Raw genomic sequence first — 144179 nt, 5'->3', positions numbered from 1 at the left:
AGATGTGAATGCAAAATTAATTCTTGGACTATAATTAGATAAATTTTCTCTTCTTTTTTTTTTTTGCTTTTTTTTTTTTACTTCTTTTTTGTGTCATAAGTACCACACTTTAATAGAACGAATTGTTGATGCTTCAAAAAGAGCAAAGAATGGGTCAACTTCAATAGTAAAAACATAAGGACAAGAGGGATAGATGTGAATGCAAAATTAATTCTTGGACTATAATTAGATAAATTTTCTCTTCTTTTTTTTTTGTGCTTTTATTTTACTTCTTTTTGTGTCCTAACTACCACACTTTAATAGAACGAATTGTTGATGCTTCAAAAAGAGCAAAGAATGGGTCAACTTCAATATACATTTTTTTTGTGCACTTAAATAGGGAAGTTTCCTAATTTTTCATTTAATTTTGGAACATTAAGGACGCTATTCGATTTAAGTGTGAGGGAGTCGAGTCAGTTTCGTTTGCATGAATTTTTTATTTTTTTCATGTTTTGTTTTATTTATTTGTTTGTTTATTTTACAATATTTGTACGATGCATGTAGTTTGTATGAAATCTTAACTCAATGAGATGTTGAAATATTTTTATATGTCTTTGAGAATTGTTAGTATGTTGTGATGAATGTTTTTGAAACTTGTATGTTGACTTTATATAGAATTTTTAACATTAATTTATGTTGTTAGGAGGTTTGCTAGAACTATAGATGCTCCATGTGATCTTAATTCACCACTCTTCTATATTGATATGCTCTTTATAATCAGTTTAAGAACTTTTAAGAGAATAATTTTGCTTGAAGCATGCCTATAAAGAATGATTAAGGTGAAATTTTGAATTCTTTCGAGCTTGATTATTTAACTATATATTTATGGATGTGCTTAATTGAATAGTTTTGATAATAAACATGAGAATCGATTTGTAACGCCCCCACGCCCGAAACTATCACCGGAGTCAAGCTTGAGGTGTTACTAAACTTATCTTACCTTTTAAACAACTCTAAATCACTTATTTTAATTTTCGGAATAAACTGTTTTTCTGCGTCATGGTTACTTAAAAATTCATTTCTCGAGTTTCAAAACACGAAATTAAGATCCGTAAATTTTTCATGAAACTAGACTCATATATATATCTACTAATTTTTTTCTAGAATTTTTGACTTAGCCAATTAGTACAGTTTATTAGTTAAAGTTTCCCCTATTTCAAAACTCGACTGCACTGACCTCTTCTTACTACGAACCATTTTTCTTCCTGTACAAAATTCATATGACTAAGTCGTTTGTTTCTCTCAAAACTAGATTCAACAAGCATTCTAACCATATAAATTATACCTTATAATTAGTTTTTTACAATTTATGGTGAATTTCCAAAGTTGAAACAGGGGATCCAGAAATTGCTCTGACCCTGTTTCACTAAAACTCAGATATATCATAAAATATAATACTTTTACCTATTTTGCTTATTCCATAAGAAAATATACATAATAAGATTTAATTTCATATATTATTCATCTTTAAACTATGTTTCTACAATTTTAGTGATTTTTCAAAGTTACATCATTTCTGTTACTTGAATCTGTTTTTAGGTTACTTTCACATTTTCATAATTTTCATGTGATAATCATCATTCAATCATACATATTAATAAACATGTATATCATCAGCTATTTTCTTAGCTAATCACTAGCAAGTATTTACACATCATTCATTATTCATATTATACCAAAAGTAGCTAAGTTTCTATACATGCCATACCTAAAACAAAACGCCTAGTTATACCGAGTTATTTCTTTGATAGTGTGATCGGCCTCCGACATTTCCTTCGATCCCGAGTGACTAGATAAGTACTATAAGAAGAAGAAAATAAAGAGATTAAGCACTAGGCTTAGTAAGCTTACAAGCAAATAAATTACAACATTCAACATAATGGATAATTATGCATAATATCATCTAACATCATAAATTTCTTTACTTCTCAATTTCTATCTTCTTCTTTATTCCCTTACCTTCTTTCTTACCGACCTTTCCTTTTCATAAGTATAATCTACTTTTCCTTTGCTGTTAATTCACTGTAATTTAACTCAGTATCCTGACCCGTTGAACCACTCGGAATACTAAGGATACTAGGTCGTTCTGTCTATCAATATCCCGCCAATGCCATCTCTTTGACATGGACTTACATGAATTATTCCTCCTCTCCAATGCCATATATAATATGGACTTACATGGCTCAATCCTGTCTCCAAAGCCATATTTCTAATATGGACTTACATGGCTCATTTCATTCGTCTGTCAACCCTAATATCCTAACATTCCTAGGGTTCAACCGGCTTTCTAACACTTTTCCTCTGTCACTTCACCTTAAATTCGACTTTAAATATTTTCATAACATAATATATAAATGCTGAAATTGACAATAATAATGTAAAATAAAATAATATTGCATTTATTTACTGTAAACTTACCTTGATACAAAATGTGACTAAACCTTATAATTTAGTCCTTTACTTTTTCTTTTCCTCGTTCTTCTTTGGATTCTTGATCTATAATATAAAATATTTCTACTCATTAGCATTTATTTGATTTCTATTTCACTTCACAATTTATGCTGTTCAAAATTCGAAATTGCACTTTTACCCCAAATTTTACAGTTTTTACAATTTAGTCCCTGCTCAATTCACCCATCAATTGAACTAATTTTTTCTAAATTAACACTTTTATTTTATCATTATAAACTATTTCACAGCCTTTGATATTCTGAATTTCAACACCAACATCTAATTCACAATTTTGCTCACAATTAGGTCCTAAATACCATTTTCTATCAAAATGACTTAATAAAACAACCTTAATATGAAATTAGAACTTCAATTTCATAATAATTCATCATAAACTACCCTTACTCAGCCAGGGTAACTTCCAATTTCACCCACCAAATCAAAAACTAATGAATTAGATGAGATTGTAAAAGTCACAAAAACATAAAAATTACTAAGAAATAGTAAAAATTGAACTTACATGGTGCAAAAATATGAAAAACCAGCATAGGAGACCTGCTACGGCGTTTCTGGCTGAGAAAGATGAAGAAATGTCTAGATTTTCAATTACATCATTTTTTAACTATTAACTTTTATGCTAATTTCAATTTTATCCCTTGTTCACATTGTTTTCTTGCTTATTTCATACCCAAACCGTCCAGCCATTAACCTTTGGGTCTAATTGCTCTTTAAATACATCTTTTAAATACTTAAGCTATTTACTCACAATTTAACAAATTTTGAGCTATTTTCGATTTAGTCCTTTTAATTAATTAGCTATCCAAACATCAAAATTTTCTAACTGAAACTTTAATACTAACTCAATGACACTTCATAAATATTTATAAAAATATTTATAGCTCGATTTTCAAATTCGAGGTCTCGATACCTCGCTTTTTGACCCGTCGACCTAATAAATTATTTTAATTCACTAATTTCACCATTTCACAAATTCTTCTAAATTCTTACTTGACTCATAAATATTAAGTTACTATCTTGTTCAATCTTATTTTTCCGATTTAGTGATCTCAAATCACCATTTTTGACACCACTGAAAATTAGGCCGTTACATTCTACCTCGGATTTGTGGTTTCGCAACCACTGTTCCGTTTAGGCCCTATTTCGGGATGTTACACGATTACCTCGCTATCTACTTCCAGAGCTTTGAAAAGAACTAGTAACCCAACTAAGTAACAGAGGAAAGGTGCTTAGTTGTCATTACCTTCGTGTTAAAAGGTTTGGTGTTCCTAGTATAGTCCATTGATGTACATGTAAGTAAAGTCAAAGACTGTTTAGGTTTGATTAACTGAGTAATTCGGGGTAGGTGCTTGGGTTGTCATCTACACTCGCGTTGAAAGGTAATCGTCCTAAATTTGAAAAGTGAATAACTATATATATATATATATATATATATATATATATATATATATACTTTGAATTAATTGTATTATTACTTGAATTGTATTTCGATCTCATGCTTATTAATATAAGAGAAAAGCAAGCTTAATTGTATTATTTCTCGAATCATCTTTCAATCTCATGTTTTTTAATAAAATTTTATGGTGAAATTGAAAGAAAAGAAGTTCAATACTTCATGCTCAATTGAAATTTTGGATTTTGGAGACCTAGTGACTTTCGGAAGCATGATGAAGTTTGAAAACATCCTCTTGATTTTTTTAACATCTTTTATACATTGCATATTATTAGGGAAGTTAACCACACATGAGCACAAAGATCTATTATTTCTAATTCTTCCTAATTGTATAAATTGTTGTTATTACTATGTTTTGTTTAGCATATAGAATTTTGATTGTATCTATGAAAACATGTTTACTTGTTCCATTGGTATATACGATATTTCAATTGTTGGTTTAAGTTAAGCATTTATTTAGGTTACATTTAGTTTGCATTTGCATTTACGTTAGTTTCATGCATGAGGACAAGCATGGTTCAAGTGTGGGAGAATTTGATAAGTGCATAATTTTTCAATTTATTTATGATAATTCTCCACTTAAATTAGATTGTTGATCGATTGACAAATCAGCTCATTTTCTACTAGTCTAGACAGTTTATTCGATGGATAAATATGTCAAATTGTATATTAATGAAATAGTGAGACTTCATAGAGTGCCGTCATCTATCATCTCTGATAAGGATCCACAATTTACTTTAAGATTTTGGGAGAAATTACATGAAGCGTTGGGTACCCAATCGAATTTAGTACTGCTTTCCATCCTCAGACTGATGGACAATCCAAGTAGGTAATTCAGATTTTGGAGGATATTGTAACACCCCTATACTTGACCCGATCGTCAGGTCAAGATATTGGGATTACACATTTGTTGCCAAAGCAACGACAGTCAAATTCATTTGGTTATGAATACTTATTTAAACAATTTGACCAATTTAAGCTTTTGATATGCCTTAGTATCATTTCTGAGTCTTATACGAGTTTATTATAGCCTTTAAATAGTATAAAGAGGAACAGAGACTAAAGTGAAAAGTTTTCAAATTTTAGAAGTGAAGTCGCGACATCAGGGTTCATCGTCACAACGTCACAAACTAACTTATGTTGTTGCGACGTGGTTCCTCTGTCATCGCAACGAGAATCCTATTTCCCATGTTTTACCATATTTCAAAATTTTAACATCCAAGTCCTTTTTCAAAGATCAAATTTCAGTCAATTCAACTTATTTCACATATCATTCACATTTACCCATTTATAATATCAAGTCCTGTAATAGCCCGATTTTAACCCTAATCGGAACAGTGGTTTCGGAACCACTAATTCGAGTCGAAAAAATATTTAAAAATTATTTTCTATGTTTATTTCGTGTGAATTTATATTCGTGAAATTTTCATGATTTAATTTTGTTTTTTGAGTGTCCGATTAAATAAACGGACTTAATCGCGTAAATTAAAAACTTGATAGTTAAAAGCATAAGGGCCAAATTGTTATGGCTTTGTAAGTTGAAGCATTTATGTTGCAATTTGACTAAATGGTTATAGCATGGACGGTAATGACCATGAATTATAAAGGTTTTATATATTATTATAAAGGTTAATTTAGTAAAACATGTAATAATATATGCAATTATATAACATAAAAATAAAAATAAGCTTTCATAATTCTTGGTTAGTGCCGAAACTAAAAGAAAAAGAAAGCTTAGGTTGTGGTTTTAAGTTCGGCAACTTGAATTTCAAACTAAGGTATGAATTTAACTCGGTTTTTGATAATTTTTACGTTTTTGAGATCGTTGCTTGGAATACTATCCGACCCATGCTAGAATTTCTGATTTTGATGAATGTTTTGAGTTGTGCAATTGATGAATATTTGTGTTTTGTGATGTTTGATGATGAAGTATTAAAGATATGTTTTAGATTAACATGTTTTGTATTGGAGTTTTTGATGATTTTGAGTAATTAGGACTAAATTGTAAAAATAATAAATTGAGGGACTAAAATGTGAAATAAATGAAATATATGGACTAGTATGAGTATAAGGAATATTCGGCCTAACTATGTTGTTGTGAGATTGTGCATATTTTGTGTTTTATGCAATATGAACTAAATTGTGAAAAATGTGAAATATCAAGGGTAAAAGTGTAATTTTCCCATTATGTGTTTTTGGATGAATTTGGTTGAATATTTGATTTAAAAAGTTTAATTTATATTAATTTAGATCAAGAAAAGAGAAAATCGGATTTAGATCGGGGGAAAAATAAAGTTATCCGTACCGGTTTTTCATCGTCCGAGGTAAGTCTATAAGCAAATAGCTATTGTTAATTCTAATTATGTATGAGTTAATATGCTGATTTGGAATTTATAGATTTATAGTAACGTTAGCTGAATATGATTAAGCATGGAAATAATGTATTTGAGCTAATTCGACTGAGTTATAACATCTGAAAGTCTGTATGAACTATATGACATATTTGGAATTTTCGATATATAAATTGTTTATAAGATAACTTTATAATAGTGATATTCGGGCTTTGAACCTAGCAAGCCTTGTGCTGGTGAATTAAATCGGGTTTTATGCCTAGCAGGCTTATTGCCTGTGTATAAAATCAAACCTTGAGTTTAAAGGGGCCTTGTCTTGGGTGTAAAATCTGAGCTTATGCCTAGCAGGCTTTATGCCGGTGATTACTTATAAGTTTATGCCTAAAAGACTTCATGCTGATGTGGTATTTGAATACGTTAAATGAGCTAAATGGCCAGGTATGAATTAACTTGTTACCTACTTAAAATAAGGTAAGTAAGTAACTTGATTATTTGTTACAAATCATGTGTGATGCAAATGAAGTATATATAAATGATTATGGTATGTGTATTCGGTCTTATGATTGAATGATATGAATATTATGGATTTGGTCTTTGAATATATGTATACAGGACCATGTATATTCAGCCATATGGATTGTTCGTGTACGTGATGTTATATTACGATTTTTGAGCTTGTGTATATGAGTGTATGTACATTGGTTATATATTGACATCTTGATTTTGAAGGTTGGATGATAATTAATTATTTTGATTATATGAGCATTCGGTCAAGGTGGAATTGTTTTATGAAATTATATGTTATATATGTATGGAATTAAAAGCTTGAAATTAAATGTGATTACAACTGTATAAGTTGAATTATTTGATTTAAATAATTTAGTATTGTGATGAGATTATGCATTAATTGTTTAATTTGCTTAAGGCTTACTAAGTTAAGTTAGCTTACTCTGTGTATTTTCATTTACTCTGTTTTATAGATTTTGGATTCAAGTTATAAGCTCGAGAATCGTCAGCAAAGTTCATCACACTATCCACTGTTTCGGTATTTATATAGTTGGACTTGAACTATGGTATGCATAGGCTAGAACATACTTTTTAAATGTTGGATTTTTGGTTTGTATGTATATAAGCCATGCGAAAATGGCTTGTTTATTCATGATAAGTTTGGTTTTAATTTTTGAATATGCTATGGACATGTTTGATTGTGGTTTTGATGTTGCGGCTATTATATGTATTTATATGTGAACCATGGTTAATATATTGTCAATGTTGGTAAAGTTATGCCAAAGTATATGTGATTGATATAATTGGTTTGATGTGAAATTGTGGTTGAATATTTTGTTGAATGATATGTTTGATATATAATTGGGAAATATTAGGTAAATGGCTATGATTTGAAATATTGATATTTGGTTATTCATCAATATTTGGTTATGTGATGAAGTAGGTAAGGATAATATATATATATATATATATATATATATATATATATATATATATATATGTCTTTGTTCATTGATTTTAAATATGACTTTAGGTGTGTGAATAACATGTGAAACAACCATGTTTTGATTCGGCAATAAGGTGAATTAGTTTTCGGTGGATGTTAGATAAATTGGGATAACATGTATTTGTTAAATAAATTGGGATAACATGTATTTGATATTAAAAGTAGATTGTTTTGGATATATGGATACATATATATATACATATTTAGCCGAATATGTGAGTGTTGAATTAGTTTTGGAACATGACTAATGTTACTTTGCTTGATAAGTGATAATAATATGTGTGATTATTTGGTTTAGTTCTTGGAAATGTTTTATACGTGTAAAGCGATAGAGTATAATGGAAGTTGACATCAAATAAGGCATATGTATTTTTGCATGTTATATATATATTCGGCTATAGTTTTAATAAATGACCATATGAATAGTAACTTAGGTTTTTAATGAGTAAGTTGGTTGAGATAAAACTTATAATAAGGTTGCATGTATGTATGGTATTAAATAATGTGTAATGAGATGTTTTAATCCTTATGCTTATATTCAGCCTTTTAATAATGATTATAGTGGTATGTTATTTAAGTTATGCGTAACCTGTAAAATTTAGTTTGATTTAGTATTTATTCAAATGTGATGTATTAAGATAATTAATTTCTATGTATATCCATGAATGTCCGAAAGTTGTGTTTGCCTTCTCCACTCCAACACCCTACGGCCACCACTATTGTTGTTCACGAGTCAGGCAGTCACCATCGGTCCACCATCATCGTTCACCAGTCAGGTAGTTACCATCGGTCCACCCGTCAATCTCTTTCAAGTATGAGCAAAATTAAAATTGTAGTCCTTTTTTTTTTCAAGAGCAAACCCGTTACCACTCAACTATAACTCAGTAGCATTTTTGGCATGCAAGTGGCTCATAAAACCAAACCCACTCCTTTTATTCTTCTTATGCTTTTTGCTTTTACAAGTTTTTTCCTTTTCCCTTATGGTTTTATTTAGCGAAAGGTTAACTTAGCTAGATATTGGAAAGGTCTAGTTAATCCATTAAATCTTAAGTTAGTAATTACTTAGACTGCACAATTAAATGTGTGGTAATTGATTAATTGAATTAGTTAAAGTTAGAGTTCCAAATTTTTGAAATTGATTGAGAAACAGATATTTTCATTGTTTTAGTTAAATAAAATCTTCATAATTTGCTTAGGTTAATTTTAGTAGTAATTAGAATTTATTTTCTTGATCTAAATTAGATAAAATTGAATAGTTGGTATTTAGCGGCTTAGAATTTGGTTTTCATGAGAAAAATATCTCCTTATCACTTTACTACTTGATCGATACGTGCATTTGTGTTACGAATTTTCAATCATTGCATATATTAAATATTTTTAAAAAATATCGATAAATCTAAACAATATATCAGAACAAATTAATAGTAGTATGAGCTAATTTTAGGAGAAAAACAGTACATTCACCGCGGTCGGACTACTTTAGTCCTAACTACAATAAAATGACGGTGAAAATTCATTTATACAGATAAACAGAGAAAAGAAAGAATAAGAAGGGAATACTTAGAGATGAGATAATCAATCTTTGTGTTAGGCATCACCTAGTTCTAATTTCAACCCTACATGATTTCAGATAGATGCAGAGGCATCCAGAGGAGTTCTGCACTTATTTTGTAACGCCTTTAATTTGCCAACATCAAAATTATGGTTCAAGAACAATTTTCTCTGCCTGGAAAGAAAAAGCCTCTTCATCAAATCTTGGTACGTGGGATCTCTTGAAGTGAACAGGAAGTAAGCATAGCATATAACTATAATAATGCTGGTGGTAAAATATGTAATCGGTTCCATAACATCCCACGAGAATTCCCAAAATGTTAGCCGGAAGAATAGTCCAACTTGTCCTACAGTTAATCCCAGACCGGTCCAGAGTATACGATGAACTTCCTTATGAGCCTGCACATCAATTTCTTCTTTTTGTTCCAGCAGCCTCTTTAGCTCATCCTTGATAGGATCATCTTCGGAAGCCAATGCAAGAGGCATTGCTTTTCTAACCAGATCCACCACCTAATTAAAATGAGATTGATCTCAGCAAAATTAATCTTGTATATCAACATGGTTCATGATAAGGAAAAAAATTCTAAACGAAGTCAACTATGATGAGTTTTGAGGCAGAAAACAACAAGCACTGCAAATTCATATTTGGCATAAGTGCAAAAGCACTGGGTTGAAAATGCAGCAACATGAGTAAAATTTAGAATTGGTATTCCTACCCAAAGCAAATATTCATGTTAGCGAGCAATCGTTGGGATTTGGAGTTATTAAAAGCATGGAACACAACAGGCAAGTTGTGAAGAATTTTATTGGAGGGGCTCAGGAAAGGAAAAAGAAGTGAAGATAGATTCTGGTGATTAATGGAATTGTTAAAAGATATGTGACTGAAATTCTTGTGGCAAGATAGGGAATCTATGAGGGCGAAGGTCGAGGGTTTGATGTTAATTGGAATATTGTGTTTTAACCTTACTGCATTATTTCTATTTAACTCTGATTAGAATATGGTTTTACAAACCTATAAATAGATGTAATTGTTTTTCCTCTTGTATCATTCGCATTCGGCAAAGTAAATTTTCTTGTTCTCTAAACGTGATTTTTTCTGAAAAGGTTTCCACTTAAAATTTGTGTTCTATTTTTTCTTTACGATACATTATCATTATTAGCATTCTATAATCACAGGAATAAATAACGCATGTATAATGCATCATTTGGTTTAAATAAGGGGTGAAATGGACTTTCGAGGATGAAGGCTTAGAGCAATTTGCCTGAACAAAGTGTTTCAATTTTATCTTAGTCTAAGCACATCATGATAGTAAATATTTAAGAAAAGGAAGTCTTTTGGATGTCATGTATAGATAAAACTTGGCGCTAAAGAACTATTATAGAAGAATAGAAGATATTAAGTGGTAAGTAATGCTAGAAAAACAAAAGACAAGTTTGTAATCAAATATTTATTCGGTAAACCTGAGACTAATATTCTTAGAGATGGAATATTAATAGTTAGATGCTGTGTGTTTCATCATATTTATTTATATTTCCAAGTAGAGAAGCAAGAATAGGAGTCCCGTCCCATTAAAGGTGAAACTGACTACAGTTGAAAAAAGAAGGCCAAGGCAAAGCCACAAAGCATTAGGCTACGAGAAATGAAGCATCTGAATTCTGAATTGGGAAAAAAGGTGGACTGAAGAGACTAATACAAGATAAAAAGGCTACCTTCCCAGGATGAAGATAAACCTTGTCGCGGAATACAAGTACAACACCTGCCTCATCTAAAACCCGTGCCAAAGCAATGGCCTCATTCAGAGATCTAGCAACGTCCATGCTCTTGCAGGCTTCAAGTAGCTCCGAGTAGCCTATCACCTCTTTGCCTTCCATTTCTAGTTTTGTCTTGAGTGATTCCACGTTAACCAGCCTCATCAGCTTCTTAGCCTCCGCGAATGTTAGGTTCTCTAGTCCTCCTGCACTTTTGGAATCAGAGACTGCATTGACATCAGAAGATGAAGAATTTATCCAAAAAATTTTACCGCGGAATGCTGGACTGGTTCTCACTATCATTCCCTCCATCTGCGGACTCTGAGGGGAAGGCAGAGGTCTCCTTCCAACTGCTACAGATATGCTCTGCTTCAAAGCATCGCACCGCCCCAACCTCCTCCACATGCTAATGTATGTAAGAATCTATGTTTTTCTATTAATTTTGAGTGATTAAAAACCAAATCATAGATGTAGTGGGGTTCTTAATTAGTTTCTCTGCTCCTGTTTGTCAACTCTTAGGATTTCTCCATAACGAATCTACAAAATCTAGCTTCTAAAAAGAGAAAATAAAATCCTATACCTAATGAAGAAGAAAAAAACCTTATAAAGAAAATTCCATTCAAGCAAAGTTTTTTTATAGGGTGGTGAGAAAAGGTAGGCAGAACCTACGGTGAAAAGAAAGACCAAGGAAAGCTTCTTCCTCTCATAGACGATAGTCTCATTTACTTTTTTCACGTATCAAATAATTAGGATAAATAGATAAAAGTATATATGAAATTTTAGTTTAATTCAATTTTCATAAATCATATTTGGGTAATTAAATTTAAGGCTTTCAAAATTTTTTTATTGTTGCTTATTCTAGTGGAACGTAAGATGATTTTTACCATATAAAATGCAATCATTTTATGTTTTTCAAGTCAATTTGTGTTGTGTCTTAAAAGAATCAAGCTCTAAAAATAGTCTACTTAAAATAAAAAAACTTTAAAATTCTGGACAAGTTGTAACGATTTTGAATGTTTTAAGCTCCGAACTTTTTTGGTTACTCTTTTTGATAATAAAAAATTTCTTGTTTTAGAATTACATTCCAACTCTAAATTAATATTACTAAAACTACCAAAATTTTTAAAGAGCATAGAGTTTTTTTTTTTTGGTGAATTATAATATCAAGGCAAATCCCAAACAACAAAAGCTACCAGCGCGACTCGAACCCAAGCCAAACCGAAAGTGATGATAACCTAAAATGAGTTAAAAAGTCATCAAGGTTCTAAAATATAGAATATAGAAATTTTAGATTTTATTCCATTTTATTAATATTGTTTGTCAAATTATTTTTATTAAGGTAAACAATATATTAACTTAATTTTGAAATTTTTTTGTTAAATTTATATATTTATATATATATATATATATTACAAATTAAATTATAGAATTACCATACTTGTTCAATTACTTGAGAGGCTATCGAACAATCAAAATGCTTTCTAATTGAAACCCTAAACCAAAAAATGAAATCGAATCACCCAATCAAAATCAACTCTAAAACCCCAAACAAACCCTAAATTAAAACTCAAGTCAAAATCCTAAATTGAAGGCTTTCAACAGATTTGGGTAACTAAATTTAAGGCTTTCTAAAACTTTCTATATTTTTATTAGTATGTTTTCCAAGCTAAATTTTGTTATGTGTTAAAAGAACAAGCTCCCAAAGCAGCCTACTTGAAATATAAACTTTTGAAATTTTGGATAAGTTGTGACAATTTTCAATATTTTAAGCTTCGAATGTTAGACATTTGATTACTCTTTTTGAAAAGGCAAAATTTCTTATTTTAGAATTACATTTCAACTCTAAATTAATATTATTAAAGCCATCAAAATTTTGGACGAGTATATAGTTTTGATAACTTAAAATGAGCCAATAATTAATGGAGATTCAAAAATATAGAATATAAAAAAATTCGATTTTATTTCATTTTAATATTATTTTTTGCCAAATTGTGTTTTATTAAGATAAACATCATATTAAATTAATGTAACGGCCTAATTTTCAGTGGTGTCGGAAATAGTGATTTGAGATCACTAAATTCGAAAAATAAGATTGAACAAGATAGTAATTTAATATTTATGAGTCAAGTAAGAATTTAGAAGAATTTGTGAAATGGTGAAATTAGTGAATTAAAAGAATTTATCAGGTCAAACGGGTCAAAAACGAGGTATCAAGACCTCAAAATTGAAAATCGAGCTATAAATATTTTTATAAATATTTATGGAGTGTCATTGAGTTAGTATTAAAGTTTTGTTAGAAAACTTTAACGTTTGGATAGCTAATTAATTAAAAAGGACTAAATTGAAAATAGCCCAAAATTTGTTAAATTGTGAGTAAATAGCTTAAGTATTTAAAAAGATGGATTTAAAGAGCAATTAGACCCAAAGGTTAATGGCTGGACGGTTTGGGTATGAAATAAGCAAGAAAACAACGTGAACAAGGGGCAAGATTGGAAATAACATAAAAGTTAATAGTTAAATAATGATGTAATTGAAAAATCTAGACATTTCTTCATATTTTCTCAGCCAAAATGCCATAGAAGGTCTGGAGAAAGCTGGTTTTTCATATTTTTACATCATGTGAGTTTAATTCTTACTTTTTCTTGATAATTTTTATATTTTTATGACTTTTACAATTACGTCCACTTATAGAATTCATTAGTTTTTGATTTTATGGGTGAAATTGGAAGTTACCCTGGATGGATAAGGGAATTTTATGATGAATTATTATGAAATTTAAGTTCTAATTTCATATTAAGGTGGTTTTATTAAGTGATTTTGATAGGAAATGATAGTTAGGACCTAATTGTAAAAAAGTTGTGAATTGAAGGTTTCTATTGAAATTAAGAATATAAAAGGTTTTGAAATAGTTTATAATGATAAAATAAAGTGTTAATTGAGAAAAATTAGTTCAATTGATGGGTGAATTGAGCAGGGACTAAATTGTGAAAACTGTAAATTTTGGGGTAAAAGTGTAATTTCAAAATTTGAACAGCATAAATTGTGAAGTGAAATAGAAATCAAATAAATGCTAATGAGTAGAAATATTTTATATTATAGATCAAGAATCCAAAGAAAAACGAGGAAAAGAAAAAGTTGCGGAATAGTCTCTAAATTTCAATATCTTCTACAAATTAGCCGGGTAAGTTCATATGGTTGAATTTAGATGTTTATTTGTGAATGATTGAAGTATATAATGTGTTATTATATATGAAATTTTTTGTGGGATTGTGTAAATTTTGTTAATGAAAGAATAAATGTGGAAATGCAAATTAGGAAAAACGCAGGATTGAGTACGTTCGTATCGTGACGTGTGATGAATTGACGGATAAGACCATGGTTGTTCCATGGCAAAGTGTGAAATGTAGGTATGGTATCATCTATACTGAGTTGTGAAATGTAGGTATGGTATTATCCATACTGAGTTGTGAAATCTAGGTATGGTATTATCAAATCCATACTGAGTTAAGAAATGTAGGTATGGCATTTCCCATACCGAGTTGAAAAATGTAGGTATGGTATTTCAATGAGGAAAACCATACTGAGTTGTGAATCGTGGCATTGAGCAATGACGTACTCAATTTCGTAAGCCGTTTCCTAATTTGATTATAAGAAATAAAAGAGAAGTGATCCAAATGAAAGAGATTGAGTAGTTGTTATTGTTGAGCTCAACTATGTGAATTATTATAACAATGGTTGTGAATCACAGGAAACTTTAGTAAATGTTTTGGTATTGTTTGGAAATATTATGTTTGGTAAGCATTACTTTTAAACCTATGAACTTACTAAGCTTCAATAAGCTTACTTGTGTGTGTTTGATATTTTTATGTAGATTGAATTGAAGTGAAGTTAGTAGATCAGATCAACACAACAAAGCACGCTATCCAGATCAATTCCGGTAGCTTTTGTTTTATGTTTGAAGATTTATATGGCATGTATAGAGTTTAAATGAAATGAAGTAAAGATGTCAACATTTTGTACTAAAACAGCTTTTTGGTCGAGAGCAGATAGTTTGAATTTGAAAATTCACCATAAATTATGAAAATCTAATTAGAGGTTGAATAAAATATGAAATTAAATCTTATTGAATCTAGTTTCACATAGAAGAAACGGTGTAAGCAAAAGACTTTCATATCGGAGATATTTGAATTTTTGGGAGACAAGGTCGAGTGATTTTGAACTCCCTGCTCGATTTGTAAAAATCATTACAAATTGTAAAAAATATTTAGGAGTCATACTATATATGTATGGATTCATTATTGAGTATATTTTAAGAGAAACAATCATCTTGGTTATTTGAATTCTGTACATGGAGAAATTTGGTTCGTAGTACACAGGGGTTAGAGTAGCCAAACCCTGAAACATGGGAGACTTCAACTAATAAACTGTACTAATTGGCCCAACCAAAAATTCTAGAAAACAATCAGTAAGTAGATATATGAGCCTAGATTTGGGGAAAATTTACGGATTTGGATTTCGAGTTTTTAACTCGAGATATGATTTTTTTATGTCTCATGCTTGCAGTTGGACAGCTTGTTTGAACAGTGTGATATAAATTGTTTGAATTTGTTTAAGTGCTCAAATAAGTTTAGTAATGCCTTGTGCTCGACTCCGGCGATGGTCTCGGGTAAAGGGGGCGTTACATTTATTGGTATCAGAGCTTTGGTTTAGTCGATTCTCGGAACGAATTTGATGTGTAAAGTGTTTAAAAATACATGCCATATAAATCTGTGATAGTGTGATGTGAATGATCCGATCTAATTACTAATTTTTGTTATAGATTATAAAGATGTCTGATAGACCCGATGGTGCTAGTCAGGAAGAGGAAGTTAATAGTAGAATACAGACTTCTGAGCAGGGAACAAGTGGTAATGTCCCGATTTCTTTGATGAGAGAGGAAGAACTTAAAAATATGATTTACGGATTAATGAATCAGTGGTATCATGAAACAATACAAGGAAGAAGTCAGGCATAACAACCTCCTCCTCCCCGTACTGTATACCAGTTACAACTCCGGTTGCTCCTCCTTTAACAGATGAATCTAGCAAAAGAACACCGATTGAAAAACTTAGAAAGTTTGGAGCTGAAGAATTTCGAGGGAGATCGGACGATAATCCGGTTAAAGCAGAGTATTGGTTAAAGAGTTTAGAGAGAGTTTTTCAACAGATGATGTGTTCTCCGGAGGACTATTTGAGGTGTGCAGTTTCACTATTGAAAGAAGAAGCGTATAATTGGTGGGAAACCATTGAGGCAGTGGTACTTGCAGATAAACTTACCTGGGAATTCTTCCAAAACGAATTTAAGAAGAAGTATGTGGGAAAGAGATATTTAGATAAGAAGAAGAGAGAATTTCTTAATCTTCGACAAGGGAATAAAATAGTGGCCGAATATGATAGAGAATTTGTATATCTCAGTAGATATGCTAGGGATGTTGTACCGACAGAGGAAGAAATGTGCATTAGATTTGAAGAAGGGCTTAATGATGAAATCAGAATGATGATTGGAGGTATAGAGATTCGAGAATTTGTGATTCTGTCTGATCGAGCTCAAAAGATGGAAGAAGTGTATAACAAAAAGATGCAAAGAGAAAGAAGAGGTAAAGAGGTAAACAAAAGAAGTTTCTTTAGACCAACTTCGACTCTTCCGGCCAAAAAGTTCAGAGATGATTCTAGTCGACCTGTTACAATCCCGGAACGATCGAATAAAAGTAAAACTACTCAACAAGATGTCGAAGTAACTAAGAAACCAGCAGCTAGTGTTAGTAGTGTGCAAAATATTCCGAGACTTAGATGTAAAAATTATGGTAGATTTCATATTGGTGAGTGTTGGGGAAGAGCCGGAGCTTGCTATAAATGTGGTGGAACTGATCATTTTATTCGGGACTGTCCTCAATTATTAAAAGAAGATAGAAAACAAGGGGAGAAGCAAGCAAATACTCCTCAAAAAGGTAAACGTTTGGGTCAAAGTAGTGTTGCTGGGACTGTTCATTTAGGAACGAGAGATACTGGAGCTCAATCAGAGACAAGAGTACCTGTACGTACATATGCTATCCGGGCAAGGGAAGAAGCTTCTGCTCCAGATGTGATAGCTAGTAATTTCTATCTTTTTGATGATTCTGTGTATGCTTTAATTGATCCTGGATCTACACATTCATATATTTGCACTGCATTAATGTCAGAAAAGAAAATGACTATTGAGTCCACTGACCTTGAATTGCAAGTCACTAATCCACTAGGGCAAAGTGTGTTGGTTAATTTAATATGTCGGAATTGTCCACTGAAAATACAAGGCTGTAAATTCTCTGCTGATTTAATGTTGTTACCTTTTCGAGAATTTGATGTTATTCTTGGAATGGATTGGTTGATTAAACACGATGTCATAGTGAATTGTAGAGAAAAACAGTTATATGCGAAATTTAGTAAATGTGAGTTTTGGCTTCATGAGGTTGGATTTCTGGGTCATATTATATCAGCTGAAGGAATTCGTGTGGATCCAAGTAAAGTTTCGGCAGTGGTGAATTGGAAAACATCAAAGAATATAACTGAAGTGCGAAGTTTTCTAGGATTAGAAGGATACTATCGCCATTTTGTAAAGAATTTTTCCATGATTGCTTCACCTATGACTCATTTATTACAGAAAAATGTTGAGTTTGTGTGGTCTGATGAAAGTCAGCAGAGCTTTGATCAGTTAAAGAAAATGTTAACAGAAGCTCCAGTCTTGACTCAACCAGAATCAAGTATACCGTATGTTGTGTACAGTGATGCATCTTTAAGTGGTTTGGGTTGTGTGTTAATGCAGTCGAGAAAGGTGGTGGCTTATGCTTCACGGTAATTAAAACCACATGAAAAGAATTACCCTACACATGATCTTGAGTTAGTTGCAATTGTTTTTGCTTTAAAAATTTGGAGACACTATTTATATGGTGAGAAGTGTTATATGTATACAGATCAAAAAAGTTTGAAATACTTAATGACTCAGAAGGAACTGAACTTAAGATAGAGACGGTGGTTAGAGTTGCTGAAAGACTATGATTTGGTTATTGACTATCATCCAGGGAAAGCTAATGTAGTTGCTGATGCACTAAGTCGAAAGTCATCTTTGTTTGCACTTTGGGCAATGAATGCTCATTTGGCTCTTAATGAAGAAGGTGCTGTATTAGTAGAATTGAAGGTAAAACCAATGTTTCTTCAACAAATTCAGAAGCTGCAGAATGAAGATCCAAAATTGGTGCTGAAACGGCAAATGGTTTGGGATAATTTAGATTCAGAGTTCAATATTGATGATGAAGGTATATTACGCTATCATAATAGGATTTGTGTTCCAAATAATTCTGATTTAAAGAATGATATTCTTTTTGAAGCACATAATAGTATGCATTCTATTCATCCAGGTAGTACAAAAATGTATGGTGATCTGAAAAAGACATATTGGTGGCCTGGTATGAAAAGAGAAATTTCAGAATTTATTGCAAAATGTTTGATTTGCCAGCAAGTTAAAGCAGAGCATCAAGTGCCAACGGGTTTATTACAACCCATTATGATTCCTGAATGGAAATGGGTGCATATTTCAATAGATTTTGTGTCAGGATTGCCTGTGACTCCAAGAAAGAAAGATTCGATATGGGTGATTGTTGATAGATTGAAAAAGTCAACATACTTTATTCCAGTCAGAACAGATTTTTCACTTAATAAGTTAGCAGAATTGTATGTGTCAGAGATTGTGAGACTACATGGAGTTCCAATATCTATCATTTCAGACCGGGATCCGAGGTTTACTTCAAGATTTTGGAATAAATTGCAAGAAGCTTTAGGCACCAGATTGAATTTTAGTACTGCATTTCATCCTCAAACAGATGGACAGTCAGAGCGAGTGATTCAAATTTTAGAAGATATGTTAAGATGTTGTATACTCGAGTTTGGTGATAGTTGGGAAAGGTATTTACCGTTGGCTGAGTTTGCTTACAACAATAGCTATCAGTCTAGTATAACAATGGCACCATTTGAGGCTCTTTATGGTAGAAAATGCAAGACTCCATTGTGTTGGTCTGAATTGAATGAATCAAAAATAGTTGGGGTTGATTTGATTCGAGAAACCGAAGAGAAAGTCCGGATTATTCGAGATAGTCTAAAAGTTGCTTAAGATCGTCAGAAGTCATATGCGGATTTAAAACGAAGAGACATAGAATATGCAGTGGGTGATCGAGTATTTTTAAAAGTTTCACCATGGAAAAGGGTGTTACGATTTGGTAAAAAGGGAAAATTAAGTCTGAGATTCATAGGGCCATATGAAATTGTGGAAAAGGTTGGTCCTGTGGCTTATCGTTTGGCTTTACCTTCGGAACTTGAGAAGATTCACAATGTGTTTCATGTGTCTATGCTAAGGCGGTATAGGTCAGATCCTTCACACGTAATTCCCCATACTGAAATTGAGCTTCAACTAGATATGACTCATTCAGAAGAACCAGTGAAGATTTTGGCTCGTGAAGTTAAAGAATTGCGGAACAAAAGAGTACCATTGGTTAAAGAATTATGGCATCGACATGGTATGGAGGAGGCAACCTAGGAAACAGAGGAGTCAATGAGATCACAGTATCCAAATCTATTTTCAGGTAACAAATTTCGAGGACGAAATTTTTAAAAGGGGGGGAGAGTTGTAACGGCCTAATTTTCAGTGGTGTCGGAAATGGTGATTTGAGATCACTAAATTCGAAAAATAAGATTGAACAAGATAGTAATTTAATATTTATGAGTCAAGTAAGAATTTAGAAGAATTTGTGAAATGGTAAAATTGAATTAAAAGAATTTATTAGGTCAAAAACGAGGTATCGAGACCTCAAAATTGAAAATCAAGCTATAAATATTTTTATAAATATTTATGGAGTGTCATTGAGTTAGTATTAAAGTTTTGTTAGAAAATTTTAACGTTTGGATAGCTAATTAATTAAAAAGGACTAAATTGAAAATAGCGCAAAATGTGTTAAATTGTGAGTAAATAACTTAAGTATTTAAAAAGATGGATTTAAAGAGCAATTAGACCCAAAGGTTAATGGCTGGACGGTTTGGGTATGAAATAAGCAAGAAAACAATGTGAACAAGGGGCAAAATTGGAAATATCATAAAAGTTAATAGTTAAATAATGATGTAATTGAAAAATCTAGACATTTCTTCATATTTTCTCAGCCAAACCACCATAGAAGGTCTGGAGAAAGCTGGTTTTTCATATTTTTACATCATGTGAGTTTAATTCTTACTTTTTCTTGATAATTTTTATATTTTTATGACTTTTACAATTAGGTCCACTTATAGAATTCATTAATTTTTGATTTTATGGGTGAAATTGGAAGTTACCCTGGATGGATAAGGGAATTTTATGATGAATTATTATGAAATTTAAGTTCTAATTTCATATTAAGGTGGTTTTATTAAGTGATTTTGATAGGAAATGATATTTAGGACCTAATTGTGAAAAAAGTTGTGAATTGAAGGTTGCTGTTGAAATTCAGAATATAAAAGGTTTTGAAATAGTTTATAATGATAAAATAAAGTGTTAATTGAGAAAATTAGTTCAATTGATGGGTGAATTGAGCAGGACTAAATTGTGAAATCAGTAAATTTTGGGGTAAAAGTGTAATTTCAAAATTTGAACAGCATAAATTGTGAAGTGAAATAGAAATCAAATAAATGCTAATGAGTAGAAATATTTTATATTATAGATCAAGAATCCAAAGAAGAACGAGGAAAAGAAAAAGTTGCGGAATAGTCTCTAAATTTCAATATCTTCTACAAATTAGCCGGGTAAGTTCATATGGTTGAATTTAGATGTTTATTTGTGAATGATTGAAGTATATAATGTGTTATTATATATGAAATTTTTTGTGGGATTGTGTAAATTTTGTTAATGAAAGAATAAATGTGGAAATGCAAATTAGGAAAAACGCAGGATTGAGTACGTTCATATCGTGATGTGTGATGAATTGACGGATAAGACCATGGTTGTTCCATGGCAAAGTGTGAAATGTAGGTATGGTATCATCCATACTGAGTTATGAAATGTAGGCATGGTATTATCCATACTGAGCTGTGAAATAATGTAGGTATGGTATTATCAAATCCATACTGAGTTAAGAAATGTAGGTATGGCATTTCCCATACTGAGTTGAAAAATGTAGGTATGGTATTTCAATGAGGAAAACCATACTGAGTTGTGAATCGTGGCATTGAGCAACGACGTACTCAATTTCGTAAGCCGTTCCCTAATTTGATTATAAGAAATAAAAGAAAAGTGATCCAAATGAAAGAGATTGAGTAATTGTTATTGTTGAGCTCAACTATGTGAATTATTATAACAATGGTTGTGAATCGCAGGAAACTTTAGTAAATGTTTTGGTATTGTTTGGAAATATTATGTTTGGTAAGCATTACTTTTAAACCTATGAACTTACTAAGCTTCAATAAGCTTACTTGTGTGTGTTTGATATTTTTATGTAGATTGAATTAAAGTGAAGTTAGTAGATCGGATCAACACAACAAAGCACGCTATCCAGATCAATTCCGGTAGCTTTTGTTTTATGTTTGAAGATTTATATGGCATGTATAGAGTTTAAATGAAATGAAGTAAAGATGTCAACATTTTGTACTAAAACAGTTTTTGGTCAGTAGCAGTAGTTTGAATTTGAAAATTCACCATAAATTATGAAAATATAATTAGAGGTTGAATAAAATATGAAATTAAATCTTATTGAATCTAGTTTCACATAGAAGAAACAGTGTAAGCAAAAGACTTTCATATCAGGAGATATTTGAATTTTTGTGAGACAAGGTCAGAGTGATTTTGAACTCCCCTGTTCTGATTTGTAAAAAATCATTACAAATTGTACAAAAATATTTAGGAGTCATACTATATATGTATGGATTCATTATTGAGTCTATTTTTAAGAGAAACAATCGTCTTGGTTATTTGAATTCTGTACATGGAGAAATTTGGTTCGTAGTACACAAGGGTTAGAGTAGCCAAACCCTGAAACAGGGGAGACTTCAACTAATAAACTGTACTAATTGGCCCAACCAAAAATTCTAGAAAAAAATTAGTAAGTATATATATGAGCCTAGATCTGGGGAAAATTTACGGATTTGGATTTCGAGTTTTGTAACTCGAGATATGATTTTTTTTGCGTCTGTAACGCAGTTGGACAGCTTGTCTGGAAAGTGTGATATAAATTGTTTGAATTTGTTTAAGTGCTCAAATAAGTTTAGTAATGCCTCGTGCTCGACTCCGGCGATGGTCTCGGATAAAGGGGGCGTTACAATTAATTTTTAAATTTATTTGTTGAATTTATATATTTATATATATTACAAAGTTATAGAATTCTCATACTTGTTTAGTTACTTGAGAAGTTATCAAATAAAAATGAATTTGAATTCCTAAATTGAAATTGAATCTAAAACCCTAAACCCTAAATTAAAACCTAAGTCGAAATCCCAAATTGAAAGCTTTCAACGGATTTAGGTAACTAAATTTAAGGCTTTCAAAAACCTTCTATTGTTGCTCATTCTAGTCGAAGTGAGATGATTTCTATTGTATGAAATGTGATCTTTCCATTGGTATGTATTTCAAGCCAAGTTGACTTTTACTTTAAAAGAATCAAACTCCCAAAGTAGTTTAATTGAAACAGAAAACTTTGAAATTCTAAGCAAGTTGTGACTATTTTCAATGTTTTGAGCCCAAAATCTTACGACTTTTGGTAACTATTTTTTATAAAAAAAAAAATATTGCTTTAGAATCACATTGAAAATCTAAATTAATATTCTAAAACCCACCAAAATTTTGAAAGAGTAGAGTTTTGATTGCTTAAAATGAGCCCAAAATCCACATTTGTTTAGTTACTCAAGAGATTATCACACATTCGAAATGCTATGGAATCGAAGCCCTAGACCAAAGCCAAAACCAAAACCGTAAACTGAAACTAAAATCATAAATCTAAACCTTAATCGAAGCTAGAACCTGAAAACAAAACCTCAAACTAAAACCCAAGTTGAAACCGCAAATTAAGACTTTCAACATATTGCATTCTAAAACCTTCTATTGTTGCTTATTCTTCTCAAACATTAGGTGATTTCTATTGCATGAAATATTATCTTTCCATTGGTAGGTTTTTCTAGCCAAATAGAATTATGTCTTGAAAGGACCAAGCTCTCAAAGTAGCCAACTTGAAACAGAAAACTTTGAAATTTTGGACAAGTTGTGAGGATTTTCAATGATTTGAACCCCCAAATCTTAGGCTTTTGGTTAATCTTTTTGATTAAACAAAATTTCATATTTCAGAATTAAATTTGAACCTTAAATTAATATTCTTAAAACAGTCAAAATTTTGAAAGAGTATACAGTTTTGATTTCTTAAAATGAGCCAAAAAGTTATGGAAAATCTCAAATATAAAGTAAAAAATCAATTTTATTTCATTTTAATAGTATTGTTTGCCAAATTATGTTTTATTAAGGTAAAAAACATATTAAATTAATTATGAAATTTTTTTGTTGAATTTTTATATTTATATATATATACTATAAAATTGTAGAATTTTCACATTTGTTTAATTATTGGGAGATTACCGTTCAACCAAAATGCCATGGGATCAAAACCCTAGGATGAAGCCAAAATGAACCCCAAACTTAAACTAAAACAATAACCTTAAAACAAAAGCAAATCTAAACCCAAACCTAAAACCTAAGTCGAAACCTAAAACTTATAGCTTTTAAAACCACCAAAATTTTGAAAGAGCATTTAGTTTTGATTGCTTAAAATGAGCCAAAAAGTAATGGAAATTTTAAAATATAGAGTACAATTTTTTTGAATTTATTTCATTTTAATATTATTGTTGGCCAAATTATGTTTTATTAAGGCAAACAACATATTAAATTAATTGTGAAATTTTATTTTGAATTTTTATTTTTATACATATTACAAAATTGTAGAAGTTTTATAGTTGTTTAGTTACTCAAGAGATTACCACCCAATAGAAAGGAATCGAAACCCTAAAACGAAGCCAAAACATAAATCTCACACTGCAACTAAAATCATAACCCTAAATAAAAAGTAAATCTAAAAATCTAAACCAAAACCCTATATTGAAACCTAAGTCGAAATCCCAAATTTACGACTTTCAACAAATTTAGGTAACTAAATTTAAGGCTTTCTAAAGCCTTATATTGTTTCTCATTTTGACTCGTGAGATGATTTCTATTGTATGAAATGCAATTTTTTCATTTGTATGTTTTCCAAGCCAAATTGTATTATGTGTTAAAAGAACTAAACTCCTAAAGTCGCCTACTTGAAACAAAACATTTTGAAATTCTTGGTAAGTTGTGACAATTTTCAATGTTTTGGGCCTCAAAATATTAGGCTTTAAATTTCTCATTTTGATAAAAAATTAACTTGTTTTAGAATTACATTTAAACATTAAATTAATATTCTTTAAACAGCTAAAATTTTGAAAGAGCATTGAGCTAAAAATTCATGGAAGTTCTAAAATATAGAGTAAATTTTTTTAATTTTACTTTATTTTAATATTATTGTTGGATAAATTATGTTTTATTAAGGTAAATAACATATCAAATTAATCTTGAATTTTTATTTTATTTTATATTTATATATTACAAAATTATAAAATTTTGACAATTATTTAATTACTCAAAAGATTACCGCACAACCGAAATATCATAAAATTGAGTATTAAAATATGCTGAGAGAATTTGACATTAAATAAAACAATTAATATTATATTAAGAATATGATAACTTTTTAAAATGGATTACTACAGATGATTTATTAAAAACTGAGCAACACCCATCTCGATTAGGAGAGACACCCAACATCAATAATAAAGTCTTCTCTCTTATCTGACCTCCCCGCCAACATCCCCCCATTCCCCACCTTTCCTTTCTCTGTAAGTAACCAAATATCTTCTCAATTTACCTTTGGATTTGTTTGTAAAGGTAAGGCCGTCTCTGTCTGCTAGCAATTTACATTCTGTGTTGCCTGCCTTTCTTTTTCTTTCCAAAGTCTCTGTTACCATTTTCATCTCTTTTATGGAAAAATTTTAAGGACATTGTTGGATATTTCCTTTTAATTTCCATTTTCTCATCCATTTCTTATGCTCTTGCTAAACCGTTGTTCAATTTACTTGGTTGAGTTACTAGTATGATGTTCTTATATATACCTTATGGTAATTATTTGTTTTGAACAGGACTTTGCAACTGTTGTTTTCTAACAGATAGGTTTGCACATGTCTTTGATTCAATTTCGTCTTTCTCTGTCTTTCTCTACCAGCAGTATGGCGGATTTGCGCTCCTTTTCAACTAAAGAATTTTATTGGCTCGCATCATGCTTTTGGGGCATCATCACCTGCAAACTAGTAAGTAGTCCAATATGCTTTTGCTTTTATCAACGACATTTTTGGTGGATTGGAATTTTTTTCAGCTCTTTCTTCTTCGTAGATTTCGATCAAATTCAATGGCTTTTATTAATCTTCTTTTTCATTTCCATCTTTTATAAATTCAATACACTCTAATCTTGGCACTCGGTAAACCATCCTCAGCCTTATCTAGTTCGTGTTACTTAAAATTTGTTCCTAAATCTTGTTGATAGATTTGCTCCATTGGTAGCTTTTTTTTTTTTTTTTTTTCTGGGAATGGTAATAATTATGGTTGTATAAAATTGCTTAGAATCATATTCGGCCAGTTTCTGCCATTTATTTTTATCAAGAATTTAGGAATAGGCTTTGAAATTGGCAATTAAGAAAAAGAGAATGGCTGTGAATAGTACCTTAAAGCAGAGAGGAAGAATAGGTTGGTTGAGAAAAAAATGGTTTGGCACCAACAATGATGCAACTAAATTGTACTGACGCTCATAAAAGACCTGCCTTCCCGAGATTCTATCCTCAAATGAAGCATAAAAGGGTTTGGGAAACTTAGGATAAGACAGCTCCACACTGACGACTAAAAGACCCTGGTAGTGGTTCCACTTTTGGACCTGTATCTTTGAATTTTGGGTCAAAGTTATCCATATCTACATTTGCTGTCCATGCCCAAGTTGGAGTAGTTTATTAGGTTTGTTCTAAGTTGCCAAAGTTTGTGGACCATTTAGGGAAATTAGCGAAACCAACTGAAGATTAGATTTAAACCACTTTATCTTAGGTTGATCTATTTAGAACTGCCTATAACTGCAGTATTAGGTTTGTCATCAGTACAACAGAATTCACATTTCACTTTTAGAATACAGAATGTACATATTTATCTAATTTCTGATACTCATATTCAGATATTCTTACAGTGGGAGTATTTAAAATTTCCAAACAAAAGAATCATGCATTGGAAACATAATGCAATTCTATCATTAAATATCATAAGTTGGCTTTAGCTTTAGAAGTAAATTGAGTAGCTGCATAAGAATTTCCTTTTTATATAGTAATGGTAATTTCACTTCTCTTTTTGGGTCTGTGTTGAAATGTTTACGAGATTAACGCAACCTATTGAGTTATATGTCTTTTTAAACTATGTTACCTAGACTCTTCATATTTTTTTTCTAAAATATGATGATCTAAATATATGGAAAAACTTTAAAAGGATTAGTATACCCATGTTGGACGCATCCTTATATTGTATCTGACACTGACCCTCGATTCTAAGTAACAGCCTTTTAATGTTTTGAGATAGTCTCTCTCCCTCTATTTAAGTTCTAAATATGATTGATATTATTCTTGCAGGTCTATGATATAAAAGGTTTTATCAGCCCTTTTTGTTTCAAAGGATATGAAAACTAAGTGATAAAGAAAAAGTGGAATGGAACAATCGGTGCACTTTTGTCCTATGCTCTTTTCTTCTTTTCCTTTTTCTTATATAAAAAATTGTTCAAAGTATAACTTTCTTTCCTAAATTTATCTTGTACAGGGGATTTTCAACTTTCCATGCTTTAATTGCAGCATGGGCTTCTCTTTACCTCCTGCTATTCTCATATCTTTTTGACGAGGATTCCAGTAATTACTTGATTGTTAATTGAAGCTCTATTATATCGAACATGATCTTAGGGGTAAGCTACGATTTTATCAATATGTGAACTGATTGTCTGGGTTTATTCTTTTCCTTTGATTAACATAGCCATGGGAGTTCAAATTAGTTTATAAGATGCACTAATATTTGGACTACCAATTTCTATAATTTAATGGTATGTGGTTTGCAAAATATGTTCAATGCTGCTTTACAATTTGCTAAACTTTGATCATGATGACTTTCTTTTCCTTGCCTGTAACATGCTTGGTTTTATTTGTTGATGGTTAACTTGAAACATATTTTTTATTATTTTTTTCCTAATCATTCTCTTGTACGGTTCTCTATTGGTTATTTTCTATTAGACTTGGCAATGGTGTATTGGCATTTCCCAGCTTTAGGAGGTCTGGAGTATGTAAGTAGAGAATCATGCCTGATGTTATTTATATTACTGCTATGAATTGGTCCCGTTCCCAAAGCAATTTGATTCAAAGCATTTGCTTAACCAATAATTGTGTTTCTTCAAATAAGCTTTTGGCATTTTGCTGCTCTATCCTTGAAATATTGGACCAACTAACATGTCCATTTTGAAATTGAATGCTTAGGATTTGTTTGGCGTAGATCTTTTATAAGAAACCGTTGTTCAAGTAGATCTCTTCTAGTGCTGTAAAAGATAAAATACTTAATGTAAACTATATAATAATATACATTTTTCTAATAAATAAAAAATATTTAAAAAAACCCTAAACTTTATTAAACTGAGGGTTTTGTTGATACTATATAAGAATGTGGCAAGAAGGTCGGAGGCAGTTCAGTTAATGGGCCGAGAGTTGTAAGTGGTAGTAGATAGATTGGTCCCCTTTTGTTATAAGGTTTGAGGGGAGTATTTAAAGGGAACACTTATAAGCCATGTGTCCTTGTTTTAGTGGTGGGCTTGTTATTCAAAGTGGGTGCCGTATTAGGGTGGCTATGTGATTTGATGTGACAAGGATAAAGAGTAGTGACAACAGAGTGGTTTAGCTTGGCATGACGTGGCCTTGGGCAGAGGGTGGTGATTGGCGGGGTTATTCTGTTTGGTGGGTTTGTCCCAATTGGTAAGGCCTGGTGAAGGTATGTTAAGTGAGCATATGTGTAACAATTGCCCTCAGTTGAAGGGAAGGTTGTAAAGTAACCTTACCTGAGACAAAAAGTATTAGTGAAGTCTCTTTGTTCTGGGCAAGTTCTGTCTAGAAATTTTTTTGCCTATTTTGTTTCGTAAAATTGGAGGAATTTTTTGCGAAGTTTGTGATTTTATTGTTCTTGTGAAATTCACACAAGGCCTTGAAGGCAAGGTGTAAACATTCAAAGTATGTATGCTTGAAGCCTTGGAGGCAAAGTATAAAAGTGCAAGGTGTTCTTAGAAACGCTATTTACCTTAAAAGGTTAAATGTGCCTGAAGAGGCTTTGTTTTTGAAAAATTTAGTTGTTTGAGAAGTTGAAGTATGCCTCCTTGAAGGCTATGTTTAAGAAGATGCAGTATGCCTTGAAGGCTAAGTGTTATAGAAGACGAAGCATGCCTTGAAGGCTAAGTATTTGAGAAGATGAAGTTTGCCTTAAAGGCTAAGTGTTGAAGAAGACAAAGTATGCCTTGAAGGCTGTGTCTAAGAATAGCAAGTATGTCTCGTAGGTTAAGTGTTTGAGAAGTAGAAGCATGCATTAAAAGCTAAGTTCCTGGAAATATTTGCTTGAACGTTGCACAATAATTTTCCCTGAAAAACTTGTAATTACTTATATAATTGTACCTTCATTGAGGTATGCCTGAAAAGGTTGAAAGGTACTCGCCAATGGAGTATGCTCATGATATTTATCCATGCAAAGCTTGAGGAATGTAAGTAATTATTTATAATATGCATAAGTTATACAATGCTTATCCTTTAGCTAGGTATGCATGGAAGTGAGCTTGACATACGTGGCGAGTACCTTTCAACCTAACTGTGCTGTTAGAGATTATATTTATATTAAATATACACAAATTTATATTTATCACTGCCCTGCTTCAGACCTAACTGTGCGGTTTACACAAATTATATTAAGTATAATTTTTATATAAAATTTTCACCCTATGCAGAAAGGCAAGAAACTAGGGTTAGTGATTATATTTATTGATGAATGATGAAATAAAGAAGAGCTGATTGTTTGTTTTGAGTTCTCACTTAACCCGTTTGCCTCCGGCATCTTCCCTTATGGCTTTGGAGAAAGAAGCTGTCCTTGCTGCTGCTCCCTCTGATTCTCCTACCATGTCAGCGACTTGGAACTTGGTCTGGCTTTTAACAATTCAAAAGGCACTACTTTTGACCTTTTCCGTTTTTATCTTAAAATGGATAGAAATGCAAACACCCCCTGCCCTTGTAAGTTGGAGAATATAAGTCGTCCTTGTGCATTTTGACAAGTAGCCCGTTATTGGCCTAAAGTAATGCATGGAGACTTGTGGGGTAGCACATTCTAAGTTAGAATGAGAGAGTAAGGGTTGATCAAAACGTTGGATTGGATTTGGTTGATCTCCAAATATGGATCAAAACATTCTATGTGCTGTTTTCTTTCTTATGAAGAACACAGTATATTTGCCCTTTTTGATCTTACAGTGAGAGTTTTCTTTCGAAGTTTCATATTTGAATTGTATTACTGGTTTATTTTTCAAAAAATCTAAAGTATGCATCTTTTGCTTTGGTATTGTTAATTATGTAGCAAAAGAAGGTTTATCTTTTGATGACGTCGGCCATTCATATCGACCCAAGGTATCCCTCTACAATCTCATGGTTTTGTTTGGAATAACATTGAAGTGTATTGTTTTATTTGATTGTTGTTTCCTGTCTACATGGCTGTTAATGTTTTATTTGGCAAATTCCGTATAAATTTTGCTTCATGCATCTGTAAGTGAAATGTGTATATATATTCTTTTGATATATTTGCATGCATCCGTAAGTGAAATTTGCATGTATATATATCTTTCTATCTGTTATAAATTTTGCATCATGCATCTGTAAGTGAAATGTGTGTATATATATATATATATTCTTTTGATATATTTGCATGCATCCGTAAGTGAAATTTGCATCTATATATATTCTTTTGATATACTCTTTCTATCTATTTGTGTATATATATTTTTCTATCTGTATGTGTGTGCATATACTTTTTTATATAATTCTTTCTATCTTCCATATAAATTTAGCTGCATGCATCTGTGAAATGTGTGCACATATATTCTTTTGATTCAGGGGTTCAAATTTTAATTTTAGTTGAAAAGTTAATTGTGTATTTATATATAGTATAGATTTAATAATATAGTATATGAACACACATTTAATTAATAATTAAAATATTATCTTTTACAAAGAAAATTATATTAGTTATGAAAAATATTTGATTAACTAAATTTAAGAGCGCTTTTATAAGCTTTTTACCCTTAAGTCCTAAAATGGAGGTTAATATTTTAGATCCTTTTGATATATATTTCCCCACTTTCCCCAATTTGAATTATGAGACTAAGAAAAGTTCTAACTTAATTTGGCCTTGTTTGACTAAAAATGAGAAGAAGTTGTTTTAAAAAAGAAAAGGGATAATAAATGAAACCTAACGGTAAAAAGCATTTTTTTTTTGTAACTTCTGCATGGAAGAAGACTTTTTGAGGTTTTAATTTTCGGCTTGGGGTTTGTGAGTTTTTGGGCTTCTCGGCTTCGGGTTTAGGGTTTTGGCCATGGGATTTGTAGTCAGGCTGCCCGTTTTTCTTTGCTGTTTTTTCACATCGCGTTCTTTCCCATCAATCTATCTTCTCGAAAGGTAACTCTATTTTGCTCTTTTCAAAATTTCTACTTTATTGTTTTTATTTTCCAAAAAGAATTATTCTGCTGACTATTTTTCCAAAAAATTTTCTATATTTCTTTATGCATTTCTCTCAGGTTTTTCTTCCCCGTAATTCTCTCCTTTTTTTTTTCTAATATTTTGTTATGGAATGGTTTTCCTATTTTCGTTATTTCTGTTAATTCTCTTGTGTTGTACGCTGTCTTTTATCTCGTTTCTATTCTAGTGATATGGTGCGTTTTTTTTTAACAAAGCCGTGAGAGGCTTAGCAAGTAAACCATAGCCTTGAATAAATCGTCGGTAATATCCAGACAACCCAAGAAACCCTCGTAACTCCTTGACTGACGTGGGAGGAGACTAGTCTAAGACACTCGCCACCTTAGTTCGATCCATACTAACAACCTCTTGAGATATAATATGTCCTAAATATTCAACTTGAGTAGCCCCAAAATTACATTTGGACCTCTTAGCATAAAGTTGATTGGACCTCAAGACTTGGAACACTTCTCATAGATGCAGCAAATGATCAGTCCACTGTTGAGGATACACAAGTATGTCATCAAAGAAAACCGATCTCCTCAGAAAGGGTCGAAATACTGAATTCATTAGGGATTGAAAGCTGGATGGCGCATTGGTCAAGCCAAATGGCATGACCAAGAATTCATAATGGCCAGCATGAGTTTTTGGAAAAGAAATTTGCTTGCCTCTATTCATCTAATAATTCTTCAATAATTGGGATCGGAAACCGATCTTTAATGGTCAGCTGGTTAAGTTGCTTATAGTCAACACAGAGCCTCCAACTACCATCCTTCTTTTTGACCATCACCATAGAAGAGGCAAATGGACTATTACTGTCCCTAATAATTCCTGCTTGCAGCATTTCTTATATCAGCTTCTCTATTTCTATTTTCTGAACTGCTGGATATTGATAAGGTCGTACTTTAACAACTTTAGACTCATCTATCAGGGGAATCTTATGATCTTGCAATCTAGGAGGAGGTAGACTCGTTGGAACCTGGAATATATCGATGAATTCATCTAACAGACCTTGTAATTCAGGTGGTAGTTGAGATGGCTGTATTGTAAGGGCAGTCTGATCAGAAGAAGCTAATAGCATAGGACTTGGTCCATTACCCACCAAACTCAAACATTTGGAAAGTTAATTGCTGGAAACAAGTTGAAGTGAACCTAGTAATGTACCCTGTAGATTGTAGTCCTGTCCCATGTGAGTGAACTTCATGGTCAAATTTGAAAAATTCCATATAATCGGCCTAAGAGATAGCAGCCAATGAATTTCAAGAACCAAATCGAATCCCTTTACTGATAAGATCAAGAAATCAGTGGTGAATTTGTTCCCTTGAGCTTCCCATGAAACTGCTCGGCATATACCCTGAGTAGATAACCGTACACCATTTGCTACCATCACTCGCAATGTGCTTCCTAATTCTACGACCAAGTTCAACCTTTTAGCCACATTGAGATCGATAAAATTATGTGTACTACCTGAGTCTACCAATGCAACCACTTTAGTGTTACCAATAACTGTTGGAAACCTCATAGTGTTATGGTCTTGCAACCCCTGAAGAGCATGTAAAGACAACACAGGACTCTCTGGAATAGGGTCAACTAAGTCCAATTGATCGGAAAGATCTGGAAATTCTTCAAAGGAGGAACGTTTCATATCAAAACTGTAGGAATATTTTGTAGATATATTTTTTTAAAATCCCTTATTTTAAGGGATCATATCTCCTATTTAGTATCTTTCCTAACTTAGAGTTTCCTAAAGTAGTGTCATAGGTTGTGTATAAAAACTCTGATTTATGTTCTATTTAGTATCAAATACTCTGATTTTTACATGGTATCAGCTTAGGTTACGATTTCTTTTTTCAACCTAGACCATGTCCGAAACTCCTTCTCCTACGTCGGAGATTACTTCAAATCCGAAAATTTTTCTGGTTCGATGCTCCATCGATTAAATGCGTTCGACTATCACCGCCATCGATTGAATGGCAACAATTTTCTTGAATGGTCCCAATCGGTTAAGATTTTCTCTTGGGCGAGAAAGATTGGACTACGTTCTTGGTGAAATCAAGAAGCTGCTTTGTGATGATGCTGGTTTTGCTAAATGGATGCGTGACAATGGTCGTTATGACTTGGCTCCTTAATTCCATGACCCCAGTATAAGCGAAACTTTCTTCTTTACACCACACCGCTGAAATTTGGAGTGCGATCATGAAACCTACTCTAGCACGGATAACATTGCTGAATTATATCATGTTGAAGATCAAGCGACCACCCTTAAACAAGGAACCATGCATTACTCTCTACTACAATACCCTTACGCTCTTTGGCAACAATTAGATTTGTATGCACATTATGATTGGGTAGATCTAAGCGATGTTGCTCTTTATCAGCAAATTGTTAGTCAACGAAGACTTTTTCAATTTCTCCAAGGCTTAAATAAGGACCTGGACGAGGTTCGCGGCAGGGTCCTGGCTATTTCTCCTCTTCCCTCCTTTCGAGAGGCTTTCTCTATGGTTAAGAAAGAAGAAAGCCGAAGGTGTGTGATGCTGTCTGATGAACTATATTCCACTTCGAAGATCGCCTTCTTCGACCCATCAATCATCTCCCTCTTCCAAACGGGGGAGACCTTGGTGTGATCATTGCAAAAAGCCCGGCCACTCTAAGGAGAAGTGTTGGAAGCTTCATGGTAAGCCTCAGGATTGGAAGTCCAAGCACTCTCGAGATAATAAATCAAGCTTTGTCGTTGCCACTTCATCACTAGTTTCACTAAAGAACAGTTCTTGAACTTCAAAAACTATTTGGAAAGTTTCAAGGGTCTTGTGAGGTAATCTGGTCATAAAAGATCCGAAGGTAACCTTTCTTCTCTGCATTTTCTCCTCCCGTTGACTCCTAATTGGATCCTCGATTCGGTGCTACGGATCATATGATCGGTAACAAAGCATTGTTTCACAATTTTTCCATACCTTTGGTAAAGTCATCAAAGCGGTGATGGTACCTTGTGCAAAATAGAGGACATGGCAATCGTTATTCTCAATGAACAGATTGCACTTAAAATGTTCTCTTTGTACCAAATCTGGCGTGCAATCTCATCTCTGTTAGTAAATTGTCCACAGACTTGCCTTTGCTCTGTAATTTTTAATGATCGTGATTGTACTTTGCGAGCCTTGAACTCAAGAAGATGATTGGTAAGGCCGACTTGCATAATGGTCTCTACATCCTCCCTACCTCTCCTAAAATCGAGATCTCCAAGTCATTTACCGCTTTAGGAAAAGTTGATACTGTTATGTTATGGCACTTTCGTTTAGGCCATCCTAGTTTCCAATACCTTGCAAAATTGTTTCTTGCTCTATTTATTAATAAAAGGCCTAATTCTTTTTCTTGCAAAGTTTGCTCTCTTGCCAAACATACTAAATCATCTTATTTTCCTTCTACATACAAGCCTTCTCGGGTGAAGAATGCTGATAATTGTAAGTGGTTTATCACTTTTATTGATGATCACAGTAGGATAACTTGGACTTATTTGCTGAAAGATAAATCTGAAACTGCTAGTGTTTTTGTGCAATTTTATAACATGGTTCTCACTCAATTTGGATCTAAAATCCAGCTATTTAAATCTGATAATGGCAGTGAATTTTTTGCTAGGTCTTTAGGTGATTTTTTTAAGGAAAATGGCATAGTTCAGATTAGTTCTTGTGTTGGAACCCCACAGCAAAACGGCATTGCCGAAAGGAAAAATAGGCACCTTCTTGAAGTTACTCGTTCTCTTCTATTTACCACTAATGTTCCTAAATATTTGTGGGGGGAAGCGTTATTAACTGTCACATATTTAATCAACCGGATGCCTAGTAAGGTTTTAAAATTTCAAACGCCTCAATCTATATTTTTGCAGCACTTTCCTCATTTTAAGCCTATCTCCTCCATTCTGCCATTTAAAATTTTTGGCTGCACTGTTTTTATCCAAAATATTGCTCCTAATAAGTCCAAGTTAGATCCCAAGTCTTTAAAATGTGTATTGGTTGGGTATTCTTCACTTAAGAAGGGTTATAAATGCTATCATCCTCCTTCTAAACGATTTTTCACCACTATGGATATAACATTTTATGAGCAGGATTCTTATTTCACTCAGGCTGAAAATCAGGGGGAAACATGGAGTGATTTTCAGCCACAACAAGTATCTCCTCCTCCTAATCTTCATTCTCAACCTTCAGAATTGCCATCTTGTTCGCCATTACCTGCAGATCTGTCACTTGTGAATGCTCCCATTGATTCTCCTGTAGTACCTATGACTAATTCACCTACACTCACTTTAAACACTCTTCCTGAAAATACACCTACTCCAATTGATAGTCTTCAAAAAACACCACCACCCAAACAACTTCGTGTCTACACAAGAAAAAGAAGACATATCCACGAGACTGTTTTGCAATCTGATTCTTGCCGAGAATTGGATTTGGGTCCACTACCAAAATAGAAGAAGAAATCAAGAAGTCCACTACTCTAGATGACTTTCCTATTGCTATTAGAAAAGGGGTTAAACAAAGGCACCAAGCATCCTATTGAAAAATTCTATGGTTATAATTCATTGATGCCGTCTTTTCAAGCATTTACAACAACTTTGGATAAAGAACGGTTCCCACAAGCATAGTGAAGCTCTAAAGGATCCAAAATGGAGAAGGGTCATTGAAGAGGAAATTTGTGCACTAGAGAAAATGCTACTTGGACCATTACTGGACCTTCCTCAAGGAAAAAAGGTCATCGGTGTAAATGGATCTTTGCTGTAAAGTATAACTCCAATGGCAGTATCCAACGATACAAAGCTAGACTAGTGGCTAGAGGTTTCACGCAAACATATGGGATAGACTTCACAGAAACTTTTGCACCTGTGGCAAAGCTTAACACTATTCGAGTACTCTTAAGTTTGGCTGTAAATTGCGATTGAAAATTACACCAACTTGATGTAAAAAACGCATTTCTTAATGGCAAGCTTGAGGAAGAAGTCTATATGCAATTGCCACCTGGCTCAAAGTCTATTGAAGGTAGCAACAAGGTTTGCAAGCTCAACAAGTCTCTATACGGGTTAAAACAATCACCCAAAGCTTGGTTCGAGAGGTTCACTAAAGTCATTCTTCAAAATGGCTACAAGCAGTCCCTTGCCGATCATACGCTTTTCATCAAGGTAACTTCTACAAATAAGAAAGCTATCCTAATTGTGTATGTGGATGACATCATTCTTACTGGAGATGATGAGGAAGAGATTAACAATTTGAAGAAGTTGTTAAACAGGGAATTCGAAACCAAGGACTTGGGAAAGCTAAGGTATTTCCTAGGAATGGAGGTGGCAAGATCAAAAGAAGGACTTGTGATCAACCGGAGAAAGTATGTACTTGATTTACTCAAAAAAGCTGGTTTTCTTGGTCGTAAGCGGTGATACACCAATGGAGGCAAACTTGAGATTCAATAAAGAAGATGAGTCCTTAGTAGACAGAGAGAAATTTCAAAGGTTAGTTGGGAAACTAATCTACTTATCCTTGACAAGGCCGGATATAGCTTTTCCGTAAATGTGATAAGTCAACACATAACTAATCCTCTTGAAGAGCATATGGCAGCAGACAAATAGAATTCTCAAGTACTTGAAGAAAACTCCGGACACGGCTTAATGTTTAAGAAGACACAAGATGAAGCTGTTAAGATTTTTACAGACTCTAGTTGGGTTGGAGATCTCACCGAAAGAAGATCCACTAGTGGGTCTTGCACTTTTGTTTGGGGTAACCTTACAACTTGGAGAAGTAAGAAACAATCTGTTGTTTCAAGAAGTAGTGCTGAAGTTGAATTTAGAGAACTAGCTTTGGGGATATGCGAAGGAATTTGGCTACTTAAATTACTAAAAAAACTTGGCACAAATCAGGAGGATCACTTTGAAGTTTTGTCTGATAATCAATCTACCATTCAGATTGCCAAGAACCCAGTTTAACATGACCGAACAAAGTATGTTGAAATTGATAGGCATTTTATTGCTGATCAAGTCAACAAAAGACAACCACTCTTTCTTACATTCCTTCGGAAGGACAGATTGCGACATTCTTACCAAGGCTTTGCCAAAACACATGTTCAATAAATTCCTATTCAAGCTGGGATTATACAATGTATATTCTCCAGCTTGAGGGGGAGTGTAAGAATATTCTGTAAATATTTTAGGAATATTTTGTAGATATTTTTTTTTAAAATCCCTTATTTTAAGGGATCATATCTCCTATTTAGTATCTTTCCTAACTTAGAGTTTCCTAAAGTAGTGTCATAGGTTGTATATAAAAACTCTGATTTATGTTCTATTTAGTATCAAATACTTTGATTTCTACAAAAACCTTGTTCCCATACTAGCTCAATAATAAGTTGGTACAATTGAGACTTAGAACATTTATGACCAGGTGAATACTTCGAGCCACACCAAAAACAAAGGCCCTTCTTCCTTCTGTCCTCCAACTCCGCTTGTGACAAGGACTTAGATGGAATTCTTTGTCCTGAACTATTATTCACTGACCCCCTGCTGGAATAACGTTCCCCGTTCCTTGCTGCCCTCTCGAAATGGGGAAAAGAGGCCGCGACAAACTACTTGCACTACCAACAGTGAACCCCTTCTTTACTGGTCCCAGTACAACATTTTCAACTTGCCGAGCTAAATTATAAACCTCGACCAGCGTTTGTGGCTTAAAGAAGATATTGCCCTATTTCAGTCTTCAAGTTGCTGGTAAATATGCTTAAAGCATATTATTTAGGTAAGTTCAACTGATTTAACAAACTCAAAAATCCATCATGGAACTGGTCAACAGATCCATGTTGTTTAAGTGTTACCAGCTCAATCATGGGATCAAGGAAGGAATTAGTTCCAAAACGTTCCCTAATTCCTCTAGCATACATCTCCCACGTTAACAGATGCAACCCTCTATGTCTATGCACAAAGAAATGATGCCAGTCTAACGTCTTTCCTTCCAAATGCAACATGACTACTCTAAGGGATTTGTTATGGAATGTTTTTCCTATTTTCGTTATTTCTGTTAATTCTCTTGTGTTGTACGCTGCGTTTTATCTCGTTTCTGTTCTAGTGATATGGTGCGTTTTTACTATTAGTTAAACGATGTGTTTTAGTCTATTGTACTTAGTGTGGGTTGTTATTTGAATTCCTTATATACTCGACAGAAGGAACAAAAACGGTTATGAAAAGTTTAACACAAAATTCCAGTATTCTCTCTTATTTTTTTCTCTCTTTTCTTTCGATCTCTTCTTTCTTTTTCTATAAATTTTCTGTTCAAATTCTTTCTGTGACAAAGGTATCAAAGCTCTGTCGATTCTCATGGCTGTGGAGGGAGTGACTACAAGAATGCAAGAGTTTGGCATGATGCAAGGAGAACTTACTCAGTTGCAGGTTGAGTTTTCTCAGCTGGATGCACGGATTGATGTGCATTTAAAGGATTTTCAAGAAGGAATTAAGTCGGAGGTGCGTTCGGAGGTAAGATCTGAACTTCATTCTTTATTTGAACAGTACTTTGGACAAAATCCTTCTGCTACGGTTATTGGTATAATGACTGGTACCTTTCTACGCAGGCGGGGTAAAGTTGTGGTGGGCAATGATTCCCAGCTTCAAAGACACATTTTTGGACTTTTTCACGATAGTGCTTTGGGGGTCATTCTGGTGTCCATGCTACCCATCACCAGATTTTGGCCTTGCTTTACTGGAAGGGTCTTTTTAAATATGTTAAGCAGTGGGTTCGTGAATGTGTTGTCTGTCAACGCTGCAAAGCTGACAATTCTGCTTATCCTGGGCTTTTGCAACCGTTGCCTATACTGGATTGTGCTTGATCGGTCATTAGTATGGATTTCATTGAAGGTCTGCTATTATCCCAAGGACATTCTGCCATTTTTGTGGTGATTGACCGTTTGACCAAGTATGGTCATTTCGTTGCCTTGGTTCACCTTGTCACTACTTTCACTGTGGCTCAAGTATATCTTCATCATATTTACAAGTTGCATGGCATATTTGAGTCGATTGTATTTGATCGCGATCGAATTTTCTTGAGCAACTTTTGGCAGGAATTATTTCGACGTTTGGGGGCCAAATTAAAGCTGTCTACTGCCTACCACCCTCAAATTTATGGCCAGATAGAAATTCTCAACAAATGTTTAGAGAGTTATTTGAGGTGTATGACTGGGGAAAAACCTTTTTCTTGGGCGTCTTGGCTACCTTTGGCGGAGTGGTGGTACAATACCACCTATTATTCAGCCATTCAAACAACTTCCTACGCGGTTCTCTATGGACAAGACCCACCTATTCACTTGCCTTACTTGCTTGGAGCTTCTTCAGTGGCTACTGTTGATCGTACATTGCAACACCGGGAGGCTATGCGCCAAGTTTCAAAGTTTCATCTTACTAGAGCTCAGGACCGAATGAAACAAATGGCAAACAAGCATCGTTCGGAGCGGGAATTCCATGTGGGCGACTTGGTGTATTTGAAGTTCCAACCATATCGCCAACATTCTCTGCGCAAGTTCAAGAACCAGAAGTTGTCACCTCGGTATTTTAAACCTTTTCCTGTGGAAGCTCGTGTTGGACAGGTCTCTTACAAACTGTCATTACCGCCTAATACTCGTATCCACTCTACGTTTCATGTCTCTCAGTTAAAGAAGCATATTGGTTCAGCAGTGAGTGCTTCTACCTTGCCACCTCTGGGGTCTGATGGTGCTCTTCTCAAGACTCCAATCTGAATACTGGATAGACGAATGGTTAAACAGGGGAACCATGCTGCTGTGGAGGTTCTCGTTGAATGGGCGCACACCTTCCCTGAGGATTCCATTTGGGAAAGTCTACAGGCTTTTCAGAGTCGTTTTCCTGCATTTGATCCTTGAGGACAAGGATCCTTTTCAGGAAGGGAGTATTTGTTATGGAATGGTTTTCTTATTTTCGTTATTTCTGTTAATTCTCTTGTGTTGTACGCTGCGTTTTATCTCATTTTTGTTCTAGTATACGGTGCGTTTTTGCTATTAGTTAAACGATGTGTTTTAGTCTATTGTAATGTTAGTGTGGGTTGTTATTTGAATTCCTTATATACTCGACAGAAGGAACAAAAACGGTTATGAAAAGTTTTAACACAATTCCAGTATTCTCTCTTGTTTCTTTTCTCTTTTCTCTCAATCTCTTATTTCTTCTATAAATTTTCTGTTCAAATTCTTTTCGTGTCTGTACCGGTTTGCTTTACATAGTTTTCTTCATTTTAGCTTTCAAACCCACATCTGCATACTTTAAAATGCCTGTTGTGAGTAATAACTATTGTCGCAGATAAGCGGTTTGAAGAAATACAGAAGCACGAGATGAGATTACCCCAAGAGAAGCCTTCTTAACGTGTTTCTTTGGCATAGGAAATCCCAGTGGCTGTAGCTTGTGAGTAAGTGGGAGAGGAAGAGGCCTCTCTCTACCTACTTTTCCAGTTTTTTGTAACAATGCAACCCTTAGCTGAAAAAGCTCTTCTTGCAATTGAAAAGGGAGAATTGACCATTATTCCTGAAAGATTTGAGAAGGTATGATGGAAAGCATAACTCTTCATATGGACTCTAACTTTACTCACCTTATCATTTTCCCTTAACTCATGCTGTTCTACCTTATCTACGTTTCCTAATTAAAGTACCTGCATTTTATGCTCATGTGAACATGTTTAAGCGAACACAAATTAAAGGACCTTCTAAGCATAAGGAAAATTTTGGAAAACATGCATGTTTCCAGGTAGGACACAATCATGTCCGATGATGGTACCATTTTAGTCATTTTCTAGTCTCCATCTAGCTAAATCTCCCTCCCTGTTGAGAGAATGGCCACATTTTGTCATTCTTCATAGTTCAACACCTCTCAACACATGTTACTGTCATCTGGGACCTTTCTAACCTTTCTTCCTATTTAATCGATATTTTACTTTAAGTTTACTTCTGTTGGCTAGTTTCTGCCTTTGCTCACTTCTGTTTATTTTAATTACAGATTTATAATCATTAGCAGACAAATATCAAGGATTGGTGCATAAGCAGACAGCTGTGGTGGGGCACCGCATACCTGTTTGGTACATTGTTGGAAAAGACTGTGAGGAGGCATACTTGTTTGGTACATTGTTGGTAAAGACTGTGAAGAGGCATACCTGTTTGGTACATTGTTGGAAAAGACTGTAAAGAGGAATACATAGTTGCTAAGAGTGCTGAGGAAGCTCTTATGAAGGCTCGTGATAAATATGGAAAGTTATTTTTTACCTAGAGTTTCTCCGTCTTTTTTGGTACATAATTAGCTTTCTTCTCTAACTGATTGGATGGGATGATATTATATTACAAGCTAGAGTTCACAACCAGTCTTTGTCAATTCTATTTTTACTGTCCCTTTGATTTTATTTTCTTATTATGTTGTGTTTATGTTAAGGGATTGTTGTAGGCCAATTTTGGGCCCGTTTACACTTTAGGCCCAACATATATCAAACCCATTTACAACAAACCCAATACCAATTAGCCCAAGTAACCCATTTTAACCCAAGCCTAATCCTTAAATTTAACCCAAACTAAATTGAACCCAATCTACCCAAACCCAAAACAATTCAGACCCAAATCCCTTAGCCCAATAGTATAGCTCGAATTAGAAAACAAAAAAAAAAGGAAAACCTAACCCTACCCTCAACTTTCGGCGCCACTTGCTTCTGACACCGACTAACTACCCACTAACCGCCTGCACCATCGGTCACCTCTACCGCCCGTGTTAGCACCCACTCGCCTGCAAAGATCAAAAGAGAGGGGACAGTTAATGATAAAAAATAATGTACATGGCTATAAAAGCCAAATTGAAAATCAGTGTAAAGGGGGGGCATTTTTCTTAAATACAAACACGAAATATTCGAAACAGAGATTCAAACATAAAAAACATAGAGATCTCATACAAAAGAATCAAATCGAAGCACTAAAAGAGGTGACTTTATCATTTATTTTCTCATTTTCAATTTTTTTTTATTTTTTTCTTTTTTCTTCCAAATCTGCTATACATATATAATAAATAAAAAGGAAAATAAAAAATAAAAAAAAATTACCTTTTTCGGCCATAGTGCACGGTGGTTGGCGGCGGTGACCGACGACGGTCCGGCTATAGTCCACCGACCGGACGGTGACTGGCCTTGTGGCCGGAAATCTCCCTCAGCTTCCTCTCTCCCTTTTATTTTTCTTCACTTTGGCTGCAAATGATTTTTTTGAAAAAAATTGGCCTTTTATAGCCTCCCAAAACGACGTCGTTTTGTCCTGGATCGGGTCGACTAGACCCTACCCACTCAGGATCCGTGTGTTTTTGCTCTTAGGGTCTAATTGCGCGCGCGGTCCTTTTGTATTTTCATACTTTTACAATCAAGTACTTTTTCGTTTTTTAATTTGGCCCTAAAGTATATATCGCTTTGCGATTTAGTCCCTCTTGCTGTGTTGTGATTTGAGGGGAGGAATAATTGCTTTTTTAGTCCTCCCTTGTTTTGCGCACATCCAAATCAATCCTATTTTCCTTTATTTATTTTTAAAATTACCCCAAAATATTGTTTTAATTTAAATTTTATTCTTTTGCACCCTCTTTTACGTATTTTATTTTATTTTGATATTATTTACACTATTATATTTTATTAATATCATTATTATATCTATTATCAATATTTTGTTATTATTATTAGTACTAATATTTAGTTTCAATTAGTATTTATGTGCACATATATATGTATATATTTATATAGTACTATGGTTATTTTAATATATATATTGTATATGCTTTTCATATATATTATGTAAGTATTTTTAATACTACTAATTATATATTTTATATATATTATGTATATATTTTTAATATCATTTGTTATATATTTTTATATTATTTCATGTATATATTTTTATATTATCCTTATTATTATTATTAATATTAGTATATGTTTTATTATATATGTATATATCTTTAATATGTAATGTATATATCTTTAATATACATATAGGTATATATTTATGTAATATTATTAATAGGTGTTTTTAACATCATTATTTCTAATATGTATATATTATGTAAATATTTTAATATTATATTATATATGCATTTTTTATATATATTACGTGTATACACTTTTTAATATTGTATTTTATATATATCATGTATATATTTGAATACTATATTATATTTTTACATATTATCTTATGTATATATTTTTATATATGTTATGTACATAATTTTTTAATATTATATTTTTAATATTATTATGTATATATTTTAATATTACTAGTTATATTTTTTATACTATTTTATGTATATATTTCAAACAGTATATATTATATATTTCTAACACCATTACTATTTATATATATATATTATGTACATACTTGTAACATCATTATTATGTATATATTTTAATATATATATGTGTATATTTATGTAGTATTATTAATAGTTGTCTTTAATATTATTATTTCTAATATGTATATATCTTTAATATTATGTATATACTTTGCAATACTATTATTATGTTTATATTTTAATGTATATACATATGTATATAGGTCGCATTATTAATGTTTTTAACATCATTTTTCATTACTTTACTAATTATTATTATATGTATACATATTCATTGTTTTTATTTCATCTTTAATACTATTATTACGTTTAATATCGCATGTACTATTATTGTTTTTAATATTATTGTCGTATTTATTATTTGCTTGATGTATTTCTAACTCTTTTATTTTTGTTTCTTACCCATTCTGTATCAGTTTGCTTTTCTTATTATATTATTAGCATATCATTATTTTTATTATTATTTTATTTTTATTGTAAATATTGTTTCCATTTTCTCTTGATGCTCTTATATTATATGTTAATATTTTTCATTCATTATATCATTGTTTGCACGTTTATTTATTTATGAGTTTTTTTTTAAAAAAATAAATATTTTATTCATTTTTTTTAATTTCAATAAATAAGGCAACGTACCGGTTTAACATTAAGTCGTTGATTTTATCGCTATGTTGGGAGAACATCATCGGCTCGTGTTAAAAACGGAACGTCCTTCTTAGAAGAAATCGAAATTATAAAAATTCTCGTGTTTTGATCGGATCATGATTAAATGTTGCATTGAACTCGCATTTTCGAAAATTAAGACAACACGTGTTTAACGAGATACCAATTTTGGGCGTAGTGAGGGTGCTAATACCTTCCTCGTGCGTAACTGACTCCGGAACCTTATTTTTTCTCTGGCTTTTGACGAAGACTTAAACTCGGCCTTCTTTTTGTTTAAAAAATAAATTTTCTTCTAAAAAAAGAGAGGATTTATTAGGTGTTCGATCACACGTAGGAAAAAGGATCGGTGGCGACTCCCTTTTTATAAAAATCGAGTCGGTTTTTAAATTTTCAATAAATCGCCTCAATTAGCGACCGGAAGCAAAAATTTTACTTCGCTACAGCTGGCGACTCCGCTGGGGATAGATTTTGAGAGTCGAGTCTAGAATTAAACGCGTGTTGTCGAAATTTTCAAAATTCCTTGTTCAAATTAATATTTAGTCGTGATCCTTAAATTTTGTTTTTGAAAAGTAATGCATTTGCATCATGTTGTAAATATTCTTCTAACTTATTTTATCTTGTTGTTCTTCAGCTCTAAGTTTTTATGGTTTTAGTTTTTTTAGTTTAGTTTTTAAATAAAACATAAAGTTTTGTGAGTTTCTCCCCACACACCGTGCACTTTCATTTTGCATAACATGAGCTCTCTACCTGGGCTCTGTCCGCTTAAGTTGAAGTAAACGCTATGCTTTCGTGAGTTAACTCGTCCCTCCGCATAGGCTAGTGAATACTTTCGGGTTACATACGACTTATGCTTTCGTGAGTTAACTTGTCCTTCCGCATAGGCATAAGTAAATGTAATCCCTCGAATTGAACTCGTGAGCCTGTGATGGGCTACGACCGAGGCTTCGTTCTAGTCTTAGTAGACGATAGTATGAACAATTCGAGTACCTGTCTAGAACCGAAACCGCATATAATAAACCATACGAGCCACCTAACTAGAGCCATGTCGAACCTTCGTCCGTTAATAGTAACCAAAATAAGTATACGGGAGAAACGCCTCTTGCCTTTCATTTCCTTTACATTTACACTATTTTTACAAAAGAATTGAATCGGGTAGCTTAATTTGTTGAATTTTCCATAGTTTTTCCCAATTTATATTTGTTGTGATTGCTAACAAAGGTTGTTTATTTTCGTTTTCATGTTTCATCATGCATCATAGGCATCTTGATTATGAAGGTGTTGATTAGAGATTGGTTGCCAAAAACGGGTTTCTGATGGAGGAGTCAATTACACAAGTAATCGAGAAAAATGTTGTGGTTCGAGACTGGTCTTTGAAGACTCAGAAAGCGAAAGGGGATAGTTTAATGGAAGAATGTATCTCCAATATTCCCAAGCAAGTAGCTACAAATGTTCGTCAGAATAACCTCGAAGACTTGACTCAGATTTGGAAATAGTGGGACTCAGATACTAGGGGGATTTTTACTGAAAAGTACGAGGATATAGCTCACTTGATCGCCATCAACGTAGACGCACAGTTGATTCAAGCCATGGTTCGATTCTGGGACCCAGCGTACCGATGTTTTACTTTCAATCATGAAGATATGACTCCGACCGTAGAAGAATATGCTGCTTTGCTTCGTGTTGACAATATACAATTCAACAAGACATATGTGAAAGAGCCTAAGCGAATGACCTTCAGGAAAAAGCTAGTGAGGTTGACCGGAATGACCGATATATGGGCTGAAAAATAGATAAAGAAAAAGAATGAAGTTAGTTGTGTTCCGTGGTTTTCTCTGCGAGACTTAGTTCAAAACCATCAAGATATTGCGAAGAGAACGGAGCTGTTTGCTTTGGCTATTTACGGATTGATCATCTTCCTAAAGGTTTTGGGGTATGTAGAAGTCGCGGTGGTGGATTTCTTCGAAAGGTTGGGGCAAGGGATCAACCCCGTCCCAATTATCTTGGCCGAGACTTTTAGATTTCTGAGTAGTTGTAGGAGAAAAGGGGAAGGACGTTTTATCAGATGCGTGCAGTTGTTTAATGTCTGGATTCTGAGCCATTTCTGGAAAGTAGAGCGCACACCTTTCCACATGTTCTAAAAAACATTCACCCCATTAAAGGCTTACTTTGAAAAAGATTGGCCGAAAGATGTCACCGAGCAGCACTGGGTTTCGATTTTTCAAAACCTTTACGCTAAAGAGATAACCTGGAGAGCACCATGGATTCGTCCTTCAGTTTTGATATATAAATACGGAAGCCAAGATTGGGTGCCTTTACTCGGATTATGGGGAGGGTTGGATATGTTCCATTAATGGTTCAAAGGCAGTTTGCTTCACCACAATTCATACGGTGGAGGGTTGGCATAGTTAGAGTTTGCCTTTACAGGTGAAGGTTACATGAAAAGAATCCGGGATACCGCAAAGGCTTGGAAAGAACTTCACTTAATAGAGTTAGCTCTCTATGCTGATACTATCACTCAAGATTATAACATATGGAGAAAACAACGAGTGAATAGTCAACAAGTCTCATCGACGAATTACACTTTCCAGAATCCTTTTTCAGAAGAAATGCCATCCGAGCTGGAAGTAACAAGACACGAATTTGAACGTGAAAAGGCTAAGTTGTTACGGGATATCAATTCTCTTCAAGAGGAAAACTACCAGCTAAAGATCGATGTTCAGATTGAAAAGTCTCAAACCTTGAAAATTCAAAGAGAAACTGAGATCATGAGAAATGACTTAAGGGACCTTCATTTGGAAAATAAGAAATTAAGAAGCACTATAAAAAATAGTGGTTTGGGAAAGTCGTCAGCAAAATGGAAGGAAAAAATTAGCAATATCAAAGGTGGGATGGAATTTTAGAAACGGAAAGTAAAGAAAGAAGAGGAAAAAGCTGCGCGTGCTATGATAGAGTTAAGGAAGAAGAATGCTGAGTATGAAACTGTGTCTGCAGAATTTATGACTAGTTAGTCTGAACATCAAGAACTAAGAGGGAGAGTACGAGATTTAGAAAATACACTGCAAGCTCAACAGCAACAGTTGGATAATCTCCTAAAAGCCCTGGAAGAAAAGAATAGTCAGTACGACCGAGACACTCACACTTACGAAAGAGCTCTCCAAGAAAATGAAATGCAACTCGGCTTTTTGATCAATGAAATTCGCAAGGCGGCTATGCAAGTTGTGCAATTATCAGATGAAGCCGAAGCTCTCAGTTGTAAATTCCTTCCGAGCCAAAGATCAAGTATGTCAGAGTTCTTAGAACAAGTGAAGAAATAAGGCGATGTCGCTAGGAAATTTGTGTAACTGTTGAATCAAAAAATGGTGAAACGTTTTGTAATAGACTCTTTTGATAAATGAAATGCCTAAGTATGGGGCTATCTTGAAATCAACACCAAATTCTTGCATATTTATTCATGACTAACATTCATTCGTCATTTATTCATCATTCATTTGTCATTTATTCATTCATCTATTCATTGCATGTACATGTCCCATAATCATTCACTGAGGTTAAAACCGTATAATCCGCAGTTGTAACACTACAAGTCTGGAATCACGCCATTCTTATAGGACGAGCCAAAAAGCTAGAATTATGGAAGCCGAGTTCAATGAGAGAATTGAAAGGATGGAAAGGACCCAAAGAGAATTGCAAGAGCAGTTGACCAAGTCACAACAATACAAGCCTCATATTCCGCTATGTTATTGGTACAGAAGAAGTTCAATCTGGCGGTGAACGGATAATGGTTCCTTTTTGGTGATATCAAAACTGCTCCAATCCCATACCCCAATGCGTTCGATGCACCATCAAAGCTCATCTTCCATGACTTCTCTTTTGATGACTCGCACTCTTTTTCTGTAATGCACATCAAGTCTTCATTCGGGAAATCAAATCTCAATGGCTCATATTCATCTGTTGTTCGAGTTGCTAAGAAGTCAGCTATTGCGCTTCCTTTTATCGACTTTTGACTCACATAGACGATGTCGTACTCCGATAGTAAGATCTGCCACCGTGCCATTCTTCCTGAGAGTGCAGGTGATTCCATCATGTACTTTATAGGGTCCAACTTTGAAATTAACCATGTCGTATGATACAACATATATTGCCTGAGCCTCCGAACTACCCAAAGCGCAATAGAATTTGTCAATTGAAGAGTAATTTGCCTCATACTCTGTGAACTTTTTGCTGAGATAGTAAATCGCCTTTTCTCTTTTCCCCGACTCATTCTGTTGCCCTAATACGCAACCCATTAAATTTTTGAACACAGTCAGATACAATATTAACGGTCTTCCTAGAGTTGGCGGTACTAGCTCCGGGGGACTAGACAAATACTGTTTTATCTTGTCAAAAGCCACTTGGCACTCATCGTTTCATTCTCCTGGATTATGTTTTCGAAGGAGTCGAAAAATTGGGTCACACTAGTTGGTAAGTTAAGCAATGAACTGAGAGATGTAGTTCAACCTCCCTAAAAACCTTCTGAGTTCTTTTTGAGTGCGCGGAGGTGGTAGTTCTTGTATGGCTTTTATCTTATCTGGATCAACTTCAATGCCTCTCTCACTAATATAGCTTCTGAGATTCCCAACATGTTCTCTTTCCCCCTTGGATTTGGCGATCATGTTATCGACATAGACTTCTTTTTCTTTGTGCATCATGTCATGAAACAACATCACCATGGCCCTCTGATATGTTGCCCCAGTGTTCTTTAATCCGAACGGTATCATCTTATAACAAAATGTTCCCCACATTATTACGGAAGTAGTTTTCTCCATATCCTCAGGAGCTATCTTTATCTGATTATAACCCTAGAATCCATCCATGAACGAAAATAATGAATGTTTGGCCGTGTTATCCACCAATGTATCGATGTGTGGCAAAGGAAAATTATCTTTAGGACTTGCTCGATTTAGATCGTGATAATCCACACACATTCATACCTTGCCATCTTTCTTCGGTACTGGGACTATATTAGCTACCCATTGTGGGTACTTGGAGACTTGTAGGAAGCCAACATCGACTTGTTTCTTGACTTCTTCTTTTATTTTTAACAGCATTTTAGGTCTCATTCGTCTTAGCTTCTGTTGAATGGTTTGCATTCTGGTTTCAGTGGGAGTCTATAGACCACTACATCCTCATCTAATCCTGGCATGTCCTGATACAACCATGCAAATAAATCTTTGTACTCATGAAGCAAAGCGATCAAATCATGTTCGGTGTTATCTGAAATAGAGGTCCCAATCTTCACTTCTTGCCTCTTTTCTTCATTTCCCAAGTTTACTATCTCAACAGATTTTTGATTAGGTAGAATCTGTTTATCTTCTTGTTCTACCATTCTTATTAAGTTAGGAGACGAGACGTAGTCTTCAACATTTTCCTCAGCTTCGAACACTCCTAAACAAATAGTTATCTCGAAATCGATTTCAAGATTTGTAACGGGTTTGTTCATATCGTTGATATCTGAGCACTTGAAAGTTGAATGGAAAAGAAAACTATAGAGGAGCATCAAAGTATTGGGACCAACAAGCACAATGGCATGATGTGAAATATATGCAATGACTTATTAAGTTAGGAGACGAGACGTAGCCTTCAACATTTTCCTCAGCTTCGAACACTCCTGAACAAATAGTTATCTCGAAATCGATTTCAAGATTTGTAACGGGTTTGTTCATATCGTTGATATCTGATCACTTGAAAGTTGAATGGAAAAGAAAACTATAGAGGAGCATCAAAGTATTGGGACCAACAAGCACAATGGCATGATGTGAAATATATGCAATGACAGGCTGTGAGAAGAGGGAAAAAGTATGAAGTTAATGAGAATGAAAAGACCATGAAAAAATGCATCTCCATTAATGTTCATTTAAATGATAAAGAGCAAATCATAAGCTCTTACAAAAGAATCCTTACTATTACTTAGGGACACATAAAAAGAAGAGTGTTAACATTGAGCATTACTCTGGAAAAGACTTAGAAACTACAAGGAGATCCACAGCAGTTCAATTGTTCAAAACGAATCCAGGAGGACAAGGGCGTATCATTGAAACATCTTTAATTGCACTATTTCTTTTGTCAATGACATTTATACTGACATTCTAAAGACCCCTTTCAATTAATAACAGCGTGCTTCGTGGATTGTCTTGCCCGGGGTGTATCATTCCTGTAGATGTAAATGTTTTTGACAAATGAGGGTACGCTATGGGCTCCCATTCAAATTCTCGGCCTAAGACTCTTGCAATCCGCCTTTCTCGATCTTTCTGCAACTATTTTCTTCTTTTTCGTATATCCAGTTCGAACCCTAAACCATATCGAGCCTTATGGGGCACTGGTTTTAGAGCTCTCACTATCCCTTGCTGGTATATTCCCAAACCTTTCCTCGTTCGGGCTCCCTTTCCCACAGTCAGCTTAATTCCCATCTTGGTATTTCTTGACAACTTAGGCATGAGAATTTTATTTCCTTCAGCAATGAACGTAGTATTGATGAATTCGAAGGAACGTAAAGAACATTCTACTGCATCCTTGCTTACTTCGAGGTATGGTGTATCAACAGAGATAGATGTGACAATGTCTTCCTCAACCACGACAGTGACCAAAAGACCATCCATGATAAACTTCACTTTTTGATGGAAAGATGAAGGAACTGCCCTAGCAGAGTGGATCCAAGGCCTTCCTGAAAGGAAATTATATGAGGGCATGATGTCCATAACCTGAAACTCGATGTCATATATATAGGGGCCCACTTCTAGAGGAATTTCAATTTTTCCCATGACTTCTCGTCTTGTCCCATCGAATGCTCTTACTGTAGAGTGACAAGGCCTCAGATAAGATATATCAATTGGAATTCTAGAAAAGGTGGCCAAAGGTATGACATTGAGTGTTGACCCGTTATCAATGAGCACATTCGGTATTATATAACCCTTGCAACAGGTTGTGATATGCAATGCTTTTACGGAGCCCTTACCATTTGGCGGTATTTCGTCATCACTGAAAGAAATAAAATTATCCGCGTTCAGGTTATTCACCCACCTATCAAGCTTTTTGACAGATATATTGCTCGCCACGTAAGCTTGATTTAACACTTTTAGCAAAGCATTCCGATGTGGTTCTGAATTCAACAGTAGGGATAATACCGAGATTCATACCGGTTGTTTGCTTAACTGTTCCACGACGTTATACTCACTATGCTTGATGAACTTCAAGAATTCATGTGCTTCCTCTTCATTCACAAGCCTTTTAATTTCTTGTTTGGGTGGAGTCTCAAGTTTGACCTCGGCCTCATTCATCGGTGCCTTTGCTTTCTGCTTCAAGTCATTAGTCTTCTTCATTGGTTTGACCTCTTTAGAATAACACCTCCCGCTGCGGGTGAAGTGTCCTACTTCGCCAACATTTTCGACTGTAACTTTGGATTTTTCACCTTCAGGTATGATAATGTTGACATCATATTTCCATGGTATTGCTTTGTTGTCTTTGTAAGGGAACGGGGATGGTACTTCAATTATCATCTTTGGTTTCACTTGATCCTTTTTTGCATCATAATAAATCACTAATGGTCGATAGGTACTATAAGGGAAATCTGATGATTGATTATCAGAAATGTATACTCCTCATTCATTGGCCTCTTCCCTTTTGTTAAAGATCTCGACTTCTTTATTGTCTATCATGTCTTGAAATAGTTTTTTGAATCCTTCATATGACTGGATGTCATGCCCCTTAATCCTATGAAAATCACAAAAATATTGAATTTTTATATTTCCTTCTTTGAAAATTCTATTGGGATGACAGAACAACCCCTTTTCCACCATTACCTCCCAAATCTTTCGCAGCGATGTCTTTATTTTAGAAACACAACTTTTGACACGCCATCTGTCTTTTTTTGTCACCACGCTTACGTTTCTTTCAGTGTGGTTAGGGAGCGAATTTTCAGTCGTATTGCCAGCACCATCAAATCATAGAATGCCTACATAATAAGACCTTGAACCCTCCTTTTAAAGGCCAGACAATTTTCTGTAGAATGCCCCTGGTTTCCAGCGTGGTACATGCAACTAGCATTTGGATCATACCATTTTGGGTATGGAGGCTTTAGGGGTGCCATACAATGTGGGGATATTAACTGTTTTTCTAATAATTTTGGGTACAGCTCTCCATACGAGACGAGAATTAGGGTGAACTGGGTTTTTTCAAGATTGGATCTTGTCGGTCTTTGTTCATTTTTGGGTTGGTTTTGAGCAGGCATGGTATTTGGTGGGAACATGGCAAATGGTCTTTGGTTATCTGTGGCGTAGATGGGGTAAGGAGGAGGTGCTTGATAGTAAGGGCTTTGGGGAGGATAATAAAAGTTTGGAGGTGGGCGATATCGAGGTCGTGGCTGGACTGGGTAAGGATTAGAAGTGTGGTGGCTCTCAGTTCCTACCATATGGGCTTCTGCCTCTTTTTTCTTTATAGGTGCTGCCGTTTTTGAGCTCTCGGAACCTTCCATCCTTCCACTTTTGATGGCATTTTCTATAAGTTCTGCGAATATTACAATGTCTGCCAAGTCTTTCGTGGCACTTCCTACCAACTTATCATAAAACGGTGCTCTCAAAGTATTGATGAAGAGGACCATTATTTCAGTTTTGGTTAACGGGGGTTCTACTTGGGCCGAGATGTCCCTCCATTTTTGTGCGTACTGCCTAAAAGTCTCTGTTGGCTTCTTTTCCATCATCTGCAGAGTTAGCCGATCAGGCACCATGTTGGATACATGCTTGTATTGTTCACAAAATGCTAACGCCAAGTCTTTCCATGATCGGATCCTTTCTCTACAAAGTTGATTATACCATCGAAGAGCCGATCCGACCAAGCTATCTTAAAAACAGTGTATTAGTAATTTATCTTCATGCACATAACCAGTCATCTTCCGGCAAAACATGACAAGATGCATCTTTGGACATCTCGTGCCATCGTATTTTTTGAAATCTGGTACTTTGAATTTTGGAGGCAGAACCAGATCGGGCACCAAACTGAGCTCTTTAGCACTCAATGCAGAGAAGGCTTCAGTACCTTTTATCGCTTTGAGTCTTTCTTCCGAACTCTTATACTTATCCTGAACATCATGATCATCCATTTTCAACCTGGCTATTTCTACCAGATTATCCAAATCTGGAACATTGGGATCAATAGGATTAGCTCCGGGGTTTGATACAAATATACCTTACCCTAGATGAGCAGGGGGTAAGGGTCGTTGCTCCAAGCTTGCAGGTTCCCCTTGAGGATATCTTCTTTGCGTTGCATGGGCGTGAGGTGGAGTGAATCTTGGGGGATAAAGCGGATCCTGATCATTATTAGTTCTTGGCTGAGGCTCTATAGTGTCAGGACTCTGCATAGGTCCCTTTCCTTTGACCAAAGCTGTCATCATCTCCATTTTGGCCATCTGATCTCTTTGCTCGAGTGATTCCTCTCGATATCTTAACATCAGATCTCTTGCTTCCTGTTGTGACTTGGTCAACTGCTATTGTAATTCTCTTTGGGTCCTTTCCATCCTTTCAATTCTCTCATTGAACTCGGCTTCCATAATTCTAGCTTTTCAGAGCGTCCTATAAGAATGGCGTGATTCCAGACTTGTAGTGTCGTAACTGCGGATTATACGGTTTTAACCTCAGTGAATGATTATGGGACATGTACATGTAATGAATGGATGAATGAATAAATGACAAATGAATATTGAATAAATGACGAATGAATGTTAGTCATGCATAAATATGCAAGAATTTGGTGTTGATTTCAAGATAGCCCCATACTTAGGCATTTCATTTATCAAAAGAGTCTATTACAAAATGTTTTGCCATTTTTTGATTCAACAGTTACACAAATTTCGTAGCCATATCGCCTTATTTCTTCACTTGTTCTAAAAACTCTGACATGCTTGATCTTTGGCTTGGAGGGAATTGGCAACTGAGAGCTTTGACTTCATCTGATAATTGCACAACTTGCATAGCTGCCTTGCGAATTTCATTGATCAAAAAGCCAAGTTGCATTTCATTTTCTTGGAGAGCTCTTTTGTAAGTGTGAGTGTCTCGGTCGTACTGACTATTCTTTTCTTCCAAGGCTTTTAAGAGATTATCCAACTGTTGCTATTGAGTTTGCAGTGTTTTTTCTAAATCTCGTACTCTCCTTCTTTGTTCTTGATGTTTAGACTGACTAGTCACAAATTCTGCAGACACAGTTTCATACTCAGCATTCTTCTTCCTTAACTCTATCATAGCATGCTAGCTTTTTCCTCTTCTTTCTTTGCTTTCCTTTTCCAGAATTCAATCCCACATTTGATATTGCTAATTTCTTCCTTCCATTCTGTTGACGACTTGCCCAAACCACTATTTTTTACAGTGCTTCTTAATTTCTTATTTTCCAAATGAAGGTCCCTTAAGTCATTTATCATGATCTCAGCTTCTTTTTGGATTTTCAAGGTTTGAGACTTTTCAATCTGAACATCGATCTTTAGCTGGTAGTTTTCCTCTTGAAGAGAACTGATATCCCGTAACAATTTAGCCTTTTCACGTTCAAATTCGTGTCTTATTACTTCCAGCTCGGATGGCATTTCTTCTGAGAAAGGATTTTAGAAAGTGTAATTCGTCGATGAGACTTTTGACTATTCACTCGTTGTTTTCTCCATATGTCATAATCTTGAGTGATAGTATCAGCATAGAGAGCTAACTCCATTAAGTGAACTTCTTTCCAAGCCTTTGCGGTATCCCGGACTTTTTTCATGTAACCTTCACCTGTAAGGGCATACTCTGACTGTGCCAACCCTTCGATGGTGGGTATGAATTTTCGTGAAGCAAACTGCCTTTGAACCATTAATGGAACATATCCAACCCCTCACCATAATCCAAGTAGAGACACCCAGTCTTGGCTTCCGCATTTATATATCAGAATGAAAGATGAATCCATGGTGCTCTCTAGGTTATCTCTTCAGCGTGAAGGTTTTGAAAAACGGAAACCCAGTGTTGCTCGGTGACATCTTTCGGCCAATCTTTCTCAAAGTAAGCCTTTAATGGGGCGAATGTTTTTGAGAACATGTGGAAAGGTGTGCGCTCTACTTTCCAGAAATGGCTCAAAATCCAGACATTAAGCAACTGCGCGCATCTGATAAAACGTCCTTCTTATTTTCTCCTACAACTACTCAGAGATCTAAAAGTCTCGGCCAAGATAGTTGGGACGAGGTTGATCCCTTGCCCCAACCTTTCGAAGAAATCTACTACCGCGACTTCTACATGCCCCAAAACCTTTAGGAAGACGATCAATCCGTAAATGGCCAAAGCAAACAGATCCATTCTCTTCGCAATATCTGGATGGTTGTGAACTAAGTCTCGCAGAGAAAACCACGGAACACAACTGACTTCATTCTTTTTCTTTATCCATTTTTCAGCTCATATATCGATCATTCCGGTCAACCTCACTAGCTTTTTCTTGAAGGTCATTGGCTTAGGCTCTTTCACATATATCTTGTTGAATTGTACATTGTCAACACGAAGCAAAACGGCATATTCTTCTATGGTCGGAGTCATATCTTCATGATTAAAAGTGAAACATCGGTACGCTGGGTCCCAAAATCGAACCTGGGCTTGAATCAACTATTCGTCTACGTTGATGGTGATCAAGTGAGCTATATCCCCGTACTTTTCAGTGAAAATCCCCCTAGTATCTGAGTCCCACTGTTTCCAAATCTGAGTCAAGTCTTCGAGGTTATTCTGATGAACATTTGTAGCTACTTGCTCGGGAAGATTAGAGATACATTCTTCCGTTAAACTATCCCCTTCGCTTTCTGAGTCTTCAAAGACCAGTCTCGAACCACGACATTTTTCTTGGTTACTTGTGTAATTGACTCATCCATCAGAAACCCATTTTTGGCAACCAATCTCTAATCAACACCTTTCTAATCAAGATGCCTATAATGCATGATGAAACATGAAAACGAAAATAAACAACCTTTGTTAGCAATCACAACAAATATAAATTGGGAAAAACTCTGAAAACTTCAACAAATTAAGCTACCCGGTTCAATTCTTTTGTAAAAACAGTGTAAATGTAAAGGAAATGAAAGGCAAGAGGCGTTTCTCCCGTATACTTATTTTGGTGACTATTGACAGACGGAGGTTCGGCGTGGCTCTAGTTAGATGGCTCGTATGGTTTACTATATGAGGTGTTGGTTCTAGACAGGTACTCAAATTGTTCGTACTATCATCTACTAAGACTAGTACGAAGGCTCGGTCGTATCCCATCACAGGCTCACGAATTCAATTCGAGGGATTACATTTACTTATGCCTATGCGGAGGGACAAGTTAACTCACGAAAGCATAAGTTGTGTGTAACCCGGAAGTATTCACTAGCCTGTGCGGAGGGACGAGTTAACTTACGAAGGCATAGCGTTTACTTCAACTTAAGCGGATGGAGCCCGGGTAGAGAGCTCATGTTATGCAAAATGCAAGTGCACAGTGTGTGGGGAGAAACTTACAAACCTTTATGTTTTATTTAAAAACTAAACTAAAAAACTAAAACCATAAAAACTTAGAGCTAAAGAACAACAAGATAAAACAAGTTAGAAGAATATTTACAACATGATGCAAATGCATTACTTTTCAAAAACAAAATTTAAGGATCATGACTAAATATTAATTTGAATAAGGAATTTTGAAAATTTTGACAACACGAGTTTAATTCTAGACTCGACTCTCAAAATCTATCTCCAGCGGAGTCGCCAGCTGTAGCGACGTAAAATTTTTGCTTTCGGTCGCTAATTGAGGCGATTTATTGAAAATTTAAAAACGACTTTCGATTTTTATAAAAAGGGAGTCGCCACCGATCCTTTTTTCTAGGTGTGGTCGAACACCTAATAAATCTTCTTTTCTTTTAGAAGAAAATTTATTTTTTAAGCAAAAAGAAGGCCGAGTTTAGGTCTTCGTCAAAAGCCAGAGAAAAAATAAGGTTTGAGAATCGGTTACGTACGAGGAAGGTATTAGCACCCTCGCGACGCCTAAAATTGGTATCTCGTTAAACACGTGTTGTCTTAATTTTTGAAAATGCGAGTTCAGTGCAACATTTAATCATGATCCGATCAAAACACGAGAATTTTTATAATTTCAATTTTTTTTGAGAAGGACGTTTCGTTTTTAACACGAGCCAATGATATTCAAGCAACATAGCGATGAAATCAACGGCTTAATGTTAAATCGGTACGTTGCCTTATTTATTGAAATTAAAAAAAATGAATAAAATATTTATTAGTATAGAAGAAGTATTTATTGTATCATTAACTTCATACTTTTTCCCTCTTCTCACAGCCTGTCATTGCATATATCTCACATCATGGCATTGTGCTTGTTGGTCCTAATACTTTGATGCTCCTCTATAGTTTTCTTTTCCATTCAGCTTTCAGGTGCTCAGATATCGACGGTATGAACAAACCCGTTACAAATCTTAAAATTGATTTCTAGAAAGCTATTTGTTTAGGAGAGTTCGAAGCTGAGGAAAATGTTGAAGACTACGTCTCGTCTCCTGACTTACTAAGAATGGTAGAACAAGAAGATAAACAGATTCTACCTAATCAAGAATCTGTTGAGATAGTAAACTTGGGAAATGAAGAAAAGAGGCAAGAAGTGAAGATTGGGACCTCCATTTTAGATAACACCAAACATGATTTGATCGCTTTGCTTCATGAGTACAAAGATGTATTTGCATGGTCGTATCAGGACATGCCAGGATTGGATGAGGATGTAGTGGTCTATAAACTCCCACTGAAACCAGAATGCAAACCCATTCAACAGAAGCTAAGACGAATAAGACTTGAAATGCTATTAAAATAAAAGAAGAAGTCAAGAAACAATTCGATTCTGGCTTCCTACAAGTCTCCAAGTGCCCACAATGGGTAGCTAACATAGTCTCAGTACCGAAGAAAAACGGCAAGGTACGAATGTGTGTGGATTATCACGATCTGAATCGAGCAAGTCCTAAAGATAATTTTCCTTTACCACACATCGATACATTGGTGGATAACACAACCAAACATTCATTGTTTTTGTTCATGGATGGTTTCTGGGGTTATAATCAGATAAAGATGGCTCTTGAGGATATGGAGAAAACTACTTTTGTAACGATGTGGGGAACATTTTGCTATAAGGTGATACCGTTCGGATTAAAGAACGCTGGGGCAACATATCAGAGGGCCATGGTGATGTTGTTTCATGACATGATGCACAAAGAAATAGAAGTCTATGTCGATGACATGATCGCCAAATCCAAGGGGGAATGAGAGCATGTTGGAAACCTTAGGAAGTTGTTTGAAAGATTGAGAAAGTTCCAGCTGAAGCTTAATCCAGCCAAATGTACGTTTGGGGCTAACTCGGGGAAATTACTTGGCTTCATCGTTAGTGAGAGAGGCATTAAAGTTGATCCAGGTAAGATAAAAGCCATACAAGAACTACCACCTCCGCGTATGCAAAAAGAAGTCAGAGGGTTTTTAGGGAGGTTGAACTACATTGCTCGGTTCATTGCTTAACTTACCAACCAGTGTGACCCAATTTTTTGACTCCTTTGAAAACATAATCTGGGAGAATGGAACGAGGAGTGCCAAGTGGCTTTTGACAAGATAAAACAGTATTTGTCTAGTCCCCCGGTGCTAGTACCGCCAATTCCAGGAAGACCGTTAATATTGTATCCGACTGTGTTTGAAAATTCAATGGGTTGCGTACTGGGGCAACGTGATTAGTCGGGGAAAAGAGAAAAGGCGATTTACTATCTCAGCAAAAAATTCACAGAGTATGAGGCAAAATACTCGTGAATTGAAAAATTCTATTGTGCTTTGGTTTGGGTAGTTTAGAGGCTCAGGAAATATATGTTGTATCATACGACATGGTTAATTTTAAAGTTGGACCCCATAAAGTACATGATGGAATCACCTGCACTCTCAGGAAGAATGGCACGGTGGCAGATCTTACTATCAGAGTACGACATCGTCTATGTGAGTCAAAAGTTGATAAAAGGAAGCGCAATAGCTGGCTTCTTAGCAACTCGAACAACGGATAAATACGAGCCATTGAGATTTGATTTCCCGGATGAAGACTTGATGTGCATTACAGAAAAAGAGTGCAAGTCATCAAAAGAGAAGTCATGGAAGATGAGCTTTGATGGTGCATCGAACACATTGGGGCATGGGATTGGAGCAGTTTTGATATCACCAAAAGGGAACCATTATCCGTTCACCGCTAGATTGAACTTCTTCTATACCAATAACATTGCGGAATATGAGGCTTGTATCATGGATCTTCGCGCAGCTATTGAATGAAATGTCAAGATTCTAGAGGTGTACGGGGACTCAGCGCTGGTGATTTACCAAATCCGTAGAGATTGGGAAGTAAGAGATCCGAAATTAGTCAAATACAGTGATCTAGTGGCGGAACTGATCAAAGAGTTTAAAGAAATAACTTTTAATTACTTTCCATGAGAAGAAAACCAATTGGCTGATGCCCTGGCCACTTTGGCTTCAATGTTCAAAGCAAATAGAGAAACAAAAATAATGCCTCTCCAAATGAGCATGTACGACGTCCCTGCACACTATTTCAGCATTAAAAAAGAGCCAGACGGACGGCCATGGTTCCATGATATTTTAGAATATGTCAAGAATCAAAAGTATCCCAAACAAGCAAATGAGAACGATAAAAGAACAATCAGAAGAATGGCAGTAGGATTTGTTCTTGATGGGGACATTCTGTACAAAAGAGGAAAAGATTAAGTGCCCTTGAGATGCGTAGATGCTGTTGAAGCCAGAAAAATACTTGAAGATGTCCATGAAGGAATTTGTGGGACACATGCCAATGGTTTCACTATGGCCAGGAATATTATGAGACTCGGTTATTACTGGCTGATGATGGAAAGTGACTGTATTAGTTTTTCACAAAAATGCCATAAATGTCAAATTTATGGTGATAAAATTCATGTAGCCCCTTCGCCCCTTCATGTCATGACTTTGCCGTGGCCTTTTTCTATGTGAGGCATGGATGTTATAGGGCTAATTTCCCCAAAAGCTTCTAATGGACACCGATTTATTTTTGTAGTGATAGATTACTTCATGAAATGGATAGGATCCGCTTCATTTGCCAATGTGACGAAGACTGCAATTTGCAGGTTTTTGAAAAAGGAAATCATTTGTCGGTATGGTTTGCCTGAAAGAATCATTTCAGATAACGCCTTGAATCTGAACAACAAGATGATGAAGGAAGTGTGTGAGCAATTTCAGATAAAGCATAATAACTCATCACCCTATCGCCTGAAAATGAACGGAGCTGTTGAAGCGACCAACAAGAATATTAAGAAGATAATTGGGAAAATGACCGAGGCATATAAAGATTGGCACGAGAAGTTACCATTTGCTTTGTATGCATATCGCACATCTGTACGGACATCTACGGGAGCAACTCCTTTCTCTCTGGCCTATGGAATGGAAGCTATGCTACCTATCGAAGTTGAGATCCCTTCTCTACGAGTCTTAATGGAGTCAAAATTAGAGGAAGCAGAATGGGTTCGAGCTCGATATGACCAATTAAACCTCATCGAAGAAAATGTTTCAAAGCAATTTGTCACGGAAAAATGTACCAGAATAGAATGATCGCGGCCCATGACAAGAAAGTACGGCCGAGAGAATTCTACGAAGGAGAACTCGTGCTGAGAAAGATTCTCCCAATACAAAAAGACCTGCGAGGAAAATGGGCACCAAATTGGGAAGGACCATACATAGTGAAGAAGGCTTTCTCAGGTGGAGCTTTGATTCTCATTGAGCTGGATGGGAAAGAGTTACCCAACCCAGTGAACTCAGATACTGTAAAGAAATATTATGCCTAAAAAAAAAGAGATCAAGGTGAAAACCCGAAAATGGCGTCTTGATTAACACAAAAGATTAGGATGAAAACTCGAAAGGGCTTCCTAATGGAGCAAACCCGGGCTTAAAGAGCAAGGTAATTGAATGGTGGGTCAAACAGCGAGACTATAGTATTTGAAGCATTTCTGAAAGCTTGAAATATTCTATAGAAGAAGCCACACTTGAAAGGATTCTTGATTAAGAAACGTGGAAGAGCTCATGTGTTGAATATCTAGAGCATTTGTATCCGTTGAATGTGATTCCCTTTCTCTTTATGATACTTTTTACTATTCTTGGTTAACTTTCTTTGTTTACTACCTTTGAAATAAATAAATGTGAGGTATCCCTTTTGTCCCTACCTGACCATTTTTATGCATCTCATTGTGTGGTTTATTTAAATAATAAATAGTAGAATGACATACTCTGAACAAAAGAAATGTTAAGCATTACCCGGATAAGAATTTGATAAGTACAAGAGCCTCAAAGCAAGGACAAAGTTCAACCAGGGCCAAAAGAGTGATATCTGAGAAACGCAGATTGTTCGTGAAGCTTGAGGACGGGTACAGGGCCTAAAGAGAAAGTCAAGAGCCGAAGTAATGAATGCAGATCATCATAAAAATCGTGACGAAAAAGGACATATGACAAACATGCCTAAGGCACATAGCATAATCATGTAGGCATACAGGCATTTAAGACAAACATGTGCATATCATGATAACATCATGCATGACATATACAGGTACTCCAGCAGAGCAAGAGGATGCGATAATAGCTGTACTGAATCAAGGGAAAGACACCCGAGCTCCACCAGATGACATGTTTTGGTACTCGGATGTTTTAATTTCTGTCTTTCAAAAATTAACTCATATTGCGAGAGGTGAATTGAGCCTCAGGTCACACGCTGAGGAATTTTCAATTTATGGTTTTTAAAAATCAACTCATATTGCGAGAGATGAGTTGAGCCTCGGTTCACATGCCAAGGCATTTTTAAATTTTGTTTTTCAATTTATGTTTTCCAAAAAATCAACTCATATCGCGAGAGGTGAGTTGAGTTTCGGGCCACATGCCAAGGTCTTTTCAAATTGTATTTTTAATTTCTGTTTTTCAAAAAAAATCAACTCATATTGCGAGAGGTGAGTTGAGCCTCGGGACACGCTGAGGTATTTTCAATTTCTGCGTTTCAATTTATGTGTTTCAAAAATCAACTCATATTCTCGGGTCACACGCCGAGGTATTTCCAATTTCAGTTTTTCAAAAAAATCAACTCATATTGTGAGAGGTGAGTTGAGTCTTAAGTCACACACTAAGTTCGCAGGTTGATCTATTTTCGATGTTTGTTTCTCAATAAAGAACAAAGATTGGAGCTGATTGAAGACACCAGATTTTGCCTCCTTGAAGTTGCAGTGGAGCTGGTCGAGGATATCAGATCTTACCTTTCTGAAGTTGCAGAAGAAAAAACTACAAACCTTATCTCACTGAAGCGGTAGAAGAGCGGATTGAAGTTGTAGATCTTATCTTCCTGAAGTTGCAGAGAAGATTGAAGCCATAAATCTCATATCCTTGAAGTTACATTGGAATAGATTGAAGCTACAAGGCATATCTCCGAATTTGCAGTGGATTGAACCAAAGCTACAAGATGCGGTGGACTGAAAAGAGACTACCTGAGCAAGAAGAGCACCAAAGAAGTCAAGACTCGGCAAAACCAGGCAAAATTGGCCTTTCTTTATGTCTTTGCTCTATTCTTGTTACACCACAATGAGCAAAGAGGGGTAGCTGTTGTAGGCAAACTTTGGGCCCAACATACATCAAACCAATTTACAACAAACCCAATATCAATTAGCCCAACTAACCCATTTTAACCCAAGCCTAATCCTTAAATTTAACCCAAACTAAATTGAACCCAATCTACCCAAACCCAAAACAATTCAGACCCAAATCCCCTAGCCCAATAGTATAGCCTGAATTAAAAAACAAAAAAAAAAGGAAAACCTAACCCTAGCCTCAACTTTCGATGCCACTTGGTTCTGACACCGGCCAACTACCCACTGACCTCCTGCACCACCGGTCGCCTCCACCGCCCGTGTCAGCACCCACTCGCCTGCAAAGATCAAAAGAGAGGGGACAGTTAATGATAAAAAATAATGTACATGGCTATAAAAGCCAAATAGAAAATCAGTGTAAGGGGGGGCATTTTTCTTAAATACAAACACGAAATATTCGAAACAGAGATTCAAACATAAGAAACATAGAGACCCCATATAAAAGAATCAAATCGGAGCATTAAAAGAGGTGACTTTATCATTTATTTTCTCATTTTCAATTTTTTTTAATTTTTTCTTTTTTCTTCCAAATCTGTTATACATATATAATAAATAAAAAGGAAAATAAAAAATAAAAGAAAAATAAAAAAATTTACCTTTTCCAAGATGCAGTGGCCGTCGTCGTGACGGTGACGACGACGGACGATGATCGCCCTGTGGCTGTAAATCTCCCCAGCTCCCTCTCTCCCTTTTTTTTCTTCACTTTGGCTGCAAATGATTTTTTTTGAAAAAAATTGGCCTTTTATAGCCTCCCAAAACGACATCGTTTTGGGGGCTACCTTTTAACCCCAAAACGATGTCGTTTTGCCCTGGATCGGGTCGACCCGACCCTATCCATTCAGGATTCGCGTGTTTTTGCTCTTAGGGGTTAATTGCGCGCGCGGTCCTTCCGCATTTTCATACTTTTACAATCAAGTACTTTTTCGTTTTTTAATTTGGCCCTAAAGTATATATCGCTTTGCGATTTAGTCCCTCTTGCTGTGTTGTGATTTGAGGGGAGGAATAATTACTTTTTTAGTCCTCCCTTGTTTTGCGCGCATCCAAATCAAATTTATTTTCCTTTATTTCTTTTTAAAATTACCCCAAAATATTGTTTTAATTTAAATTTTATCCTTTTGCACCCTCTTTTACGTATTTTATTTTATTTTGATATTATTTACACTATTATATTTTATTAATATCATTATTATATCTATTATCAATAATTTGTTATTATTATTAGTACAATATTTAGTTTCAATTAGTATTTATGTGCAAATATATATATATATATGTATATATTTATATAGTACTATTAATGGTTATTTTAATATATGTATATTGTATATGCTTTTCATATATATTATGTAAGTATTTTAATACTATTAATTATATATTTTATATATATTATGTATATATTTTAAATATCCTCCTATTCATATATTTTTATGTTATCTTATGTATATATATTTTAATATCATTAGTTATATATTTTTATACTATTTCATGTATGTATTTTTATATTATCCTTATTATTATTATTATTAATATTAGTATATGTTTTATTATATATGTATATATCTTTGATATACATATAGGTATATATTTATGTAATATTATTAATAGGTATTTTTTAACATCATTATTTCTAATATGTATATATTATGTAAATATTTTAATATTATATTATATATGTATTTTTATATATATTACGTGTATACACTTTTTAATATTGTATTTTATATATATCATGTATATATTTTGAATACTATATTATATTTTTACATATTATCTTATGTATATATTTTTATATATGTTATGTACATAATTTTTTAATATTATATTTTTATATTATTATGTATATATTTTAATATTACTAGTTATATTTTTTATACTATTTTATGTATATATTTCAAACACTATATATTATATATTTCTAATACCATTACTATTTATATATATATATATTATGTACGTACTTGTAACATCATTATTATGTATATATTTTTAATATATATATGTATATTTATGTAGTATTATTAATAGTTGTTTTAATATTATTATTTCTAATATGTATATATCTTTAATACTATGTATATACTTTGTAATACTATTATTATGTTTATATTTTAGTGTATATACGTATGTATATAGGTCGCATTATTAATGTTTTTAACATCATGTTTCCATCACTTTACTAATTATTATTATATGTATATATATATTCATTGTTTTTATTTCGTGTTTAATACTATTATTACGTTTAATATCGCATGTACTATTATTATTTTAATATTATTGTTGTTATAGGCCAATTTTGGGCCCTTCTACAAAATACTCACAGCCCAATAAACCCAAATATTTAAACCACTGACCCACAAAACCCCAAATACATTACAATACCCGGAGCCCAATAATCTAAACCCAATTACCGATTTACCCCTTTTACAACCCAACCCCGGATGACCCATTTAATAACCCCTAAACCCTTACAAACCCAAAACCCAATACATAGAAGCCCAAACCCCTTACAAACCCAAAACCCAAAACCCCAAAACCCTAATCAGCCGAACCACTCGCCGTTGCCCCATGTGCGCGATCACTCAGCCCCCACGCGAGCTGCCAGACCACTTCCTCCTCTGCCCGAGACCTGGCACTGCCTATACCGTCTGACACTCCCACCACCAACACCGGCCATGCCCTACAAAAACAACAGACAAGCAAAGCAGAAGCAAGAATAGAAAAAAATAATAACAAAGTATGTAACAAAATAGGCTATAAAAAGCCGAATGAAACACTGTAAAGGGGTTCTCTTTTTGGAAAAAGTCAAGAAATATATAGAAATTATAATACAAAAACAAGCATTTTTTGAAGCAACCAAGATCAGAAAAATCAAAGGGATTAAAATCAAAGAACTAGAAAACTAAAGGTGATTACTTTTCTTTTCTTTTCTTTTCCATTTTAGTTTTGGCCTTAGGCCTATTTTAGACATATATCTAGATTAAGGATAAAAATAAATACTAAAATAAACAGCAAAAAAAAAAGTAAGAAAAAATTTACTTTTTGGAAATCCGACCACCGTGCACGGTGGCCAGCGCCGGCGAGCTTCCGGCGGCCGTCCGGTGACCGGCCCGTGGTCGGAGCCCTCCCCTCTCCCCTCTCTCCTTTCTTCCCTCTCTCTCTTTTCTTTTTTTTTTTCTCTCTTCTGCTGAAATGTGAAAATTTTCAAAAAAAATTGGTTTTTATAGAGGAGTAAAACGGCATCGTTTTGGCCGTTACCCCTAGACGCTTAAACGGCGCCGTTTCGCCATAGTCCGACCCGATCCAGCCCGACCCACTCCAGGATCCGCGTGTTTTTAATTCAATGGGATATTTGCGCAATCGATCCTTCCGCATTTTCAGTGTTTCAAATCAAGTTTATATTTATTTATAATTTGGCCTTAAAGTTCGATCCGCCTTACAATTTAGCCCCGTTTAATACGTAGCGTTTTAGAGGCTTGGGGATATTGCGCCTTTGGTCCCCCCATGCTTCATGCGTGTTGCAATACGACCCAGTGGCTTATTTTTATTTTAGATTTGGCCCCAAAACTTCGATTTTTATCCAATTTTGGTCCTTTTTTTCGTTTATCTTTAATTCTTATTTAAATTTTCTTGTATTTCCATTATTATTATTATTATTATTATTATTATTATTATTATTATATATTATTGTATATTTTTGTTATATGCGTATATATATGTGTATTTATGTTTAGTATTTTAGCTACTTTATTCTAATATTTAAATGTTATGTCTGCTTTTATATATTTTAATAGTATATTATTATTATCTTTATTACAATAGTGTATATTTTTATTTATGTGTATAGATTTATACATATAGTATTTTTGTGTTACATTGTTATTCTTCGTATCTTAATACCATTACTATTATGATTATTAATGTAGTGAATGTGTTGTTGTAAGTATACATTTTATATCGTCATTGTTATTATCATCAAACATAGTATTATGTAGGTATTTTGTTATATATGTATATATCTATTTGTGCATAGCATTACTTTTTAATTGATTTTTCTAATATTTCTATATCGATCATATGTATTTAATATGCCTATGTACATATTCATGTGTTATTGGTTGTTTGTTCCTATATATATGTATTATGTAAATAATTTAATATTATTTAACATATGTATTTTCTTTTATATGTTTTACATACGTTTTTATATATTATACTTTATATATTGCTATGTATATTTTTAGTATATATACATATTTGTGAAATATTATCAACAGTTTTATTATTATATATATCGTGCACATATTTTAATACTACATTCTACAAATTTTTATATTACGTATATATTCCAACATTATATACTTAGCATTTCTAATATCCTTATTCTTTATATCTATGAATGTATGTCTTTGTAGTATATTAGTAAATCCATTTTTATATTGTTGTCATTTCTAATGTATATGCATATATCATCATTGTGTTACATGTATTATATATTTTCAATATTTTTGCATTATTGCCCTATTTGTTATTTACTCAAAGATATTTTTAATTTTTCTATTCATTTATTTTTATTTCATCTTAACTTTGTTTTGTATTACTTCAAGAATTTTATCCATGCTTTTCCAATTAATTTCAATAATCAAGGTAACGTACCGATTTAACATTAAGTCATTGAATTTCATCGCTATGTTGGGTGAACATCAATTGACTCGTTTTAAAACGATATGTCTTTCTCAAAAACCGGAATAAACTAAAATTTCTCGTCTTTTCAATCGGATCACAACTAAGAGTTACATTGAACTCGTATTTTTGAAAATCAAGACAACACGTGTTTATGAGATACCAATTTTGAGCGTCGCGAGGGTGCTAATACCTTCCTCGCACATAACAGACTCCCGAGCCCTATTTTTTTTCTGGATTTCGACGTAGACCCGAACTTAGCCTTCTTTTGTTTTAAAAATAGATCTAATAGGTGTCCGATCACACCTATAAAAAAGGATCGGTGGCGACTCCTTTTTATTTCAAAATCGAATTTCAGTTTTCAAACTTTTTCACTAGATCGCCACAATTAGCGACCCCAAACCAAAATTTCTACGTCGCTACAATTGTCGTATTTATTATTTGCTTCAATGTATTTCTAACTCTTTTATTTTTTGTTTCTTACCCATTCTGTATCAGTTTGCTTTTCTTATGATATTATTAGCATATCATTATTTTTATTATTATTTTCTTTTTATTGTAAATATTGTTTCTATTTTTATCTTGATGCTTTTATATTATATGTTAATATTTTTCATTCATTATATCATTGTTTACACCGTTTATTTATTTATGAATTTTTATTTTAAAAAATAAATATTTTATTCATTTTTAATTTCAATAAATAAGGCAACGTACCGATTTAACACTAAGTCGTTGATTTCATCGCTATGTTGGGTGAATATCATCGGCTCGTATTAAAAATGGAACATCCTTCTCAGAAGAAATCGTAATAATAAAAATTCTCGTATTTTGATCGGATTATGATTAAATGTTGCATTGAACTCGCATTTTCGAAAATTAAGACAACACGTGTTTAACAAGATACCAATTTTGGGTGTCGCAAGCGTGCTAATACCTTCCTCGTGCGTAACCGACTCCCGAACCTTATTTTTTCTCTGGCTTTTGACGAAGACCTAAGCTCGGCCTTCTTTTTGTTTAAAAAATAAATTTTCTTCTTAAAAAAAATATGATTTATTAGGTGTTCGATCACACCTGGGAAAAAGGATCGGTGGCGACTCCCTTTTTATAAAAATTGAAAGTCAGTTTTCAAATTTTCAATAAATCTCCTCAATTAGCGTCCGGAAGCAAAAAATTTACGTCGCTACAGGGATGATACTAATTTTGTTGGGATTTTGTTCTAATTTTTATTTCTTAAAATTTCTTTATTAGTTTAAATATAACTTTCCTAATAAATTAGAATATTCTGATGTCATATTTTTATTTTCTATATTAGAATAGGAAAGTAGGGTTTTGCATTTTATTTCTTAAATTATAAACCTTTTTATGATAGGTAAATTATTCATGAATAAAATAAGGTGAAAGTTTCATCAAATCAAAGGTAGGCAACTCCCTTTAGAGTTCCACAACCATGGCAAAAATAGGAATCAAAATAAGGGAAAAGGCCCTTTCTTCATATTGATTTCTTGCGCTACTTGTCCAGTGCCTCAATCCCAGACTCGGGACCATAATAGTTTATTTCTGTTATCACCTCTTCAAGTATATAAAGGACCTTCAAATAACCTGAGGTGGTATTTGTATTGCAATCTTTAACTAATGTAATTAACCGTGTTTAAATGATGCAATATTTTCAAGCTATCAATCAAGTAAGTGCACCTTTTATTTTTCTTCTTCCTGTATGTAAGTTATTGATTAGATATGAAGAACTATTCCAAAAAATCTGTTGACATGCCCCCAATAAAAAAGGATGAATCCTGTTTTTAGTCTTTGAGATCACATAGAAGAAAGCAAATAATATTTTGAAATTGTCATCCAAATAAAGCGACTATATTAATGTTGTCACTTAACTTTCTTGCATAATTATTAAAGGAAAAAAAATTCTTTGTAAGTGGTAAGATTTCCTGTCATTTCAATCTTCCTAAGTTGAAATTCCACTTACATCCTGACCTGTTAGTACCTGGTAGGAAAGTTCTGATGGTTTTTTGAGAGGTCCAAGGTTGAGTCCAAATATGTTTGATATCTAATTCTAGTCCAAAAAGTATAGAGGCAACCGTGTTGATTATTTGAAACATTTTGTTGGGAGGTGGCTGAAAGCACTTTATTGTGATAAATGAGTTTATTTGCTAGGCTTTTTGAGTAATGTAATAACTGATAGAAAATGGGTAAGTTGCTTTTTTTAGCCATCTTCCTCAACTTGAGTTTTAAAGGTTTTGATATGGTTCTCCCATGCTCTGGAAATGAAACTTGTCATGCTCACATCAATCTTTGTTTGTGTGATAAATGCTATATATTTTGGCTATACATGATCTGCTTGCTCTCTTTCAGTGCATTATGGCCTTTCAGTACTCTTGGATGGCCAGATGTGTCGGCAGAGGATTTTAAAAGGTTTTATCCGATAACAATGCTTGAAATTGGGTATGAACCCCTTTGTTTAACTCTTGCTGCTTAGATGAGGTGCCCTATTCTTTTCCATTAGAGAGTGCTTCTATTAATTATTCATTAACATATTAGAGGGCATTATAGCATACTTGGTCTCAAGAAATTCCATTTAATCTACTTTTCTATGTTTTAACAGTTGGCCTTAACACTTTTTCACTTTGGATAGCCATGATATATTGTTCTTTTGGGTTGCAAGAATAGTCATGATAGGAACCGAATTCACAGGAACTGTTCCATTTTCATATGTATATCTTCATGGTCTAATCCGTGATTCACAAGTAAGTAGAGTGTCTGAATTAGGCTACTACTTAGGTGCCCATTTTAAAGTATAATTTTTTTTCTCAAGTTGTGTTCCACTTCACCTGCATCTACACTTTTGTCATTACAGTTCCTTTTCCAAATAACATGACACTAGTTCCATTGCTTCAAAGACTCAAGAAATGTAACAGCCCAAATTTCAGTGATATCGGAGCAGTAATTCGAGATCACTAAATCCGACATGTGAGTTTAGATATTAGTAAGTAAATGCTAAGTGTGGTTTTAGAAATAATTTTTAATTAGTGAAATTATGAATTAAAACAAATTTGTAGATTAAATGAGATAAAAATGAGGTATCGAGACCTCAAATTCATAAACCGAGCCATAAATATTTTTAAAAATATTTATGGAGTGTTAATAAGTTAGAATTAAAGTTTCGTCAAGAAATTTTAAGGTTTCGGTAGTCAATCGGGTAAAAAGGACTAAATTGAATTAAGTGCAAAATTGTGAAATGTGATTAAATAGCTCTAGTAATTATTAAAGGAGGACTAAATAGGCAATTAAACACCTATTATTGGGCTGGACGGCAAGTGTGTGCTGGAAAATAAAAATCAAGTGTGAACAAGGGGCAAAATTGGAATTGGGTAATTATTAAATTGTAAAATATGATATATTAGGTAAAAATCTAGAGTTTTCTTCAATTTTCTTCATCTTCTCCAGCAAAAAACACCATTGAAGGGTTCTTTTAAGCTGGTCTCTCATATTTCTATTACATGTAAGCTCAATTCTTGATTATTTCTTGTGATTTTTGTGATTTTGAGACTTTTGCAACTAGGTCCTAATATCTAATTCAATAGTTTTTGCTTTTATGAATATTTTAGAAAGTTACCATGAGTAAGTGATGAAATTTTATGATGATTTATCATGGAATTAAGGTTTTAATTTCATTATATGATGATTTTATGAAGAGATTTGTATAGAAATTTATTTTAGGACCTAATTGTGAACGTTGATGGAATTAGGGTTTTGTGTTGAAGCTTGGAATGTCAAAGGCTGTGAAGTAGTTTGTAGTGTTTAGATAAAATGATATTTGAAAGGAATTAGTTGGATTGATGAATAAATTGAATAGGGACTAAATTGTAAAAATTGAAAAGTTTGGGGTAATTGTGAAATTTTAAAAATTAAGGGCATAAATTGTGAAATAGAATGGAATTGAAATAGAAGCTAATGGAGGAATGATATTATAATTATAGATCAAGAAAACGAAGTGAATCGTGGGAAGGAGAAAATTTAAGAATAGTCCCTGAATTTCTACGACTTTTGCAAATTAGCCCAGGTAAGTTCATATGGCAAAGTTCAATGTTTGATATGAAAATCTTATGATTTCTAAAGTATTTTATTGTAGATGAATATTATCAAATTGTATTAACTAATGAATAATGTGTAACTAAAAGAACAAATTAGTTGAAACAATGGTTTGAGTGCTTTCATTTTATGACCATAATGAATTGACGGAAAAGATGTGATATATATACTTCCGTATAAGACCATAGTCGGGCTATGGCATCTGTACAATGTGATTCATGTTCCCGTATAAGACCATAGCTGGGCTATGGCATCTGTGTGATGTGATAATGTGATTCCGTATAAGACCATATCTGAGATATGGCACCAGTATGATATGTAATCCGTGTAAGACCATGGCAGGGCTATGGCTTCGGTGTGTGATGTGTGACAATGTGAAATTCCATAGTTTACTATGGCAATGTGATAATGAAGCACTCAACTCCATTATTGTTCCTTAATTTGACAATGGAAATAAATAAGAAATGGGCCCAAAAGAATTAAGTTCGTGAATTGCATCATGAAAATCATTCAAATGAGTTTATTAATGAAGTTGTGATTTGCAGGATGAAATAGTTTAACTAATACATATATAATTGTGTACAGTGTTCGGTAAGATATGTGTTATTATGCCTATGAGCTTACTAAGCTTCTATAAGCTTACTTGTGTATGTGATTTGTTTTGTAGATTGACTTATATACATACAGAGGATCGGATCTACATCAAGGGTTACACTATCCAGATTTAATTCGGTAGATTTTGTTAAATAACTTTTTGGTTTATATGGCATGTATAGGATTTGATTTAGTAATGTAATTATATGAATAATTAAGTATGCAAACTATGTTGAATGTGATGTTTTGTGATTGGAAAATGAAATATACTTGTTTTGGCTTGAAATAATTGTTTGGTTGAAAATTTTTAGGTATAAATGTTATATAATATGGCTTGTGAAAATTACCTTTAAAAGGGGTGGCAAATTGGCTTAAATAAAGCCTACATGGTGCCACACGGTCAGGGGACACGAGCGTGCCTTATTGTGACAGCCCAAAATTGACCCTAGTCGGGAAGTGGTTTCAGGACCGCTAAACCGAGTCACCGAAATGTTCTAACGTAATATTTATTGTCTAGAATATGTGAATATGAATGTGTGAAAAATTGAATGTTTGGATTTTGTTAATTGTAAGTGAATTTTATCAAATAGGACTTATGTGAGAAAATTTAAAAATGTGCTAGGCAAATGTAAGGTGGCCTATTAATACATGTGGGAAAATGGTTGTCCTTGCATGTCAAATAACCCCTTTCCTAAGGTGAGTGGCGGCCATGACAAGAATATGGGCAAAGGAAACATGTTTCCAACATGTTTTGCTAGTGGTGTATGTAGGAAGCCATAAAATAAAAACTAGCATTAAAGAAATGAAAAAAAATGAGCATGGATGCCCCCATTGTGCCAGTAGCTAGAGAGAAAGAAAAGAAAAAAAAGGTTTTGTTCATTCATTGTTCATTCTTTTGGTTGTTCTTGAGAAAAAAAATGAAAGGAAGGAAGATTACCTAGGTCAATTCGGCAAGCATCTTGGCTACTAGGAGGTAAGCATTGAATTTGTTGATTTGGTTTTGTAATATGCTAAGTTGAATGGTGGATGCACTCTTGGTAAGGTCAAGGAAGTTGAGATTTCTTGTGTGTGTCTAGGCAAAATGCCAAATGATTAAGTGTTGGAGATAGGAGCTTACTTAGAATGATAAATTCTTCTCCTATGATTATTTTTTCTTGCATGTTAAATGGCTTCTACTTAGCCATGCAAAATTTGTAATTTGTATGGATGATTGGAGCATTCGGCTAGGGTATAAAGGAAGGGATTTTGGTTGTTTCATCTAAGTATGGATGATGAATGTGCTATGGAAAGAAATTGGTCTTCCTATGAATATGATTTGTGAATGTTTATATTAGTAAAATAATTTATGTTCAAACACTTGAGGATTCGGTATTGTCCATGACTATTGTGTTTAAGATGTGATTTTGAATATTTCGAATATTGAAAAGTAAGAATAGGTGTGATCGGTCATGGGAATTTGAGATGTTGTACATTAGAATTGAAAATACTTGAGACTAGATTACCTTAATAGTGATAATACATTCGGCCTTGATGCATTAATTGACTGTTGGCTAAGGTTTTGATATTTTGAACAAGGATAGTTGTAAATGGAGTGAAAACCATTAAATTATACACATAAGTATCCAACAAGAATTTTAACTACTAAATGTATTTATATTAGGAAATCAAGACATCAAAAGGGGAGAATCAAACAAAGGCAAAACAAAGATAATCGAGTAGTCGATTGGAAATCGTTTCATCCAATATAAGGTAAGTCATTAAGCATATATTTGATATTGCTTAAATGATTGTAAAAATCTATGCAATTGTGCTTAATGGGATGATATATATATATATATAAATGAAATGTATGTGTATGGAGTGATGACATTTGTTGAATGTAAAAGAAATAGTGAAATGTGTAGAAAGTTGCTTTCGGCACTAAGTGTGGGCAATACGTGTGTACGGTGACGAGATTGGCACTAAGTGTGCATGCTGGAAATATATGGCACTAAGTGTGCATGCTGGAAATATACTGACCTGGGTGTGCGAGCTCGAAGGGTATGGCACTAAGTGTGCGGGTTTAAATTGTACAAAGACTAAGTGTGCGAGTTTGATTATATAGCACTAAGTGTGCGAGTTGAATACATATAGCACTAAGTGTGCGGATTCACTATATGCTCTTGCATTACAATTGGCACTGAGTGTGCGACATCATCGAGCTAATCCCGGACAGCGGATCGGGTAAGTACCTTGAGCTCAAGACGAATAGAAAATACGCTCATGCTCGGGGTTGAACTTGGTAAGCCTTAAATCTATGTGATGATTGAAATTGTATGATTATGGTGGAAATGAGTTAGTGTGTGAAAATGCCTCAAATATCTTGTTGTATAGAATATGAAATGTGGATGTATGACTTGGTGTGAGATTGAACCGAAAGGTCCGAGGATTTATGGTATAGCTTCAATATGGATGAGTACCTAGCCTCGTCTATTGTTCATGTTGTGATAACTTTATCAATGGATGATTGTTGAATGCTTATGACTTACTGAGTTATAAACTCACTCGGTGTTTTTCTTGTCACCCATTTTAGGTCTCTTGGACTCGTACTGCTGCGTGCTCGGAACCGTCGTTGAAGTCATCACACCGCTGGAAATCTTGTGGTATTGTCTTCGTTGTTGAAGAACATTTGGCATGTATAGGCTATTATGTTTTGTTGATGTGGGTTGTAAACTTTAAGCCATGTGAAAATGGCCTATGTGGTCGCCGAGTGGGATGCTTGAACCTATAGCCACGAGTCTTAGAAACTTTAATTTTGATAAGGTGGCCATAATTTGTGTCATGTATGATGGAGGATTAAGGCCAAGGAAAGATTCATGAAATTGGCATAGTCTACTGCAGTAACTGTTGCGGACAGCAGCAGTGAGACAAGATTGAAAAATCACTAAAAATAGAAGAAGTAGAATTAAATAGTGAATAAATTATGTAAATGAACCTTGATGAGTCTATTTTCATATGGAAGAAACGAAATGGTCATAGGAGTTACTTGTTAAGAGATATTAAAGCTATTGTGAGACAGGGCCAGAATGGTTTCTGGGTCCCCTGTCGCAAATTTAAAAATTTACTATAAATTATCCAGAAAGAATTAGGAGTCATGCCTTATATGAGCAGATTCCATTTTGAGTCTAGTTTCATTAGAAACAAACGGAACCAGTATTAAATCCCTGTACAGAGAGATATTCAAGTTGTAACACGCGAAGGTCAGAGCAGTCGATCCCTGTAACATGGGTGACTTTAACTAATAAAATGTACCAATTGGCCTGACAAAAAATTCTAGAAATAAATCCATGGATGGATATATGAGTCTAAATTCAGGGAAAATTTACGAAACCAGTTTCCGAGTTTTGAAACTCGAGATATGATTTTTAAGGTGACAGTGACGCAGTTTTCCAGCCCGACTGGAAATGTCAAATTGGTGGGCAAAATATGTGGACTTGGCTTGTTAACCCCTCGTGTCCGACACCGGTGATGGTCTCGGGATCGGGGTGTTACAATTTTATTGGTATCAGAGCTATGGTTTAGTCGGTTCTAGGACTACCATAGAGCGTGTGAGTCTAGCTATACATGCCAAATTGTTAGTGCTTAAAAATGTGATGACTTCTGACGGTTGAAATTTTTGTTGTGATTAGCAAATGGAACCCGAGGTAGAGAGACCCTTGGTGGATGACGTTGAAGGTGTAGCGGTTGCTCCCGCACAAGGGACACCGCCTGTTGAGCCTCAGTCATCCGCGAATAATCAAAATGAAAGGGCGAAACAAGCCTTCTTCACCATGATGAATGAGTGGGTCGCGCAATATGCCCGAACCAATCCGGCTGTCCAACCATTCCCGAATTTAAATAATCCACCCCAAGAGCCCGTAATGCCATCGCCATCGATCCTGTGAGGCTGAGTAAACCACCGTGGACTTGATTAGGAAGCGTGGGGCCAAGGAGTTTAAGGCCATAGTTACCGATGATGCCGAAGGGCCGAAGTTCGCTTGATAACACCATTAGAGTGTTTGATGAACTCATGCACACCGATGAATGTCTTAAGTGTGCTATTTCTTTGTTGCGAGACTCACCTACTATTGGTGGAGGACCTTGATTTCCATAGTCCCAAAGGAACAAGTTACTTGGGATTTCTTTCAAACGAATTTCGGAAGAAATATATTAGTCAACTGTTCATCGATCGAAGCGTAAGGAATTTGTAGAGCTCAAGCAAGGCCGGATGATCAGATCTCGAATACTGAACATGAGTTCGTAAGACTTAGTCGGTATGCTCGGAGTGTGTGGCTGATGAGGTTGCTATGTGCAAAAGATTTGAAGAAGGATTGAATGAAGAGTTAAAGTTACTAGTGGGAATTTTGGAGATAAAGGAGTTCGTGACACTAGTCGAACGAGCTGCAAGGCGGAAGAACTTGGGAAGGAGAAGAAGAAGGCTGAATTTGAAGCAAGAGATTACCGTAAAAGATCAACGAGTAAAGCTCCGTTCTCGACCGTAAAGAAATTCGGGAGGACACTAGTAAATCAAGGGCGCATCGGGAATTTTCATCGAGCCCGACCATCGACGGACCCCGAGCTACTTGGTAGCTAGTGTGGGCAATAATCGTCAAGAGAAACCTGAATGCCCCCAATGTGGAAGACGACACCTAGGTGAATGTTGGGGTAAGTCTATTAATAGGGCCTGTTACGGATGTGGTTCGAAGGACCACTTCATTAGAGATTGCACGGAGCTAGATGAGGAGAATAAGATGCAAGGTGCAAGATCTAGTGAGGCGACGGCTAGAGGTAGACCCCCGAGGATTTCAGGAGGTAGGGGTGGTAATCAGAGAGGAGCCACTGACACGGCTGTTCGATCCGAGACCGTGCTCTGCTAGAGCATATGCCATCCGCGCACGAGAGGAGGCATCCTCCCCTGACGTTATCACTGGTACTTTTACCCTCTTTGATACTAGTGTGATTACATTGATTGACCCCGGCTCTACTCATTCATATGTATGTGAAACTTTAGCATCCAGTAAGACTCTACCTGTTGAGTCTCTCGAGTTCGTAATTCGAGTGTCAAACCCTTTGGGTCAATACGCACTCGTTGATAAAATGTGCAAGAGATGCCCCTAATAATTCGAGAATCTGTTTTTTACCGATCCGATGCTTCTACCATTTGATGAATTCGATGTTATTCTTGGTATGGATTGGCTGATCGTACATGATGCAAATGGTGGATCGCAAAAGGAAGACCATTGATTTGAGGAGTGCGAATAATGAGGTAGTCCGAGTCGAGTCTCTCGATTTAAAAGGAGTGCCGCCGATAGTATCTTCTATGACCGCCGGAGGTACATGAAAAGGGTGTGAAACATACCTTGCGTATGTGTTTGAAAGTAAAGAGACGGAAAGGAAACTCGAATCGGTACAAGTGGTTTGTGAGTATTCGATGTTTTTCCGAGGAGTTACCGGATTGCCACCGGTTCGAGAAGTGGAATTGCATCGTCTGCACGGTACTACGCCGATCTCAATAGCCCCGATCGTATGGCATTAATGAAATTAAAGGAATTGAAAGTTCAATTGCAAGAGTTGACGGATAGAGGTTTCGCTCGATCGAGTTTTTCTCCATGGGGCGCACCAGTATTGTTTGTGAAAAAGAAGGACGGAACCATGAGGTTGTGCATCGACTATTGTCAACTCAATAAAGTGACGATAAAGAATAAATATCCGTTGCCACGAATTGACGATTTGTTTGATCAATTAAAGGGAGCCTCAGTGTTCTCAAAAATAGATTTGAGGTCGGGGTACTATCAGTTGAGGGTCCGAGAATCAGACGTACCCAAAACCGCTTTTCGAACGAGGTACAGTCACTACGAATTCTTGGTGATGCCGTTTGGGCTCACTAATGCCCCTGCGGTATTTATGGATTTAATGAATAGAATTTTCAGGCCATACTTGGATCGGTTCGTAGTTGTATTTATCAATGACATTTTGGTCTATTCGAGAGATGAAACTGAACATGCTGAACACCTGAGGCTAGTGTTGCAAATTTTACGAGATAAGCGATTATACACAAAGTTCAAGTAAATGTGAATTTTGGTTGAGAGAGGTTAGCTTTTGGGGCACGTGGTGTCCGTGATCGGTGTCGGGGTGGACCCGAACAAAATTCCGGCCATAGTCGATTGGAAACCTCCAAGGAATGTTACCGAAGTTAGGAGCTTTTTGGGGCTTGCCGGATACTATCGACGATTTGTGAAGGGTTTTTCGATGATAGCTGTACCGATGACGAAACTACTCCAAAAAGATGTTAAGTTCGAGTGGTCGGAACGCTGTCAAGAAAGTTTCGATCGACTAAAAACCTGTTTAACCGAGGCCCCGGTACTAGTACAGCTGGAGTCCGGTAAAGAGTTCGTCATATACAGTGACGCATCCTTGCTTGGGTTAGGTTGTGTGTTGATGCAAGAAGGTCGAGTTGTGGCTTACGCGTCGAGACAACTAAAGCCGCATGAGAGAAACTATCCGACCCATGACCTTGAACTAGCAGCCATAGTGTTCGCCTTGAAAATATGACGGCATTGCTTGTTTGGAGAAAGGTGTCATATTTATTCGGACCACAAGAGTTTCAAATATTTGATGACTCAAGGAGATTTAAACCTACGACAAAGACGTTGGCTTGAGTTGTTGAAAGACTATGAACTCATCATTGAGTATCACCTGGGAAAGGCCAACGTGGTGGCCGATGCTTTAAGTCGCAAGGCACTGTCTGCCTTGAGAGCGATGGATGCTCATTTATCCGTTTCACCCGAGGAGGTGCTAGTAGTCGAATTAGGGGCCAAATCGTTATTGATTCATCAAATACTTGAATCTCAGAAGGTCGACGCTGAATTGGTCGCTAAGTGAGCCGAATGTGTTTCGGATGAAGAATCGGAATTTCAGATTGACGACAATGACTGCTTAAAGTTCAAGGGTCGATTATGTATTCCAAGGAATTCGAAACTTGTTTCGATGATTTTGAGCGAGGCTCACAGTAGTCGAATGTCAATCCACCCGGGTAGTACTAGAATGTACAATGACCAAACGCCAATTTTGGTGGCCCAAGATGAAACGAGACATTTCTGAATTTGTTTCAAGGTGTCTGATATGTCAACAAGTGAAAGCGGAACATTAAGTGCCATCGGGAATACTTCAGCCAATCATGATACCTGAATGGAAATGGGATCGAGTGACAATGGATTTTATATCTGGATTACCAGTGTCGGCAAGTAAGAAAGATGCGATTTGGGTCATTGTTGATAGACTGACCAAGTCTGCTCATTTTATCCCTGTCCGCACGAATTTTTCGCTCGATAAATTGGCAGAATTATACGTCTCCCAAATTGTTCGATTGCATGGGGTACCTGTTTCTATCGTATTTGATAGAGACCCAAGATTTACATCGCGATTTTGGAAGAAATTGCAAGAGGCTTTGGGTACCAAGTCGCATTTTAGCATCGCTTTCATCCCCAAACCGATGGTCAATCCGAACGGATAATTCAAATCCTTGAGGATATGTTGAGATGTTGCATCCTTGAGTTTAGTGGTTCATGGGAAGGATATTTGCCTTTGATTGAATTCGCTTACAACAATAGCTTTCAATCAAGTATTAAGATGGCGCCTTATGAGGCTTTATACGGTCGTAAATGCCATACCCCATTATTCTGGACTGAACTTACTGAAGGTAAAATCTTCGAGGTTGATTTGATTAAGGATGCCGAGCAGAAAGTTCGAGTAATTCGTGAAAGTTTGAAAGCTGCTTCGGATCGCCAAAAGTCATATGCGGACTTGAGAAGAAAAGACATTGAATATCGGGTTGGAGACAAGGTATTTCTCAAAGTCTCACCCTGGAAGAAGGTGCTTAGATTTGGCCGTAAGGGCAAATTGAGTCTGAGGTTCATCGGTCCGTATGAAGTATCCGAACGAGTTGGGCCAGTAGCGTACTGATTAATGTTACCCCCTGAGCTTGAAAAGATTCACAACGTTTTCCATGTCTCGATGCTTCGACGATATAGGTCTGACCAGACACACGTAATTACTCCATCTGAGGTCGAGGTTCAGCCTAATTTGAGTTATGAAGAAGAGCCGGTTCGCATTCTGATGCGCGAAGTGAAAGAGTTGCGCAATAAGAAAATCCCATTAGTGAAGGTGTGTGGCATAAACACGGAATTGAAGAAGCCACTTGGGAACTTGAGGACTCTATGAGAGAGCGACACCGATCCTATTTACTGGGTAAGATTTTCGGACGAAAATTTCTTAAGTGGGGAGAGTTGTGACAGCCCAAAATTGACCCTAGTCGGAAGTGGTTTCGGACCGCTAAACCGAGTCACCGAAATGTTCTAACGTAATATTTATTGTCTAGAATATGTGAATATGAATGTGTGAAAAATTGAATGTTTGGATTTTGTTAATTGTAAGTGAATTTTATCAAATAGGACTTATGTAAGAAAATTTAAAATGTGCTAGGCAAATGTAAGGTGGCCTATTAATACATGTGGGAAAATGGTTGTCCTTGCATGTCAAATAACCCCTTTCCTAAGGTGAGTGGCCGCCATGACAAGATTATGGGCAAAGGAAACATGTTTCCAACATGTTTTGCTAGTGGTGTATGTAGGAAGCCATAAAATAAAAACTAGCATTAAAGAAATGAAAAAAAAAAATGAGCATGGATGCCCCCCCCATTGTGCCGTAGCTAGAGAGAAAGAAAAGAAAAAAAAAAGGTTTTGTTCATTCATTGTTCATTCTTTTGGTTGTTCTTGAGAAAAAAAAATGAAAGGAAGGAAGATTACCTAGGTCAATTCGCAAGCATCTTGGCTACTAGGAGGTAAGCATTGAATTTGTTGATTTGGTTTTGTAATATGCTAAGTTGAATGGTGGATGCACTCTTGGTAAGGTCAAGGAAGTTGAGATTTCTTGTGTGTGTCTAGGCAAAATGCCAAATGATTAAGTGTTGGAGATAGGAGCTTACTTAGAATGATAAATTCTTCTCCTATGATTATTTTTTTCTTGCATGTTAAATGGCTTCTACTTAGCCATGCAAAAATTTGTAATTTGTATGGATGATTGGAGCATTCGGCTAGGGTATAAAGGAAGGGATTTTGGTTGTTTCATCTAAGTATGGATGATGAATGTGCTATGGAAAGAAATTGGTCTTCCTATGAATATGATTCGTGAATGTTTATATTAGTAAAATAATTTATGTTCAAACACTTGAGGATTCGGCATTGTCCATGACTATTGTGTTTAAGATGTGATTTTGAATATTTCGAATATTGAAAAGTAAGAATAGGTGTGATCGGTCATGGGAATTTGAGATGTTGTACATTAGAATTGAAAATACTTGAGACTAGATTACCTTAATAGTGATAATACATTCGGCCTTGATGCATTAATTGAATGTTGGCTAAGGTTTTGATATTTTGAACAAGGATAGTTGTGAATGGAGTGAAAACCATTAAATTATACACATAAGTATCCAGCAAGAATTTTAACTACTAAATGTATTTATACTAGGAAATCAAGACATCAAAAGGGGAGAATCAAACAAAGGCAAAACAAAGATAATCGAGTAGTCGATTGGAAATCGTTCATCCAATATAAGGTAAGTCATTAAGCATATATTTGATATTGCTTAAATGATTGTAAAAATCTATGCAATTGTGCTTAATGGGATGATATATATATATATATAAATGAAATGTATGTGTATGGAGTGATGACATTTGTTGAATGTAAAAGAAATAGTGAAATGTGTAGAAAGTTGCTTTCGGCACTAAGTGTGCGGGCAATACGTGTGTACGGTGACGAGATTGGCACTAAGTGTGCATGCTGGAAATATATGGCACTAAGTGTGCATGCTGGAAATATACTGACCTTTGGGTGTGCGAGCTCGAAGGGTATGGCACTAAGTGTGCGGGTTTAAATTGTACAGCACTAAGTGTGCGAGTTTGATTATATAGCACTAAGTGTGCGAGTTGAATACATATAGCACTAAGTGTGCGGATTCACTATATGCTCTTGCATTACAATTGGCACTGAGTGTGCGACATCATCGAGCTAATCCGGACAGCGGATCGGGTAAGTACCTTGAGCTCAAGACGAATAGAAAATACGTTCATGCTCGGGGTTGAACTTGGTAAGCCTTAAATCTATGTGATGATTGAAATTGTATGATTATGGTGGAAATGAGTTAGTGTGTGAAAATGCCTCAAATATCTTGTTGTATAGAATATGAAATGTGGATGTATGACTTGGTATGAGATTGAACCGAAAGGTCCGAGGATTTATGGTATAGCTTCAATATGGATGAGTACCTAGCCTCGTCTATTGTTCATGTTGTGATAACTTTATCAATGGATGATTGTTGAATGCTTATGACTTACTGAGTTATAAACTCACTCGGTGTTTTTCTTGTCACCCATTTTAGGTCTCTTGGACTCGATTGCTGCGTTTCGGAACCGTCGTTGAAGTCATCACACCGGCTGGAAATCTTGTGGTATTGTCTTCGTTGTTGAAGAACATTTGGCATGTATAGGCTATTATGTTTTGTTGACTGTGGGTTGTAAACTTTAAGCCATGTGAAAATGGCCTATGTGGTCGTCGAGTGGGATGCTTGAACCTATAGCCACGAGTCTTAGAAACTTTAATTTTGATAAGGTGGCCATAATTTGTGTCATGTATGATGGAGGATTAAGGCCAAGGAAAGATTCATGAAATTGGCATAGTCTACTGCAGTAACTGTTGCGGACAGCAGCAGTGAGACGAGATTGAAAATTACTAAAATAGAAGAAGTAGAATTAAATAGTGAATAAATTATGTAAATGAACCTTGATGAGTCTATTTTCATATGGAAGAAACGAAATGGTCATAGGAGTTACTTGTTAAGAGATATTAAAGCTATTGTGAGACAGGGCCAGAATGGTTTCTGGGTCCCCTGTCGCAACTTTAAAATTTACTATAAATTATCCAGAAAGAATTAGGAGTCATGCCTTATATGGGCAGATTCCATTTTGAGTCTAGTTTCATTAGAAACAAACGGCACCAGTATTAAATCCCTGTACAGAGAGATATTCAAGTTGTAACGCGCGAAGGTCAGAGCAGTCGATCCCTGTAACATGGGTGACTTTAACTAATAAACTGTACCAATTGGCCTGACAAAAAATTCTAGAAATAAATCCATGGATGGATATATGAGTCTAAATTCAGGGAAAATTTACGAAACCAGTTTCCGAGTTTTGAAACTCGAGATATGATTTTTAAGGTGACAGTGACGCAGTTTTCCAGCCCGACTGGAAATGTCAAATTGGTGGGCAAAATATGTGGACTTGGCTTGTTAACCCCTCGTGTCCGACACCGGTGATGGTCTCGGGATCGGGGTGTTACACTTATGGCCGTGTAAGAAACTCAATAACCTCCTAAATATTACACGGCCTTGACACACAGGTGTGTCATTTGGCCGTGGGCTTAAGTCAGTAGCTAGCTATGTATCACACGGCTGCAGCACACGGGCATGTTCCAGGCCACACGGGCGTGTCCCAAGGCACACGGGCGTGTGCCCCTATCTTCAAGGAAAATTTTCCAAAGTTCTCTATTTAGTCTCAAATCACTTCTAAAACATACATAGGGCCCCGTAGGCCCATATTAAGGACTTTAAGATGAAATTTGATAAGAATTGATCTGAAATGTAAAGTTTATGACTCGATTTTGTATAAATGTCAGTGTATAAGTCTGGTAATGCCTCGTAGTCCTATTTCGATGACGGCTTGGGGTTAGGGGTGTTACAAGAAAATATCTGGCTAACATGTAAGCTGTTTCAGGGGCGTAAAATGTCTAAAACTCTTGGCAATGTTATTGACCCAATTGATACTATCAACGAGTTTGGTACTGATGCCTTGCGATTCACTCTTGCTTTAGGAACTGCTGGTCAGGTTTGTCTTGTACTGCAGGCAATATGTTGGTAATTCAATAATGAAAAGTTGTCATATAATGTTCAATACTGCTCTAATGTTCATGGTTCTAGCTTATGATAGTATGTCTAATTAACCAATTTCCTTGAATAACCTCTAGGATCTTAATTTATCAACTGAAAGGCTAACAACGAACACGGCCTTCACCATTAAATTATGGAATGCTGGCAAGTTTGTGCTGCAGGTTCTGCCTAATCGGGATAATGTTTCTGGTTGGCAGAATATAGAGGCTTGTAAGGTTTGTTCCTCTTTTCTCAGATTAGTGGGATAGTATTAGACCACCTGTCTATCCTTGTCTTCTGAAAACAGTACTACCATATGAAATTTAACATAAATCAGAAGGAACAATGCTAAAAGATGGCCAACCATGCTGCTGTTATGTTTTTGTTATAGTGCATTTTGCTATGATGATTTTGTTGAGTGCATACAGCTTGTATGCATGCTGCAGCAATTGTGCATGCTGCAGCAATTGTGCATGTTTTAGCAACATATTTTCTGTTTTAGTTGCAATGTAATTTAGTTTGGTTGAAAATAAACTTAGTTATTGATGTTTTGATGGGTTTAGGGGATGATTGAGCTGATAAGTTAACTTATCCCATGTGTACAAGCAATGTTTTAATATTCCCAATGCTTATTAGTGGGATTAGTTGAATATTTGGTGATGTATTTTGATTATAAATGTATTGTTTTCATATTGAATGAACAAGCATATCAGTTGTATAAAGTAGATTGCTTACTTGCTGCACGTTTGTGAGCAAGTAAATTATGTCAAGCTTCTTACTCCTTTGTTCTCTGTCTTGTTCTCTTCTTTTGCTGCTGTCAAAACCCCAACCAACAAGCACATAAATATATTTAATTATTAGATTGGTGGAGTATTCATTGTGTTTATTGATTGTACTATCAACAGTATTAATCTGAGTTATGCTTGCATTTGTAACTATTAGTATTACCCTCAGAAGAAAAGAAATCTATTATTATTGCATAGGGCGTAACTTAATTTTTCTTTTGACATCATCACAATGTCCTGTTCCTAAGAAGATTGGCATCATCCTATTCTGTAAACTGAAGAAATTATTTCCTTTTCAGTTTAACACGGAGGGGTATCTTCTAAGGCTTCATCTTCCAGAATGTTGGGTGGTAAGAAAAAAATACTGTGCTTGTTTTGCCACCATCTATTTATTTGTATACTAGAGCCAAGTTACTTCCACTCATACATACCCTGATTATTCTTTTTCTGAATGCTACAGAGAAGTTACTTGAGTACTGTTTTCCATTTTTCAGGTCTCAAAACTGCATATGCTTGTTGATGCTGTCACTGAGAGTTACAACAAATTTTTCTTTGGGGATGTTGGGAGAGAAATTTATGATTTCTTTTGGGGCGGTTTTGCCGACTGGTATGTTGAATGTTCTTTTATAATCTGCTTTCTGCTAATAGAACGTAGTTCTATTGTTTTATGCTATTAGGGTCTGGATTTTATGCCATTTATAGATCATGAAAATTGAGAACTAATGTAGTTTATGCTTTTGTTATATAACACATAATGCCCTTTTTTCAAAGGTTAAAGTGGTAAAAATCATTTAGTGGATAGTGTGTGTTATTTTATTGTTATCATTACAAGAGATTGTAAGTTGGATCAGTATGTGCTGTTGAGACATACATGAAATACCTGTCATGGTCGTATAAGTTGACAAAACATACCGGTATAATTTTTACTCTGATTAGCTGTAGTTATTTTGTGTTATATGTCCAGTTTTTAGATCTGCAACCCAAACTTGGGATTTATGTTTTTATTGTTTGCATAGGTATATTGAAGCTAGTAAAGCTCGCCTTTACCACTCTGGAGATGATTCAGTTGCTTTAGTAACTGTTATACTTTACGTTTTCGAGAATATACTGAAATTAATTACATCCATTCATGCCATTCGTAACTGAGGAACTGCGGCAGGTGTCGGCTTTGTAGTGTTTTACCATGTTTTTTGTTAATATAGTTTTTCTAATTCAAACTCATTTATTTTACCATCTTCTTGAATCTGATCATTCATGTTAATATTAAGTTTGGATAAAATCCGCTGGAACACAATTTCCATTGACGAGCACCTTATCAAGTCTAGATTTAATGTGCACACCTGACTGTGCACATGCACATGTACTAAAGTGAATTTTGGGTTCACATCACAGCATACATGAATAGTGCTTCATACAAGAAATGATATTTTTTCTTTTGTTTTATTGTTTTAGGCATCCTTTGATTTTGGAATAATTAAAATGTGCGCAGGAGCCTGGGGAGCTATGTCCCTAAAAGTTAAGACCTACAAAAAGAAAAAAAAAAAAAGGCAAACAAACATAATGTTAGCGCAAATGAATGTCAAATAAACTTAAACCTACCAGAAAAGAATTAACATATTAACCTAAAGAAACAACAAGAATATATTCGTGTGAACCTGCCCTCAAACAGATAAAAAGATAAATAAAACTAGGTTATCCTCGCATGCAACTGACGAGGTGAATGCATGATTCATACAAAAAACGATGACATAAATTAACATTTGCAAATATAAATCGAACTAAAAGGTTAAAAAAGTAAAACTTTCAACTTCAGATTAGAGCTTTGCAAACATAAACTATAATCATAGCTGAAGATTTTCATGCTTATCTAGTGCTTATCTAGTCTGATATTTTGTTATCACGTTTCACTTAATGTTAATCAAATATCAGATATCAGCTAGTGTTAACAGAAAGAATAACACATTATCTTTGATTGTCACCTATTTAATTGCTCAACATGCCAAAGGCCCAAGCCAGCCTGACTAGAAGCTACAAAGAAATGAAAAGGCCTATTTAACTAGTTATGATATCGTTAGAGAATATATCCAACACATCTTTTTTTCAGTCTCATAAAAACCATCAACCTATAAACAAATCAAAATTATGTTAATCTAAGAGTTGCGACTAGAACCTATTCACTTAAAAGATTACAACTCAATTTCCCTTCATGTAAGGCTAGGTAACACAGATGAATATAATTCTATCTTTGACCAAAATTTAAATATTTTCACCATATAGATATATCAATAATCGCACAAAACTTCTCACTCAGTTGATATAAAGAGAAACCATGGGTCCACCTAAAACTTCCAATCAAAATCCATTTGCAAATCATATCCAACATAAGACAAACAATCCCAACTAAGTTTTTAATGCCAAATTTTTTTATTTAATGTCAAATTCTCTTAGTATATTTTAATACTGATTTAAGTAGTTTTTTATTCCTCAAAAATATACTATTTTATTTATTGAAATAATACTTAGCATTTTTATAAAGAATGGTTAATTATATAAATAATTATATATAACTTATTATTTAATATAATAAATAATTTAGAGTAATTGCAAAACAATTAATTAAAATGTTTATAAAAATATTGTGATATAATTGAATCAAACCTGATTTATCATTTAATATAAAAAATAGTTAAAATATAAAATTAACTATAAAAATATCTTAGTAATAATAAATTTAATTTTTAATATTTACATTTTTTCAAATTGGTCATTATTTATTATTTTTCAAAAGAAAGAATAAAGGAGAAAGAAACATGTCATTGAGAGAGTTTCATTCATTGTAATCTTTATGAAAACAATGTATAAAAGTAACATTTTCTCTTTTATTTATTATTTGTTCATGTATCTGTCACGCTTCTTTAGATATGCATTTTTTTTATTTCAGTCTTTTTATTTAGAAATGCAAATATGATACTTATATGTTAAAATAAATAACTGCTACTTCAGAAAAGAATATTTGTTAAAAAATAATCTATCCAGCTTACTTGATACATTAAAATATACAAATTTTACTAACAATTATTGAATGTAATAATATGACAAAAATAAAAATTCAAACTTTGAATATAATATTATTAAAAGGATAATCTCCAATGTTGAAAACTTTTAAATCGCAAAACTAATATAAAAAATAAATAAACTATACAAATTAAAATTATTTGGGAAACTATGTTATGTACATTTGGGTTTCATTTATTGTCATATTTGTAGTACCCGGCTATCATCCACTTATATTGATCTTATTTACTTCGTTTAACGTTTGTAGCTTTTAAGTGGTGTGTAACGCTTAAACCTAATGATCTGGTTTTAAAAAAAAATAAAACAAATCCTAAAATTTAAATTACATTAAAGTTTATTAAAATTATTTTATTTTAAAACAATTGCTTCAAAATTAAATTTTTTTGGTCAAAAATATTTTACTAATCTTTTTAAAATTAAATTCAATCCAAAAAAATTTTACTTTCATTTTGACAATTTAGAAAACAGTGTTGGTTGTTATGCACGTTAGGGGTACTTGGAGTCGAAGTATCCCTGAACTCTTTCAATTTAGAAAATTTAATTTAATTTTGACAATTTAGGTAATATTTTTCCTAGTATGTTATGCACGTCATTTTGGAAAGTATATGTAAGTAGTATTGTAATTGTTAAATGAATTTATGTGATATGTTGAGTTTTAATGTGGAATGTTTAAATTGATGTATAAATGAGTATGAAATAGGCAAAATTTGGGTTAAATTAGCATGATTTTAGAATTTAATTGAATGGAATAATTGTTGAATTGTTTTGATAAAATATGTGAAGTACCTATGAGAGTACATTGGTTAGGTCATTAGGTTGATTATTTTGACATGTTTTTGAGGTATTTAATTGTGTTTTGATGTGATTGAACTATTGGACTTGCTGTTCAAGGTTGCAGGGAATGGTAAACTTGATGTTTAAGATTCAATTTGAGTCCACACGGCTTGACACACAGGCGTGTGACCGGACCGTATGAGACACACGGCTAACACATGGGAGTCTGGTTTGGTCGTGTGTCCCTTGCAACTTTAAAATCTCAAAACAGAATACGCAGGAAATTTTACACGGGCAGAGACATGGGCGTGTGTCTTAGCCATGTGAGGCACACGGCCTAGCACACGGGCATGTGGCTGGCTGTGTGGCTTATGTCAGAGAGTTATACAGGTTGGACACGGCCTGAGGCACGGGCATGTTCAGGGTCACTGTAACATCCTGAATTAGGGTCTAGTTGGAACAGTGGTTTCGAGACCACAAATTCAAAATGTAAATAATTATTTTATGATTATTTGATGGTCCATGATAAGATTGCATGTTTGTGTGAAATTTCCATGAAGAAATTCTATGCCTAAGGTGTCCAATTTGACTTTAGGGACTAAATTGAATAAGTTGCAAAACTTGTGTTCTAGAAGCTTCAAGCATGAAATTGCATGGGATTATTAACTAGAGTCCTTAAATAGCAATTAGACCAAGTTCGAAAATTTTGGACAAAAATGGGCATGAATAGGAAAAATTGGAAAGAAATGCCTTAAGGGCATTTTTGTCATTTGGTAAATAAAAGAATAAAAAGGGAAAAATCAAGTCAAAAATTGTGTCCATCTTCCTCCTAGTGTGCTAAAATTCACAAGGGTTCCATAGCTAGGGTTTTCAACTTTTCAAGCTTGATTGTAAGTGCTCCCTAGCCCCGTTTTTAATGTTCTTTATGTTTTTGAGATCCTTGAAGAATGATCTAGCTATTTTTACTATTATTTTAAGCTAGGGTTCATGTTTAAAAACTTACCCATGTGTGACATGTTTTTATTTTGATGACTAAAGGAAGATTATCAAAGTTTGATGTGTGATGAACATCTTTTACTAAGTGATTTTTAGTGAAAACACCTAAAAAGGACTTGTTTGTAAAAGGTGTAAAAATGAGTAGTAAAAATGTGAAATAAAGGAAAACATAGGATGATATGAGCATGGTATAGGTTCGACTAGGCTTGGGTAACCAAGAAAATGCATACATTTTATTTTACGAGCCTAGGGACTAAAGTGTAAATAAGTGAAAAGTTAGGGGTAAAAAGGTAATTTTTACCAAGTATGAATTATGGGTCAATTCAAACAATGTATATATTGAACAAGTTAAATTTGGCATTATAGATCAAGAAAAATGAGATTCGAGTCTTGATTGGGGGAAAAACAAAGTTTACGAGGATTAGGCTTGTTTCTATCATTTTGTACCGAGGTAAGTTCATTTGCAAATTATGCAACATGTACCATACTTTAAATGCTTTAATATTGCAAGTATGGTAAGTATATATATAATTAATGTGATGTTGTACCATGTGTTAATGCTTAAATTTTATTATGAATTATGCATTGATTATTCCATTGGTGCTATGGATATTGAAATCGACATAACGAGTAAGCTCAATAGAAATGTGGTATCGAAGAATCCCATTTGAACCTTAGGAATAGTTTAGGATACAAGTGACATATCACTAGGAACTATGTGATCTTAGTTCATGATTTGTGGTCTGAGTTCATGATATATGTTACACATGTTTTGGCGTTCCAGGTACTGGTCTTGTGTGTTCTACCACTGGCTAGGTAGTCCAACATGTGTTGCGGATACCTGACAGCTTGTGTGAGTAGCCCGTATAGCTACATCTTGACCGTTAGCTTGTGAGAGTAGACCCATAAGTAGCTCGAAAGTCATCAACATGTGATATGTGATATAAGGTAGCGTTGGCTACTTATGGGGCACTTAGGTGCGAGATTCCGATGTATCCAATAGTATTCCAAGTGTTCAACGGGTAGTTCAAAGAGAAGTTCCATGGGTAATCTTAATGAACACGTCAAAGACGAGAAAGTAAGTTTTATGTGCAAGTTGGTACAGGTATGTACATAAACTCATGATTAAAGATCTCGGTATGCTATGAACATGTGGTAATAGTGCATATGAGAAAGTTATGCTTATGAGATTTGATGACATTTATGAAACTTTGCCTTATGTTAATTGTATGATTTATGTTGCTTATTATTTGCATGTGAACTTACTAAGCTTTAAAGTTTACCCCATTCCTTTCTTTTTATAGTGTCGCCAAGCTAGCTCGGGGATCGGAGGACGTTGGAGTTTTCGATCACACTATCAATTGGAAAATTTGGTATAGTTAGATTCAACATTTTGAATATGGCATGTATAGGGACTTGATCTTTTTGTTATGTGTCATATTGATTAGCCAAATGTGTTGGCTCATGATGATGTTATGATTCATTTTGTATATTGCCATAAGAGGTGGCTCATATTGATTATTAGGGTTGTAACCCTAATTAGTTATGCATGCATGCAAATGTGTTTATGCTTGTTGTGGTTGTTTTGATGAGATGTGAGTTATATGCTAAAAGTATGTGTTTAATGAGGCTTGTGATTGTTTGTGATAATGAGTGTGATAGATGAAATTTGATTAATGTGTATGGCAATAAATATGGTAAAAATGTATAACTTGGAAGTAGGATAGCAAAGATGGTTATTCATGAAATTGGTGTAGAATACCTTGGGTAAACCTACTAATTTGAATAAGTTATACATTGACTATTCAAAACATAAAATGTCTATGCTTCATATGATAGAAGTGTTATGTTGTATGCCATGAAGTTGGTTTAAGTGTGTGAGTGCTTAAGGGTGGCAAATGGATTGGAAAATAGCCTAGAAATTGTCCACACGGTCTGCCCCATGGGCATATGGTCTGGCCGTGTATCCCCTACACCCTAATTAATGCAAAGAAGAATGCCCAGTAGTAAACACACGGGCAGAGACACGGTAGTGTGTTTAAGCCGTGTGGAGGACACGACCTTAGGGCATGGGCGTATACCCAGGCCGTGCGAAGTCTACGCTTAATTTCGAGAATTTAATTAGCCATACGACCTAAGCACACGGGTGTCTACTGTGGCTATGTGACCTTATTTTTCTTATGACGTCATAGTCAAAGAGTTACACGGGCTGAGGACACGGGCGTGTCCCAAGCCACACGGGCGTGTGTGACCACACGGCCTACCCATACGGGCGTGTGACTCTTCAAAACAAGAAAATTTTTTAAGTGTTGAAAAGGTTCCAAAAGTTCTCAGTTTAGTCCCAAACCGATTCCGATGTATGTTTTGGGCCTCGTAGACCCTTATAAGGGACAATTTGCATATGATTGGAAAGTTTCAAAGTTGGATGAAATTTTATGACTCGGTTTGTATGTTTGTTTATGTTTAAGTCCGGTAATGCCTCGAGCCCTGTCCCGGCGTCGGGGGTGTTACATTTAGTGGTATATTTGAATGTGATTGAAAAGTTTCAAAGTTGGATGAAATTTTATGGCTTGGTTTGTATGGGTTTTTACGCTTAAGTTCGGTAATGCCTCGAACCCTGTCCCAGAATCGGAGACGAGTAAGGGGTGTTACAGTCACACGGGCGTGTCCCTTAGCCACACGGGCATGTGTCCCCTGCACTTAGGAAAAAAATTTGAAATTTTACAAAAAAATTCCAAAGGACTCGAATTAGTCCCGATTTGTTCCTAATATATATTTTGGGCCTCGTGGTCCCATAAAAAGGGATGATATGATTAATTTATGAAGTGTATGTTAAATGATTATGAAAATATTCGTATTTGATCTGAAAAGTCTAGTAATGCTCCGTAACCCTGTTTCGGCGACGGAAATGGTTAAGGGGTGTTACATTTAATAGTATCAGATCTTTGCAGGTTTAGTCGATTCTTGGACTAAATCGAGCTCAAAATTGAGTCTAAAGGTACATGCCATAATTGAGTCAAATTGAGTCAGGATTTGGATGCTAATATACATTGCTTGTTTTTGTTTATAGTTGAATATGTCAGATGAATATATTGATGATACTGATCAAGAAATGTATACTGGAGACAATGAATCCTATGAATTAGATGGAACCGAGTAGGAAAAACTGAGTGTTAACCCAGTGGGTAATCAACCTCCTAATGTTGAAAGAGGAAATGCTAGAGAAACAGATAATTCACAACTACTTAGAGTTATTGCTGATGCTCCTCAACGAGTAGCAAAAACTGCAACTGCAACGACATCTACTCCTACTGTCCGTCAAGCCCCAATTAAAGAATTACGTAAGTATGGTGCAACTGAATTTCTGGGTTTAAAAAGAGTTGATCCTTCTACAGGTGAAAACTGGATTGAAGCTACAAAAAGAATTCTGCAGCAAATTGAGTGTACTCCACGAAAAAGTTTATTATGTATTGTTTCTCTATTGCAAAGAGAAGCATATGTTTGGTGGGAATCGGTAACATGACATGTACCTGCAGAATAGGTAAACTAGGAATTCTTTTAAAGAGAATTTAAAAAGAAGTATGTGGGTGAATTGTATATAGAAGACAAAAAACAAGAGTTTTGATGTTAAAACAAGGAGAAATGACTTTAATTGATTATGAATGATAGTTTTCATGACTCAGTAGATATGTTGTTGAATATGTGCCAATCGAAGCTGACAGTTGCAAGCGATTCCTACAGGGTTTACGTAATGAATTACGAGCGCACCTGGTATCGTTTAGGATAACTAAATTTACAGATTTAGTTGAAAGGGCAAAAATGGTTGAACATGTATTGGGTTTTGATAAAAAAGCTGAAAATCCATGCCCGGTTGGAAAACGTTCTGGAGCTGCTAGTTCAAACCCGTAACCCAAAAGATCAAAAGAATTTTATGTTAGTTGGAAATTGAGTTTTAAATAAGACAAAGGTGATAGAAACCGTGAAAGACAATTGATAGTTTTTATTGGTAATGTAAGAGGTGTAACATCTTCCTCCTAGCGTGTTGAAAATTTCAAGGATCCATAGATAGGGTTTTGTTCACCTTTTCAAGCTTGAAAGTAAGTCAATCCTAGCCCCGTTTTTAATGTTCTTTATGTTCTTGAGATCTTTGAAGCATGATCTAGCTATTTCTACCATTATTTTGAGCTAGGGTTCATGTTCAAAAACTTACCCATGTGCGACATGCTTGTATTTTGGTGTTTAATGGAGGAATATGAAAGTTTGATGCATGATAAACATCTTTTACTAATTGGTTTTTCATGAAAACACCTAAAAAGGACCTTTTTGTAAAAAAGTCTAAAATGAGTGGTAAGATGTATGATTTAATGAGAAATGTGAGCTGTTATGAGTATGTCATAGGTTCAACTAGGCTTGGGTAACAAAGAAAATGAACCCATTTCATTTTACGAGCTAGGGACTAATTTGTAAATATGTAAAAGTTTAAGAGAAAAACTATAATTTTGCCTTAATATAGTTTTTGAACTGATATGAATAATGTGATGATCAAATAAGCTAAAGTTTCTATTATAGATCAAGATAAACGGAGTCCGGACCTAGACCGGGGAAAGAATAAGATTTTAGACTAAATCGAATTAATTGTTCGTATTTTGTACCGAGGTAAGTTCATGTGTAAATAATGCAATGTTGTATCATTTTTTAATGCTTTATTAATGTATGAATTTCTATGTTTAATTGTTATGATGAGTGTATGAATGACATAATGGTCAATGTTTAATCCTGTTTGAACCATAGGAATAATTTAGGATACAATGTGACATGTCACTAGGAATTATGTGATTATGAGCTCATGAGATTATTTGTATATGTGACTATGTGAATCGGGTGCTAGTCTTGTACGTCCTACCGGTGGCTGGGTAGCCTGGCATGTATTGCGGGTACCTGTTAGCTTGTGTGAGCAGCCCGAGTAGTTACGTCCTGACTATTAGCTTGTGTGAACGGGCTCATGATTAGCTCGAGAGTGAGCAATATGTGATTGTGACATGAGGTAGCATGTGGCTACGTTTGAAGCACTATGTGCAAGTCTTCCGTGTATCCGATAGTATTCCGAGTGTTCAACGGGTAAACATGTGAGTTATTCGACAAGTAAGTCATTGATGAGAAAATATGAAAATGTGTTTCGATTTGGTACAGGTATGTATGAAAAAATCATGTGAATGAGCTCGGTATATGATGAGAATTGCTTGTGGATGAGATGTGTGATGAATGGCACATGTGCTAAATAAATGAAGCATGGCTAATAAGTATGACAAAAACTATGGTATAAATGAGTAAATTGGACGTAGGTTTAATAAGATAAATGAATATGAAATTGGTGTGGAATGCCATATGAAAGCATGATGGTTTGGATAGGAGACATGTTGACATTACAAAGGCATGGGTTAATCTTGTTTATGAGTACTTGAGTGTCTAACTATAGTATGTTGCATGCCATCAAAGTTGAATAAGTGAATGAGTATTTAAGGGTGACAAGTGGCTTGGAAAATAGCCTCAAATTAGTCCACACGCGTAGACACATGGGCGTGTACCTAGGCTATGTGTGACACACGGTTTACCTCATAGGCGTGTGATCCGACCGTGTGTCCCCTGCACCCTACTAAATGCAAAACAGAATGCTCAGTAGTAAACACATGGGCAGAGACACTGCCATGTGTCTTAGCCGTGTGAAGGACACGGCCGTAGGACATAGGCATGTGCCCAAGCCATGTGAAGTCTGCATTTAATTTTTGGAATTTAATTCGCCACACGGCCTAATCACACAGGTGTGTGACTTGGCCGTGTGACCCTAATTGCATTGATGATGTCATAAACAGAGAGTTACACGGGCTAAGGACATGGGCGTGTCCCAAGCCACATGGGCTTGTGTGACCACACGGCCTACCCACACGGGCATGTGACCCTGCTTCATGAAAATTTTTCTAAGCTTTCCTAAAGATTTTTAAAGTTCACGGTTTAGTCTTGAACCACTCTTGATGTATGTTTTGGCCCCGTAGGCCCATATAAGGGACAACATGCATATGTATGAACGAATTTAATTTGAACGAAATTTTGTGACTTGGTTTTTGTATGTTTGTTTACGTTTAATGTCTGATAATTCCTCTAACCCTGTCCCGGCGTAGGATACTCATAAGGGGTGTTTCATTTAGTGGTACCAGAGCTACGATTTAGTTAATTTTTAGACTAACGTAGCATGTGTACAAGTCTAGCTATACATGCCATATATATATTACGATAGTGTGACGACTCCTGACGTTTTTGAAATATGTTTTCATTTAGTAAATAGATCCCGACAGAGCAGTGACGGATGGTGTTCAAATTAATGCGCCTACACCCACTGAAGGGGCAGCGCCTTCTGATAGTAGACCCTATATAGTTAGTCTTGAAGAAGGACGCAGGGAAGCCTTTCTCCATATGATGGATGCCTGGTACATGGAGTTCGTTTGAACTAACTCAAACGCTCAACCCCCTCCACCCCCGCCTATTGCTCAACCTAATCCCATAGCACCCCAAGGTATGGACTTCGTGAGACTGAATAGACCTCTAGTTGATAAGATTTGGAAACAAAGAGCCGAAGAGCTCCGAGCTAGTAAAGATGATGAACTTGAGAGGGCAGAGTTCTGGATCAAGAATACCATTAAGGAGTTTGATAAGTTATTATGCACTCCTGAGGAATGCATGAAGTGTGTTGTGTCCCTTTTGAGAGACTCGGCTTACCAGTGGTGGAACACCCTTATGTCGGTGGTACCAAGGGAGAGAGTTAATTGGGGATTCTTCCAAGAAGAATTCCGTAAGAAGTACATTAGCTAGAGATTTATTGATCAAAAAAGGAAGGAATTCCTCGAGTTAGAATAGGGCCGAATGACGGTAACGGGATATGAGCGTGAATTCATGAGGCTGAGCAAATACGCTTGAGAATGTGTATCGACTGAGGCCATTGTAATGCTCGGGTTTGCACAAGTGTACATAGTCGTTATCAAGTAATAAGTAAGTATCGAGTTATTGTCTCCATAGGGATTGTATTTGTACTAGGTTAGTCAATTATAAAAATATTATTAATAACTTGGTAAATAGAAACACAATTTGATTTGGAAGTTTTGATTAAAATTATGTAAAATTAATCTAGATGCAATGATCCTTAATGTGATTTATCCTAACATGCAACCATATGAATGAAATAGATTTTAGCAGAATTAGCACAATAAGCAACAATTATAACATAAATAAGCTAGGACAATTACTTTAATTAAACTCAAATTATTATCAACATGCTTATCAATATTCGGGAAAACATTCCATGGCAACTCGATCTTTCATGAATTTGGAAACCACATTAGGTCCTTTCGGAATCCTTTACTTAGTAAATACACATTTTACTGATCCTTATTTACTAAGGGTTTCTTAGTATTCAAGCAAGGTAACAGGGACGTGTTAGGTTTGAAACAGTTTAATCACACAAATCTAAAAACTATGCAGATAATAGAGTCTGGTTAGGGTTGTTATGTAACCTACAATTTAATTAGGTTAGGATCTATATTGAGCATGCACATTTCAATTATGTGTCCATTAGCCGTCGTCTGGTTGGGAACGCTCAGCTAATTCAGGTGCATTTCAATCACGTATGAACGAAATACAGACTTTATTTTAATTGAAAACATGATCGATTGAGGCAAAAACATTATAAGCATGAATCAAATAATTATTATTTAATCAAAGCAATCATCCTAACTTAAATAAAATTAAGCTATCATTGTTGTAAACAAGAACAGTAAACACATAGCAAATATTCTTGAATGAAGTTAAAGAAAAGTAATATTAAACCCAAATCAAAGTGGCTGTCACCCAAGACTTTGACTGACAAGGGCTCTTCGTTCCTTCGCTTTACTCCTTTGTTAATGGTTCTCTGATGTGGCCAACCAAGGGCTCTTTAAGAGGCTAATTTGCTAAAAATCCTTATGCAAAGATGATGATAGGCGTGAAGGGGAAAGAAAGATAAGAGAGTTGAGAGAGGAGATAATGATGAATAGGTGAGGGATGATGGATAAGTGAGAAATAGGGTCTTATCTATTGGTGAGGCAAGGGAGCTGGTTTGCTAAAAATAGGAGTGTCCATCATTTGAAACTTCATCCAAGAGTGGTCGGCCATGATTTGTGGGAGTGTGGCTGATTTTTGCTTGATTTAAGTGCCACAACATCATCAGGATCAGGACTTGGTCAATTGCAAATCTCTAGGTAAATCTTTGATTTCTTCAACTCTTCAAGGACCTTGTGTAATTAAAATAAAATTTGATTTATGAACATCCACATGCAGCCGAATTTTGGGTTGACTTGGTCCTTCATTTGGAGGTTTTGTAAGCAACATAAAGCTCTCGGACCTGTCCAACAATAGTAGATAATTTAGAGGACCAAATAATATAATTTAACCACTTTAATTAAGCAATTTACTTAATTAATGAAAACCCAATTTATTAATGAAATATATTAAAATAAATTATTAAATATAAATTTATATTTTATTATTTAATTTAATCATGCATGGTGTAACATCCCGAAATAGGGCCTAGTCAGAATAGTAGTTTTGAGACCACAAATTTGACATCAAAAATATTTATTTTATGATTATTATAAGGCCTAGAATATGAGTATATGCATGTGTTAAAGTTTTATGAAGAAATTCTAAGTATAAGGTGTCCAATTGGAAATTAGGGACTAAATTGAATAAATTGTAAAACTTGAATTCTAGAAGCAATTTGTATGAAATTGCTATAGATTATGAATTAGAAGGTCTTGGAGATCAATTTTCCCAAATTCTAAATATTTGGACAAAAAGGGGCTTGCATGGATGAAATTTTAAAGAAAGGGCATAAGGGCATTTTGGTCATTTGTCATTTTAATGAAATAAAAAGGAAAAAATGGAGCAAAAATATGCTCATCTTCTTCCCATAGCTGCCGAAATTTGGAGGACACCATAGCTAGGGTTTCTTCAATTTTCAAGCTCAATAGTAAGTGCTCCCAAGCCCTGTTTTTCATGCTTTTCGTATTTTTGAAATCCCGGTAGCTTGCTCTCTCCATTTCTACCCATATTTCATGCTAGGGTTCATGTTTAAAAATTTACCCATGCATGATTTTCTTGTATTTTGATGGATTATGGAGGAATATGAAAGATGAATGTGTATTAAACATCTTTTCCTAGTTGATTTTCATGAAAAACCCTGTAGGGACTATTTTGCAAAAGATGTAAATGTATGGTAGAAATGAGAAAATAATAGATAATGTGGGCTACCATAAGAAGGAAAAGTGTTCAGCTAGGCTTGGGTAAGATAGAAAGTGCACGTGTTTCATTATACGATCCTAGGGACTAAATCGTAAAAGTGTCAAAGGTTAGGGGCAAAATGGTCATTTGGACCGGGGGTAGATATTAAACTTGAAATGTATAATGTGGGGTATTAATGAGCTAAATTTGTTGTTATAGACCCCGAGAAACAAATTTCGGAGGCTGATTGAGGTAAACGTAAAGTTTCGAAATAACCGAAACATAACTCTGAAACTGTTTCCAGGTAAGTTCGGACAACTTAAAGTAAACCCCTAATATGCATGATTGTATGATTTATGAATGCATGACAATTGCATTATTAATGGCATGAAAATGCATGAAATGCATCTTTGATAATGACTTGATGATAACCGTCTCGGTTGAGGTTAAAAGGGAATTTGATGGATAAACTATGTTTTACATGTGAAAGGAGATCCTGCATGTGTTGCAGTAAGGATTTAGCCCAAAAGAGTAATCCGTGATCTCGAGTATGGAAAGGAATCTAACCCGGACAAGTGTTCCTTGAATGATCAAGCCCCTCGAAGAATATGAGTGCATTGTGGATTTAGCCCGGACGGGTAATCCAATTAGGATATGAATTTAGCCTGGATTGGTAACTCAGATCCTAGCTCATTAAGGGTGTTTTTCGCTATAAGGGATTTATCCCGGACTGGTAATCCCGACATCACCTTATGAGTTCATATAATATGGGGGATTTAGCCTGGACTGGTAATCCCGCCATATGATGTGAGGTTCGCGGGAGTGCATATATGGGAAGATCATTTGAATGAATTGACGGATAATGGGTATTCCATTGAGATTTCCTAGAAACTCAACGAGATTAACGTAGGATACATGTATGAATGAAATGTTGAATGATGAGCTCATCTAGTTAAATTACATGATACATGATTATGTGACTAACTCATTGATTGAGTGCATGTGATTGGAAATCATTTCATATTGGATGATTTCATGATTTAAGTACGGATGTATGCTAATTACTCAGTAAGTTTACTCTTCGATTATTCGAACTTACTAAGCATGAAAATTCTTACCCCTCTCTTTTCCCTGTTATACAGAGCTCGAGGACTCATAAGGATTGGAAGACGATTGGAGAAACAACACGCTACAACTAAACAAGCTTTGGTATAAAGACTCTGTTTATTTTGTTCAATGGCATGTATAATATTTTTGAGTATTTTGTTATATGTGTCATTTGATTTGCCTAACAAATGTATGTAAAAATATGTTAATCTCTCTGTATATGGCTATGAAAAATTGGCTTAATTTAAGTAGGCTATGACCTATGATTTTATGCATGGTTTTAACTACAAATGATGGGTTGTTATTGATTGGCAATTATTCACATGAATGAGCCAATTTCGGATGGATTAATGTAACATGGGAACCCATGACACTAAAGAGGAAATAACTATTTATGTATGAAACCAATGATATGAGGTTTCTATACAACTATTTTCATTAAGATTATTTACCAGCGTAAAATTATGTTTTCTCTCAAACTTGGTAACCACTAGGCACAAGTAGTAGAAATGGGTGACTAAAGGCTTGGAAAATAGCTTATTAAGGTCCACATGGTTAGACACACGGGCGTGTGTCTAGGCCGTGTGTCCATCCCCATGGGCGTGTGGTATGGCTGTGTGTCCCCTGCACCTAAAATTTTAGCTCAAAGTTGTACACGGGTGGGCCACACGAGCGTGCGCCATGGCTATGTTAAAATGATAGTTTCGTCCATGGGCAGGCAGCACAGGTGTGTTCCATGGCCGTGTTGATAAGTCAGTGTTGCCCACGGTTGAAGGGCATGGGCGTGCCCCAAGATACACGGCCCACCTACACAGGCGTGTGTCCTTTTATGTTAAGGGAAATTTTCTGAGGAGCCCAAGGTTAATCGAACATGCCCGTATTTATCCCGCATTGCCTTCCGATATGTAATAAGTCTCGAAGGCCTATACAAGGGATGAGATGTTCATGATTGAAAAGTTTTAAATTCAAATGAAATTTTGTGACCCGAGTTAGTATACTAAAAGTGTAAAGTTCTTGTAATGCCTCGAGCCCTATCCCGGTGTTGGATACGGGTTAGGGGTGCTACACATGACCCACTTTATAGCTTGAAAATATAATATGCTCAAATTAATATAAAAGAAGCCATTTTCTGCATGAAAACTGTATAATAAAGCATAAAATCACATTTTAATAATTTCTATGTCGCAATTTCATATTTTCATAATTTCATTAACTTATTAAACAATTACTTGGTTTTAACAACGAATTTAAGTAAAAAGGTGATAAATTACATGGGAAAAATGCTATATATTTTTCTGTTTACAGCCATCATGTGCAAAAGATTTGAAGATGGATTAAATGAAGACATTCGATTGTTAGTGGGTGTCCTTGAAATTAGAGAATTTGTTGTGATCGTAGATAGAGCTTGTAAAGCCGAGGTGTAACACCCCTTACCCATACTCTAAACCTGGACAAGGTATGAGGCGTTACCAGACATATACTCGGACACTTTCGAAAAATATGGGTTATAAAATTTCATTTTAATTTAAAACCAAACAAGCAACGTCACAGTGCCCCTATTATGGGCCTACGGGACCCAAAACATGCATTAAAAATGGTTCGAGACTAAACTGAGAGCTTAAGAAAATCATAGGAAAATTTGTAGGTTTAATCCTCACACGCCTGTGTGGAGGCAATGCACACGCCCGTTTGCTTAGGACACGCTTGTGTCCCTGACCCGTGTGGAATTAATTGAATTTATTTTCCATTTCGAACCTACAGGGGTTTTCACACGGCCGAACACATGCCCTTGTCCTTGGCCCGTGTCCCTCACACGGCCTAGGCACGCCCGTGTGGTCGCCCATGTCCAAAAACCCAGACATTCTGTTTATAACGTCATCATTCATTTTGAGGCACATGGCCTGTAACAGTCCGATTTTGACCCTAGTTAGAATAGTGGTTTCAGGACCACAAATCTGAGTTAGAAAAATATTTTTATATTTTTTTTCGTGCCTATTGTAAGTGAATTGACATGTGTGAAAATCTCGTGTGAAAATTTAACTGTTTGTGTGCTTAATTTGCAAAAAGGACCTAATCGCATAAAATGTAAAAGTTGAGTGCTAGATGTTAAAGTGCCTATTTGAGTTGGCTTTCTATAGTAAGGGTCCTTATGTTGTTATTTGTCCATTGGGAATGTTAATGGACTAAAACAACCATTCATTAAAAGGTTTTATAATTGTTTATAAATGGGCAAAATGGAAAAATATTTGTTAAGTAATTAAAATAAAACAAAAGCATAAAATTAGCCATTTGTTCATGCTATTCCACCAAAAATACAAAGAAAAAGAAAAGAGAAAGCTCACTTAGGGTTCGACACTTTGAATTATTGAATTAGGTTTGTGTTTTGCTCGATTTTTGATAATTGCTATGTTTTTGTAATCGTTGCTTTGTATACTATCGAACCCATGCTTCAATTTACGATTTTGGTGATGATTTTGAAATGTGCCATTGATGAAAATGTGAGCTTTGTGATGTTAGTTGATAAATTATGGAAGCTTGATGTTGGGTTTAAATGTTTTGTTTTTGGATTTTTGATGAAATTGAGTAATTTGGGCTAAATTGTGAAAATATTATTTTGAGGGACTAAAATGTGAAATAAATGAAATGTGTGGACTAGTATGAGTACAAGGAGAATTCGGCTAAGCTTGTGTATATGCAAATTATGTGTATTTTGTGATTTTGTGAAATAGGGACTAAAGTGTCGAATGTGAAAATGTGAGGGCTAGTTTGCAAAATGTCCTAATTGTGTACATATGGATTGTATTCAATTATTTGGTGAATAAAAGGGTTAATTTTGAATACATTTAGATCAAGAAAAGAGGAATTCAGACTTAAACCGAAGGAAATCGAAGATTGTAGAATAAACAGTCCGAGTCGACAAATTCCAAGTACGAGGTAAGTTCGTACTTAAAATGTGATGTTAAGTAAGTTTTGATGCCTTTATTCTACATGGGTTGTATATACTTGAATTGGATAATATGGTGATGAATCGGAAGCTTTAGCACTAAGTGTGCGATTTAAACTAGCTTTGGCACTAAGTGTGCAATTTAACTAGCTTCGGCTACTTGAGGCACTAAGTGTGCGATACCGACTTAGTCTCGGTTATTTGAGATGGCACTAAGTGTGCGGAAATATTTAGCTTCGGCTAACCTTATAGCACTAAGTGTGCTGATGTGTAAAACACGAATAACTTATGGAAAGTCTTATAACATTCAACATGAGGTAAGTACAAAAGTGAATAAGTACGGGAAGCTTCACGTATGTATAATACCTAGGTGGTAGATGATGTTATGTATATGAATCTCTTTGAGTTGATATAGTTATATGGATTGAAATAATGCAAATCCTCATAGGTTATCATTTTATGTTTATATACTATGAATGTGTTGAGTACGAGCTTACTAAGCTTTTGAAAGCTTACTCTGTGTCATTACTGTCTGTTTTTCAGTTATCGTAGCTACTGAAGGCTCGGGGATAGTCGAGGATCGTCACGACACTATCAATCTCATTTTGGTACTTTTGAAAATGTAAATATTTGAAGTATGACATGTATAGACTAGTAGTTGTTAAGTATGTTTTGTGACATGTATATATTTAGCCATGTGATTTGGCTAATTTGTGTTTGAACTTATGGTTGAGAAAGGTTTATGATATGTGATATTAATTTGCAACTATGGCATGAATGATGTATGTGTTAGCATAAAGAATGGTTGATTGGGTTGAACGTGTATGTTTGTTTCCTTGTTGTGGGTTGACCCATAATGGGTGGCAAGTTGGCTTAAACCAAGCCTGCATTGTGCCACACGGTCAGGGGACACGGGCGTGCCTTGTGGCCGTGTAAGAAAAATAGTATTCTATTAAGAATTACACAGCCTTGACACACGGGGGTGTCATATGACCGTGGGCTAAAGTTAGTAGCTAGCTAAATATCACACGACCTTAGCACACGGGCGTGTCTATTGGCCGTGGGTGAAAGTCAGTATGGTTACCCTGATTTGGCACGGCTGGTTCACATGGGTGTGTCTAATACCCGCGTAAGGCACACGACCTGGTCACACGAGTGTGTGACCTTAACAGAATAGAAAAAATTCCTAAGTGTTGAAAGTTTTGAACATGTTCGGTTTAGTCCCGACCTCTTCCTAATGCATGTTTAAAGTCTCATTGACCTAAGAAAGGGACTTATGTTGATGTTTGACTATGATGCTATGATGTTTGTGAAATGAATGCGAAGTGTTTCGATATGTTTGGTAATGCCATTTAACCCTAGTCCGACGATGGATACGGGTTAGGGGTGTTACATTTGATTGGTATCAGAGCTCTGGTTTAGTCAGTTCTAGGACTACCATAGTGTATGTGAGTCTAGCTATACATGCCATATATTTGAAACTGTGATAGTGTGATGACTCCTGACATTGAAATGTGCTTTTATATAGCAAATGGATCTTGATGAGCTGTAGCTGACGATGTTGAAAGCAATGCACCTGCTCCCGCGCATGGGACGGTGCAAGATGATTCCCGACCGGCTATGAGTAGCAGTGATAGCGAGGCTAAACAAGCCTTCTATCAGATGATGAACGATTGGTTCACCCAATATATTAGAACCAATCCGGCTGTACAACAACCTCCACCCCCAGTTAATCCCCCTCAAACTTCTGATATGCCACGAGTGAATCCAGTACAGTTGGATAGACCACCAGATGACAAGATTAGAAAATATAGAGCTGAAGAATTTCGAGCTACAACAAGTGATGATGCTGAAAAAGCCGAATTCTGGTTAGAAAACACGATAAGAGTGTTTGATGAGTTGTCTTTGAGTTCTGAAGAATGTATAAAATGTGTTGTTTCTCTCTTGAGAGATACGGCGTATCATTGGTGGAAAACTTTGACATCTGTAGTTCCGAGTGAACGAGTTAAGTGGGATTTCTTCCAAGCTAAATTCCGGAAGAAATATATCAGCCAAAGATTCATTGATCAAAAACGCAAAGAGTTTCTTGAACTTAAACAAGACCATATGTCTGTTATAGAATACGAGCGAGAATTTGTAAGGTTGAGTCAGTATGCCCGTGAATGTGTATCTTTGGAAGCAATAATGTGCAAGATTTGAAGACGGCTTGAATGAAGATATTCGCTTGTTAGTTGGGATTCTGGAAATCAAAGAATTCGTGATGCTTGTTGAACGAGCATGTAAAGTTGAGGATCTTAAGAAAGAGAAAAGAAAGGCTGAGTTTGAAGCTAGAGATGTACGAAAGAGATCATCGAGAAAATCATTTCAATCTGGATCCAAGAAGTTTAGAGATGATAGTAGTCATTCAAAGTCTAGTGTGGGATATTCAAACAGAGACCGTGTTAGATTGCAATCGAATTATAAATCTTCAACCACGTCTGTTGCTAGTGCTGATAATGCAAAGAATGAAAGGCCTGAATGTGAGCAATGTGGAAGATGACACTTTGGTGAATGCTGGGGAAAAAGTAATAATCGAGTTTGTTATAGTTGTGGTTTGAGAAACCATTTATTAAAGAATGCCTAGATTGCTAGAAAAGATAATGTTCAGAATTCGAGACAGAGTGGCAATGTTTCTCGAGGTAAACCTCCCAGAAATTCAAGAAATGTAAGTGGTAGTTAGAGAGGGACAAAAGACATAGCTATTAGATCCGAGGCTCGTGCACTTGCTAGAGCGTATGCTATTTGAGCTCATGAGGAAGCTTCATTGCCAGATGTGATTACGGGTACATTTACTCTCTATGATACTTATGTATTACTTTGATAGATCCTAGATCAACACATTCGTATATATGTATGAGCTTAGTGAACAGTAAGACTTTGTCTGTAGAGTCTACTGAATTTGTAATTAGAGTTTCAAACCCCTTAGGCAGATGTGCCTTGGTTGATAAAGTCTGTAGGAATTGCCCGTTAATGTTTCGAGATAATTGTTTTTCGGCTGATTTGATGCTGTTACCTTTTGATGAGTTTGATATTATTCTAGGAATGGATTAGTTAACTTTGCATGATGCTGTGGTAAATTGACAAACAAAAAACTATTGATTTGAGATGCAAGAATGATGAAATAGTCAGAGTTAAATCTAGTGATTTGAATGGGTTACCTGCTGTAATATCTTTGATGAAAGCATTGAGTATGGTGGGAAAGGGTTGTGAAGCCTACTTTGCTTATGTGAGTGATTCGAAAGTGTCAGAAAGGAAAGTTGAATCTATACCAGTTATCTGTAAGTTTCCTGATGTGTTTCCTGAAGAACTTCTGGGATTACCTCCAGTTAGAGAGGTAGAATTTGGCATAGAATTAGTACCTGGTACTACTCCGATTTCAATAGCTCCGTATAGAATGGTTCCGACCGAGTTAAAAGAATTAAAGTCTCAATTGCAAGAATTGACCAATCGAGGATTTGCTAGACCAAGCTTCTCACCTTGGGGTGCTCCTGTTCTGTTTGTGAAAAAGAAAGATATAACGATGAGAATGTGTATAGATTATCATCAGTTGAATAAAGTAACCATCAAAATAAGTATCCTTTGCCCCGAATTGATGATTTGTTTGATCAGTTGAAAGGAGCTATTGTGTTTTTGAAAATAGATTTGAGATCGGGTTATTATCAACTGTGAGTTAAAGATTCTGATATTCTGAAGACTGCTTTCAGAAAGAGGTATGGCCACTATGATTTTTTAGTTATGCCTTTCGGATTGACTAATGCGTCTGCTATCTTTATGGATTTGATGAATAGAATTTTCAGGCCGTATTTAGATCAATTTGTTGTAGTTTTTATTGATGACATATTGATTTATTCACGTAATGATCTGAGCATGCCGAACATCTGAGAATAGTGCTACAAACTTTGCGAGATAAACAGTTGTATGTAAAATTCAGCAAGTGTGAGTTCTGGTTGCGAGAAGTTGGTTTCTTGGGTCATATTGTGTCAACCTCTGGTATCCGAGTTGATCCGAGCAAAATTTTAGCCATTTTGGATTGGAAACCTCCGAGAAATGTTTCTGAAGTCCGTAGTTTTCTTGGACTTGCTGGGTACTATAGAAGATTAGTAAATGGTTTCTCGATGATTGCGACTCCGTTGACAAAATTTCTCCAGAAAGATGTGAAGTTTGAGTGGTCTGAAAAATGTCAAAACTGCTTTGATCAGTTGAAAGCCGTGTTGACTGAAGCTCCGGTATTGGTACAACCTGAATCGGGTAAAGAATTTGTGATTTATAGTGATGCTTTGTTGATTGGTTTGGGATGTGTTTTAAATACAAGAAAGGACCCCTAATTAATAATCCATAGAAATTTCATACTAATTGCTTCTAAAACGCAAGTTTTGCAATTTATTCAATTTGGTCTTAATTTCCAATTGGACATCTTACACACAGAATTTCTTCATGAAACTTTAACACATGCTTATTTCCATATCTTAGACCTCATAATGATCATAAATAATTATTTTAACATCAGATTTGTGGTCCTGAAACCACTATTTTGACTAGGCCCTAATTCAGGATGTTACACGAGGAATTGGCTAAAGAGAAGAGAAAAGCTGAGTTAGAGTCTTGAGATTCAAAGAAGAGATAGATGGGTAAATCATTTCAGTCCTCAACTAAGAAACTGAGAGAGTTTAATACTCGATCAAATGTTTTAGCTAGGTTTTCGATCAAGAACCATGGGAAACAGTATTCGGGTCATAAGGCTTAGATTAACTCGATAGCGAGTGTGGGCAACGCTCGACCTAATATACCTGAGTGTCAAAATTGTGGCAGAAGTCACCTCGGTGAATGTTGGATGAATAGCTGGGCATGTTTCAAGTGTGCATTACACGTTTATTTTATCAAGGATTGTCCTGAAACCGTTGAAAAGGAAAATTTTCAAAGTGCAAGATTGGACAATGCTACTTCTAGAGGGAGATCTCAAAAGAATCTGAAAAATAGAACGAGTAGTAAGAGTGGACCTAGGGAACCAGCTATGAGACCCGAGGGTAGAGCACCTGCGAGGACTTACACGATTCACGCTTGTGAAGAGGCTTTATCCCCTAATGTGATTACGGGTACCTTTTCTTTCTATGATACTTCTATTGTTGCTTTGATTGATCCGTGATCTACCCATTCGTATTTATGTGTGAAATTGGTGTCTAGCATGAATATGCCTGTTGAGTCAACAAGATTTGTGATAAAAGTGTCAAACCCTCTAGGCAAGCATGTGATAGTTGACAAAGTATGTAAGAACTGTCCTTTAATGATTATAGGTCATTGTTTTTTGGATAACCTCATGCTTTTTCTGTTTGATAAATTTGATATAATACTTGGTATGGATTGGTTGACCATACATGATGGAGCCGTAAATTGTGGAAGGAAAATCATTGAATTAAAATGTGAAAGTGGTGACATTATTCGGGTTGAACCAGATGAATCAGATAGCTTGCCTATAGTGATTCCTTCTATTACTGATAAAAAATGTATAAGAAAGGGTTATGAAGCTTGTCTTGCCTTTTTGTTGAATACCAAAGAGTCTGAGTCAAAAATTGAATCAGTGTCGATAGTATGTGAGTATCCGGATGTGTTTCTGGAAGAGCTGCCAAGATTGCCTCTATTAGGGAAGTTGAGTTTGGTAGTGAGTTAGCTCATGGTACTGCGCCTATTTCGATCGCTCCGTATAGAATGGCTCCGACGGAGTGAAAAGCTCAGTTGCAAGATTTGACGGATAAAGGATTCGCGAGACCTAATTATTCACCGTGGAGTGCACCAGTTTTATTTGTAAAAAAGAAAGATGTTCGATAAGGCTAAGTATTGATTACCGACAATTCAACAAGATAATGATAAAGAATAAGTACCCCTTACCAAGAATCGATGATTTTTTTTGATCAATTGAAGGGAGCCACAGTGTTCTCAAGGATAGACTTGAGGTCTGGCTACTACCAGTTGAGAGTTAAGGAGTCCGATGTGCGGAAAACTGCATTTCGGACGAGGTATGCTCACTATGGTTGCCTTTTGGCTTGACGAATGCTCTTATGGTTCTCATGGATTTAATGAACTAAATTTTTTGACCCTATTTGGATAAATTTGTTGTGGTGTTTATCGATGATATCTTGATTTACTCCCGTGATGAGACTGAGTATGTTGAGCATTTGAAAATGGTTGTACAAACTTTGAGAGACAAACAGCTTTATGCTATGTTCAATTTTAAAGTGAATTTTGGCTTCAAGAAGTCGAGTTTTTAGGCCACATTATTTTGGGTGATGGTATTAGAGTTGATCCGAGTAAGATTTCGGCTATTGTTGAATGGAAACCGCCGAAGAATGTAAAGGAGGTCAAAAAATTTCTAGGTTTAGCCGGTTATTACAGACGATTTGTGAAAGGATTATCCATGATTGCTACTCTGATGATGAGGTTCTTAAAGAAAGATGTCAAGTTCGAATGGATAGGAGAATGCCAGCAGAGTTTTGAGAAACTAAAGGATTATTGACTGAGGCATCGGTTTTAGTGCAACCTGAACTGGGAAATGACTTTGTGGTTTATAGTGATGCATCCTTAAATGGATTAGGTTGTGTGCTTATGCAAGAAACAAAAGTGATAGCCTATGCTTCGAGGCAATTGAAACCACGTGAGAAAAATTAACTGACACATGATTTGGAGCTAGCCACCATTGTGTTTACGTTAAAGATTCAGATACATCACTTGTATAGAGAGAAGTGTCGAGTATTCACCTATCAAAAAAGTCTAAAGTACTTGATGACTCAAAAGGATTTGAATTTACGAAAATAGAGGTGGTTAGAGTTGACAAAAGATTACGAGTTGGTGATTGATTATCACCCAGGAAATGCGAACGTGGTCACCAATGTTTTGAGTAAGAAATCCTTGTTTGCATTGAGGGCTATGAACACTCAGTTGGCCTTAGCAGATGATGGTTCGATTCTAGCTGAGTTAAGAGCTAGACCAATGTTTCCTCAAGAGATTTATGAAACCCAGCAAAGTGATGGTGATTTGCGAGCCAAAAGAACTCAATGTGAATCAGGTATGGAATTAGATTTTTGAATTAGTTTCGATGGTTATTTAATGTTCTGAGATAGGATTTGTATTCCTAATAATACCGAGTTGATTTAAAAGATTTTGCTTGAGGCCCATAGTGGTCGTTTGTCTATGCATCCCGGTAGCACAAAAATGTACAATGACTTAAAGAAATTGTATTAGTGGCCAAGTATGAAAAGAGATATTTTTGAGTTCATTTCGAGATGTCTGATTTTTCAACAAGTGAAAGCTGAACACCAAGTACCTTCAGGCTTACTTCAGCCTGTGATGGTTCCCGAGTGGAAATGGGACCGTATTACTATGGATTTTGTAATGGGTTTGCCTTTGACACCAAGAAAGAAATATGCTGTATGGGTTGTTGTTGATCGATTAACAAAGTCAGCTCATTTTATACTAGTACGTTTTGACTATTCACTTGACAAGCTAGCCGCGTTGTATATTTCTGAAATAGTGAGGTTGCACGGAGTGCCTTTATTGATTATATCGGATAGAGATCTGAGGTTTGCCTTGCGATTTTAAAAGAAGTTACAGGAGGCTTTAGGTACAAAATTGAATTTTAGTACCGCTTTCCATCCGCAGACCGATGGTCAATCTGAACGAGTAATTCAAATTGTCGAAGATATGTTGCGGTGTTGTGTCCTTGAGTTCCAAGGTAATTGGGAAAAGTATTTACCGTTGGTAGATTTTGCCTACAACAACATTTTTTAGTTGAGTTTGAAATTGGTGCCTTATGAGGCATTGTATGGGCGTAAGTGTCGAACGTCTTTGTATTGGATCAAACTCAGAGATAATCAGATTCACAGAGTTGATTTAGATAGAGAAATCGAAGAAAAAGTCGAGGTAATACGTGATTTTTTGAAAGCCGCTTCGGATAGACCAAAATCATATGCGAATTTGAAATGGAAAGAGATTGAGTTTCAGTTGGTGATAAGGTATTTTTGAAAGTGTCTCCATGGAAAAAGGTTTTAAGATTTGGTAGGAAAGGAAAACTAAGTCCACGCTTTATTAGACCGTATGAGATCACCGAGAGAGTAAGGCCAGTTGCCTATCATTTAGCCTTACCATCTGAATTGGAAAAGATTCATGATATGTTATATGTATTTATGTTGAGCTGATACCAATCTGATCTTTCGCACGTGATTTCACCGACAGAGGTCAAGATTTGATCGGAAATGACTTATGGCGAAGAGTTGATTAAGATTTTGGCCCGAGAAGTCAAGCAATTGAGAAACAAAAGTATTATCCTTGTGAAAGTTTTATGGCAAAGACATGGCGTTGACGAGGCTACATGGGAGACTGAGGAAAACAAGAGAAATCAATACCCAAACCTTTTCACCGGTAAGATTTTCGAGGATGAAAATCCTCGGGGGGGAGAATTGTAACATCCTGAATTAGGGCCTAATCAGGATAGTGGTTTCAAAACTGCAAATCTGAAGTAGAAATAATTATTTTATGATTCTAATGAGGTCTATGATCTGATTGCATGCTTGTGTTAAAGTTTCATGAAGAAATTCTATCGATAAAGTGTCTAATTTGATATTTAGGACTAAATTGCAAAGATTGCAAAATGTGAGTTCTAAAAGCTTTAGGCATGAAATTGCCATGGATTATTAATTAGAGGTTCTTAAATAGTAATTTGCCCAATTTCTATTTTTATGGACAAAAATGGGCATGAATTAGGAAAATTTTGAAAAAAAAAAGCCTTAAAAGCATTTTGGTCATTTGGTTAATAAAAGAATAAAAACGGAAAAATAAGTCAAAAATCTTGTCCATTTTCCTCCTAGTGTGCCAAAAATTTCAAGGAGCCATAGCTAGGGTTTTGTTCATCTTTTCAAGCTTGAAAGTAAGTCAATCTTAGCCCTATTTTTAATGTTCTTTATGTTTTTGAGATCTTTGAAGCATGATCTAACTATTTATACCATTATTTTGAGCTAGGGTTCATGTTCAAACACTTACCCATGTGTGACATGCACTTGAAAGTAAGTTAATCCTAGCCCCGTTTTTAATGTTCTTTATGTTTTTGAGATCTTTGAAGCATGATCTAGTTATTTATACCATTATTTTGAGCTAGGGTTCATGTTAAAATACTTAACTGTGTGTGACATACAAGTATTTTGGTGTTTAACGGAGGAATGTGAAAGTTTGATGCATGATAAACATCTTTTACTAAGTGGTTTTTCATGAAAACACCTAAAAAGGACCTTTTTGTAAAAAAGTCAAAAATGAGTGGTAAGATGTATGATTTAATGAGAGATGTGGGCTGTTATGAGTATGTCATAGGTTCATCTAGGCTTGGGTAACAAAGAAAATGAACCCATTTCATTTTACGAGCCTAGGGACTAATTTGTAAATATGTGAAAGTTTAGGGGCAAAACTATTATTGTTCCTAAATATAGTTTTTGGACGGATTTGAATAATGTGATGACTAAATGAGCTGAATTTGCTATTATAGATCAAGATAAACGAAGTCCGGACCTAGACCAAAGAAAGAACAAGATTTTGGACAAAATCGAATTAATTGTCCATATTTTGTACCGAGGTAAGTTCATATATAAATAATGCAATGTTGTATCATGTTTTAATACTTTATTAATGTATGAATTTCTATGTTTAATTGTTATGATGAGTGTATAAATGACATAATGGTCAATGAGAACGACTTTGTGAACAAGTTCCACAAAGATGTGACATCAAGAAAATCCCGTTTGAACCTTAGGAATAATTTAGGACACAATGTGACATGCCACTAGGAATTATGTGATTATGAGATCATGAGATCATGTGTATATGTGACTATGTGAATCCGGATGCTAGTCTTTTGAGTCCTACCGGTGGCTGGGTAGCCCGGCATGTGTTGCGAGTACCTGTCAGCTTGTGTGAGCAGCCCGAGTAGTTACATCCTAACTGTCAGCTTGTGTGAGTAGGCCCGTGATTAGCTCGAGAGCGAGTAATACATGATTTTGATATGAGGTAGTATGTGGCTACGTTTAAAGCACTATGTGCAAGTCTTCCGTGTATCCGATAGTATTCTGAGTGCTCAACGGGTAAACATGTGAGTTATTCGACAAGTAAGTCATTGATGAGAAAATATGACAATGTGTTACGAGTTGGTACAGGTATGTACGAAAAAATCTTATGAATGAGTTTGGTATATGATGAACTTTTGGTTAAGATTGAAAACATGTAAGTTAGGTCTTCAAATTTGAGCTATGCCTATGAATTTATGATAACACATAAGTAAAGTATGTTATGTCAATGGTATTTATATATATGATTATTGTTGCTATGTATTTGCATGTGAACTTACTAAGCTTTATGCTTACTCCCTTCTCTTTTTCATTTTCTTATAGTATCGCCAAGTCAGCTCGGAGATTGAAAGACATCGGAGGCTCGATTACATTATCAACTAGACATTGAGTATAGTTAGTCTCAACATTTGGAGTATGGCATGTATAGGGACTTGGTCTTTTTGTTATATGTCATGTTGGTCTAGCCAAATGTGTTGGCTTATGGTAATATTTGATTCATTTTGTATATGTCCATGTGATATGGATCAGATTGATTATTTGGGCTATAACCCTAATCAGTTATGCATGCATGCAATGTATTATGCTTGACGTGAATTGCTAGTGGATGAGATGCGTGATTAATGACACATATGCTAAATAAATGAAGCATGGTTAATAAGTATGACAAAAACTATGGTATAATTGAGTAAATTGGAAGTAGGTTTAATAAGATGAATGAATATGAAATTAGTGTGGAATGCCATATGAAAGCATGATGGTTTGGATAGGAGTTATGTTGACATTACAAAGGCATGGGTTAATCTTGTTTATTAGTACTTGAGTGTCTAACTATACTATGTTTCATGCTATCAAAGTTGAATAAGTGAATTAGTATTTAAGGGTGGCAAGTGGCTTGAAAAATAGCCTCAAAGTAGTCTACACGGGTAGACACACGGGCATGTGCCTAGGCCATGTGTGACACACGGTTTGCCCCATGGGAGAGTGATCCGGCCGTGTGTCCCTTGTACCTTACTAAATGCAAAACAGAATGCTCAGTTGTAAACACATAGGAAGAGACACAATCGTGTGAAGGACACGGCCGCAGAACATGGGTATGTGCCCAGGCCGTTTGAAGTCTGCATTAAATTTTTGGAATTTAATTCACCACATGGCCTAAGCACACTGGCGTGTGACTTGGTCGTGTGACGCTAATTGCATTGATGACGTCATAAACAAAGAGTTACATGGGCTGAGGACACGGGCGTGTCCCAATCCACACAGGCGTGTGTGACCACACGGCCTACCCACACGGGCGTGTGACCCTACTTCATGAAAATTTTTCTAAACTTTCCTAAAGTTTTCTAAAGTTCACGGTTTAGTCCTAAACCACTCTTGATGTATGTTTTGGGCCTCGTAGGCCCATATAAGAGACAACATACATATATATGAACGGATTTAATTTGAACAAAATTTTGTGACCTTTTTTTTACATGTTTGTTTACGTTTAATATCCAGTAATGCCTCAAACCCTGTCCCTGCGTAGGATACGAGTAAGGGGTGTTACAAGAGGTCCATACCGGGATACTGAAATTCCTAATTGTGAACATTGTGGGAAAAAGTATTAGGGCGAGTGTTGGAAATTGACTCGAGGTTGTTTTCGTTGTGGATCTATAAAGCATTTTGTTAGGGATTGTCCGAAGAATGAAAATGCTACACCTGTTACTTCTCAGAGATTTGTGCCTGCTTCTAGAGGTCGTGGATTAGGTCGAAATGGTTCATTTTCTAAGGGTGGTGCTAGAAAAGGAAGTAATATTGCTACTTAAAAATCAGAAGCCAGAGTACTGGCTCGAGTATATGTTGTACGAACCCGTGAAGAGGGTGAAGCAAATGATGTGGTGATAGGTATTTTTTTATTGCATTCGAAACCTGTTTATGCTTTAATAGATCCGAGATCTTCACATTCATATGCTAATACTAAATTAGTTGAATCGAGAAGTTTTAAATCTGAGATGTCTAGAGTATCAATAGTGGTGTCCAGTCTATTGGGGCAATCTGTGCTAGTGGACTAGGTATGTAGGAGATGTCCGCTAATGATACAAAACATAAATCTCTCTGTTGATTTGTTGATAATGCCATTTGGCAATTTTGATGTAATTTTGGAAATGGATTGACTTTTAGAGCACCGGGTGATTTTAGATTGTTGTAAAAAGAAGTTTATTGTTTGAAGTGAAAATGGGGATAAGGTTGAGGTAAATGGCATTCGAACCAGTGGGTCAGCCCGTATTATTTCAACGACTTATTCATTAAGGTTGTGCAACTTTTCTAGCTTATGTTATTAATTCAGATTCTGTTGAAAGTCAATGCAGTAAAATTCAAACTTTTTGTGAGTTTCCTAATTTTTTTCCTGAATAATTACTGGGATCACCACCAGAACGAGAAGTTGAATTTGCGATTGAAGTATATCCTAGTATAGCTCTAGTGTCAATACCTCCATATTGTATGTCACTTACAGAGTTGAAAGAATTATAACTGCAACTGCATGATTTCCTGGATCGTGGTTTTATCCGTCCCAGTACTTAGCTTTAAGGAGCTCCATTACTTTTTGTTAAAAAAAAGAACGGTTCAATTCAACTTTGTATTGATTATCGGCAATTGAATCAGGTAACGATTAAGAATCGATATCCGTTACCCCGTATTGATGAGTTATTTGATCAGTTAAAAGGAGCTTCTTTCTTTTCAATGATTGATTTGAGGTTGGGTTATTATCAGTTGAAAGTGAAAGAAAGTGATATACCGAAGATGGCATTTCGTACACGGTATGGTCATTATGAATTTTTAGTGATGCCTTTTGGATTGACAAATGCTCCGGCAACATTTATGGATATTATGAATTGTATTTTTCAGCCGTATTTGGATCAGTTTGTGGCAGTTTTCATTGATGATATTTTGGTTTATTCGAAGTCTGAATCTAAACATGAGCAACATCATAGAATTGTTTTACAAATATTACAGGAGAAATAGTTATACGGGGAACTTAGCAAATGTGAATTATGGTTATCAAATGTTGTATTTTTGGGACATGTCATTTCAGCAGATGGAATTAGGGTTGATCTGAAGAAGATTGAAGTAATTTTTCAGTGGAAAGCACCGAGAAATGTGTCTGAGGTTCGTAGTTTTCTTAGATTGGCTGGTTACTATCGAAAATTTGTAAATGGATTTTCAAAAATATCTTTGCCAATGATAAAGTTGTTGCAAAAGAATGTTCAGTTTGTTTGGGATGATCAATGTTAGGAAAGTTTTGAGAAACTGAAGAAAATGTTGATTGAAGCGCCAGTTTTAACATTACCTGAATCGGGAAAGGATTTTGTCATATATGGTGATGCTTCCTTGAGCGGTCTTGGTTGTGTATTGATGCAAGATGGAAAAGTAATTGCTTATGCTTCTCGTCAATTGAAACCGCATGAATGCAATTATCTGACACATGATTTGGAGCTAGCTGCAGTGGTTTTTGCTCTAAAGTTATGGAGACATTACTTATATGGTGAGAAATATTATATTTATACTGATCATAAGAGTCTCAAATATCTTCTATCTCAAAAGGAGTTAAATTTAAGACAACATCGTTGGATAGAGCTCCTAAAAGACTATGATTATATTATTGATTATCAATCTAGTAAAGCTAATGTTGTGGTTCATGCGTTGAGTAGAAAAGCAACAATTGAATTGTGAGTAATGTTTGCACAGCTCAGTATCAATAATGATGGAAGCTTATTGCCTGAATTGAGAATTAAACCAGTGATGTTTGATCGAATCAAGTCAGCATAGTCAAAAGATGACAAGTTAGTGAAGAAAAGAGAAATGGTTCAGAATGGCATGTTAGAGAATTTCAACTTCGATGAACATGATTGTTTGAGATATCGTAATTGGATTTGTGTACCAGATCTTCTAGAATTGACAGGGTTGATATTTCATGAAGCTCATGATAGTCCTTTTGCTTTGCATCCTAGAGGAACGAAAATGTATCGAAATTTGTGAGAATCATATTGGTGGCTTGGAATGAAAAGAGATGCGGCTGAATATATGGCTAAATGTTTGACTTTTCAACGAGTTAAGGCAAAGGATCAGGTTCCTTCTGGATTACTTCAGCTATTAATATTCCTTAATGGAAATGGGATTGTATCACGATGGATTTTGTAATGGGGTTACCATTGTTAGCAAGAAAGAAAAATGCTATTTGGGTGATTGTTGATCGGTTTACGAAATCAGCTTATTTTATTGCAGTCAAAACTGATTGGTCACTTCAAAAACTTGTTGAGGTTTACATTCGGGAAATTGTGAGATTGCACGGTATCCCTATGTCGATAATTTTTTACCGGGACTCGCGGTTTAATTCAAGATTCTAGAGACAGTTACATGAATCTCTAGGTACACGACTCAACTTTAGCGCAGCTTTTCATCCACAAACTGATAGAAAATCTGAACAAGTTATTCAGATTTTAAAAGACATGCTTCATGCTTGTGTTATCGATTTTGAATTCGGTTGGCAACGTTATTTACCTTTAGCCGAATTTGTATATAATAATAGTTTCCAATGAGTATTCAAATGGCTCCATATGAAGCTTTATATGGTCGTAGATGTCGATCACCTATGTGTTGGATGGAATTCAATGAAAAAAAGATGATTGAGCCAAAGTTAATTCAAGAAATGTAGGACATTGTTAAGAAAATTTGAGATAGACTGAAAGTAGCTTTCGACAGACAGAAATCGTATGCGGACTTGAAACGTCAGAATATTGAGTATTCTGTCAGGGATAAAGTATTCCTTAAGGTTTCATCGTGGAAGAAAATTTTGAAATTTGGTCGAAAGTGAAAATTAAGTCCTCGTTTTATTGGATCATATGAGATTACTGAAAGAGTGGGACCAGTTATGTATCGTTTCGCCTTGCCTCTGGAATTACAGAAAATTCATAATGTTTTTCATGTTTCAATGCTTAGAAGATATAGATCAGACCCTTCCCATGTTATTTCGATAGAAGATATTGAAATTCGACCAGATTTGTCATATGAAGAAGAGCCGGTTGAGATATTAGCACCAGAGGTAAAAGAGTTACATAATAAGCAAGTTCTGTTAGTAAAAGTGTTGTGGCATAGTCATAGTGTTGAAGAAGCGACTTAAGAACTAGAAGAAACTATGAGATCTCAGTACCCCACCTCTTTTCAGAGAAATTTTAAAGACGAAATTTTTTAAGGGAGGAGAATTGTAATGACCCGATAGTCACGGGTATCGAAAAGTGTATTTTTGAGTCTCCGTTTTCGTAAAACAGATTCGTAAATGTTTATTAAAAATATTTACGAAGTTATTTGTATGGTTAATTAAATTTTGAATAGGTGAATTTATTTAAATTAAGAGTAATTAGGTGTAAAGACTAGATTGCATATAGGGTAAAAGTTGAATTATAGAATAGATAAAAGTTAAGGGACTAAATAAGAATTTTGCCAAAAGTTGACAAATGGATGGTGATGGTGGTGACATGTGGTAAAATAAAATACATATATTAATAATAATTACTTGGTTACTTATAATTTAAGTAATATTATTTTTTATTATTCTACTATATTATACTATTATAATAAAATATAAAAAATTAAATAAAAGAAATAAAAAGAAAAAGAAAGAATAGAAGGTTGAAACGAAAACGGGACAGAAAAAGAAAGGAGAAAAAAAGAGAGGAGAAATTAAGGTTTCAGGGTTCCAAGCTTAATTGGTTAGTCAATTTAGCCCATTTTCTTGAAATTTTTATGTTTCTAGAATCCTAAAACTAAATACTATTTTATTTATATTGAAATTTTAGAAATTATTGAATATTTAGATGTTGTTCATGTTGAATAATTTGAGTAGTAGGGGTCAAGTTGATCGAATTTTAAGCTAAAATTGAGAAAATGATTGAATTGTAAAATAAATTATAAGTTTTAAGTAATTGTAACAGTCCGGTTTAAACCCTAGTGGAATAGTAGTTTCGGGACCACAAATCTGAGTCAAAAAATATTTAAATATTATTTCCTGTGCTTATTATATGTGAATTAGTATGTGTAAAAATTTCGTACGAAAATTTGATTGTTTGTGTACTCAATTTGTTAAAATGACCTAATCGCATAAAATGTAAAAGTTGCTTACTGCTTGTTAAATGGCCTATTTGCTATGTCTTATTAAATGTAAGGTTCTTATGTTGTGAATAGACCATTATTAATTTGAGTGGACTATTATAGGCATGAATTAAATGAGTTTTATGTTTTATCATTAAGGTTCATATGGTAATTAGCACATTATGCTATTATAATTAAAACAAAACATAATAATTAAGCCATTTTGTGTTCATCTTGCCAAAAATTCAAAGAAAAAGAAAGAAAATAGACTTTCTAGGGTCCGACCAAACAAATTGATGATTAAGGTATGGTTTTTTATCCGTTTTTGATAATTTCTACGTTTTTGTGATCGTTGCTTAGTGTTCTATCAAGCCCATTTTTGAATTTTTGAAATTTTTGATGATTTTGAGTTATGCCCTTGTTGATAATATGAGCTTTGTGAAGTTTGATGACAGTATATGAAAGATATGTTTTGGGTTAACATATATTGTCTTTGAATTTTTGATGAATTTGAGTAAAATGGGCTAAATTGTAAGATTTGTAAATTGAGGGACTAAAATGTGAAATAAATTAAACATATGGACTTGTATGAACATTAAGAAGATTTGGCTAGGCATGTGTGCAAATAAATTATGTGTATTTTGTAATTTTGTGAAATAGGGACTAAAGTGTTAAAATGTGAAAATGGTAGGTTAATTTGTAAAATGCACTAAATATGTGTTTTTGGGTTGATTTGAATAATTTGGTAAATAAAAGAGTTAAATTTGAATTTATATAGATCAAGAACTAAAGAAAACAGAATTAGATCGGGGAAAGTCAAAAGTCGTTGAGTAGCCGATTCCGTTTATCCGAATCCGTACAAGGTAAGTCTATATACAAGTAAATGTGTTTTGAATTGAACTACTATCGAATATATGCTATTGTACTATAATGAATGAATATATGAATTGAGAAAAATGGAACATCTGAGAAAGTATCGACAAAGTTTCGACATCCGAAAAGCCCCGTACGAACCCAAGGAATAGTTAGGACAAGACATAGGATCCGATATGTGTTTTCATGTAAGACCACGTCTGGGACGTTGGCATTGTAAGAGTTTTCTGATACGTTTGAATTGTATATCGTGTGTGAGAATGAAAAGCAAGAAAATGTACCTTGATGAATATATGATATAAGTATGAGTTACTATGAGAATGAGTTATGATATGTATATGGGAATTATGGTCAAATGAACTATAAGAGATATATGGTTAAGTGAATGCATTTTGCCTTAAATTTTATGAATGAATTGATGTTATTTGTTAAGTTTATTTGTATATCGCTTACTAAGCTTTTGAAAGCTTACTTTGTGTGTGTTTGCATTGTTTTATAGATATCGAAGCTACTGAGAGCTCGGGGATCATCGATGAACATTACCACACTATCAAACTTTATTTTGGTACATTTTGAAAGTGTAAATTCTGGAAGTATGGAATGTATAGGCTAGAAAGAGTTGATAATGTGTTGTGAAGTGAAGTGTATATATCTAGCCATGTGATTTGGCTTGGTTTTGGTTGTGTATATAAATGAGTTTTTGGTATGAATTATGTGATGCAATATTATCTATGCGAAGTGTTTTGCATGGTCAAGAGAGTTGGTCAATTTGGTAAGTTTTTGGAATGTGCCTAGTATGGAATTTGGTAAGGTTTTTGGCATGAGATTTAATTGTATGATTAGAGATTATGAAACCATATGTTTTGGTATGATTTTGGCTTGTGACTTGATATGATTGAGTATAGTTTATAAGCATGAATTTGGTTGATAATTATATGGAATGAATAATTTATGTTTTGGTATTGAAATTGGCTAAAATTATAATGCAAATCTGCTTGGTTTGATGCTTGTAGGATTGACCCAAATGGGGTGGCAAATTGGCTTTTCAAATGGCCTATTTTTGTCCACACGGGCAGTGACACAGGCGTGTGTCTCAACCGTGTGTGACACAAGGTCATGTTGCACTACCATGTGTCCCCTGGGGTACCCTACGATTTTAAGTCAGCCTTGAACACGGCCAAGGCACACAGGCGTGTGTCTCAGCTGTGTGCGATACATGGTCATATTGCAAGGCCGTGTGTCCCCTGGGGTACCCTACGATTTTAAATCAGTCTTGAACACGGCTAAGGCACACGGGTGTGTGGCTAGCCGTGTGCCCCAATCAGTATGTATTCCCTGTTTTGACACAGCCTAGACACATGGGCATGTCTAAAGCCGTGTGAGGTACACGGCCTATTCACACAAGCGTGTGACCTCTGTAACATTAAAAAAAATGTTTATTTTTTGAAAAATTCTGTATGAGCTCGGTTTAGTCCTGACCCCTTTCTAAAGTATGTTTAAGGTCTCGATGACTTAAATAAGGGACATTATATTGATGTTTGACCTTTGATGTTATGATGTTTGTGAAATGAGTGTTTTATATTCTGATTTGTCTGGTAATGCCTTTAACCTTAGTCCAGCGACAGATACGGGTTAGGAGTGTTACATTTGGTTGGTATCAAAGCTACGGTTTAGTCGATTCTAGGAGTAATGTAGCGTATGTGAGTCTAGCTATACATGCCATATTTATGAACTGCGATAGTGTGATGAATCCTGACAATGAAAATATGTTTTTATATAGCAAATAGATCCTGAACGAGCCTTAGCTGACGATGTGGAGAGTAATGCGCCTGCTCTCGCGCAAGGGACAACTCCATCTAATTTTAGACCGACTACGAGTAACCATGATGGAGAGGCTAGACAAGCCTTCTATCAAATGATGAATGATTGGTTTAGTCAGTACATTAGAACTAATCCCGTTTTACAACAACCTCCAACCTCATCTAATCCTCTGCAAGTCCCGACTATGTCACAAGCTAATCTGAATCAGTTGATTAAGCCTCCAGTTGATAAAATTAGAAAATATGAGGCCGAAGAGTTCCGAGCTACCACTACTGATGATGCTGAGAGAGTCGAGTTCTGGTTAGAGAATACGATACGAGTGTTCGAAGAATTATCATTGACTCCAGACGAATGTTTAAATATGCCGTTTCACTTTTGAGAGATACGGCATATCATTGGTGGAAAACACTAATCTGTGGTTCCGAGGGAACGAGTCACCTGTGATTTCTTCCAAGTTGAATTCTGAAAGAAATACATCAGTCAGAGATTTATCGACCAGAAATGTAAAGAGTTTCTTGAGCTTAAATAAGGTCGTATGTCTATTACAGAACATGAGCGATAATTTATAAGACTGAGTCAGTATGCTCGAGAATCTGTATCTACTGAGGCAATAATGTGCAAAAGATTTAAAGACAGTTTGAATGAGGATATCCGTTTGTTAGTTGGGATTCTTGATATCAAAGAATTTGTTGTGCTTGTTGAACGAGCATGTAAAGCTGAAGAGCTCGCGAAAGAGAAAAGAAAAGCTAATTCAGAAGCTAGAGAAGTGCGAAAGAGATCATCAAGCAAGTTATTTCAATTTGCATCAAAGAAGTTTCGAAATGATTATAGTTGCTCAAAGGCTAATGTGGGATATTCGAGTAGAGATCGTGCTAGATCGTATTCGAGTTTCAAAGCTCCAGCTATATCTGTTGCCAGTGTTGGAAATGTTCGATCTGATCACCCTGAGTGCAAACACTGTGGTAAAAGACATCCTGGCAATTGTAGACTGTATGATCGGGCTTGCTTCAAATATGGATCATTAGACCATTTTATCCGTGATTGCCCCGAATCTATCGAGCAAGAGATTGTGCAAAATTCGAGGCCAAGTGGCAATGCATCTTGTGGTAAACCTCCCAGAAATATGAGAAATGTGAATGGCAGATAGAGGGGAACAAAAAAAACTACTATTAGATCCGAGGCTCGTGCACCTGCTAGAGCCTATGCCATTCAAGCTCGTGAGGAAGCTTCGTCTCCAGATCTGATTACGGGTACTTTCACACTTTATGATACTTCTGTGATTGCTTTGATAGATCCTAGATCAACACATTCTTATATATGCATGAATTTAGTAAATAGTAAGACTTTTCCTGTAGAGTCTACTGAATTCGTAATTAAAGTATCGAACCCCCTAGGCATATGTATTTTGGTTGATAAAGTTTGCAAGAATTGTCCGTTAATGTTTCGAGATATTTTTTTTTTGGTCGATCTGATGTTATTACCTATTGATGAGTTTGATATAATTCTGGGTATGGATTAGTTAACTTTGCATGATGTTGTTGTGAATTGCAAACGGAAAACTATTGATTTGAGATGTAAGAATGATGAAATAGTTCGAATTGAATCCAGTGATTTAAATGGGTTACCAGCTGTGATTTCGTCAATAAAAGCTCTGAGTATTGTGAGAAAAGGTTTTGAAGCCTATTTTTCCTATGTGATTGATTCAAAAATTTCATAAAAGAAAGTTAAATCAGTGCCTGTTGTCTGTGAATTTCCTGATGTGTTTCCTGAAGAACTTTTGGGATTACCTCCAATACGAGAAGTTGAATTTGGCATTGAGTTAGTACAGGGAACTACTCCGATTTCGATAGCTCCATATAGAATGGCTCTGATTGAATTAAAAGAATTAAAGTCTCAGTTGCAAGAGTTGACCGATAGAAGGCTTGCTAGATCGAGTTTTTCACCTTGGGGTGCTCCAGTTCTGTTTGTGAAAAAGAAAAATGGTACGATGAGAATGTGCATAGATTATTGTCAGATGAACAAGGTGACTATCAAGAATAAATACCCTTTGCCCCGAATTGATGATTTGTTTGATCAATTGAAAGGAGCTACTGTATTTTCGAAGATAGATTTGAGATCAGGCTATTATCAGTTGCGAGTGAAAGACTCAGACATTCCGAAAACTGCATTCAAAACGAGGTATGGCCACTATGAATCCTTAGTTATGCCTTTCGGATTAACAAATGCATCTTCTATCTTTATGGATTTGATGAACAGAATTTTCAGACCATATTTAGATCGATTTGTTGTTGTATTCATTGATGACAAATTGATTTATTCACGTGATGAAACCGAGAATGCTGAACATCTGAGAATAGTGCTACGGACTTTGCGTGATAAGCAATTATATTCGAAGTTTAGCAAATGTGAATTCTAGTTACGAGAAGTTAGTTTTCTGGGCCATATTGTATCAGCATCAGGTATCCAAGTTGATCCGAGCAAAGTTTTAGCTATTTTGGATTGGAAGCCTCCAAGAAATGTCACTGAAGTCCGCAGTTTTTTGGAACTTGCTGGTTATTATAGAAGGTTCGTAAAAGGCTTTTCGATGATTGCAACTCCATTAACAAAACTGCTTCAGAAAGATATGAAGTTTGAATGGTCCGAAAAGTGTCAGAAAAGCTTTGATCAATTGAAAGCCCTATTGACTGAAGCTCTAGTGTTAGTACAACACGAATTGGGTAAAGAATTTGTAATTTATAGAGATGCTTCATTGAACGGTCTGAGATGTGTTTTGATGCAGGAAGATAAAGTCATTGCTTATGCTTCGAGATAGTTAAAGTCACATGAAAAGAACTATCTGACGCACGACCTTGAGTTAGCCGCGATTGTATTTGCTTTAAAAATTTGGCATCACTATCTGTTTGGTGAGAAATGTTGCGTATATTCTAATCATAAGAGTTTGAAATATCTTATGACTCAGAAAGATCTAAATCTGCGACAAAGAATATAGTTAGAATTGCTAAAAGACTATTGATTATCATCCGGGACAAGCAAATGTTGTGGCTGATGCTTTGAGTTGGAAATCACTGTTTGCTCTACGTGCGATAAATGCTCATTTGGTTGTGTCTGATGATGGTTCAATTTTAGCTGAATTAAAAGCAAGATTGTTATTCATTCAACAAATTATTGATGGTCAAAAAGTTGATAATGAGATAATAGCAAAACGAGCTCAGTGTAATTTAAATTCTGATTTAGAATTCAGAATTGATAAAGATGATTGTCTGAGATTTCGAGATTGAATTTGTGTTCCGAGAAATTCAGAGTTAATTCAGATGATTTTGAATGAAGCTCACAACAGTAGTTTATCTGTTCATTCAGGTAGTACAAAAATGTATAATGATCTGAAACAACTTTATTGGTGGCATGGTATGAAGTGTGATATCTTTGAATTTGTTACGAAATGCTTAAATTGTAAGCAAGTTAAAGCTGAACATCAAGTATCATCCGGTTTGTTACAACCAATTATGCTTCCGGAATGGAAATGGAATAGAGTGACAATGGACTTTGTTTCGAGATTGCTTCTATCTCCACGAAAGAAAGATGCTATCTGGGTTGTAGTTGACCGATTGATGAAATCAGCTCATTTTATTCCGGTACGATCCATTTACTCACTTGATAAGTTAGCCAAGTTATACATTTCCGATATTGTGAGGCTGCATGGTGTGCCATTGTCTATTGTATCAGATAGAGATCTGAGATTCACTTCGCGATTTTGGAAGAAACTATAAGAGGAATTAGGTACGAAATTGCACTTCAATACTGCTTTTCACCCGTAAATGGATGGTCAATCCAAGCGGATTATTCAAGTTCTCAAGGATATGTAGAGATGTTGCGTTCTTGAGTTTGAAGGTACGTGGGAACAGTATTTACCTTTGATTAAATTCACTTATAACAATAGTTTTCAATCGAGCATTAAAATGGCACCGTACGAAGCCTTATATAGTTGCAAATTCCATACACCTTTGTATTGGACTGAGCTCAACGAGAATAAGATTCATTGGGTTGATTTGATAACAGAGACTGAACAGAAAGTAAAAGTGATCCGAGATAGCCTGAAAGCAGCTTCCGATCGACAAAAATCTTATGTAGATTTGAAATGAAAAGACATTGAATTTGAGACCAGCGACAAAGTGTTTTTAAAAGTATCCCCGTGGAAGAAAGTACTTCGGTTCGGTAGAAAAGGAAAATTGAGCGTATCGGGCCAGTTGCTTATCGTTTGTTATTACCACCTGAACTAGAAAAGATATACAATGTATTTCACGTATCGATGCTTCGACGATATAGATCCAATCCTTTGCATGTAATTCCTTCGTCTGAGATTGAGATTCAGTTCGATATGACTTACGAAGAAGAACGATTCGTATTTTAACTCGCAAGTTAAAGAGCTGCGAAACAAGAAGATTTCGTTAGTAAAAGTATTTTGGCATCAACACGGTGTTGAAAAGGCTACATGGGAGCCTAGAGATGCTATGAGACAGCAATATCCGAATCTTTTCAATGGTAAGATTTTCAGGGACGAAAATCCCTAGGGGGAGAATTGTAACAGTCCGGATTAGACCCTAATTGGAATTGTAGTTTCGGGACCACAAATCTGAGTCAAAAAAATATTTAAATATTATTTTCTGTGTTTATTATATGTGAATTAGTATGTGTAAAAATTTCGTACGAAAATTTGATTGTTTGTGTGCTCAATTTGTTAAAAGGACCTAAACGCATAAAATGTAAAAGTTGCCTACTGCTTGTTAAAGTGCCTATTTGCTATGTCTTATTAAATGTGAGGTCCTTATGTTGTGAATAGACCATTATTAATTTGAGTGGACTATTATGGGCATGAATTAAATGAGTTTTATGTTATATCATTAAGGTTAATATGGTAATTAGCACATTATGTAATATAATTAAAACAAAACATAATAATTAGGCAATTTTATATTCATCTTGCCAAAAATTCAAAGAAAATAGACTTTCTAGGGTTCGGCCAAACAAATTGATGATTAAGGTATGGTTTTTTATCCGTTTTTGATAATTTCTACATTTTTGTGATCCTTGCTTAGTGTTCTATCAAGCCCATTTTTGAATTTTTGAAATTTTTGATGATTTTGAGTTATGTCATTGTTGATAATATGAGCTTTGTGAATTTTGATGATAGTATATGAAAGATATGTTTTGGGTTAACATATATTGTCTTTGAATTTTTGATGAATTTGAGTAAAATGGGATAAATTGTAAGATTTGTAAATTGAGGGACTAAAATGTAAAATAAATGAAACTTACAGACTTGTATGAACATTATGAAGATTCGGCCAAGCATGTGTGCAAAGAAATTATGTGTATTTTGTGATTTTGTTAAATATGGACTAAAGTGTTAAAATGTGAAAATGTGAGGGTTAATTTGTAAAAAGCCCTAAATATGTGTTTTTGGATTGGTTTGAATGATTTGGTAAATAAAAGATTTAAATTTGAATTTATATAGATTAAGAACTAAAGAAAACGGAATTAGATCGGGGAAAGTCAAAAGTCGTTGAGTAGCCGATTTCGTCTATTTAAATTCGTACGAGGTAAGTCTATATATAAGTAAATGTGTTTTGAATTGAACTACTATCGAATATATGCTATTGTATTATGATGAATGAATATATGAATTGAGAAAAATGGGACATCTGAGAAAGTATCGACAAAGTTCCGACATCCGAAAAGCCCCATACGAACCCTAGGAATAGTTAGGATACATATGTCATGACATAGGATCCGATATGTGTTTTCGTGTAAGACCATGCCTGGGACATTGGCATCGACTTATGATTTACGTGTAAGACCCTGTCTGGGACAGTGGCATCGATATTTGATTACATGTAATACCACGTCTGGGACGCTGGCATTGTACGAGCTTTTCGAGCTATCTGCGTATCCTTATGATTCCGAACGGTTCAACGAGCATTCCAAGAAAATAGATGACTATGTGAATTTGTATCTAATTCAGGTACGTTTGAATTGTATATCATGTGTGAGAATGAAAAGTAAGAAAATGTACCTTGATGAATATATGATATAAGTATGAGTTACTATGAAAATGAGTTATGATATGTATATGTGAATTATGTTCAAATGAACTATAAGAGATATATGGTTAAGTGAATGCATTTTGCCTTTAATTTTATGAATGAATTGATGTTATTTGTTAAGTTTATTTATATATGGCTTACTAAGCTTTTGAAAGCTTACTTTGTGTGTGTTTGCATTGTTTTATAGATATCAAAGCTACTGAGAGCTCGGGGATCGTCGATGAACATCACCACACTATCAAACTTTATTTTGATGCATTTTGAAAGTGTAAATTCGGGAAGTATGGCATGTATAGGCTAGAAAGAGTTGATTATGTGTTGTGAAGTGTATATATCTAGCCATGTGATTTGGCTTGATTTTGGTTGTATATATAAATGAGTTTTTGGTATGAATTATGTGATGCAATATTATCTATACAAAGTGTTTTGGATGGTCAAGAGAGTTGGTCAATTTGGTAAGTTTTTGGAATGTGCCTAGTATGGAATTTGGTAAGGTTTTGGCATGAAATTTAATTGTATGATTAGAGATTATGAAACCATATGTTTTGGTATGATTTTGGCTTGTGACTTGATATGATTGAGTATAGTTTATAAGCATGAATTTGGTTGATAATTATATGGCATGAATAATTTATTTTTTGGCATTGAAATTGGCTGAAATTATAGTGCAAATGTGCTTGGTTTGATGCTTGTAGGATTGACCCAAATGGGGTGGCAAATTGGCTTTTCAAATGGCCTATTTTTGTCCACACGGGCAGTGACACAGGCGTGTGTCTCAGCCGTGTGTGACACACGGTCATGTTGCACTACCATGTGTCCCCTAGGGTACCCTACGATTTTAAGTCAGCCTTGAACACGGCCAAGGCACACGGGCATGTGGCTAGCCGTGTGACCCAAGTCAGTTTTGACCACGGCCAAGGGACATTAGCATGTCTTGTGGCCGTGTGATTAAGTCAGTATGTATGCCCTGTTCTGACACGGCCTAGACACATGGGCGTGTCTAAAGTCTTGTGAGGCACACGGCCTGTTCACACGTGCATGTGACCTCTGTAACTTTGAGAAAAATGTTTAATTTTTGAAAAATTCTATATGAGCTCTGTTTAGTCCCAACCCCCTTTCTAAAGTATGTTTAAGGTCTCATTGACTTAAATAAAGGACATTATATTGATTTTTGACCTTTGATGTTATGATGGTTGTGAAATGAATGTTTTATGTTCTGCTTTGTCCGGTAACGCCTTTAACCTTAGTCCGGCGACGAATACGGGTTAGGGGTGTTACAATAATAAGGACTAAATTGAGAAAATTTTGGAATTTAGGGTTTTATGGTGAAATTAAAGAGTTAAATCTAGTTTAAAGTGGGAATTGAATGAAAATATGGAATAAATTGTGAATAAAATAAAGGTAGTCGTGGCTAGAACTAAATTGGAATTTGGGTAAATATCGAATATAAATTGAAATATTCAATGTGAAATTGTGTTGTATTGATTATTTTTAATTGTTTAAATTTCCGCAACTAATGTTGTGCCGAAAACTTTGGCTAAGAAAGGAAAGGAGAAAGTCGACGAGTAGCTAGAAATTCTGGTTTGTATTTCTATAATCCGAATCTAATAATTAATTGTTGCATTTTAATTTAATATTTATGGTAAGTGATTGAGTTGAATAAATAGCATTTTGATATTGAATTGGATTTATATGAAATAGTGAATATTGTGAAATGTGGATATTGAATATTGATTGTTGTAGAATTGTAGAATTGAAACCCTATTAATTGTATCGGGCTGAGTCAGATATAGATGGCATGCCATAGGATTGGAAGAGTTCAGGGATACTTCGACTCCGAGTCGATGAGACAATGGGTGTCAAATTATTACTTTCGATAAATTCGATAAGGTACTGGGTACCAATTAACTTTGGCCTGGCCGATGAGACACTGGGTGTCAACTTATTGTTTCGAAGTATCCAATGAGGCACTGGGTGCCAAATTGCTGTGTTTTGGTAGGATCTGTGAATTCGTCCAAGTCTGAGTCATGTTAATAGGGATAAGTGAGTGAGATGATATTACGAAAATGGAAAGTATTAAATGTGAAATGCAAATGAGCTACATGGATAAGTGAATTGTATTGTGAAAAGCTATTTGGGATAGCAGTTGATCAGAATTGAATGTGTTACAAATGAATTATGTATTAATTGGTTGATTACAAAACTATAGTTATTATATGTCTTAATATGAATGTTATATTAATTTGGACTTTTAAAGCATTCGAATTATAGAAATACCACTGAGTTTATACTCAGCATACAGCTTGTTTTTCGTGTACAGGTTAGGTTAAAGTTGGATCATTGAATCAGCATCCACAACAATCCCGGACTCAAAACGTGGTGATATATGTTTATTTTTGGTAATGACATGTACTTAGGATGTTATGCACGTCATTTTGGAAAGTATATGTAAATGGTATTGTAAAATAGTGTTGGTTGTTGTTAAACAAATTTATGTGATACGTTAAGTGTTAATGCGGAATGTTTAAATTAATGTATAAATGAGTATGAAATAGGCAAAATTTGGGTTAAATTAGCATCATTTTAGAATTTGATTGAATGGAATAATTGTTGAATTGTTTTCATAAAATACGTGAAGTACCTATGAGAGTGCATTGGTTAGGTCATTAGGTTGATTATTTTGAGATGTTTTTGAGGTATTTAATTGTGTTTTGATGTGGTTGAACTATTGGAATTTGAGTTACTTGTTGTTCAAGGTTGCAAGGAATGGTAAACTTGATGTTTAAGGTTCAATTTGAGTCCACATTGCCTGGCACACGGGCTTGTGACCGGACCATGTGAGACACACGGCTAAAACATAGATGTGTGGTTTGGCCGTGTCCCCTGCAACTTTAAAATCTCAAAACAGAATGCCCAGAAAATTTCACACGGGCAGAGACATAGGCGCGTGTCTCAGCTATGTGAGGCACACGGCCTAGCACAGGGGTGTGTGGCTGGCCGTGTGGCCTAAGTCAGAGAGTTACACATGGTCAGACACGGCCTAAGGCACAGGCATGTTCAGGGTCACACGGGCATGTCCCCTGCACATGGGAATTTTTTTTTTCAATTTTACTAAAAATTTCCAAAGGACCCGAATTAGTCTCGATTTGTTCCTAATATATATTTTGGGCCTCGTGGGCCAATAAAATGGATGATATGATTAATTTATGAAGTGTATGTTAAATGATAATGGAAATGTTCGTATTTGATCTGAAAAGTTTGATAATGCTCCGTAACCCTATTCCGACGAAGGATAAGGGTTAGGGAGTGTTACAGAAAAAGAATGATCTATTCTTCCTTTTGTCACTTTCCCAATTTACCTTGTTAGATGTTGCCATCCCCTATAACATCTGAGTGGTTTGATTATTATGAAAGCCTTGAAGTCTATTATCCTGCAAAATAATTTCTTACCTACATATCTCTTTATTCCATGGCATGCCATTTGCCTTTCAGCCATTAAAACATGCTTCCTTGTATCTTCAAGTGTAAATAATCTTTATAGATTAAATCAACTAGTGTTTATTGTATTTTGACCATGGTTTGTAACTTTTACAACTCAAATTGCATGTGTAATAACTATAAGCTTCATAACCATTAAGTGTTAATATGCAAACATAACTTAATTTCATTCAAATGCATTCATAGCGTCCCTTAATTGAGCCCTCGAGGCCCTAAGAATACAATAGAATCAATCTGCGACTAAATCGAAAACATTTGGAAAGTTTATGAAAAAATTTAAAAATTTGGACCACAAGGGTCACAAGCTGAGACACACGCACTTGTCTCAGGCTGTGTAACAATCAAAATAGGGACACACGGTTATGTCCTAGCCCATTTATGTGCTCGTATAACTCTCTGACTTGGGCCATACGCCCGTGTGCCAAGCCGTGTGTTAGGCCATGTAACTGCCTGACTTGTAACCCTTTAAAACCTATGGGGGACACACAGTCGTGTCACATGGCTGTGTGTCACACACAGCTAAGACACACGCTCGTGTTTTGGGCCGTGTGGACAAGAAAATGGCCAAAATCAAGCCATTCCTTTCACCCTTCTCAAGCATAAGCCTAAGTACACTTGCACAAATGACCAAGGCTTCAAAACATGTTTAAAACCTGCATAAAATGACCCATACAATAAGATAATAATACATACAACCAATATGCCATATAGGCACCTTAAACATATACATTAAACATACCTAAACATGAGCATTCTTAACCATTCATTGATTAACTTATTTCCAACCACACCATTCTAAATTCAATACCATACCTTAGTTACACTATAATCAATTCATAGCATACTAATTTGGTCATCTTAACATGCATCACATAAACACTTAATACATATTCTTAAGATATCAAAAGTACCAAAAAGGTGTCATCCAAACAACTTACACAACCAAGTTCATACTTAACTTTTTACATATCCAAAACATGAATACCAACATTCAAACCTATTACATGCCGGATAATCTTAAATAAACGTTCCAAAAACTATTGAATTAAGCTAGATAATGTGACTTGAGTGCTGATTCGTCCAACCTTCCAAGTATTTACAGAATCAAAGGTTAAAACCAGTAAACTCAATAAAGCTTAGTACGTTCGACATATTAAACGATAAATCTTATCGAAGTAAGTTTAAAAATTCAAAAGTAATAACAACCATGAAAGTTTCCTGTCATCTACAATCCCAATTGGTAAATTATAAACGATAAATTCAAAGCTCAAATATATATAGATTTCATCAAAATTACTCAACAAGTTACCTTACTGAGATTTTCAATCTAAAAAATGACTTACGGACAAGAGTACATCGTCAGATCAACCAAAACACACCAGATGCTCACATGAGGCAATCCCTCCAAAACACACCTATGCTCATAAGAGCTAGTCCAACCGAAACACACCAAATAGAAAGTATAACACGAAAGTCCGCAAAAAATGTTGAACCTCAATTTACTTGGGTAATATGAAAATATAACCCTCCAATATCATCTCCATTCCAATCCCCCGTAACTCACCAAATCACAATTGTACTCTATCCTGCGTTCAATCCAAACTGAACATCAAAATCAATAATATATCTCAAATAACCATTCATTATCAACAATAAAATATATATATATATATATATATCCATTCAAAAATTCATACAGATGTTAAATTCTAAACCGTACAAACTTACCTGGACTGAATTGTAGTAATTGTAAAAGTTTAGGGACTATTCTACTATTTTTTACTTTTCCACGAGTATCTACGGGATCTTGATCTAAAATGTAAAATTATTCAATTATTAGCATAAATTTTATATTCCAATCCATTTTTCAATTGATTCCCTTTTATTTTCTAAATTTACACAATTACCACAAACTTTTACAATTTTGCAATTTAGTGCCTTAATCTCAAATTCATCAAATTAACTATTTTTCTCAAGTCAATATTTCATCCAAAAACATTAAGCCTTTAAAAAGACCCCAATGAACCTTAAATTTACTTCCAAACCCTATAATTTTGTCATTTTCACAATTTAATCCTAAAAATCAAAATCTAAAAAAAATCACTTTACAAAATCATCAAACAAAATAATCAAAGGTTCAAATACATGGTATTCAACAAAAATATTCAATATTCATCAATGAAAACTTCCAAAATTTTTAACAGAATAAAAAACAAAGGTACGGGCTAGCCGGACCTAGTTGCAACGATCTTAAAAACATAAAAATTATAAGAAACAGAATTAAAATGGACTTACATGCAAAGAAATAAGCAAAAAAAAGTTTTTCCACTCCTAGCTATGGCTTTCGGCCATTTGAAGAAAAAAATTAAATTGATTTTTGCTTATTCAATCATTAATTTTGTTTAATTTTAATTAAACTTTCATTAATTTACAAATTTGCCATCCATTTCACATTATATTATTATTTTCCATTAATATGCCGTCCAACACTAACCATTAGGGAATAATTATTATATTGGTCCCTCTTCATGTAATTAATAAGCTATTTAGCCATTTAATTAAACTGGTTACTAACCTTTGCATCTTTTTTAGTTTAGTCCTTTTTCCTAAATTCACTATCTAAACATTCAAATTTCATAACCAAATTTTAATACGACTCAAATGACTCTATAAATATTCTAAAAAAATATTTACAAGTCGATTCGATGGAAATTTGTGGCCCTCAAACCACTGTTCCGTCACCACTAAAAATCAGGCTTTTTTAGGAAACCCTTGATATTTGTTGCAGGAAGTAAGACTAGTTCAAGGTCAAGAAATCGAGATAAGGCATGTGGCTACTACAAAAAAGAAAGGCCACATTAAGGAAAATTGTTACAATCTGCAAAATAAGAATATGAGGGATGCTGAGAGCAACGAGGATGAAGTAGATAATACTAATACGACCGAAGACAATGGAGATGATTTGTTATTGGTGTCTACGATCAAGAGGTCTAAGTTTACATCTGAGGGGATCCTGGATTTGAGGTATTCTTTCCACACGTGTCCTAATAGGGATTGGTTCTCTACATATAGTTTAGTTGAAGGAGGAGTTGTGTGTATAAGGAATGAATCACTCTGTAAACTAATCAATATTGGTACCGTTCAGATCAGGATGCATGACGAAATTATAAGACACTGTCAGATTCAAGCATCGTTATCGAGAAAATCCTCATCTTTTTGAGTATGTTGGACTTGAAAAAGTGTAGAATCATTATCGAGTCAAGTGACATTAAGGTATCCCGTGGAGCTCTCGTTTGATGAGAGGTCGAAAGACTAACAGTTTATATGTTCTTTAAGGTTCAACCATGACTGGAGTAGCAGCAATTTCTTCGACAATTACGGAGTCAGAGCTAACTTAACGTCAGTCAAAGAAATTTGACTATTCAGGTTAGGTAGTGGATTTGCAATTAAGAGTTTTTCAATTTTTAAGTCCAAATGTCGGTTTGGACTTGGTGAGTATCCTGCAAAGGTTTAAATAGGCTTGTGATGGGCTCATAAAAGGAGGTATGAGTCAAGGTAGAGATTTGTGGAGTGTGCCTTGTATTTACAAGCTGACATCTCGACGAGAAAGAGCTGACGTCATAGCGAGACGACCACGACGTCCGAAGAGAAGATTGGCCACTTTTCAATGACGAGAAGAATGGTGTCCCAATGAAGTGCATGCGATGTGGCAACGTGTTCACCAATGATGCTATCTCGATCGCATCATGTTTCGATACACCTCGACGACATCAAAATTGGCCCAAGCACGAGGGGCCCAAGTGCAAAATGAAGTTTTTAATTTTAGTTTGTTAATTTGGTTGCTGGAAAATAAGGACTTTGATTCATTTACTTTAGTTACTTTAGTAATTTTAGTTTGTGTCTTTAATTATGTCATAGTTTGAACATCATTAGTATGAGTCTTTAATTATGTCATAGTATGAACATCATTAATATGTGTTTTGCATTTAATAAAGTCATGTATTATGTAACTCTCATGTTAGTTAAAGTTTGCATCATTAAATTAAGTCATGCAATAAGTAACTCATTTGTTCATTTAGTTTACATCTTAAACCATGCATTTAAGCATCTTAGTTGTTAAATATGTTTGAGTTTGTTTATATAAGTATGTTATTTAATTTGGCTGTTACTTTTTACTCATAAATTAAAGTGTGTTTATTTTCATTTTAAATAAGGTGATTTGAACTGCATGTTCATTAATAAATTTGTGTATGAGTGTTTATAGTGTGATGATTCTTATGAGTTATAGTGTGCTGATTCTTATGAGTGTCTTTAATGCTTAATTATCTACCTTGTAGGTGACTATTCATATGGCTAATTGACTTTTCAAGTTTGGACATTTTTCAAGCCTTCAAAGATTATCATGGTGGCTGTTCAAATGGTCCAAGAGTGTCTCTTCAAATCTGTTCAGTTTTAAAACATTCAAAGCTAGTTAAAGAGCCAATTAAAGAGATGAATGCATAAGTCTTTTGACATTCAGTTTAAGGGAGATGAAGGGACACCAAACAACACATTAAGGGTTCATTAAATCATCAATAAAGTGAAGAGACATGACTTTTCATCTACATCAGAATCAAGTGAAGAGACATAACTATTGGCTTCCCTACATGAGTTTAAAACGAAATTAATGTTTGTAATAACCTTAGTTAATTACTGAAGATAAAAGGTCTCACATAGGCATTTGAATAGTCATAACAATGCCTATAAATATTTTGTAAGAAAACATTGTTTTGGAGACAACTTTTGCTCAATTTATGAATTATTTGATACTTGTAAGATTTCAAATCTCCTTGTTTCTCTCTAGGACTGATCTGACTTATCAAGCTAAGTCTTGTGGCATCATTTCCATCTTTTTTTATCGAAATTATCACTTCTAAGTGTGGCGTTCAACATACCTCTGGTTCCTATCTAGCGAGATAGTAGGTCAAGGTTTCTTTGCTATATTCCCAACCATTTTTACCTAAGAGCTGTTTAAGACTAGGGTTAACAATTTCCTTTATTGTTGGTTATATCTTAGCTCTTAGTCGATCCTCATCCATCTTTCATCTAACCATCTTTGTTACCTTTTTTTGAACCTATTTCTCAACCTCTTCCAATTTATTTCGAAAACAATCCAAGCCTTACTTAATTTCATGATCGGGCAATCTAAACGACTCGAATCAACATCGAGCCGAGTTCGTATCACAATTCAACCGAGTTTTCTTCTCCTAGTTAAATTCTGCTATTGTTTCCCAATTAAACTTTGATTAGTCTAGGTTATTTTTTTCATATTTAATCTACAAATTTAACCATTAAAAGGGGTTGTTGTAACCTAGAATAATAATCTTCATTATTCTTGAGATTGAGAGAATTTTGTGAGTTTTCTGAAATTTCGGGTTTTAGACAAAGCCATTTTTTTCTTTAGAGATTTAGGGTTATTTATTAGGATTATCTTCATCTTGTACTTATTCGATTTTTTCTCATTTAGTGAAGTCCTCTTTGCCTGTGGTTTTTTGTCCTCTTCTTTGGAGAAATGTTTCCACGTAAATATTTGTGTGTTTGATCTTCTCTACTTTTACTTTTATTTTCTCGTTGCATATATGAGTCAATCCTCCACATTATGGAAAACATTAATACATGATTAATTGTCTTTAGTTGCTTACTTTCAAAATTCATGAGATTAAATTATTATATATTTTTAGAAGGACCAATTTGCTCATTATCGAAATTGAGAGGGGACAAAGAGGTCTTTTGCCAAATGTTTTATATAAAAAAGTTTTTATTGCGTTTGGTTCGCCAAATGTAATATAACAACCCGTAATATAACATTCTGCAATGAGATTAGGGTGTTTGGATTGCCAACATTCCAACCATCCCGTAATTTTACAATATAGAATAGTGACAAGATGTAGCAAAATAATGTGTAATCTTATTATGACCCATTCCTTAGGTTATCTTAGATTACAGGCGTAATATTAAATTTTGGACCAATTTTCCCTTTGTTTTTACTGTTTTTATCAATTTAATTTTTAAAATAAAGTTTAAGACTAATTTAAAACAATTTTTTCCTTAATAGTGAACTAATAGATGTCATACATTATAATAATAATTATCATATTCTATTAGTAATTTTCTATTAATATATTAATTATGGTTGTAATCATAATTATGGTTGGTGTTGCTATCACTTTTAATGAATTATTATAATTATGATTTATAAATTTATTTCAACATCATATATTTACTTATTAGTATATAAATTGTATCAAAAAGTAAAAATTGTAATAATTTATCATAGTTTTGTGGAAATTGAGACTAAACAATATTAAAGGAACTACACTTGTTAAATAAAACCAAATTCTATAATAAAGACAATGGGGTAAAATGTTCTTTTAGGCAATCTTATATTTCGTCGACCAAACACCTAAATCTTAGGTTACAGCCAAATAAATCAAACAAAGTAATCTCACAATTCACTCGTAATCTTACATCCCCAATCCTATTACGGAGTGTAATATAATATTCAAGTGTGTATTGTTGGTCATAGATGCAATTCATTTGCTTTTGGTTTAGTAGTAGGAATTTTAACTTCATGGTGTTAAGAATAAGCTGCTTGTAGTTGCATTTGAAACACGTTTAACCTGCATTTAGGGGTGAAGTTAGAAAATTACTTTAACAAGATTAGAGATAAATCATAAATTTTTTTAAGATCAAAATGCAAATTTACTAATATACTAATTTATAAACTTTTGAATGTTAAAGGCGCTACAAGGCAATTTTATTATTTTTGGGGCTAAAGGTAGCCCCTACCCCTCATCTACGCCCTTGCTTTTAGTCAATCTCTTTGATTGTTTAAGGGATGGAGAATCAAAATGGATTGGCTGCAATCAAATAATCTGTCAAAGTAGTGTTCGTAGACCATGGATTGAGGGAAATGACTGCACAAGAATATGATAATTAATTTGATAAAAAAATTCTTCTTATACAAACATAGATTGATCAGTTTCCATAACACTAGTGTTTCATTTGTCATGCTTACTGATTATCATGCTCATTCTCCCTTTTGGGGTTGTAATAATTTTCTTTAATTTCCTCTCTTTTTTTAATTTTTCGCCCAATTTTATAATTTTCTTCTCTTGTAGGATGCTTCTGTTAACATTGGTTAACTATTTGAGAAGGTGAAACAGCTCAATTGCAAACCTTAAAACAAAACATTGTAAAGTGGATTAAAACATGAAACGGTAATTTGACACACTAAAAATGGTTTAGCATGTTTTTCAAAAGATGAATTTATAACTTTAAGATATGATAAAGTATTAATTTCTCTATGAAAGTAAACAAATAATCATTTAGAGCTGATCATTAAATGGGGAGGACCAGAAAGGCAATAGTAACCTGGTGTGGAGTTATGCCTCACATTTTTGGACCAAATAATGTGTGATATTTCTACAATGAACTGTTTTTCATCCCCCTCGTCCTGACGAGAAGAGAGCTTTTATTTCGACAACGCGATGCCCCCTCATCCTAACAATGTGGCAACATGTTTATCAAGTTTCTCGATTCTCCTCTCAATTGAACTTTGTTTTAGTTTTCCACTCAAACTCTGATTTTAACCTAGGGTTATTTTAATCATATTTGCTAAAAATTCCAGCCTATAAATAGGTCTTAGTTACTCTAGGTTTCACATAACAAAAATATTTAGATTGAGAGAATTCTGTTCTTTGTTTTAAAGGTTTTTTCTTTTGATTCTCTCCATCTTTTGTACTTTTCTATTATTATAGTGAAATCTTCTTTTGTTCGTGGGTTTTTATCCTCTTTTGAGGAGTTTTTTCATGTAAAATTTGAATATTCAATCTTTTCAGTTTTACTTGATTTACCTGTTCATTGCATACACTAGTTTATCCCTAACAAATTGGTATAAGAGCTAGTTCGATTCCTACATTTAACCTGTTCTAAGATGGCAGCATCAAGGTTTGATATTGATAAGTTCGACGGCATCACAAATTTCAGCCTGTGGCAAGTTCATATGTTAGTAATACTATTTTAGAGCAATTTTAAGAGGATCTTTATAGAGAAGAAGCTCACAAACATAGAACGGTTAGAATGAGATAGGTTAGATAAAAAAAGCTCTATCCAAAATTCAATTATGTCTAAAAAATAATGTGTTACAGGAGGTTTTAAAGTAGAAAACAATGTTTACGTTACGGAAGAAGCTGGAAGCCTTGTATATGATGAAATCCTTGGCCAACATGTTAATGTTAAAACAACGTCTCTACATGTTTAAAATGGTCAAATGTGATTTTATTAATGCTTAAATTAGTGAATTTGTTACCCTTCTAAATGACCTGAAGAATCTCAAAGTAGAGATTAGAGACAAGGATCAAACTATGTTATTGTTATGTTATTTTCCACCTTCTTATAAAACTTTCAGGGAAACTCTGATTTATGGGAGATATCATCTCTAATTTGACGATATGAAAGGGAATCTACTGAACAAGGATAAGCTCGACAACGAGTTAGGCCCAAACAAAAGATTAGACGAGCAAGCCTCAGTTCTAATTGCAAGAGGCAAACAACAATCTAGAAAGCCAGATCGAAATAGGTTTAGGGCGAGATCTAAATTTAGAAACTGAGACAAAGAATGTAGCTATTGAAAGAAGAAGGGCCACATTAAGTTGGAATGCTACAAACTTCAAAATAAGATTAAAAGGGATGCCGAAAATGACGAGAAAGATAAGTAGAAAGTTGAAGTTGTTGATGCTAGTGTAGTTGAAGATAAATGTGATGATTTATTGTTAGTGTCGATGAGCGAAAGCTCCAAGCTAACTTCCGAATAGATCCTAGATTCATGGTGCTCCTATCACATATGTCCCAACAGGGACTAATTCTCCACGTATAGTTCAGTTGAAGGTGGAGTTGTGTTGATAGAGAATAATTCTCCATGTAAGATAATCAGCATAGGAAACATACAAATCAGAATGCACGACAGAATTATTTGGACACTATCAGATGTCAAGTATGTTTCAACTGAAAAAAGATTGCATCTAATTCGGAATTTTTTTATTCTAACAGCTGCAGTATAGTCATTGAGTCAAATGACTTAAAAGTTTTCATGGAACTCTCATGTGTAATAGTCCATGTCTCAGGCCGTGTGTGCTTATAAATGTCTCAAAACATGCTCATTTCACAAACAAATGCTTAAGTACCCAACTATAAACTTACATACATGTTCACAAGACTTTAGAATCCATTTTAAACTCTGCAAATCAAGTTAAACAACCAACCTAGGTGCCTAACCAATGTGTCATCAATAACACACATCCCCAATCACCCAACATTTCACTACTTTAGTTACATTATGCAAGCCACAACACACTCAATTATAACTTACCTTCAATTCCTTTATACCACACCTAATTCAAACCACACTTACCATTTCAAGCTTGTTCATTTATGCTTAAACATGGAATTCAACAAACATACCACATTAACTACTCATACCACAACATCAAAATGCACAGCCCTAACACATTACATGTACTTATGAAACATTACAGAACATGATCAATAGTCCTATTACATGCCATATAAGCCAAATCGAATTCATAATTTACCAAAGAAGCTCAGACAGTGTGATTTCTTTGAGTTGATCCGATCGCCCGATTACCCACAAAATGTTATCTACAAGAAAGCCCAACAAATCACGAGTAAGCTTTTATAAAGCTTAGTAAGTTTATAAATAAACGATAAAGCTTATCGAATTAAACATAATAATTCAAATAACAAGATTAATAAACCGAGTTCCTTTCAGCAAGGTTCTTAACAGAATTTCTGTCAATCACAGCTCACAATAGGTGAGTAATGCTCAAATAATAGTACAAATTAATTTTCCACATGTTAATAACATTCAGTGATCAGTAAAACTATGCCCGATGAATGATATATGGATACAAGTACATGGTTAACCATCCAAGAACACGCCAAACACTTATATGAGCTAATCCAACCGATAACACGCCTCGGCACCAAGTGCCTAGCCCGTAGGCTAACGTCCACCCCCGGTAACATGCTAGAAAACACTGAAATATAACACGATAATCCCCAACAAATGTAGGACTTCGATATTTCAGTAAACAGGAGGTGCACTAAAATCCTCATCACATCCCACTCCAATCCAGTACTGCGCGCAAATAACCTATTGGCATGCCAATCGTACTCTATCCTACATTCACCGGCTTAAAATATCTCAATCAACAGAAAAATAGTATTATCGTGCCAATATATCAGTTCTCATTTGCAAAGTATCATTTGTAGTAACAAATATTCAACAATTGAAACTAATCTATTATTCATTTAAAAACATATTAAAAATTAACCGAACAAACTTACTAGACTAATCTACAACAACGTCAAAGTACAAGGACTATTTTGCAATTTCTCTATGCCTCGATTTCAACACATTCTTGATCTAGAATAATAATTTCACTCAATCCACTAATTCTAATATAAAAATCAACTCATTTAATACAATTAAGTCCTTTTTCAAATTTTTATAAAATTACCCCCAATATTTCACTTTTTATGATTTAGTCCCTAAGCTTAAACTTGCAATTTAACCAATTTTCAACCAAATTCAAGCTTAACCAAATTTTTTGGACCCTAATATAGTCCATATTTATTTTTATTACACAACAAGTACATGTAATTTTTCTATTTCACATTTTAGTCCTTAAACATCAAAATTACTAAAAACTACTTTACAAAATAGTCATATTTGGCAATCAAGTTTAATAATCTACCGTTAAACTTCAAGAACACACTAAAATTATTAATGGAATAATCCAAAATGTTTAAAAATTTTACAATAGTCTCAGAGTTAGCTAAATCAAGCTTATATGAGCCAAAAAACTTAAAAATTACTAAAAACGGGCGAAATTTCACTTGCCAATAGGAGATTAAAGCTTGATTGAAACTTTCCCAACCCTAAAAATGGCTATTTGGGTTTTCTTCCACGAAGAAGAAAAGAAAATGTTCATATTATCATTTAATTTCTTTAATTTTAACTTAAATTTTAACTATTTACTAAATTACCCATTTATTACAACTTATAAAATTACTAAATCATGTCCATATATGTCCATAATATAAGCATATGGTTTAATTACCATCTAAAGAGGGTTTAATTGCATAATTGGTCCTTTAATTTTTTTAAATTATTAGTTAATTAAACTTTATTTTAATTTAACCCTAAACTAATTAAGACTAAATGAGTAAATAGTCCAAAAGTTAGTGGATTAATCATATCCACCACCGCTTGGGCTTTTTTACCATGGTTTAATCACCATTTTGGCCCCTTTACTATTTTAAATCAGTAGCGATTAACTTTTACTTCTTTTACAATTTAATCCTTTTACCTTAATTAAGCAACTAATCGCCAAATTACCAGACCAAACTTCAATGCACCTATAATACAACTCTGTAAATATTTAATAAAAATATTCACGAGCTCGGTTTACAGAAATGGGATCTTGATACCTCATTTTCTAAAACCACTTGACTTCCAGAATAACCACTCATACTAACCATTAATTCAATTAGTTAAAACTCATCAAATCAACATTTAATATAAAATTATTATTCACTTGTATAATTTAAATACTAATTATACGAACTTAGTCGTCAAATTTTTTGTCTTAAAACCACTATTTCATGATTTTCACGATGTTTTTTCTCCTGTTGTGAAACATAAGTCTATTCGGGCGCTTTTGGCTCTTACTACATCAAAAATCTTGAGTTAGAACAGTTAGATGTAAAAGATGTTTTCCTTCATGGTGACCTCAAGGAGGACATATACATGAAGCAACCGGAAGGCTTCAGAATTAATGGTAAGAAAAATCATGTTTGCCTTTTTAAAATATCATTGTACGGTTTGAATTAGTCTCATCGATAATGGTACATAAAGTTTGACTCCCTCATGATAAGTATTGGTTTTTCACGAAGTATGACAGTTGTGTATATACAATGTCTTGATGATGGTTCATTTATATATTTGTTATTTTATGTTGATGATATGTTGATTTCAACTAAAAATCCATCCGAAATTGAAAATTTTAAAATCATGCTTAACTCTAAGTTTAAGATGAAGGAATTAGGTGTAGCAAAGAAAATTTTGGGGATGGAAATTTCGAGGGATAGACATTTTAAATTTTTTTTTTATCACAAAAAAGGTACATCAAAAAGATCCTTGAGCTATTTGAGATGCAAGACTCAAAATCGGTAAGTACTCCCTTAGCTGGACATTTTAAATTGCCAATTTCAGATTCTCCCCACGAGAAAAAAGAAAGGTATATGTCAAAAGTACCTTATTCAAACACAGTTAGAAGTTTGAAGTATACA

At 34.8% G+C, this 144179-nt stretch overlaps 1 protein-coding gene and 1 pseudogene across 2 annotated transcripts; one reads left to right on the top strand and one right to left on the bottom strand.

Moving 5' to 3' along the window:
• Positions 1–9170: 9170 nt before the first annotated feature.
• On the bottom strand, positions 9171–11705 carry LOC108455129 (calcium uniporter protein 5, mitochondrial-like). 2 transcript variants are annotated; one of them, XM_053026161.1, is made up of 3 exons: positions 11398–11705; positions 11087–11331; positions 9176–9886 (listed from the first exon to the last, which is right to left on the bottom strand). In XM_053026161.1, exons 1-3 carry the CDS (start codon positions 11528–11530, stop codon positions 9452–9454), a joined length of 813 nt encoding a protein of 270 aa, XP_052882121.1. In that variant the 5' UTR covers positions 11531–11705; the 3' UTR covers positions 9176–9451. The 2 variants fall into 2 exon arrangements, with proteins under 2 accessions (XP_052882120.1, XP_052882121.1); XM_053026160.1 differs by having other exon boundaries at positions 9171–9886; positions 11087–11705.
• Positions 11706–39857: 28152 nt separating this feature from the next.
• On the top strand, positions 39858–96354 carry LOC108455130 (valine--tRNA ligase, chloroplastic/mitochondrial 2-like; annotated as a pseudogene).
• The last annotated feature ends 47825 nt before the right edge of the window (positions 96355–144179 follow it).

The sequence above is a fragment of the Gossypium arboreum genome, chromosome 3 (genome assembly GCF_025698485.1).
Source record: "Gossypium arboreum isolate Shixiya-1 chromosome 3, ASM2569848v2, whole genome shotgun sequence".
NCBI lineage: Eukaryota > Viridiplantae > Streptophyta > Magnoliopsida > Malvales > Malvaceae > Gossypium > Gossypium arboreum.
The sequence above is the reverse complement of the archived record's forward strand: the minus strand, read 5'-3'. Positions and strand labels throughout refer to the sequence as shown.

What these genes read in the sequence shown, in the direction of transcription:
- LOC108455129 (XM_053026160.1), bottom strand. Translation starts at nt 11,530, where the DNA reads ATGTGGAGGAGGTTGGGGCGGTGCGATGCTTTGAAGCAGAGCATATCT. An exon ending in TTTATCTTCATCCTGGGAAG is followed by an intron (nt 9,887 to 11,086) that starts GTAGCCTTTTTA and finishes CATTTTAATTAG; the next exon opens with GTGGTGGATCTGGTTAGAAA.